The 143,869-nt window shown below is 41.0% G+C and overlaps 9 protein-coding genes across 14 annotated transcripts; 6 read left to right on the plus strand and 3 right to left on the minus strand.

Annotated features, from left to right (window-relative positions):
* Nucleotides 1–39,489: 39,489 nt before the first annotated feature.
* On the minus strand, nt 39,490–54,793 carry LOC122068813 (WAT1-related protein At3g30340-like). 3 transcript variants are annotated; one of them, XM_042632721.1, is made up of 6 exons: nt 54,672–54,793; nt 51,887–51,949; nt 51,442–51,777; nt 44,662–44,826; nt 40,094–40,245; nt 39,490–39,850 (listed from the first exon to the last, which is right to left on the minus strand). In XM_042632721.1, exons 3-6 carry the CDS (start codon nt 51,748–51,750, stop codon nt 39,682–39,684), a joined length of 795 nt encoding a protein of 264 aa, XP_042488655.1. In that variant the 5' UTR covers nt 51,751–51,777; nt 51,887–51,949; nt 54,672–54,793; the 3' UTR covers nt 39,490–39,681. The 3 variants fall into 3 exon arrangements, with proteins under 3 accessions (XP_042488655.1, XP_042488654.1, XP_042488656.1); XM_042632720.1 differs by lacking the exon at nt 54,672–54,793 and adding an exon at nt 52,228–52,312; XM_042632722.1 differs by lacking the exons at nt 44,662–44,826; nt 54,672–54,793 and adding an exon at nt 52,228–52,312.
* A 24,052-nt stretch (nt 54,794–78,845) lies between these two features.
* On the plus strand, nt 78,846–79,205 carry LOC122068839 (subtilisin-like protease SBT1.5). Its single transcript, XM_042632756.1, has one exon. It carries the CDS (start codon nt 78,846–78,848, stop codon nt 79,203–79,205), a length of 360 nt encoding a protein of 119 aa, XP_042488690.1.
* Nucleotides 79,206–79,992: 787 nt separating this feature from the next.
* Nucleotides 79,993–88,071, plus strand: LOC122068820 (probable apyrase 6). Of its 2 annotated transcripts, XM_042632729.1 has the most exons (9): nt 79,993–80,787; nt 82,915–83,027; nt 84,173–84,280; nt 84,901–84,955; nt 85,417–85,611; nt 85,703–85,800; nt 86,006–86,202; nt 87,246–87,364; nt 87,448–88,071. In XM_042632729.1, the coding sequence occupies exons 1-9, from the start codon at nt 80,175–80,177 to the stop codon at nt 87,477–87,479; spliced, it is 1,530 nt and encodes a 509-aa protein (XP_042488663.1). In that variant the 5' UTR covers nt 79,993–80,174; the 3' UTR covers nt 87,480–88,071. The 2 variants fall into 2 exon arrangements, with proteins under 2 accessions (XP_042488663.1, XP_042488662.1); XM_042632728.1 differs by having other exon boundaries at nt 79,994–80,787; nt 87,246–88,071.
* A 3,033-nt stretch (nt 88,072–91,104) lies between these two features.
* On the minus strand, nt 91,105–91,961 carry LOC122068811 (glycine-rich protein 5-like). The gene has a single exon (XM_042632717.1). The coding sequence runs from the start codon at nt 91,796–91,798 to the stop codon at nt 91,292–91,294; it is 507 nt and encodes a 168-aa protein (XP_042488651.1). The 5' UTR covers nt 91,799–91,961; the 3' UTR covers nt 91,105–91,291.
* A 2,600-nt stretch (nt 91,962–94,561) lies between these two features.
* LOC122068840 (aquaporin NIP2-1-like) lies at nt 94,562–96,767 on the plus strand. The gene is made up of 6 exons (XM_042632757.1): nt 94,562–94,625; nt 94,715–94,914; nt 95,151–95,163; nt 95,648–95,752; nt 95,836–95,899; nt 96,500–96,767. Exons 1-6 carry the CDS (start codon nt 94,562–94,564, stop codon nt 96,765–96,767), a joined length of 714 nt encoding a protein of 237 aa, XP_042488691.1.
* A 5,388-nt stretch (nt 96,768–102,155) lies between these two features.
* LOC122068802 lies at nt 102,156–108,279 on the plus strand. Of its 2 annotated transcripts, none has more exons than XM_042632709.1 (8): nt 102,156–102,309; nt 102,949–103,256; nt 103,893–103,964; nt 104,753–104,820; nt 104,974–105,109; nt 106,426–106,506; nt 106,616–106,705; nt 107,867–108,279. In XM_042632709.1, exons 2-8 carry the CDS (start codon nt 102,981–102,983, stop codon nt 107,987–107,989), a joined length of 846 nt encoding a protein of 281 aa, XP_042488643.1. In that variant the 5' UTR covers nt 102,156–102,309; nt 102,949–102,980; the 3' UTR covers nt 107,990–108,279. The 2 variants fall into 2 exon arrangements, with proteins under 2 accessions (XP_042488643.1, XP_042488641.1); XM_042632707.1 differs by having other exon boundaries at nt 102,157–102,309; nt 104,953–105,109.
* A 4,592-nt stretch (nt 108,280–112,871) lies between these two features.
* On the plus strand, nt 112,872–113,159 carry LOC122068841 (CLAVATA3/ESR (CLE)-related protein 45). The gene has a single exon (XM_042632758.1). It carries the CDS (start codon nt 112,872–112,874, stop codon nt 113,157–113,159), a length of 288 nt encoding a protein of 95 aa, XP_042488692.1.
* Nucleotides 113,160–113,912: 753 nt separating this feature from the next.
* Nucleotides 113,913–117,696, minus strand: LOC122068831 (probable arabinosyltransferase ARAD1). Of its 2 annotated transcripts, none has more exons than XM_042632751.1 (3): nt 117,402–117,696; nt 115,871–117,240; nt 113,913–114,637 (listed from the first exon to the last, which is right to left on the minus strand). In XM_042632751.1, exons 2-3 carry the CDS (start codon nt 116,867–116,869, stop codon nt 114,116–114,118), a joined length of 1,521 nt encoding a protein of 506 aa, XP_042488685.1. In that variant the 5' UTR covers nt 116,870–117,240; nt 117,402–117,696; the 3' UTR covers nt 113,913–114,115. The 2 variants fall into 2 exon arrangements, with proteins under 2 accessions (XP_042488685.1, XP_042488684.1); XM_042632750.1 differs by having other exon boundaries at nt 115,871–117,266.
* A 14,295-nt stretch (nt 117,697–131,991) lies between these two features.
* Nucleotides 131,992–134,673, plus strand: LOC122068842. Its single transcript, XM_042632759.1, has 5 exons — nt 131,992–132,385; nt 132,448–132,870; nt 132,961–133,385; nt 133,970–134,088; nt 134,451–134,673. The coding sequence occupies exons 1-5, from the start codon at nt 131,992–131,994 to the stop codon at nt 134,671–134,673; spliced, it is 1,584 nt and encodes a 527-aa protein (XP_042488693.1).
* The last annotated feature ends 9,196 nt before the right edge of the window (nt 134,674–143,869 follow it).

A 143,869-nucleotide genomic window follows, 5' to 3' on the forward strand; every position in this document is an offset into this window, starting at 1 on the left:
GATCTACCCAAATCTCGAAGAATTCTAGGTTTGTATGTTATCCCTACCCAAAGGCAAGTTGTTCCAACCATCTTTGAAGAAAGATTATTCATTGGAAATTCAGGACTTCTTCGGATGAAAAGAAGAGGAAGTGAAGCAATTTGTCAAGTACGGGAAGATTGATATTCTGAAAGTAGCCCAGATCTTCATCCAATATCTACCAATGGGAGGAATCCATTAACAGAGATCACAAGATGCTTATTTACTTTGCATAATAGCTCACTGTGTTCTCTGAACTCCTGGGCATGGTGCACTACCGTGCTAATTGAGGAGGTAAAACAGTTGAAGAAGGGAGGTGACATCATCTCTACGGTTCTTGTAGAAACATTCAAGGGATTTGATGACATCATCTATGGCCTTAGATTCAAACTAGATCATTATCAAGGGAGTCCTGCTATTTTTTAGATTTGGCTCCTCAAGAAACTGAAGTTAACCAAACCATTAAAAAGAGGCCCACTCAAAGCTCTTTGCTACCTGGATAAGAGGAAAGTTCTGGAATTTGACCTTATCACTGATTGGGAGAAGTATCTACAGGAAAGGACTATGCAAGATATCATATGGAGGTGCCTAAGGAGGCCATAAGAAAATTTCTGATGAAGACCCCTGCCTACTATTATGTCAGGTTGATGGGATTGACTCACACATCCTTTTATTTACCTACGTACATCGGCCGATAATATGGCGCTTGAGGTGACGGACCCAGAAGAGTTAGTGAACTTTCACCCACCTCAAGAGTTGTCTCCCCACCTTGTTACTCACCTATCCTGTCTATGGTGGGAAAATTGTTCCCTTTTTCATGTAATTCACTTGGTAATAGAACGAGGAAGTATTTGGATTCTCGTGTTATCTCGATTATTCTAATTATGACTTGAGTTATGGAATTGATTATGCCTAAACATTGTAAATCACAAAAAAAAAAAAAAAAAAAAAAAAAAAATTTCTTTGCACCAAAGATATGTTTTCATTCATAAGATGCTAAAACAAAATGATGAACAAATAAGGGGGAGGGAAAATAAAAAGGAATATATATATATATATATATATGTTTTTGTTTACAGGAAATATAAGAACAAATCCTTATGGGTAAAAAGTCATCATTTGAACCTACTCTAAATCATCCCCATGGAGTACCGGGGAACCCACAAATGCTAGTCCAGTCTTCTTCAGCCTCTGTGGCATGCCCTGAATCAGTACATCCTACTATGCAATTTCCTGCTCATAGGAACTAACTTGGCTCTCCAAGGCAGCAATCCTCCCAACCTAAGAAATATAGGAAAGGATCAAGAAGAAGAATAATGAAAGAAGAAGGGCAAAAAGAAAAAGGGAAAAGTATGAAATACCTTGGCAACCATTGCCTTACACAAGCCATAATGCATCCTCCTGATCTCAGAATAGACCTTCAGAGACACCTAAGAAAGAGCATGTCAGCCAAAGGAAGTTAAGAGTCAATTGAAGGATGATCAGATACTTACATAGTCATAAGGAATGGGCAGCCCAAGGGAAGCATCTACATCTGTCTTCCACTCCAGAAGATGAGGGAGATTGGGGTTGGCCGTGTTGGGATAGCACTAAGCAGGGAAGCCACGGAAGGGGATGTTAGCAACTCTAAGAGTCCCACCTACACTGATAGAGGGTCTTGCTTGTGAAGGATCAATAGCATTGACGTGCGACTGAACAGTAAAAGGGTCTGCACATCGTGTTCTCCCTTGAAAGAACACCGGTCAAGACTAAAACAAGAAAGAATTTGAACGAAATACTCAAGAAAGGGCAACATACCATTGGACCATCAGGTCCAAGAGGGGTGTATACTATCTCCTCCTCTAGGAATGCTCTATAGTCCCTATCCCAATCGAGAAATGAGTCATCTCATACTTTGTCATCCAAACTCTTAATCTCGTTCGCAGGGATGATCTCTGGGTAGTGCATAGTGGGTGGAGAAAGATCGGGAGAGAAGCGTGACTCAACATCCAACCACTGGGGTACTACTCTCTCTCCCAGATACCAAGCGTGGCCCCATATGGCCCAAAAAAGGACCCGTTCATAGATAAGTGTCTAGCCAATGCAACTCTGTCAGAATCTAGAAATACGAGGCACTACAATGGTCTCCAAGTGACCTACAAATCCAATGAAAAATAAGTACAGTACAAGATCAAAGGAATTTCAGTGTCAAATATGGCATACCTCAGTGAGATTGTTCCAAAGAGAACGAGCAGTGGTCCCCGGAGGATGGCGCTGAGCCCTGAGCACTTGGTTGTCTCCCCACCTTGTGGCTATAGGGAAGAAAAATGCCTAAGGATCCCTCAATCTGGGAGCTATAATCCCCAAGTGCTCAAAGCACCAAGTCTGTTTCAAGAGATTAAAGTAAGAAAGTGCAATCCAAATGAATGAAAGGAAATAGGTATAAGAAGGAAAATTACCTAGAGAATGAAGCCCGCTCCCTTGAGACCTCGGTCTCCATATGACAACAAGTCTAGAGTCTGCAAGAGATATGCATAAATGGCCCCACCCCAGTCCCAAGAATCTATGGCCTCAAGATTCTGAAAGAAGAACACCAGGCAAATGTCTACTCCCCCTTAGAGGTCGCTAAAAGGGATTGACCCACAACAAACAGCAAGAAAGAATGGGCCACCTGTGCCGTTCACCCACAGGTTGGATCTCCACCATCGCACACTGATCTCCTCTAGTCTGATATGTGTCTGGTCAATCGCAATTGTAAGGCCTGTCAAGTCTGCAAACTCTCTGACAGTCGAAGTCTCGGGTAGGGCCATGGGTCTACCCCCAAATGGAATGCCTATCAAGGCATAAAAGCACAGAGGCGTGATGGTGATCTCATTAATAGGAAGATGAAAAGAATGAGTACTTGGCCACCATAGCTCCATCAGGGCCAGCACCAGTGCTGGATTGAACTTCTGGGTCTTTATAAGGGCTAACCGGCACAGGTATGATGCATCAACCATCTCCTTCACTCTACGAGGAAGTATCCTGTACCATGATCGAATCATGTTCGGATGGCCATACAGGGCCAAGGTAGGTGGTTCCCTCCCCTCATGCTAATGGAAATTAAAAAAAAAAAAACAAAAAAAAACATAAAAGATACTAAAAACAAAACAAAATAAAAATAAAAGATGATCAAAATAATGAATGAAATGTAAAGGCTTACCCAAGAACCCCATACGAAGTTGCAGATGTGGTTCTGACTGTTGTGAAGAGTCTGCCTAGAGTACCAATCGGTCAGGCCCTCATCCCTTCGGGAAGAACTACTGCAACCCTCCAGCTGAATTTCTCCACAAGTCTTTCTCTTTCTTCTTTCAATCATATTTTCAAAAATCATAAAAAGCCCCAAAAAGTTTCCCAATTTGTGTAAAAGCCCACAAGAATGTCAAATTCTCCAAATGACTCCTCCCTCAAGAGCATGATGAAGATCTTCAAGAACAAGATGAAGAACTTCAAGAACAAAATGAAGAACTTCAAGAAAAACCCAAAGGTTCCAGAAACCCGAACCCACTCACTCACGAATTGTTTTTCACTTATAAAAGTTAGAATGATGAATGAACAAAGGAGGGCAGAACATTTAATAGGAAAATTTTTTTTTCCCAAAAATAAAAAAATTTGAGATTCCAATCCCTAGGTGCAAATCAAAGTTTCTTACTACCAAATACCAAATTCAAAATTATTTTGGTAGTAGTTGCAAGTTATTCACATGAGAAATTGAAAGTGAAAATCAAAAGGAAGGTAAAAGTCAAATTCATATGGTAGGTAAAAATTATTCACATGAGAAATGGTAAGTGAAAATCAAAAGGAAGGTAAAATCCAAATTCATGTGGTAGGTGGAAATTATACCACATGAAAAAGAGGAAAATAAAGGTCAAAATTTTATTAATGAGTAAGAATTTCTCATGGTCAAAATTCAAGGTAAAAACCAAAAAAGCAAGATCAATGGTAAAAGCAAAATCAATGATTAAGGCAAGATTCCAAATCAAAGATAAAAAGCAAAAGCAAGATCAATAGTAAAAGCAAGGTTCTAAATCAAAGACCCAAAAATCAAGAAATCAATGGAAAATCATGAACAAAAACAATTTCATTGACCCGGCCTCAGATGGCCCAATTGCATTTACTTGGCCCTAGGGGGCCCTTTCTTTGTAGTCAGATCCAAGTGGCCAGATCTCATAGACCAAATCCCTGAACTGGCACATGTGAAGCACAACTAAGGAAAACACAAGAATCAATTGTTTTCATTTGTTACAAGATTGGAAGAGTAGCAAGTTTCTCTCTTGTAACCCGGTCTCAGATAGTCCAGATTAGTTCAAAAGACCCAGCCTAGAGACCACATTCTTTGAACTGGCACATGCGAAGCCTAACTAAGGGAAATCCTAGAATCCATTGTTTTTTCCTGTTACAAGATTGGAAGAGTAGCAAATTCCTCCCTTGTAACCATCGGTCCCAGATAGTCTAGATTAGCTCAAAAAAACCAACCTGGAGACCAAATTCCCTGAACAAGCACATGTGAAGCCCAGCTAAGGAAAAGTCAAAGATTAAAGTACTAACATTTTTTTTTGCAGAATTGGAAGAGTAGCAAATTCCTTTCCTACAATCAGCAGCCCAGGTTAGTCCTAAAACTCTAAAGAAGTTGAGAGATATTATCTATTGAATTTTTTAACTCCGTCATAAATGAGCAAGACAAAGGTAGTACATGCTTCGGGTGACAAAATATGGTCGTTCTTTTCTTTGCCCTTTGACTATCGACACAGGCCTCGGCCAAAGAGGGACATTCTGTAGACATCCAATTTTTTCACTCTCCTTCGGCTATGATGAAATGTGGATCTTGGATGTGACTTCTGACTTTCGGTCAACAGAGATGATGGACTAAGAAAACCAAGAAACATTCCACTGCCTGAAAACCCTGGAAACCCAACGTGGGAGATAAGATGGTCCAATTTTGACTTTTCATATACAAAAGAATCTTGTCAATATGATCGTACAGATGGATAGTGCTCGGAAATATGATTGCAACGATATATGGCATGTCAAAATCGAACTATCGGATCATCCCTGATCATCGCTAGAAAAATTTATGATCACCCACGCTGTGCGCACTGGCCAGCAAGCCAGCCCGCATAGCCTCGCGTGTGTGCCCCCGCAAGATGTAGCCTACGTCCCTATAAGACCCTACCCACGTGCTCGCTAGCTGCAGCCTGTGCCTGTGCCTACTGCTGCCCAGCCCATGACCTTGCTGCTGCTTGTGCCCATGTGCGTGATACACACGCATGCTGCCTGTGCCCATGTGGGTGCTGCACACGCATGCTGTCTCATGTGTCATGTGCCGCACACCAATGCCACTTCCCGCACACCATGTGCTGCACACCAATGTCATTGCCCGCACACCTAAGTCTTTGCCCATGTGCCATGTGCCGCACACCCATGCTATTGCCCGCATACCGTGTACATATTACTTGCCCTCTTATGCTGGCCTTGCCCCATGCACTTCTGCCCAATCTTGTGCACTGCCATAAATGGTCGGGATTATTATTCCATTGGCTCAATGGGTGAAGAGATTTCCTCTCCACCCACTTGAGATCAAAAACCCACTTTTTGACTAAGAATTCTCTCTCCCAAAAAAACCCTTTTACCATTGGATAAAAGACCTCTTCACCCATTTTAGTCCAAGAACCCCTTTTTTACCATTGGATAAAAGACCTCTTCACCCATTTTAGTCCAAGAACCCCTTTTTTCCCATTGGATAAAAGCCCTCTTCACCCACTTTAGTCCAAAAACCCTCTTTTCGTTAGTTAAAAATTCTCCCTCCTCCTACATTGGCCCGAAAATCTTATAAATACCCCCCCTCCTTCGGATTTGAGACACCAAACAACCCCACCTCACTCCATAGTAGTGAATTCCTCTCTCCTCCTCCCCTCCCCCTTTTGATTTTCTTTGAGTCTTCGGAGCGATCTTTGTTAAGATCCAAAATCTTGTTCATATCTTCGAAGTGTTCTTCGGGACTTTGAAGATCTTCAATCCAAGTTTTAGCCCAATCCAATTTTTGCCAAAAATAGTATGTTCTTAGCCTTCCCCCTTTGAGGGTTCTTGGTTTTTACTAGAAATAGAAATCCTTCCCCCCTTGAGGTTCTTCGGTTCTACGAAGAGATCTTTGTCAAGATCTGAAGTTTTGTTCAGATCTTCAAAGTGTTCTTCGGGGCTTTGGGGATCTTCAATCCCTTTTTAGGTCAATCTATTTCTTTCCAAAAATAGCAGTTCTTAGCAGAAGCTCTATCCGAGTGCCTCTAGAATCTTTTCAGAAATAGCCATCCCCAGTGGAAACTCTATTGAAGTGCCAGCTCAACCTAGCCTATCCCCAGCGAAAGCTCTACCAGAGTACCACTTCAACCTAGCCCTCCCCTAGCCTACCCCCAATAGAAGCTCTGCCAGAGTGCCACCTCATCCTAAGCCCAAAAATAGCCATCCCTAACCGAAGCTCTATCCAAATCCAAATCCAAAAATAGCCTTCCCTAGCCGAAGCTCTATCGGAATCTAAATCTGAAAGCAAACATTCCTGGTCGAAACCCTATCCGAGTACCATCACAGTCAACGTCTCTCAAGAAAGGAATTTGGTGGTCAAGACCATCTTCCCCCGAGCCAAGAGAACATGAAAAATGGTCCAAGCCAGTACTAATAAGGGGCCCACCCCTCTTGACCCGAAACAGGAGTTAAGTTTAGGTACAGTTTCTCAACCAACTTGTCATCATATAGACTTTATATAGACCGCATTTTAGTGTATATAGTAGTTTAAATTCAGTCAATGTATATATGTGTGATAACTTAGCCATGCATGTGGAATAGTAATAATTATGGAAAATGTTCGTTCTAAAGCATCTAGTAGGAAGACCGGTTGAACTGGGTAGATTGGGTGCCTAACACCTTCCCAACTCTACAACCTAACACTTACCCTAAATCTCTGGACCAGACCAAATTTTGGGTCCCTTTCTTAGGAATTGGGCCCACCCCAGGGTCCTAGGCCCATAATACTAGGTGGCGACTCTAAACCCCCATTTTTATGATCCCGATCCCCGTATTGGACCATCATCAAACCCCCATCTCGAATGACAAATCTCACACTCTTACGAAATAGGCCTCCACGTATCATCGAGTGGCGATACGACAGTGCAAGGCCTGTAAGGTAAGCACACACGGCACACCCCCTCTCTCATATGAAAGAGAAAGAGAGGAGAGAGGATGGGATGCAAGTCCTTTTCCCCCCAAAAGGGAAAAGAGACATCTCATCATCTCCGACTGCTACCCTCACACCGTGTGCTGATGGCTATTAGGGCATCAAAAATTTGTAAATGTTGATAGTAGAGAACATCATAATAGGGCTTTGACAAGTTCTCTATCAACATCTCCACTTGCTCTGCTTCTGAAGGCTGATTTGCCATCTTAGCGGCCTTATCTTTAAATCTCATCAAGAAGGCGGTGAATCCTTCTCTAGGTTGCTATCTCAATGTCTCCAGCTTTCGATGTTTTACATCTACTTCTGTGTTATATGAGTATTGCTTGGTGAAGACTTTAACCACTGTTGTCCAATTCTGAGTTTAGGATGACTCCATCTGCATGAGCCACCTAAGTGCTGGTCCTGATTGGATTAACATTAAGGCTTGCCCCATCTGGTTATTTGTAAGATGCCACAACTTGGCGATGCTGATGAAGACTTTGAGATGAGCCTTGGGGTCTCTTAACCTATCAAACCTGTCAGTCTGCCACTTGAATTTCTTGGGAATCCTTGCCCCACGAAATAAACTCATTTCATCTGAAACCACTGTTTGGCTTTCCAAACTTTTCCCTGCTCAAAGCATATTTTTTAATTTTTCCAATTACTCCCAGACTTTCCTTTCTCTATCCATTTCTGGACGTTCCATTCGGACGTGTGCTGTAAATTCCCCTAACTCATCTTCAATTACTACCCTAGGAGGAGGGACCCTAGAATAGGACCCTCGTTAACCATTTGGATAGGTAGGTGAAGATCCTCTTTGACCAGTTGGCCTGACTTACTCTGGTTGTCCTGAGTCAACTTGGAAAGAGTTCTCATGATAACCTGTAGCTCCATTCTACTCCACATCTCCCGTAGTCGATGCTGGCTCATTCTTGGGATTAGCTCTGGGAGGGTTCTGAAGTGCATGCAATATCTAAGTTATCCCTCTCTTGACTTCATCCATTTCTATCTACAAGGTCTCCAAGGGATGGACCCACGCCTGGTCGGGTGATTCGAAGTCGAGTGGGTCCATACTAACTGGGCTGTAATCACTTGGTAGTAAACAATTTTAGAGAGATGATGGAGGTTACACTGGACTTAGGTGAGTCAACCGATTACCCTGACGTGCCCAAAAGGACCACGGAGAATACTTGAGGTGTGGAATTGTGCCTGAACCAAAAGCGGCTTATTTTAGGATTCTTGAATTCCCAACCCCTTGTTCACACATTCACTAGATTAACAACCAATGATCCATCCAAAGTTAGTCCGCTTAATGATAGGGGGTGGATAGGGTTTGATGCCCTTGGTCCACCCGATGTCATAAGCGGGAGATTCATACAAATGGCTTGTCAAAAATATTCCCATAAGACATTTCATGTAATAAAGTCATGCTTTCCTTGCTCTTTTTCCCACTAGATGTTCTTTCTCTTGATTTTCTCGGGACTCTCGGGACTTTATGTGACTCTGACAGGATTACCCCTAAAAGTCACGTATTTGGACATTTTTCTTGAGGAGGGACACTTTCTATCTAAAACCCACTTAGGAAAGCAATTCTTTACAATGGAAATATAATGTAGGAACATTCCTTTTCAAGACCGCAAACAAGTTCTACAGTTAGCTTGTGGCGCTCCTAGCTTCTTCAGCTATTTTCTATATGATGCTGAATATGCAATGGATGCAATAGGACCGATAAGGCTTCTTTGACAGGATCTATATACACCAGGTACGTGATCCTTTCGATATACCCGTAGGTACGAGATCAAGGGGGTGACTTCCTTGCCCATACTCATGACTACACCTGAGGTTAAGCAACTAGCCACGGGGTGGTGGAACCGTGAGGGATTGTGCGCAAAAGTGTAATGCAGGAATACGATTATCCGATCTCAGAATGTCATAAAGTGCACGGACCTCCCTGAGAGTGCTGGCATAATTACGAACATCCTCGCCATTTGATAATACCCCACACCCTTGTATAGGAAGCGGGTATCATTTGCTCTCAAAGTACTCTCCATGACATGCGCTGACCTCCCCGAGGGTGCACGCATGATAAGGAATCCCTCACCAAATGATTTCACTTCGAGCACGATGTATGATGTGTTTAGTGAACACAATTACAAACATGGGGTTAGCAAAACATGTTTTCAAACAAATGTGGTGAAAAATTTTCTTGCATTTAAAGGTAACATCTAGTATTGGAAGCTTGACATTTAATCCCTAATGGAGTCACCACTGTGAGGGTAGCGGCCGGAGATGATAAGACGTCTTTCTTCCCTTTTGGGGGGGGGGAAAGGACTTGCATCTCATCCGCTCTCCTCTCTTTCTTTTTCTCTTTCATGTGGGGGAGAGGGGTGTGTCATGTGTGCTTACCTTATAGGCCCTGGACCATCGTATCACTACTCGGTGATACGTGGAGGCTTATTTCGTAAGAGTGTAGAATTCATCATTCAAGATGGGGGTTTGATGATGGTTCAATACGGGGATCAGGATCATACAATAGGGGTTTGGAGTCACCACCTAGGGTTATGGGCCTAAGACCTAGGGGTGGGCCCAATTCCTAAGAAAAGTGCTTAAAATTTAGTCTAGTCCAAAGATTTAGGGTAAGTGTCAGGTTGTAGAATTGGAAAGGTATTAGGCACCCAATCTATCCAGTTCGACCAATCTTCCTACTAGATGCTTAAGAACGAACATTTTTCACAGTTAGTACTATTCCATAGGTATGGCTAAGTTATCACACATATATACCTACAGGGACAGGTCCCTAAGGAGTAATGTCATCATCTGAACCATACTCTAGGTCAACCCCATGGAGTACTGAGGAACCCGCGGATGCTAGTCCAGTCTACTCCAGCCTCTGTGTCATATCCTTAATCAGTGCATCTTGCTGTGCAATTTCCTGCTCATAAGAACTGACTTGGCTCTCTAAAGCAACGATCCTTCCATCCTAAGGAATATAGGAAAGGATCAAGAAGAAGAAAAATGAAAGAAGAAGGGAAAAAGGGAAAAAGAGGAAAGTGGGAAATACCTTGGCAACAATCATCTCGCACAGGCCATAATGCATCTTCCTAATCTCAGAATAGACCTCCAGAGACAACTGAGAAAGAGCATATCAGCCAATGGAAGTCATGAGTCAATTGAAGGATGATCAGATACTCACATAGTCATAAGGAATGGGCAACCTAAGGGAAGCATCTACATCTGTGCTCCACTCTAGAAGATGAGGGATGCTAGGGTTGGCCTCGTTGGGATAATGCCAGGCAGGAAAGCCACAGAAGGGGATGTTGGCTACTTTGACAGACCCACTAGCACTAGTAGAGGGTCCAGCTTGTGAAAGATCAATAGCACTGATGTGCGACTGAACAGTAGAAGGGTCTACACGTCATGTTCTCCCTTGAAAGAACATCAGTCAAGACCAAAACAAAAATAAGTTCAAGCGTGAAGGAAATACTCAAGAAAGGGAAACATACCACTGACCATTAGGACCAAGAGGGTTCATACTGTCTCTGCCTTTAGGAAGGCTCCATAATCTATATCCCGATTGAGAAATGATCCATCCCATACGCATCGGCCAAACTCTGAATCTCGTTTATAGGGATGATCTCTAGGCAATGCATGGTGGGTGGAGGAAGATGGGGAAAGAGACATGACTGGAGATTAGACCTATAATACCCTACTTCTTAAACCCGGTTTGATTTCGCGATTGAACCGATTAACCGTGCAGGGACCGAACCAGAGGGAGTTAGAGCGGGTTCCTTATAGGCTATAATGGCAAGGGTGACCTTAAACACCGGCTGGCCCGACAAATCCGAGCCAGTGCTAGAAGAGACGGGAGTGCCCATGCCGTGTACATGCACCTACCATAAGGCCATGTACAGATAAAGCAGGTATTATAGCCGTATTTAAGGTATATACGTATGTTACATCGTATGCCAGGGGTGGGGTTCGCGCCGAGGACCGAACTCTGTCAAAATCCCAAGTTTTGGCCTCAGGTGGGCGGACAGGTGGGTGCACCCACCCACCTAAGTGACCCATCCATGTGCACTATTCACTTATTTAGGAATTATATATATAGCATTTATGACTTTATTTACTTTTCATTTATGACACCCGTATGTTGGTGAGAAGAGTAAAGAGGAGAGAGAAAAGAAAGGGAAGAAGAAGAAGGGAAGAGAAGGAAGAGGAAGAAGAGAAGGATTTCAGCAGCGCCGAAGCTTGATCTTCCCATTCCGGCGCCGGGAGAGTGATCTTCAACTCTAGATCTACATTTAGAGGTAAGCAAAGTTGGGTTCTTTGAACATTCACCATACCCAAGCTTAAACCCTTGATTCGAGTAGGGTTTCTTGAGATCTTGTAAATCCCCTTTGAAATGATGAATCTAAGGTTTAATGGATGATTTATGTGTTGATCTTGAAGGATTTGAAGGGGTATTGACAAGGTGGAAGAAGCATTGTGGGTTTGAAGTGATTTGGAGGGTTTGAAGTTGTTCTTGAGCAAAGAAGGTAAGATGGTTTCCCATCACTTGAATCTAACCTAGATCTAGGTTAGAGCCATCCTATAAGACTTGAAAGTGTGAAGAATGGGTTGGGAAAAGCCCCCATTTGAATCCCCAAAGAATAGGGGAAGTTGGGAAGAAACAGCGTTTTTCCCGCCAAGACCGGTGGGTGGAACCGTGGCCACTACCCACCTGTGGGCACCCACCTGAGAGGGCAGGGGCCTTTAGGCACAACCAGCAGGCCCAACCGGTGGGCCAACCTATGGGCCCCTACCCGCCGGTCCAAACCAGTGGGTAGGACCGGTGGGCCAGACAGCCCACCTGTCTGACCCACCTGTGTGGCTCCGAAGGTGATCCTTATGTCCGATTGAACCCAAATCGGACGTGTGACCTTCTTTTAATGTTCTAAACATGATTTTGTCATCAAATCTAGTTAATTTTGATTCCAAATGGTGAAGTACTAACCCCGCTCAATTATGTTAGGTTCACCAAATCCTACCATATTCGCACCGGATCTCTCCCGTATCGAACGGGAATCCTTGTATACTACAAGTAAGTGGGGAGAGGACGTTTGGCCTTGTTTCAAGGAATTTTTTGGCATTCATTTAATTATATCTAGTCTAGTCATGCCATCATGAATATACTATGTAGATTAGTCATTCCTCACATGGTTATGCATGTGTGCTATGTTTACTTTCTAAATGCCAATTGAATGAGATGTTTATATGTTGAATGTGGACATCATGGTGCATGATGCATTGATAGAATAGATGCCGTAGTCGGCTTGGAAATGAGTGCATTGGTGGCCCGTGGAATGGGACGCGGTGGCACTATGTAATCATACTATTGTCATATAGGAGCATGCGGTATTAGGATTTTCACCATCCCATGCTACGACCCTTCCCAACAGGGGTTAAGGTGTTGGGTTATCATTTGGGGGGAAGCAGTGGTCACGGTCATCGGGTCACTGTGGCGGTTAGACATAACGCCCGGCGGGTCATGTAGGACAGCCGACAACCCCAGTGGTATATTCAAGAGGGCAAATCGTACTGCTTTTAAATTACTGGAGTCAGCACCTTTTTTTTTAATCATTTACATTTCTGTTGAGAGCCAGTGGACGACATTGTCTTTATTTTTCCGAGTACTCATGGTGGGCCTTCTCCGACAGCCCTATGGGCGTATCGCGGGAGGGAGTTCACGGCTTGTACCCGGAGTATACGCGCACTGTGGCTGTAGTAGCACTAAAACCAAGGACTTAGTAATGTTGCTTAGGTGGATGTGATTTAAAATGTATAGAATGGCATGTAGTGCATATGATGTGTTTTGCTGTGTGGACTGCTGTGTGGTCCATCTTACCACTTACTGAGCTAGTGAGCTCATCCCACGTGTACACCCCTTTTTAGATGATTTTGCAGGTCATGCATCTGAAAGCACGGGGTGGGTCCCACAGTCGAGTTCCCGAGGAGGACTGGTGGGCCCCTGAAGAGTTAGAGCACGGCATTGACTGCTCGTGCGAGAGTTGTGCTGCGGGACCGCAGTTCTGATGCCGTGCTGAGCTCCACTTCTGAGGCCGAGCTGAGCTCTACTATGTGATGCTAAGCTGGGCTCAACCCTTGATGCCGAGCTGAGCTCTAGCCTTTGTTGCCGAGCCAAGCTGTGTACTTTGATTATTTTGATGGTTTCCTTTATGTACTTGATATGTGAATTGTACTTTTATTGTGTAAATATCATGCCTTCGGGCCCACATGTATATAATTATTATATCACAATTCGGGTATCAAGTATTATGGGATTATTCACAGGTAAAACTTAGTCTTCCGCTGATCTGATGAGCTTATATTAGTTGTGTGTATGTTGTGGTGGAATACAGTATCAGATGATCCTGGCAGGTTTGGGTTAATCGGTGTTAACCCGATCACTGGCCCAGTTCTGTGAGAACGGGGTGTGACAAACAGTGGTATCAGAGCGTGATGCTCTGCTCCACTCACAGCATACCATTAGAATCCCGTAGACTCTATAATAGGGAAATGGGGTTGGGTTAATGTAAAATCTTTAAAGAGTAAAAGTCAAAGAAATAAGTATAAAAAAAAGGGTTGCATTAGATGTTGCATTCATGGCATGCGTGAGAGTAGATAAAAAAGTAAATAAGTTGATATTATAACCTATCAAGTACGAGTTTGACGAAATTTCGGCAGCATAACGGCGTAAAATGGGATTTCCAAAAGTTTTACACACAACACCTGATAAACAACATATTCAATACGACAAAGATCAAAAGTAAGAAGAACCATCACAACCAAACTATATAAGAACTCAACAAATAAATGCACCACAAAAATCACTATCAAAATATATTATTCCACAAATGATTCCAGTTACAGTGCAAATACAAGGAATAAGAAGAAATGAAATATACAAGGTCCACAAAAAAGGAAAAATAGATAAACAGCTGGTGTGGGCGAGCTAAGCCCTCACTGGTCATCGTCATCGTCATCAATGATCACCACGTTCGCCGGAGGCCTAGAGTTGACGTCGAGGCGGTGGTCGTAATAGTCAAACCTCACGTTCACCAGCCGTACCTCCCTCCGAAGCTGCCAAAATCTGCTGAGATAGCGTTGGCCGTGGTGTCCAAGTCCTGGCCCAGCCTGAGAAAGGAATCCTCCAAAGTGGCCTGCCTCTCCAGGATGCGTTCCTCCCTGGAGGCACTCTCGTCCAGCCTTCTCAGTAGCTGAACTTGGCCATCCTGCAAGGCCCGCATGGTGGACATCATGCCCTCGAAGTCGTATACACCACCCTCAGGTGGTGGGGCTCTATGTGGTGAGGCTGCAGCTCTGGAGGAACTAAGACCGGGGCCTCTCGACTCCTGAGGTATGTCACCACCCATCAGATCATCCTCCTCATCCTGAGGAACGTAGTCCGCATCCTCCTCGCTGGACTCCTCCTCCATGTGGACATCCTCCATAGGGGCAGCCCTCCTACCCCTACCTCTCTGAGCTCCTGCTCTCGGGGGTGTATCTATGAGGGTATGGAGACCCATCCTCAGGAGGTTACTCCTGTCGAACCTATCAGCTGGAGTCTTCCCCTCCTCGCCGCTCAGGTCCACCCCGAAGAACTCGAAGATCCCGATGAGGATCCTGCCATAGGGGAATCCTCCATCCTCAGGGTGGGAAGTGTGGTGCTCCATCGTCCTGAGGATAATGTACGGAAGGCACAAGTGCTCGCCGCCTCCCTCTGCGGCCGTGTAGATGCAGAACGCGATGAAGGCCGCCATGAAACCCACCTGGTTCCAATGACCTCCTCTGGGGAGCAGGTTGAACTGGACCAACCGAGCAAATAAACGAACCTCGGGGTAGAAGGACGTCTCGGACTCCGGACGGGTACTGCTGCCGCAGATGGTCTCGTAGATGAAGTCCGGCGTCTCCAGGCTCATGAATGGTCCCAGAGGCTTACTCCTGGGAGGACTGTAGTATCGGTGCCCAGCTGTCGATATGCCCAGGATGCTGGCCAAGGTATCCACCGTCAGCTGGATGTCTACCCCCTTCACCAAGCTGCCTATGGTGAACTCCCCGTATGGATAAGACACCTCCAAGTTGCAGTAGAACCGGCGGACTAGCTGCTCGTAGCAGGGTCGGTCTACGTGGAGGATAGACTCCCAGCCCAATGCTGAGAACCTCTCCTGAAGCCGAGCCTTGTGGAAGTCATCGACTACCACGGTCTTCTCCATCATCACTGACCTCTTCAGGAAAATCGGCCAGTTGGCTGCTGCCTCTGCACTAAGGAAGAGCTCCTCATCATAGTCTGTAGGGTCAGACCGGGCAGGTCTGGGTCTCCCTGTGCGAGGGGCTGAAGAGCTGGCTTCTGCACTCTTCCGCTTAGAAGCGGTAGTCTTACGTCGTACGCCAGAGGAAGATGGTCCCTTGCCGGTGCGAGATGACATCCTGGAAAGAAGAAAAGAAAGTGGGGTAAGTAAAGAAAAGAAAATGACAGCAGTAAAAGGGAAGCCCAAAACCCAAATTCTCGCAAAATGGAAAAGGCGACAAGCTAGAAATGATAGGGAACCTATGGACATGATGCACGGTAAGTGACAAAGGGGAAACATGCTAAAACAGTAAAATAACAGCAAGGAGCATATGTGACATGAGAGGATTCAATTGCAATGCGCAAACTCATTCACAATGGAGTAAAAGCTTGAAACCCTAGATCTAGAACGAAATGCCATGGTAGCGGGATCATGAATGTACAAAAACATACCCAAATAGACTATGGAGGTCCACAGATGCAAGTATGTGATGAAAACCAAGGAAACCAATACAAAAGAGGGGTTTTCATGGGAATACATGGGGATTCCAAGCATAATGGACAATTCATGAAATCTATAGCATGTTAAGCACAAATCAAGTGAAATGCATCACAAAGGAATCATCAATTGGAGAAAAGGGGCGAGAATTGAAGAAATCCCCAAATTTGGAAACCTAGGGCACGATTTGGGGTTTTTCTCCAAATGAGGAGATAAAATCCTAATAAACTACAAATGACCACAAGAGAAGCATCACAATCACATGGCAACACTATTCTATGGAGAGGAATATGGAAAGAAAGCCTAGACTAAAGTCTACACATGCATTTCTACCCCCCAAATAAAAATTCTGAGAAAGAAGGAGAAGAAACTTACTTGGAAGTGAGAGTTAAATCTTCTCAAAAAGCACCGAGTTGGTGAGTAGAGTCGCGAGTGGAAGCGCCGAGGAGACCTCCAAGATCGCCCAAGGAAGAGAGGGAGAGAGAGAAAGGAGTTGGGGAAGAGATAAGACAAAACAGGGTCTGTAGGGCCCTGTTCGTGTTTTTACTCAGGCAGGACCGACGGACCCCTACCCGCCGGTGCCACCCGCCGGTGCCACCCGCCGGTTTGAGGTACTGGGACCGGCAGGCCCTACCGGCGGGCCCCTACCCGCCGGTGCAGCCCACCGGTTGTGAAAATTGGGAAAATTTTGAAAATTTTTTCCCTCCTAGCATGATTATATTGATTCTTATTATTGATATTATTCCTATATTAATGTGTAATGGTCAAGTGGGACCACTGACATACCTATTGGGGCATTGGCCCTGTATCTTGGAATTACGCTGCGGTTAATTGTAGGCTATCATACACTACAATACCCTATGTGATGGCATATACTTGTGTGCCGAAATCAATTCTACGACATTTAACCAATATGGTGTGTGATATGTTCCAGGTACAGGAATACGATGGTACGTACTAGATCCGGTAGCAATGCCCGAGGTACCTCGCGGGGTCCTCATCCAGTCGATCGACCACTGAATCCCAGGAGGTCCCGCCCGGTGGGGCAAACCTCACCTCCACCACCTCCAGAGACCCTTGGTCAGGGTGGGGCACATGGGGACCCACCTATGACTACACTCCCGGACCCTCCAACGGTCATTACACCGGGAGATGTTGCTACTATAATTCAGCAGTCACAACAGGCTTTTCAGCAACAAATGCTTCAGCAACAGCAAGCATTTATGACTGCTATTCAGTAACAATTGGACCTTTCTCAATCAGGTCAACCTCCCCGGATACTTACTCCACAGGACCCGCCTGTAGGGTCTGGAACGGGACCACAAGTGGGAGGTACACCTCCAATCCCACCATTTGGTGTTCCTCCGTATGGGATACCCCCTCCATACCATTACTATCCGGCTTATGCTCCTAACTTCCCGCCGACGAATAATACGTCAAAGGTAGTGGAGTCATTCAAGAGGAACTTACCACCTGTATTCTCTAAGGTGGGGAGTGATCCTCTGGAACCGGACCAATGGATCCAAGAACTGGAGAAAATATTTGAGGTGCTTGAGTGCACGGATGCACAGAAACTCATTTGTGCGGGGTTGCAACTCAAGAAGAAGGCCAACTCCTGGTGGCAAGCTTCTAAGCCCATATTGTTGGCTGCCCATCCAGAACCCACCTGGGAACAGTTTAAGGAGTTGTTCTTGGACAATCATTATCCACGTAGCTTCCGAGACCGCAAGGAGACTGAGTTTATGGCTTTAACTCAAGGAGGTAAGACTATCCTTGAGTACCAACAGCAATTTGAGAGCTTGTTCCATTTTGCCCCAAGGCATATGCGGACAGCTGAGGAGAAGGCTGCGAGATTTCTAAAAGGCCTAAAAGCATCTATTGGGTCTGTACTTGAGGTCTTGGATTTGACTCGAATATGGCCAGATTGTGCAGAAGGCCAAGACTATGGAGGATAAGCAAAAGGGAGAACAGTCCCTCACCCCTGGACTGTGGAAGAGAACAAACCCATTTCCGGATATGGGAAACTCCTCCAAGGCATACCGCGGATCGTACAGTTCTGGGCCTATGTATAGGCAGCCCTATAGGCCATCTGGCTACCCTCCTAGACCAGTTGGTGGTTCGGGTTCCACCTCTTTTCGCCCGAACACTAGTGTGGCACCTACAGCTCCAAGGCCACCTCGACCTCCATCTGCAACGGGTCAAGTGCAGAGGAGCCCCGCCCCAGTTCCGACGTCTCAGATTCGTTGCTTCAACTGCCATTCATATGGGCATTATGCGAAAGACTGTCGGGCCAGACCAGCCTTGCCCTCCAGTCAGCCCTCTGCGTACCGACCTCCCTTACCTCGAGGGAATCAACCGCAGGGAAGGATGTATGCTCTATCAGCTGAGGAAGCTGAGGCCAGTACAGAAGTAGTAGCAGGTACATTTTAAATTAAGAAATTCATTATGATTAATATTGATGACCTGCTGAAGTTATATGCATTGTTATACTAGGTATCCTACCCATATCAGGCATACCAGCCTATGTTTTATTCGATTCAGGAGCTACTCATTCATTCGCATCTAAGAGATTTGTAGAGAAACTTGGGATGTCACCCAGGATCCTAGATCGCGGAATGATTGTTAGTATGCCTACTGGCAAAGTTACACAGTTGAAGGAAGTGTATGGGCCGTGCCCAGTGGAAATTAGTGGGAAGAACCTTGATGCACAACTCATTAAGTTTAATATGCAGAATTTTGATGTTATATTGGGTATGGATTGGTTGTCGGCTCATCGAGCTAATGTGATCTGTGCTGAAAAGCTGATTAGGGTGACAGATGACGAAGGGAAAGAATTGGTATACCGAGCAGATAAAATGAAACGGGTGAGGAAGGTCCTTGTCTCTGCTCTTCAAGCGGTAAAGTTGCTAGAAAGTGGATGTCAGGGTTACTTAGCATCGGTACTTGATGTTGATGCAAGGATTACACCTCTAGAAGAGGTAAAGGTGGTTAAAGAGTTTCCCGACGTCTTCCCAGATGATCTGATGCATTTACCACCTGATAGAGAGTTGGAGTTTGCCATAGATTTGACTCCTGGAGCAGCTCCAGTATCTAAGGCTCCATACAGGATGGCACCAGCTGAATTGAAGGAGTTGCAGATGCAGTTGCAGGAACTATTGGAAAAGGGGTTTATTCGCCCAAGTGTTTCACCTTGGGGTGCCCCGGTGTTGTTTGTCAAGAAGAAAGATGGCAGCTTGCGTATGTGCATCGATTACCAGGAATTAAATAAGCTAACCATTAAGAACCGGTATCCATTGCCACGCATTGATGATCTATTTGACCAGTTGCAGGGAGCCAGAGTATTTTCAAAGATAGACCTTCGGTCCGGCTATTATCAGCTCAAGATAAAGAGCGGTGATATACCCAAAACAGCATTTAGGACTCGATACGGTCACTATGAGTTCCTAGTGTTATCTTTCGGGTTAACCAATGCACCGGCAGCATTCATGGATCTAATGAATCGAGTATTTCAGGATGTGCTCGATAAATGGGTAATTGTTTTTATTGACGACATCTTGATCTACTCCAAGACCGAAGAGGAGCACACTCAACACTTGAGAATGGTGTTACAGAGGTTGAGAGATCAATAGTTGTTTGCCAAGTACAGCAAGTGTGAATTCTGGCTTGAACAAGTTGGATTCCTGGGGCACGTAGTGTCTAAAGCCGGAATCGAAGTAGATCCTGATAAGGTGAAAGCAGTAGTGGAATGGGAAAGCCCCAAGAATGTCACCGAAATTAGAAGCTTCTTGGGTTTGGCTGGATACTACCGGCGTTTCATTGAGAATTTGCTCGAATCTCAGCACCAATGACCAAGTTGACTAAAAAGGGTGTGAAATTCGACTGGGTAGAGGAATGTGAGAAGAGCTTCCAGGAATTGAAAGAAAGGTTGGTGACGGCCCCTGTGCTGACTATTCCTGAAGGCACAGGTGGAATGACAGTCTATACTGATGCTTCCAAAGTTGGTTTGGGTTGCGTTCTCATGCAACGCGGTAAGGTAATAGCGTATGCATCCCGGCAACTAAAGGAGTATGAGAAGAATTATCCCACTCATGACTTGGAACTAGCTGCAGTCATTTTTGCCCTTAAGATCTGGTGACATTATTTGTATGGGGAGAAGTGTGAGATATACAGTGATCACAAAAGCCTGAAGTACTTCTTCACCCAGAAGGATTTGAACATGAGACAGAGGAGATGGCTTGAACTCATGAAGGATTATGACTGCGACATTCAGTATCATCCCGGTAAGGCTAATGTAGTGGCAGATGCATTGAGTCGGAAGACACAGACTGTGTCGCTCTCATACTTAGCAATCAGTCCACCACTCGTGCAAGAGGCGATACTAATGGACGAAACCCTCTTATATGAAGGGGCAACCTTAGAGCTTGAACCTCAACCAGAAAACCTTAAATGGTTGACTGTATCCTTGACGGCTCTACAGGTGCATCCAGAAATTAGGCAAGAGGTGATAATGAAGCAACCTTTGGATCCTGAATTGCAGCGGATCAGAGTTAAGGTTCAAGATCAAACAATGAACGACCCAGATTTTGCTTTAGCCAGTGATGGGGCATTGATGTTTCGAGACAGATTGTGTGTACCCGATGATTTGGATATACAAGACAAGATTGTGCGAGAAGCACATAGCTCCGAGTACTCACTTCACCCAGGAAGTACCAAGATGTACAAAGACCTCAAACAAAGTTACTGGTGGCCAAACATGAAAGTCACCATAGCTCTGTATGTGGCGACTTGTCTTACCTGCCAGAAAGTAAAAGCTGAGAGGCATCGACCTTATGGTACTCTTCAGCCACTCTCAGTACCAGAATGGAAGTGGGAAAGGATTACAATAGACTTCGTCACCGGACTACCAAGTACACCTAAGGGAATGGACACGATATGGGTGATCGTTGATTGGCTTACCAAGACTGCTCATTTCATTCCCATCAAGACCAAGTTCTCCATGGCCAAACTAGCACAACTTTACATGGACAACATAGTGCGCTTACATGGAGTGCCAGTGAGCATTATTTCAGATAGGGACCCAAGGTTCACTTTCAGATTTTGGAAAAGCTTACAGTGTGCCTTGGGATCACAGCTGAATTTGAGTACGACTTTTCACCCACAGACGGATGGTCAGTCAGAGCGAACCATACAGATATTAGAGGACATGCTCAGGGCATGTACAATGGAGATGAGTGGCAGTTGGGAAGAATATATACCTCTTATGGAGTTTGCATATAACAACAGTTACCAAGCTACAATTGGGATGGCTCCATATGAGGCGTTATATGGCAGAAAATGCAGAACTCCTTTGTATTGGGATGAGGTAGGTGAACGTCGAATGTTAGGACCTGAGATGATACAAATGACTTGTGACAAGGTCGACGTTATTAGAGAACGGATTAAAGCAGCTCAGTCCCGTCAAAAGAGCTATGTAGACACCCGCAGAAAAGACATTGAATTTTAGCCAGGAGAAAAGGTATTTCTCAAGATCTCTCCTACTAAAGGGTTGCAAAGGTTTCACAGAAAGGGGAAGTTGAGCCCAAGATACATTGGACCATTTGAGATCTTATCCCAGGTTGGCTCAGTAGCCTACATGCTTGCTCTGCCACCTTCACTTGGGGATGTTCACAATGTATTCCATGTATCCATGCTGAAGAGATACGTGCATGATCCATCTCATGTACTACCCGTGGAACCAGAGTACCTAGAAGCTGATATGACCTATACAGAGCAGCCAGCTGAAATTTTGGACCGGAAGGTGAAAACCCTTCGCAACCGCTCCATTTCCTATGTAAAGGTGCGATGGGCTGGTCATTCACTTGAAGAAGCATCTTGGGAGGTAGAAGATGAAATGCGAGCCAAGTACCCTCATCTTTTTGATCAACCAGGTACGCAATTTCGAGGACGAAATTTTTCAGAAGGGGGGGTAATGTAATACCCTACTTCTTAAACCCGGTCTGATTTCGCGGTTGAACCGGTTAACCGTGCAGGGACCGAACCAGAGGGAGTTAGAGCAGGTTCCTTATGGGCTATGATGGCAAGGGTGACCTTAAACACCGGCTGGCCTGACAAGTCCGAGCCAGTGCCAGAAGAGACGGGAGTGCCCAAGCCGTGTACATGCACCTACCATAAGGCCATGTACGGATAAAGCAGGTATTGTAGCCGTATATTAAGGTATATACGTATGCTACATCGTATGCCAGGGGTGGGGTTCACGCCGAGGCCCGAACTCTGTCAAAATCCCAAGTTTTGGCCTCAGGTGGGCGGACAGGTGGGTGCACCCACCCACCTGAGTGACCCATCCATGTGCACTATTCACTTATTTAGGAATTATATATATAGCATTTATGACTTTATTTACTTTTCATTTATGACACCCGTACGTTGGTGAGAAGAGTAAAGAGGAGAGAGAAAAGAAAGGGAAGAAGAAGAAGGGAAGAGAAGGAAGAGGAAGAAGAGAAGGATTTCAGCGGCGCCGAAGCTTGATCTTCCCATTCCGGCGCCGGGAGAGTGATCTTCAACTCTAGATCTACATTTAGAGGTAAGCAAAGTTGGGTTTTTTGAACATTCACCATACCCAAGCTTAAACCCTTGATTCGAGTAGGGTTTCTTGAGATCTTGTAAATCCCCTTTGAAATGATGAATCTAAGGTTTAATGGATGATTTATGTGTTGATCTTGAAGAATTTGAAGAGGTATTGACAAGGTGGAAGAAACATTGTGGGTTTGAAGTGATTTGGAGGGTTTGGAGTTGTTCTTGAGCAAAGAAGGTAAGATGGTTTCCCATCACTTGAATCTAACCTAGATCTAGGTTAGAGCCATCCTATAAGACTTGAAAGTGTGAAGAATGGGTTGAGAAAAGCCCCCATTTGAATCCCCAAAGAATGGGGGAAGTTGGGAAGAAACAGCGTTTTTCCCGCCAAGACCGGTGGGTGGAACCGGTGGGCCCCTACCCGCCTGTGGGCACCCACCTGAGAGGGCAAGGGCCTTCGGGCACAACCGGCGAGCCCAACCGACGGGCCACCCAACCCGCCGATCCTAGCAGGGGCCCCTGGCCCAACTGGCTGGCCCTACCAGTGGGCTCCTACCCGCCGGTCCAAACCGGTGGGTAGGACCGGTGGGCCAGACAGCCCACTTGTCTGACCCACCAGTGTGGCTCCGAAGGTGATCCTTATGTCCGATTGAACCCAAATCGGACTTGTGACCTTCTTTTAACGTTCTAAATATGATTTTGTCATCGAATCTCGTTAATTTTGATTCCAAATGGTGAAGTACTAACCCCGCTCAATTATGTTAGGTTCACCAAATCCTACCCGATTCGCACCGGATCTCTCCCGTACCAAACGGGAATCCTTGTATACTACAAGTAAGTGGGGAGAGGACGTTTGGCCTTGTTTCAAGGCATTTTTTGGCATTCATTTAATTATATCTAGTCTATTCATGCCATCATGAATATGCCATGTAGATTAGTCAATCCTCACATGGTTATGCATGTGTGCTATGTTTACTTTCTAAATGCCAATTGAATGAGATGTTTATATGTTGAATGTGGACATCATGGTGCATGATGCATTGATAGACTAGATGCCGTAGTCAGCTTGGAAACGAGTGCATTGGTGGCCCGTGGAATGGGACACGGTGGCACTATACAATCGTACTATTGTCATATAGGAGCATGCGGTATTAGGATTTTCACCATCCCGTACTACGACCCTTCCCAATAGGGGTTAAGGTGTTGGGTTATCATTTGGGGGGAAGCAGTGGTCGCGGTCGTCAGGTCACTGTGGTGGTTAGACATAACGCCCGGCTGGTCATGTAGGACAGTCGGCAACCCTGGTGGTATATTCAAGAGGGCAAATCGTATTGCTTTTAAATTGCTGGAGTCAGCACCTTTATTTTCAGTCATTTACATTTCTGTTGAGAGCCGGTGGATGGCATTGTCTTTACTTTTTCGAGTACTCACAGTGGGCCTTCTCCGACAGCCCTATGGACGTATCGCGGGAGGGAGTTCGCGGCTCGTATCCGAAGTATACGCGCACTGTGGCTATAGTAGCACTAAAACCAAGGACTTAGTAATGTTGCTTAGGTGGATGTGGTTTAAAATGTATAGCATGGAAAGTAGTGCATATGATTGTGTTTTGATGTGTGGACTGCTGTGCGTGGTCCATCTTACCACTTACTGAGCTAGTGAGCTCATCCCACGTGTACACCCCCTTTTTAGATGATTTTGCATGTCATACATCTGAGGAGCATGGGGTGGGTCCCACAGTCGAGTTTCCTGAAGAGGACTGGTGGACCCCTGAGGAGTTAGAGCGGGGCACTGACTGCTCGTGCGAGAGTTGTGCTGCGGGACCGCAGTTCTGAGGCCGTGCTGAGCTCCACTTCTGAGGCCGAGCTGAGCTCTACTATGTGATGCCGAGCTGGGCTCAACCCTTGATGCCGAGCTGAGCTCTAGCCTTTGTTGCCGAGCCGAGCTGTGTACTTTGATTATTTTGATGATTTCCTTTACATACTTGATATATGAATTGTACTTTTATTATGTAAATATCATGCCTTGGGGCCCACATGTATATAATTATTGTATCACAATTCGGGTATCAAGTATTATGGGATTATTCACAGGTAAAACTTAGTCTTCCGCTGATCTGATGAGCTTATATTAGTTGTGTGTATGCTGTAGTGGAATACAGTATCTGATGATCCTGGCAGGTTTGGGTTAACCGGTGTTAACCCGGTCACTGGCCCGGTTCTGTGAGAACGGGGTGTGACAAGACCACTGGGGCATGACTCTCTCTTCCAGATACTAGACATAGCCCCATATGCCTCAGAACAAGACCCGATTCTAAGATAAGCATCTGGCGATGATAATTTTGTTAGAGTCTAGAGATACGAGAGACTAGAATAGCCTCCAAGTAACCTACAAATCCAAGGAAAAGTAAGTATAGCATAGGACAAAAGGAAGTTTAGTGTCAAATATGACATACCTTAGTGAGACCGTTCAGAAGAGAATGAGCAATGGTCCCCATAGTATGGCATTGGCCCCTAAGCACTTGATTCTCTCCCCATCTTGTAGCTATAGGGAAGAAAAATGTCTGAGGATCTCTCAGTTTAGGAGCTATAATCTCCAGGTGCTCAAAGCACCAAAGCTATTTTAAAAGATCAAAGTAAGGAAATGCAATCTAAATGAATGAAAGGGAATAAGTACAAGGATGAAAATTACTTGAATGATGTAGCCCACTCCCTTGAGACCTCAGTCTCCATATGGCAACAGGTCTATGGTTCGTAAGAGGTATGCGTAGGCAGCCCCACCCCAGTCCCAAGAATCTACCGCTTGAAGATCCCGGAAGAACACCAGGCGAATGTCTACTCCCCCTCGGACGTCACTAAAAAGAGACTAACCAACAGCAAACAACAGGAAAGAATGGACCACCTGAGCCATGTTGTCAGGGTTTACCCACAGGGTGGTTCTCCACCATCGTGCACTGATATCCCTAAGATGAATATGTGTCTAATCAGCCGTAATGGTAGTACTTATCAGGTCCTCAAACTCCCAAGCTGTCAGAGTCTCGAGAAGGGTCATGGGTCTACCCCCAAATGGAACGCCCGTCAAGGCGTAGAACCATAGAGGTGTGATGGTAATCTCGCCAACAGGAAGATGAAATGAGTGAATACTCGGCAACCACTGCTCCATCAAGGCCCCTACCAATGCCGGATTGAATTTCAGGTCTCTATAAAAGCTAATCGTTTCAAGCAAGAGGAGTTGACCATCTCCTTCACTCTATGAGGAAGTATCCTACACTATGACCGAACCATGTTTGGGTGGCCATACAGGGCCAAGGTAGGTGGTTCCCTCCCTTCATGCTAATGGAAATAAAGAATATATATATATATATATAAACAACGAAAAAAAAGAAGCAAAAACAACATAAAAAAAAAAAAGATGATCAAAATAAAAAATGAATGAAATGTAAAGGCTCACCTAAGAACCCCATGCCAAGTTGCAGATATGATTCCGAGTGTTGTGGAGAGTCTGTTCGGAGTACCAATTGGCCCAACCCTCATCCCTTTGAGAAGAATTACTGCAACCCTCTAGCTAGATTTCTCCACAAGTCTTTCTCTTTCTTCTTTCAGCCACATTTTCTAAAATCACAAAAGAGCCCCAAGAAGTCCCAATTTGCACAAAAGCACAAAAAATGTCAAATTCTCCAAATGGACCCCTCCTCAAGAATTATTAAGAACTTCAAGGAGAAGATGAAGAACTTCCAAGGAAAACTCAAAGAAACTACCCGGGGAAATGCGAAGAACTTCGAATCTTTGAAGAACTCAAAAATCGAACTCACTCACTCACAAATCGATCCCCACTCAGAAAAGATAAAGTGAGGAATAAATAGGAGGGGACCATTTCATGGGTAAAAAAAAAAAAAATTTTAGGATTCCAAATCAAGGCTCCAAGTTCAAAGTTAAAATTCAAGATTCTATTTCAAAGGTCAAAAGTCAAGATTCCAATTCAAAAGTCCAAAAGATTAAAAATCCAAAGAAGAATCAAAGAATCAAAGGTCAAAAAAAAAATCAAGAATCAATTATTGATGTCTTTTACAGGGTTGAAAGAGCAGCGAATTTCTTTCCAGTAATTGACAGCACCAGATAGTCCAACCTAGTTTGAAAGAACCCGCCTAAAAAACTAGATAGCCCAGCCCGATTCGAAAGAACCCACCTGGAAGACCAGATAGCCCAGCCCAGTTCGAAAGAACCCACCTGGAGACCAAATTCCTAAAATTGGCACATGTAAATCCCAACTAAGGAAAAATCAAAGATCAAAGTGCTAACATCTTTTGCAGGATCGGAAGAGCAACAAATTCCTTTCTTACAATCGGTAGCCTAGATAAGTCCTAAAACTCTAAAGTAGTTGAGAGATATTATCTATTGCATTTTTCAACTTCGTCCTTAATGAGCAACATGACAGCAGTACATGCTCCGCGTGACAAAATGTGGTTGTTCTTTTCTTTGCCCTTCGGCTATTGACACAGACCTCGGTCAAAGAGGGGCATTCCGTAGACACCCAATTTTGTCACCCTCCTCCAGCTATGATGAAATGCGGATCTTGGACATGACTTCGGATTTTCTTTCAACAGAGATGATGATTGACCCAAGTAACCCGAAAACATTTTCCACCTATCTGAAAACCTTGGAAACCCCTACGTAAGAGAGAAGAGGGTCAAAATTTGAATTTTTATATACAAGGAATCTGGTCAAGATGACTATACAGATGGATAGTACTCAAAAATACGATTCTAAGCTATATGGCATGTCAAAATCAGACCGTCGGATCTCCTACAATCGTCGATAAAAAATTATGTTTTCTTGTACGTATGCTGCGTACACTGGCAAGCCTGCTGGAAACTTGGAAAAATTCTCTACCAACCCAAATACCCCAAATTCATCCCCTACTTGAATACCCTAGAAACCCCCATGCGGGAGAGAATACGGTCCAAATTTAACTTTTTATATAACAAGAAATCCAATCAATGTAACCATACGGATGGATAGTACTCATAAATTTGATTCTGACGATATATGGCACATCAAAATTGGACCGTCGGATCTTCCACAATTGTCCCTAGAAAATTCCATAATTCACACATGTGCCGCGTGTAGGCCGCCTACTGTTGCCCAACCATGCACGGCTACAAGCTAGCCTGTGCATTATGCCCACCCATGCCATTGCCCGCACACCCTTGCACATTACCCACACACCCTGTGCACATTGCCTGCCCGCCAGTGCAGTCGTGTCATCCATACCCCCTGCACTTTAACCCAACCTTGTGCGCTACCGTCAGTGGCCAGGATTTGCGTTCCACTAGCTTGGTGGGTGAAGAAATTTCCTCTTTACCCATTTTTACGTATGCACTACTCTGCTAGTGTACCCTATGCCGTAACCTCCTATCAGTCCAAAAACCCACTATTTGCCGCCATTGGGTAAAATTTCTCTCTCCTTCCTTTAGTCCAAAAACCCCCTTTTGTTCATTGGTTAAAAAACCCTTTTCACCAACTTTAATCCAAAAACCTTCTTTTGTCCATTAGTTAAAAAGACCTCTTCACCCACTTTAGTCCAAAACCCCCTTTTGTCCAGTGGTTAAAAGGATTCTTTCTCCTCCCCTTGGGCCCGAAAATACTATAAATACCCCCCTCTTTTGGATTTAAAGACACCAAAAATCACAACCCCACTTAGGAAGTGAAGCTTTTCCCTCTCTCCTCCTCCCCTCCCCCTTTGAGTTTCTTCGAGTCTTCAGAGCGATCTTCGTCAAGATCCAAAATTTTGTTCAGATCTTCAAAGTTTCTTCGGGATCTTGGAGATCTTCAATCCAAGTTTGTAGATCAATCCATTTTTTCCAAAAAAAAAAGCATGTTTTTGAGTTTGATCTTGACCGAAAGTAGAAATCTCTCCCCCCCCTTTGAGTTTCTTTGGATCTTCGAAGCAATCTTCGTCAAGATCCAAAATTTTATTCAGATCTTCGAAGTGTTCTTTGAGATCTTTAATATCTTCAATCCAAGTTTTTAGGTCAATCCATTTTTTCTAGAAATAGCCATTCCCAGCCGAAGCTCTATCCGAGTGCTCTTGGAATCTTTTCAGAAATAGCAATTCCCAGTGGAAGCTCTGTCCGAGTGCTCTTACAATATTTCCAGAAATAGCCATTCCCAGCGAAAGCTCTACTAAAATGCCAACTCAGCCTAGCCCTCTCCTAGCCTATCCCCAGCTGAAGCTTTGTCGGAGCGCCACCTCAGTGTAGCCCTCCCATAGCCTATCCCTAGTGGAAGCCCTGTCAGAGTGCCACCTCATTCAAAGTCCAAAAATAGCCTTCCCTAGCTGAAGCTCTGTCCGAATCCAAATCTGAAAGTAACAGTTCCTAGCTGGAACTCTGCCCAAATATCATCATAATCAAAATCTCTCAAGAAAGGAAGTTGGAGGCCAAGACCATCTTCCCCTGAGCCAAGAGAATCTGAAAGTCTGAGATGGTACTAATCAGATGCCTACCCCTCTTGACCTGAAACAGGGGTTAAGTTCAAGTATAGTTTCTCAATAGAATTGCCATCATATAGACTTTATATAGACCTTGATTTAGTGTATATAGTTGTTTAAATTCAGTCAATGTATATATGTGTATAATTTAGCCATGCATGTTGAATAAAAATAATTGTGAAAAATGTTTGTTCTTAAGTATCTAGTAGGAAGACCGATTGAGCCAAGTAGATTGGGTGCCTAACACCTTTCCAATTCTGTAACCTGACACTTACCCTAAATCTTTGGACCAGACCAACTTCCAGGCCCTTTTCTCCAGAATTGGGCCCACCCCCAGGTCCTAGGCCCATAATCCTAGGTGGTGACTCCAAACCCTTTTGTACGATCCCAATCCCTGTATTGGACCATCATCAAACCTGCATCTAGAATAACGAACTTTACACTTTTACGAAATAGACTTCCACGTATCTCCGAGCTACGATACCGCGGTGTGGGGCCTATAAGCGAAGCACACACGATATACACCCCCTCCCACGAGAAAAGAGAAGAGAGAGGAGAGAGGATGGATTGGCAACTCATGGAGTATTCGATCTTCTAGCTGCTACCCTCGTAATTACCAATACATAGTTTGGTCTCACAATAATGCCTAACTACAAGGCAAAACGCCCCTTTTGGCACCTAATTAGGGCCCACTAAGCATGAAATAGGAAAATTTTCCACACATAAGTAATTTAGGCCTTGAAACCCAAATCAGCGAGCTAAACTAGCGGGCAAGGTCAGGATGGGGCCCGCTGGTCATGACCGAGTGACTTAAAAAGGGGTTTTTAAAATCCCTTTTCCCACTCTCTTCTTTCTACTTTCTAAACCCAAAGCTAGGGCAATTTGAGGGACCTATCCAATGCTTTAACTCATAATTCCACTCAACCAATCGGTGTTCAACTCTTCTTCATCTTCTCAAATACTTAAGTAAGTTTCCTTTCTCCATTTTCTCTTTGAGAATCATGTTTTTTGGTGTTGTTTCATTATAGAAACTTTAGAATCTCTTCATATGCCTCATTTCTTCCATATAATGTTAGCTTCTTGACAATATGATGATTCATTTATGCTTTCCATTGTTTGTTGGCATTGCTTGACCGATTTATAAAGGGAAATCCCAAATTTTTGCCCTAATTTCTCTATTTTAGGGTTTTCTTTTCATTTCTCTTCTTTCTTGAAATTTGATGATTCAAATGATACTCTTCACTCTCAATGCACACAAACATTAGTAGAGAATTCATTTCCATTCGTGTGTGCCTAGGTTTCCCTTCCTTTGATGTGAAATTACCCCTTTATGGGTCAAAATCTTCTGGGAATTTGGGGGTTTTCCTCAGTGTTTGGGGTTTACATCGATTTTTCTTCAATTTATATAAACTTCTTGCCATGATTTTACTTATTGCTACCCATTCAACTGCATTTGGGCATTGAGTAGGTCCTCACACTCATATGCTTCATATCCATCTGCTAGATAGGCGTCCTCAACTAATTTATCATTCATATATATTCCTTTATTTCCTTCAAATTTCACCACCTATAATCACTGGATTTTGATATTATCATTTGCACCTTGGGGCTTTATCATTCATGTCACTTCTCTTAGTGCTCCTTTCACCCCCCCTTTTTACACTATTGCTTATCACATTCTTTTCATACCTTTTGTTTATTTACACTTACACATCTCCTTGGTATTTTTAGCACGTCGTCAAGGAATGGTAAAGAGGCAGCCTCTTTTGCCAAAAGGAGGAAGACGACCACATCTCGGGGAAGAAATCAAGCCCCGATTTCTCATCATCATGAGCCCAACCCATGAGAGAGGCTTCTGTTGACCAGGAAAATTTTGACGAGGGGTTATTCCATAGCCTTGAAGTGGCTATGGCTTGGTCGAACTTCTCCAAGAGGCTGGTCATGATGGAGAAGACTGTGGTGGTAGAGGATTTTGGTGCTTTCCAGCTGTTGGACAAGTTCACCACCCTAGGTTGGGAATCTATGCTTAACACTGACCGTCAATGTTATGAGGACCTCATTCGGTACTTCTATTGCAATTTGGATGTCTCATATGAGGATGGGGAGTACTCCCTCGCCAGTATGGTAAAGGGGGTAAACATCATCTTGACAGTGGACTTGTTGGTAGGGAATCTAGGCATATCCTCGGAGGGTGCCCATTATTATAGTGCCCTGATGATCAAGGCTGTGAGCCCAAACTTGAGTTCTGAGAGGCAAGAGGACATCTATAAGACTATTTGTGGCAGCAAAGTGCATCCCATGTCAGAGACAACCTACAATGCAAATGCCCGTGTGTTTGCCCGTTTGGCCCAGTTCAACCTGCTCCCTAGAGTAGGTCACAGGAACCAAGTGAGTTTCAGGACTACCTACCCTGAATATTGCATCTATGTGGCCTTGGAAGAGGGTGCTTCCCGTCTCTGCCTCCCCTACATCATGCTGAAAACTATGGAATACCACATGGCGCATCCCAATGATTTAGGATTCCTCTATGGAAGATTACTCACTAAGGTCTTTGAGTACTTCCAACTGGACCTATTGGGCGAGGAAGGGAAGTATCCTGGGGACAGGTTCACTAGAGAGAACTTGAGATAGGTTGCCAGTTTCGATGGGTGCACCACAGGAGGTAGGAGAATAAGGGGTGGAGGATATGGGAGAGGGCGACAGTGAGGAGGATGAGGAGTACTTTCCTCATCTCGATGAGGAGGACATACATGATGAGGAGATCCTCAAGGAAAAATCCTCTAGAGACCGAGGCTATAGATCCACATTTTAGAGCTCCACCACCTTCAGGTGGGGCTTTTGACTTTCAGAGGTTGATGGATAGTGTGAGTGCCATGAAAGATGGGTAAGATCAGATCTTGGAGCACAAAGAGGAGAGTGCCACCCGGGAATAGGAAATGCAATGCAGATTAGGGAGGATAGAGGCTAGTTTTCAAACCTTAGCTGAGGACTTGGATAAGATTTCCAAGGGCATTGCCACAAATTCCCGTCGGGTGAAGAGGGAGGTCATCTTGACGAACGATAAACTCAACTTTTATTACCATCACTTCCACTGCACCTCATGGCCTAGAGGTGGGGAAACATTCGCCATGAATGACGATGATTGATAGAGTGATGGTTCCCCCCTATCCTACCTTGTTTTGGGGCAATCTTCTATTTTCTTCTCTTTTGTGGCCTTATCTTCCATTCTTTATTTCTCTCTCTAGTTAGTGATTATGATACTATGGTGATTGTATATTTTGGTACATTTTTTTGGTTCAGAACTTGGTGACGTGTTTATGTGGATGTTTGGAACATTGGGATAAGTTTTATTTGTTTTGACTACTCTGTTGTGGTTTGGTGGTGACAGTGTCTGTCACCCTTCTTTTGTAATTATATTTATGTGTGCGGTTCATTGAGTGACTTCTTTATGAATTTTTGGTAATTCAATATAGCATCGTTATCCTATCAAAATTTTCATTAAATTAAGAATTTTTAGTTTTTTGAATCGACCAATTGATCTTTTGCTAATCTATATAAGTTCTACCCTTATGCATGTAATGGAATGCAAGAACCTAGACTTTTTCATCTTATTACAGGTTTTAGTTCTTTAAAGCTTTATGTTTACCCAACCCTAGGTCCTATTATAAGATTCTAAAGGGATCTATCATGTATGCTGTGAGTAGGTAGAGCATCACGCTCTGATACCACCGTTTGTCACACTCCGTTCTCACAGAACCAAACTGATGACCATTTAATACCTGTCAACCCAAAACCTGCTAGGATCATCTGATGTAGTATCAACTACACAACATACACACAATTAAAAAAAAAAATCTATATTTTAGCGGAAGTCTTACATGTATATACCTGTAAACACCCCAATACTCTTGATACCCAAATTGTATTACATGATACATTTACATGTGGGCCTGTAGGCTTGATATATACACATAAATTCTAATTTAGAAATCTAGAGAACAAAAAGGGTAACATTAAAAAATAATCAAAAAGAATCCCGAGTAGCTATCAATGTTGTTGTCTCGTAACATAACTCTCACACGGGCACTTAGCCCCATGCCCAAGATCTTCGGGGACCCATCAATCCTCAGCTGAAAACTCTACCATGGGTCCCTGCTCTAGCTCTTCGATCGGATAACCTGTAAGATCATCTAAAAATGATATGCACATGGAATGAGCTCACTAGCCTAATAAGTGAAAAGAAAGACCAAGCAAACATCCGTAATACAAATGAACCTATATGTATACAAGTCCATTTTTATAACCTAGATCACCTAAGCATCACATCTAAGTCATAGGTTATGTGTTATTCACAATCACAGTGCACATATGCCCCGGGTAACGACTCGTAAACTCCATCCCACGATACTTCTGTAAGGTTATCGAAGAAGGCCAGTTGTGGGTACCGAAAAGTAAATTGCTATTTCTCAATGACATTAAAGTAAAATGGGTCTTGCCCTGCATTAAAGTAAAAGCTGTATGATTGGACCTCTGATTATATCATCACAGTTGTTGACCATCCTAATAATCAGCCGGGTCTAACCGCCACCGTTGGTACACAGACTCAGGCTTCCCCCCAGTGATATACCAACACCTAAACCCCTGTTAGGAAGGGTCGTAGCATAAGGATATGTCATTCCTAACTGCATGCTTCTATATGAGATAGTATGATTGCATAGTATCATCACGTCCCATTTCATGGGCCACCAATTTATTCGTTTCCAAACCAACTACAGCATCTAGTTTAGTAATGCATCACATTCAATAATTTAAAATCATCCATCTCATATCTCAAAGCAAGGATAAGCATTTATCAATTAAAGACAACATAACGAATCATAAATGAATTCTATAATACCCAAGACAAAGCATGCAAATGGCATTCGTGAATGACTAGTCTACACACAACAATATAGTGATGACATGGTTATTCTACATCAATCATGAAATGATGCAAAAACACTCCAAATATAAAGTCAAAGTCCTCTTCCTGCTTACTTGGTTTTATACGATGTTCACCCTTGGTACGAGGAAGATCCGACGTACAGTGACGTAAGTTTCTAGTGAAACTACTCATAAACATGTTGAGTTTAGTATATCTCACTATAGGTTTATAACAAATGGAATACGATGATGCTAACGCATTTAGAACCATTATAGGAGGCTACCCGAGAAATTTGGGCCCAATTGGAACCCGATGGGTCGGACTAGTAGGTCAACTGATGGGTGAGGTACCTACTAGTCCTTGCCCACCACTCCACCCAAGGGCTCTGCTAGGAGCGGTAGGCTAGGTGCCCACTGGTCATCACTCACCGCTTGACCCAGGGGCTCTACCTAGCCCAACAGACCAAGAGCAACGGTCCATGTGCCCACCGATCCTTGCTTGCAACTCAACCTAAGGGCTCTACCTAGACCAACGAACCAGGAGCAGTGGGCCAAGTACCCACCGATCCTTGCTCGTTGGTTAAGCCAAAAGCCCAACCAAGACAGGTGGGCTCCAAATTTGTGGGTCCGACCACTTCCAGGCATCCACCACTTAAAATCGGGATTTTTTTGTTCACTCACATTCTTCATTCTACCTTGGAAAAACCACAAGAGGCTGATTCGACTGCATTTTTCACAAATCTAAGGTCTCATATTGTGATTCTAACCTAGATCTAGGATTGATTCAAAGTCTTAAGCATGGATCTTACCTCTTTGCTCAATAACAACTTTAAAAACCCTAAATCTCTTCTCTAGCTCAAGAAATCACCAAATACCTTTCAAATCTTACGATTTCTTCCCCTAAAACCTTCAAAACAACATGTAGGTCCTTCATTAATCCTTAGATTCATATTCTCAAATGGGATTAACAAGATCTAAAGGATTCCTAAAAGAATCATAGAATTTCACTTAGGGTTTCTTGAAGGTTTATGAAAAATAGCCTTTACTCACCTAAAATTGTAGATCCCAAGGAGAGGATCACTTTCCTAGCACCGGATTCAAAATATCCAACCTTGGCATCGCACTACGAGCACTTCTTCCCCTTTTCTTCCTTCTTCTTTCCTTCTCTTTCCTTTGTTTCCTCTCTCTTCTTTACTTCTCTCACCCACCTTGTAAAGTCATAAATGATGGAAAAGAAAATTAATAAATGCTATTTATACCTAGGTTAAAATTTCTAATGACCATAGTGGTAGGTCACACTGGTGGGTTCAACCCACCTATGACCACCCACCAGTCGGCTGAAACTTAATCAAATAATTTGGGATTTCGACAGGGCTCAACCCTGACACGTATTTCACTCTCGATAATTGATCAAAATGTATACTTGACATAAAATATGGTTACGTACCTTTATTGTGCATACATGGCCTAGTGATACGTGCAAATGCATGGCTTGGGCATGTAGACTTCACTAGGCACCAACTCCAACTCATCTGACCAACCCAAGTTTAGAATCACCCTTGCCATCATATTCTATAGGGTACTCGATTCAGCTTGCTCGGGTTTAGGTGCTGCAAGACCAAACCAAATCAATCGGGTAATTAGACCGGGTTTAGAAAGTAGGGTATCACATAACACCCCTGCTAATTTTCATGACTCCACCTTCAACTGTAAACTTGCACCCATTTGAATCAAAAGTTCCTAAACTGATGAGATACTTCTTCAAATCAGGGATATGCCTAATATTAGATAAGGTTCTGATAATACCATCTTACATCTTGATATTGATCGTTTTCAATCCAACAGCCTTACAAGAGGTATTATTTCCCATCAATACAACTCCACCTCAAGCTGATTCATATGTAGAGAACTATTCATAATTGGGACATATATGGTAGGAACAACCAGAGTCAAGAATCCATTCATCCTATGATCTAACTCTGTTATCAGTTACCAAAAGCATATCAGACTCACTCTCATCTTCAGCAATACTGGCTTCTGGAGAATCATCTCTCTTCTGTTAATTTTGGGCACCACCACTTGCTTTCTACTTATTTAAAAGCTTATAGCTTTCAGATTTAATATACCCTTTTTTTCTTACTAATTGTAGGTCAAATTCTTATGCTAAGATTTTGATCTAGCCTTTTTTTATCGCCATCTGAGCCCTTTTTATTTGGTGAACGGATCAGGTTTATGTACGAGAATGTTCTTGTACGTTCCTGGTCCATAGATTTAGAATTTATTAATTGAAGAGAGAGAGAAAATTGATTCTAAATCCACTGATCAAGAACGTTCTCGTACGTTCTCATACGTGAACCTGATCCGCTCTCTTTTATTTGTTCTCTCTCTAGCTACTAAACCAACATCATCAGATTTATTGATAGATGTCAATTCATCATCAATCTTCTGCTTACTTGGTAGATTGGTTTTGACATCCTCAACAAAGATTGTCTCTCTACCATAAATCATGGTGTCCCTAAAATACTTATATGATGGAAGTAGAGAACATAATAATAATAGGGCCAAATCTTCATCGACTATTTTAACATCTATCATTTGCAAATTAGTAACAAAAGAATTAAACTTAGATATATAGGATTTAATGGAAGTACCTTCACCCATATGAAGGGTATACAGTTGCTACTTCAATCTCAATCTAATTTGTGCTCTCAGGAAGGCTCTTTCAATCTCTAATTTGCTTTGTGAAAGACGCATCGGAATTCCTCGTATCTCTAGCATACGAAGTGATCCAATTAAAGTTTTTTGGTGTCTCCCTCCTCTAGGTTGGACAAAATTCAATACTGATGGTTGTTCTCTTGGGAACCCGGGAAGGGCTGGTATTGGAGGAATTCTAAGAAATGATAAATCTGATATTATTTTTAACTTCAGATTTTCCCTTCGTGTTCGCACAAATTTTGAGGCTGAATTCTGTGCGGGTATCTCGGGACTTGAATACGCAAGATCTTTCAGAATCTCAAAGCTTTGGGTTAAATGTGATTATGTGGTTGTTGTGAATCTCCTCATCAAAGGTGTAGTTCCTTGGTTTGTTTTCCAAAGATGGAGATCTCTTTTCAGTTATTTGATGTCGGTGGAGTGGGAGATTACTCACTATTTTCATGAAGCAAGCCCAATAGCTGATTTCCTCGATAAATCGACTGCTATGCAAAATTTCTCTGATCTTGTTTTGAACTGGTCAGCTGTAATTCAGATAGAATTGGAGAGAGATGCCCTCAAGCTCCCTAGATTCAGATTTTCCTAGTCCTTTCTTTTATTTTTCAGGTTGAGTCCTTTGGGCTTCCTTCCTGCTGATGGCAACTTCGAAGGTGGGTCTGGAGCTCTTAGGTTCTCTTCCTGCTCCCCTTTGGAGTAGCTTTTTTTTTTTATTTTAATATAAATTCTGATTTCTATGAAAAATAAAATATGATGGAGGTAGAGAACATAATAATAATAATAATAATAGGGCCAAATCTTTATCGACTATTTTAACATCTATCATTTACAAATCAGTAACAATAGAATTAAACTCAGATATGTGGGATTTAATGAAAGTACCTTCACCTATATGAAGGGTATACAGTTGCTGCTTCAATCTTAACCTAATGATGATGGATTTGGTGGGAGGTAGAGATTCTCTAACTTCACCCATAATTGTGCAGCCATTTTCTTTGAGAGAACTTCTCGTAGATCGTCATTCCAGAGACACAACTGAATAGATGAAAGGGCTTTATCATCCAACTTGTTCCAATCATTATCGGACATAGTTACATGATTCTTCATCTTCCTAAATAGGTTTTTCTTCAAACCCTAATGTGTAAGAACAGTCATCATTCAAACTTACCATAGACTAAAACTGATGTTGTCGTCGAACATATCAATATCATATTTCATTGAAATCATGGATTGAAGTAACCCATAGCTCTGATACCAGTTTGTTAGAGCAAATACCCAGAAAAATACAAAAATGAAAAGACAATAGATCTGCAAGACACAGAGATTTAATGAGATTCATACACCAGTGTGGTGTGCAACATCCTCGGGCGAAGATAAAGATGTTTCACTAAGTCCACCCAAACAGCGACGAGAAAACTCACCATGAAACCCCCAAATTACAATGACTTTCTTAACAAGACAACAGTACATTATATACTCCAAGTCCCGAGTCCACCAATTGGGTCACGAACAATCTGATCGAACCATATGGCCCAACCCCTTTGCTTCCATCACAGATCTCAGAAAACTTTCTACTCGGGTGTCCTCCAAAATATGTCGGAGTGGGTCAATCTTCAAAAAGGGTCAAGAATTCGAGACAAACTTAACAAATTGAAATGTACTTTCTATAGATTTTTCGAAGTGTCTCAACAATCTTCGCTCATGAAATTGTAGTGACCTCATCAACTCATAGACACTCAATGAAGAGCTACTACAGCCACAATTAGGTCATACTTTTCTGGTAAACTGATCAAGAATTTTTTTTTTTTTTCTAACTATTTGATCAGTGATGGTTTCCCCATAAGTCTTCATTTGATTAACCATCTCCATAAGTTTAGAAAAGTAATCTTTCAAGGTTTTAGATTCTTTTAATTTCATTCTATTTCCATAACTTTCTTCTAAGAGTTTGAGGTTTAATGAATTTCCCTTCAAGTTCCCCTGGAAATCCTTTCACAAAATCTCTCATATTTCCTTAGCTCTTGTTGATCCAATGATCCTTGGAAAGATGGTTTCAGAGACTATTTGTTAAATGAAGAAGAGGACTTTTCCATCATTTTTCTTATTCTCCTTTAATTGTTCCTTTTGGACATTCGTTAGAATCATTATCGATTCAGGTTCTACATATATCCAGATTCAACCAGATCCCAAATTTCTTGTGATTGCGTAAGATTTTCATCTTAATGCTCCAAAAATCATAATTTTTTCTAGCAAATATTGGAATAAAAGGGTTATTGGCTATTTCTATAGCTGAATCTTGATGAAGATTCAAATAAATTCAGACACAATATTAGAATATTAAAATTCTGCAGAAAATATAGAAGAATGGAAGAGGGTTGAAAACTTTCTTCTTTCTTGTATTAGCTTCTTATTTATTTTTTCTTCATACACAAGACAGATTTTTTACTTGTCCTTTATATGAGGCATTGCCGCAAATCCCAACCATACATTTGCTCCCATCTAATCATGAAGGAAAAGATGCTTAAAAGACATAAAAACAGTCCTCAAATTAAGAAAATACCAAAATAGAACATTAACCTCAACAAGCTTTAAATGTATTCTTGTAAAATTAGATTGCCCCTCGATGGCCTTGGGAGAAATAATGGTCATCTGAGGCTTGAGTGGCCATCAACGATTGCAACATTCTCCTGCGCTATTGCTAAGGAAAGCTCATAATCAAGGAAGATATAATTGCGGAAAACCCCTTGTTTTATTATGGGGGTTTAGTAGATTAATTTTCAATACTGAAATACAAGAGGTTCCCACTATTATAGGGTTCTGAAAAGGGTCATAATATATGCAGTCTTATTCTCTTACAGAGATGATAAACTTACAGATTCAAACTAATTACATCAAGGAGGACAACTTATTTGATCGCTAATGACGAAGGCCTCAAGCACAAGAATCTAACTTGTCTCCTAATAAAGGTAATAAAGAAGATTTAGTTGTAGAATTTCCACTCCCCTCACTCGTCTTCTTTGATCCACTATCCTTAGCTTTAGCCCACAAAAGGAGATATAATCCCACCACCACCAGTGCAGCTCCTATAATGCTGCAAATCCTATCAACACAAGATTTAGGCCATCTAATTAGCAGTGAAGTAAAGTAGAAAAATTATTTATTGATAAGTGAAGTGGAGTCAAATGCAATGAAGGGTTTTGTTGGATCTAAAGTGAAAATGTAAATTTCGGTTTTACTTCACTTTTGAAGAGATTTCACTCACCTTAGTTCTAATCAAGCAGACCCTGAAGTTCAATCCAAAGGAAAAGCCGTAAAATATAAGACAAATAGCTTTAGAACTAACCTCTCAAATTGAACTTCTTTTCTCCGAAAGTTTGTCTCTAAGAGAAAGGAGAAGATGATGATAAGTGGGCCAAATGCTGAAGCAAAAACGGGCCCCATCTTATGTATGCACCAGGTTGTGGCATAATAGCATAAACCAGTCATGAAGATTCCCTGTGTACAAGTAGCTTAACGTTTGAGAACATTTACTTAAAAACAAACATGAGACTATAAATTAAGTTTCAAAATTAATCCAGGATTCTTGACTCGACCCAACCTTATTGGGTCCTTTTTTTTTTCAAGAGGGTGTATCGGAGAGAAGACTGTAGGGAAAGTACAATGGCTAGTTAAACCTTTTTTTTTTAAGGGGCCGCTAGGAGTCATACAAAAACCCACAGAGAGTGAAGGAAAGACTCCATAAAGGGGAAAGATTGGGGGCTTAAGAGGGCCACTCTCCATTTGGCTATTTAACCTTCCTCATGGGTATTCTTGCTTAACACTTGACTGGAAGGGGGAGTGGTTTAATATTTCAAGCATGCCAAGACCCAATTTCCATATCAGCATAGCAGACATGCATATCTTGTGTTTTTATCACGTGGAAGAATGATGCGGTAATTCTAACCATTGAATATCAAATAATGACATGAATTAACCACATGTCAAATTTCAGACTTTAATTCAATATATAACCTCTCAGGCTGCATATCCTCTCCCAAGGTATTTCCATGGGTACAATAGTTCCATGAATCCTCTTGATGGTATAGTCCCAGACTTTCAATTCTTTCTTTTCCCACTTTGAAAATTTTGCATTGAGTTGAAACTTTATATATATATATATATATATTCCCTCAAAATCAACCTTAAAATCCATGGATACAGAATGATGCACGGATCAATTCCTATTGCTGTCATTCATCGTATCAAATACAAACCAATGAAAAATGTCAAACCCAGAGCCGTTAAACGATCTCCAAAAGGACAAACCCTTTACCTTGAAACCAACTATATCCAAGGTCAAGTCGTTTATCCCAGGCTCGTTCAGTGGAAAGACATCTCTTTCCCTGATGAGTGAAAATTACAAACCACCATTCCTCAACCCCAGATCTCAAACACCAATATCCAGTCCATCTCCCAGACTATAGATGGTTTAGTAACCTCCGGTTTAACCGATAAATGCCCCAAAGCGCCTACCAAAGTTCTCGAAGGTCTTGCTCTGGTGCTTCGACCTCTTCTAATTCAAATTATTTTCCCTTGAGTCCGCCCCTCAAGATTCCTCCTCCTATCTAAAACCTTTCTGGAGTTAATTCCAATCAAAATGTTGTCCATGGAACATATGAAACTTCATCCATTCCAGATTCAACTCATTCTGATCAAAATCACCCCCAATCTCCTACCTAGTCCGAGGTGGCTGCACCTCAACGTGACCCAGGAGTCTATATGCTTCAAACTAGTAAAGAATATCAAATTGACAAACCCTTACTTCGAACTGATTTCGAATCACCAAAAAATAAACCAAAACGTGATTGGTTATTCAAAACTTTTAATCTTGAACAACAAAATCAAATTAGAACAAATTGGTATAATTTTATGACAAATCTTAAAGCAAATGTTTTCTTTTTTACATACTTTGATATTTATACCCAAGACAATAATTTAGATTACCCATGACATAATCAAATTTGTACCCAAACTGCTACCCATAAATCTTGAACCCTTAGCGCCGGTCCAACTACTACTGCTATCCGTCCCCCGGTGGAAAGTATCAAATATGCCTTCAAAAACACAAAATTAACTGCTTCATGAAAAGGGCTTAGCCCTGTACACTAATATCAGGTTAAAGAGACAGATTAACAAGGAAAACAAATTCTATAAAAAAGAATTAGGAGATTTTTGTGAGCAATTTGACTTTGCTCCTCTTAGGCCACCGACAAAACATAAACATAAACACAAATCTTCTTGCAAATATTATAAAGATTTTTACAAATAAAAAAATTATGTTCCCCACAAACCTTTCACAACTCCAGAGTTTTACCAAAAACCTTCTTCAAGACCAAAATATAACAAATACAAGAAGCCTTTCAAGGCACTTAAAAATCAAAGAGATTCTAAACCAGATCAAACTTCCTAAGGATGCTTTAAGTGTGGTAAACCTGGCCACATCGCCAAGTATTGTCGAGTCTTAAAAAGAATTAATTTTTTACAAATTTCTGAAGAAAATAAATCCCAAATTTTAGCCTTTTTTCAAGACACTTCTTCCTCATCTTCTGATGAGCAAAATTACAAACTAAACCAAGTAAAAGCTTCCAAGCATTCTGTCTCCAGCTCTACTGATAATGACAATTTCCAAGCATGTGCTTGTGATTCTTGCATTATTGGTTTAAGTTGTGAAGATTGTGCTCCCAAATCTATTCGCATGTTGCGAGCATCTCCTCAATTAAATATTTTTGAATACATTGATAATTTGACAGACCCCGAACACAAAAAGGCATGTCTTGAACACCTCAAACAAATATCAAAAAGCAGACCACTGTCCAACCTTATAATTTACAGAATATACTTCACAAATTTGATAAAATACAAACCTCTGCCCCTGACCATTCCACTCGAATCAAAACCTTGAGACCACTACTGGAACCCTACAGCATGAAATCAAAACTATCAAACAACAATTATCCCTCCTATCTCAGCAAACACCTCCGCAAAACCCTACAACCAAAGAACCAATTCCAAATTAACCTTTTAAAAATCCTTTTGCTAATGATACCCCTCCTCCAGGATTCCTCCTTAGTATTTCTTTCCAAAATTAGTACATCCACATAACCCTTGTGGTTAATACCTCTTTCAAACTCTCAACCATTGCCCTTGTTGATTCAGGAGCCCAGCTCAACTGTATCAATGAAGGCCTCATTCCAACCCAGTACTATAAATGTACTACCCAACGGCTTGCTACGGCAAATGGGTCTAGGTTGAATGTCCAGTACAAATTATCCAAGACCCATGTCTGTAAAAATGGTCTTTGCCTTCCCCAAACCTTCCTTCTGGCCAAAGACCTTGACCAAACTATCATCCTCGATCAACCATTTCTTGAAACTCTTAAACCATTCAAAATTACCTAAGACAGTATAACTACCAAATTTCAAGGCCAAAATGTTATTTTTCCCTTCATACAATCTCAAACTTCTATTAACCAAAGCACCAATAAAACTAAACAATTTTCGGTCAACCATTTCTTGAAACTCTTAAACCATTCAAAATTCTGTGTTTTTTAGTATCAGAAGCAGTTAATTCTGTGTGTATATATATATATATATATTAACCAAGGTGTCTGGGCCAACATACACTCATCTTGACTAATTCTCGGGGAGACTAACGTAACAACCCACCGCCACGGTCTCCACTTAAATCATAGATGCATAAATGGGGAATTAAACCTAGGATTGTGCACCTATCCACACAATCCCCAATTCACCTTAACATGAGTTAAAACTTTATATGTGAATAGAAGAACATGAAATCCAATTGTCCACAAAATTTCAACCCCATCAGCCACGTTGCATTTATTTAAGGAATACGGATCTACTGTTGGGTGAGGGTTTGCTGAACCCAGTTCGCATGCTAAAATATAAGAAATCATTTCACCAAAAAAAAAAAATATATATATATATATAAGAAATCATGAATGAGGTTTTCTTTTTTATTATTATTATTTTAATATGAGCAGATAAAAAGAATGTTCTTTGGTTGCTCGCTACACCTAAACACAAGGGATGCCTCCACATTAGCCCCATATTGACGCAGGACTGCACGAAGAGAGAGCTTCCTTTTCCCTTATGTCATACAATTGATATAAAAAGCCCACAATTTCCCATTTATCCAATCCAGAGTCCAAACCATAAAAATCTATCCAACAATTGGATTCGAGAGATCAACATTCTTGGTGCACTTGGGCCTAAATTGTTGAGGGAATCTAGGTTGGGCTTAGGTATGGGTTAGCCCCTGCATCAGGCGCTTAGGTATGGGTTCACATATGACGCGAACCTCATATCCTATGCCAGGCCAGTTCAACCAAATATGCTGCCTCGGTGCTTAGGCAAAAATGGTTATGCAAACAATGCAAAGGAGAGAGGGTTCCCCAAACCGTTATATAGTGTGGTTCGAATGATCTCACCCCACACCAAAGATGGTGTTGACAACGGTATATTTCACATGGAACCAACCACATGATTATTTAAAAACAATAGAACTTAAGAGATTGTTGTTTGGTCATGTAGTTTCTGCATCAAGTGTGGGGCCACTGAGAGTACATACAAATGCATCTACCTAGCTGGAATTTTTTATTCCATGGGAGTGGCATAGTAATTTTGCAAGCTCTTATATCTGGACACACCATCCACGAGACCAGGTAGTTTCCCGGTCTCACAGCGTGCCCTTGCACCCCAACATAGGGAGTGTGAAATGACAATCACACTCCTCCTGCATGTGAACTCTCGTTGGCTGGGATGCTGCATGGATGCTGATGCAGGGGCTATGCTCCCAATCAGAAACCATTTCCCCTAATAATAAATTTGAGGGACCGAGAAAGAAGTTTACCCCGTAAAGAATAGTTAGAACCTGAAGACTTCCCTCCAACCTGATCTTCCAAGCAGTAGAACTTCTATCTATGAAGGTTGCAATAGCAACGGTTTGAAGTGTTCCACAAAAGCTGATCATGGCAGACCATGACACATCTCCTTGATAAGTAGTTGTGACATGTTCCTGCACAACATGTCTAACTGTTTAACTTTTATAAAAACTCTAATGTGATAGATATGTTTTATTACAAAATTGTATATTAAGGTCAAAAGCTATATATATATATATATTAACACATACAGTTAGCTTTCACGCATGGATAACAAGATTAAGTTTTATTTATTTATTTATTTTTATTTTTTTAATACTCATGGAGAAGGAAGAAATCCTTTCCAACCAATGATGTGACCCTACAATTCGATTCTTGTGCTATCATTAATTTACGCCCTTTGTTATATAGGGTCAAAGATACCTTTCCCCATCTTAACCAAATGGTTAGATCCCCATGATTATGGATGAAGAGAAACATAGGTTTTGTTGCTCATAAGATTAAGGTTTATTTTCGTACACCCGTGGAGAAGAATGAATCCCTTTTCTAGTGTTGATGTGATCCTATGATTGAACTTATGTGTAATTACTAACTCATATGATCGAAAATACCTTTCCTCTTCCTAGTCAAATGATAAGATCTCCATGGTTCTCTCTTCACCATAGGTGAACTAAAATTGGGTCCTAGAACGTATATAGAAAATTCATCCTATTATCATGTCACGCTACTAACTTAACATAGCCTTATTAAATTCAATGACAGAATAAAAATGCTAAGCTCGGAGAGTCTATATTAAATCTCATGAGCTTTACATCACAATCACCTATATGATATAATATGTTGGGAAAGAGATTCGAACATAAATAATTTGTGAATTTTTCCCGATGCTCTCTCATAAAAAGTGAGAGCCTTCCACATTCTAAATGGGACATTCAATTGTTAAAAAGAGTCTAATTCTTGCAACTTAGATTACATTTTAAACACATGATTCCCTTGGATATATATATATATATATATATATAATTCCCTATGATCTTGCTAAATGGGACATTCAAAATGTTATCAATTGTTCAATTGTTAAAGACATGATTCCCTTGGTCCTGGAATTGTGAATGTCATCCTCTAAGCAGTTTTAAAGCCAATAGTTTAATCCATTTAAAAAATGATTTTAGGGTAGGCACGTTTAGAGTCCGTTTAGAATTAAATAGGTCCATAGCCCGTTTAAGGTAGCCCGATTAAAGCCCGACACCAACCGGTCCGATCACAAACCGTACCATGCCCCCAAAATCTAGGCCCATTTAAGTAAACGGGCATTCACGATGCAAGTATTTTACACTGCCAGGCCCGGTTAGGCCCGACCGATTAACACCCCTAGCTCTACCTATCAAAGGAAATGTGGAGGGAACGATCCCTATGATCTGTTTATCCATCGGTGTAAAAGGCGGAGAGTGATCTGTTCACAATCTAACAATTTTCTTTTTCCCATAAATAAATAAGGGAAAAAAGAAGCCTAAAGGCAGCGTGGCCTTGTGCCCAAACACAAACAGAGGGTGCTAAAATGATCATCTTATCTCAAATGAAAAGTAGAAATCTCATCCTAGTTTATGCCTCCACACGAGCTCCCATTTTCCCTTGTAGTGGCGTAAAGCTACATCGCCTTTTAAGGAAACCTCCCCATAATCACCACCTGGGTTATGTGGCCATTGTACCAGCAACGGTACCAATAGTGAGATGCACAAACCTCCAACCATAACGGCCCAGTGGTCTATTACCACCCTTATGTTTGGGTGTAGGGGCACGACCTGGTACCGATCTTTTCCCCATAAATAAAAGAAGGGAAAAAGATTTCCATTTGGAAGAGTGTATGCACTAGACACACATGGTGGGGCATAATGACCGCACCACCCCCTTCAAACCCAAAATCTCACAGCGATTGATGCTTCAATGCATGCACCCATTGGCCGTGTGTTGTTGTAGGATCCACACCACCAAAAATAAAAATCTACCCCATAAAAGTAAGAATAAATTACACTCCTCTCCCTTGTACTTTAAATATCAATTACCTCACTCTAATTTGGAACCCATCAAAACTCTTCCCTGAAGTTCCAAGATGCCTACTTTTGTCCCATTATTTACTAACAGTGTTGGATGGTGAACTATAAAGGCAACCATACCCTTATCACATCTGAAATCCCAAATCTAATATATTAAAAGACAAACTTACCCCTCTAATCTCTAAAACCCCAAACCAAGCCTCTTCAATTGAATTTAGGGTAGAGAAAGAGAGAACTGTGGCGACTTGAGTGAGGTAGCATCAACTCCTAGATTTCCAATAATTTCCTGAGGGCATCGACTTCTTGGATCCGGTGTCCTCATCAGAAGATGAGCTTGACTCAGAGACCTCTTCACTTCCACTCTCCTCAGTTGTGCTCTCATTAGTATCAATATCTCTGCTCTTTCTACTTCTCCTTGTTCTCTTGGTGCTATAGCTACTCCTATTCTTCCCTTGCCTACTACACATTCTTCTAGATTTCTTCCTCCCTTTCGTATCTTCTTCATTTGAATAATAAGAAGTCACTGACTCGCTTACGTCCTCATTCAATTCAGTTTCTATGGATGATTTTCTACTTTCATGCCTTTGAGAAACTAATGATTTACTCTTTCGCCTAATACTCCGTCGGCTTCTACTCTCCTCCTAGACTGGGAATCATCCATGTCCGAAAATATTTCTCTTGATTCTTCAGATTCAGAGTCACCACGACTACAACGGTGACCAATTTTGTTCTCTTACGAATCTCCCCTCTCGATCAGCCTTTTGGTTGTCTTTATCTGCCATTTCTTTGGCTTCATTAAGAGGTTCGTAGCAAACCCTTCTATATCGAGAGGAGGACTGGGTGTGCAATTCCAAATACAATTTTTGAGGCCCTTCCTTAGTTTCTGGCATTTAAACCTACGATGCTCTTCGTAGCTCAATCCCTTCAACTCCTCATCAGATTTGGTATCAGGGAACACCCATCCCGAAAATCCTAGCGATCGTGATCGAATTTTCATGGGCTACCATGGGTTAGGGTTCCATTAGAGTTAGGGCTTCTCCTATGTTTGCTATGGTATCCATTTGAGTCTTATTAGTTAAGATAGAAACCTTTTCTATAATTGGCAACTATATATTCTGATGCATCTCCTTTAAGACTCTAGCTGATCCATATCTTCTGAGATATGAATCATTATCACATGTGAAATCCTAATTGATTGTAATCTTCTCTTTCCTAGTTTGTGTGGATAACTAGGGCACACTTGTGTACTCTATATATATTCTCTATTGAGAGAATTAAAATATAATGAAATACTGAATTTAACATGGTATCAGAGCCATACAGCTAAAGCCTCTATACCCTAGTCGATCTCCCCTCCCACCTTTGTATCTCTTTCATGGCGCAAGAAATTCCCATCGCAGATAACTCCCCTGTCACTGAGGTTAGCTCTATTACTCCTTCTTCCACCACTCGTTCTCTCACGTCTGCCGCCTCTTCTCACCATTATGTGTCTCTCAAATTGACATTCAATTTTTTTTTTTTCAATGGCGTAAACAATTGGTCACCTTCCTTAAAGGCCAAAATTTTTATTCTTTTGTTGATGGTTCCTCTTGTTGTCCTTCCGATGCAATTGCGGCTGCGACCTGGAAACAACAAGATGTTGCCACTACCAGCATGCTCCTCACTTCATTCTCTAAAGTTACTCCCCTTGTACTCGAAAAGGATTCCAGCCATAAGATCTGGACTGCGATATAGGTGCCTTTGGTTATACTTCTTCCACCCGACTAATGTCCCTCAACATAAGTCTTCAGAATCTTCAACAGAAGCCTAATGAATCGGTTGCCTCTTATCTTCAACATGCCAAGTTGCTTTCTGATGAGTTGGCCATTGTAGGAAAACCACTCCAACCCAATGACTTCAACATCTACGTGCTCAGATCTCTCTGCACTGATGTTCAGGATATTGTTCCCTCCACCTTGACATGTTTGGAACCTCCTTCTTATATTGAACTCAGTGGACTTCTTCTCAGCCATGAAAGCATGCGCTCCTTCTAGAAACTCAAGGTAACTAATGTCTCAGCCATAGCTACACTAGCCTTCACCAATGCTGCCCAATCCAATGTTCCTACCCCCCTGATTCCTGTTCCTCCTCTAGCCACAGTTCTGGCCGAGGACATTATGGGACAAACCGCACAGCCCGTACCTACTATTAGGGGTGTCAATGGGCTGAGTTAAAACCCAGTCCAACCCTAAGGTCTCTTAACTCATCCCAAGCCCAACCCAGCCCTAGGTCGGGCTGGGATATCTCAACCGAGGCCCAACCCAACCCTGATGGACCCTGATTGGGCTAGGTTTAACTTAATCTAGTCCAACCCAATACTATCTATCACTTGGTTGCTTGATATTGATGCATTGCAGAGGAAAAAGATCAAAGTTTTTGTACGTGTGTAGATTGTGGAAAATGAAAGATTTTTTTTCTATAAGTACCCATTAATAATTATTAGCATATTTATATGATTATATACTTAATACACATGATTGGGTTGGATTGGGTTGGGTTGGGTCGGGTTGGGTTGTGTTGAGACCTCAACCCAAGCCCAACCCAACCTTGCCTTGGGCCTGAAAATCTCAACCCTAACCCACCCTATGGACTGAAATCTCAGTCCAACACTTGTTCTAGCTCAGGGCAGGCTAGGGCTAGTTCACGTTGAGCAGGCGTTTTTGACACCCCTACCTGCTACTACCACCCTCAATGCCAGGCCCAATCACCCTATCCCCCAACAACCCTACAACCCATATACCCCCCAACCCGTTTTTCACTATAGCACCACTGGCCTTCTTCCAACTCCCTCATACCTCCATCTCCTGCCCTCACATGGTACCTTGACACAGGCGCAACCCACCACGTCACCTAAAGTATCCAATACCTCTACTTTTATGATCCTTATGGTGGTTCAAACCTGCTTCATGTCAGTAACGGTAAAGGTCTTCAGCTCTTCATGTTCCTACTATTACTAAGCCTCTCTTGTCCATTCAAAAGTTCAACAGTGATAATAATGTTTATTTTGAATTTCACCTATCTCATTTTCTTGTCAAAGATTAGGTTTCAAAAACAACTCTTTTGTTCTTACCGAGTAATGGCGGGCTATATACTATGTCTTTCCCCTCTCCTCTTGGAGTTCGTGTTGCTGAATGCACATCCATCAACGGTTGGCATCACCGACTCACCCTCATGCAAGCCTTTTCCATTTTATCTTACGTGTCAATAATATGCCGTGTCAGTCCATGCGACTATAGTCTGTTTGTCCATCTTGTCAATTAGGGAAGGCTGGTCATTTGTCTTTAAAAGAAACACATAGCCGTAATTTATTTCCTCTTGATCTCATTCACAATGATGTATGGGGACCCTCTAACACCGTATTTGTTAATGGTTTTGGTTCCTTTGTAATTTTTGTTGATGACAATACAAATTTTATTTGGTTCTACCCTATTGCGAAAAAATCAGATGTTTTTCAAATCTTTTTTCAATTTCAGGACTTTGTTGAACGGAAATTTTCAAGAAAATTTAAAGTCGTGCAAATTGATTGGGGTGGTGAGTACCGTTTTATCCCCTCATTTTTTACCCCTCTTGGTATCTCCCATCGTGTTTCTTGTCCTCACACACATGAGCAATAGGGATTTGTGGAAAGACGTCATCAGCATATTGTCAAAACTGGTCTTATCCTTCTTGCTCATGCATTAGTCCCTAAGTAATACTGGGATTTTGCTTTTGAAACTGCAGTTTACTTAATTAATCGTATTCCTTCCTCTACTTCCAATCGTGTCACTCCTTTTCAACTTGTGCATCATCGTCAACCTGATTATTCGTTCTTGGGCATATTTGGTTGTCTTTGTTTTCCCTATCTCAGGCCCTACAATCGCCATAAGATGGATTTTCGGTCCTCTCCCTGCATTTTTCTTGGTATGGTCCATCTCACAATACAATGGCTATCATTGTCTTGACCTGTCCACGAAGCGCATCTATATAGCACGCCATGTTCGGTTTGATGAGTTTGTTTTTCCCTTTCTCACCTCCATCCTTGGTTCATCTCCTACCCCTTCTTTTGCCTCTGTCTCTGCCTCTTTTCCCTGGGGCACCATCCCCACTCACATATCTCCACCAGCAACACCTCTCTCTTTGTTGCCGACCCCTATCATGTCCTCACCACCAGCCCTTGCACCAGCACAGGGACCAATCAGTGAGGTGCACAGGCATCCAACCAAGAGGACATAGTGGTCTTTAAGCCACCCTTATGCCTAGACATAGAGGTGCGACCTGGTAGCGATCTTTACACCATAAAAAAAAAATAAAAAGAAAAATAAAAAATAAAAATAAAAACTCCATCTGGGAGCAAAGTGCCTACACCTAGACACACAAGATGGGGCATAATGAATGCCTGCCCCTCTTCGGCTAAAAATCTCACCGGAATTGATGCTTCAATGCACACACCAATTGGAATAGAATCTACATAATAGGGATTATTTATTGTACTTCTTTTTATGTTCATTATGCAAAATCCAACTCCCTCAGGTGATATGTGACAACATTCAACTCTTAAGTGGATTAAAATTCTACTTTTTACCATATGTTTTGTAGTTGATTTAGAGAATTATAGAATTATTTTTCAACCAAAAAAACAAAAACAAAAATGGGTATCGGCATCAGATATGGACTTACCAACAACACATTCAAGGAAGCAAGAGCGAAGAGTGAAACCAAATTAGCGAGATAACCAATAAACCGTTCTCCAGTCGCCGGAAAACCATTTTTTGACAAGTGGTTTTGAGGCACCTTTCTCTGCTGTAGAGCACCATAGCGATAGTCCCCAGTACCGACAGAGAGATTCCCCATACCTTTGCTTGGCCGTTGATGCTGCAAAACCTGAAAGTCTCTCGCCGGAAAACCACTGCCATTACAAAAACCACTGCAGTATTTGTGTTCAATAGTATGGTCTGGAAAGTTGCAGACACAAAGCGAAGACTCCATGTCAACAGTAACTTCCCTAAGGGTATCCTTCCAAACCCAAAAACAAAATCCAAGAAAGAAGAAATTAAAGCTTATTATTACCTTTTAAAATAAAAATTCTTGAATAATTCTATATAATTGGTATATGAGAAATTACTGTAAGAAGCCCAAGAAGAAAGCCCAGCTGAGTGTCTGAAATGTGATCGGTGGCCTCTTCCCTCTGCAAGAAATTGAGCAAATATGAGAGAGAGAGAGAGAGTGAGAGAGAGAGAGAGAGAGAGAGAGGGGGGGGGGGGGGAGATGGGGTTGATACTTTTCGAGGAAGAAGGCAAGGGAGGAGGGGAGGAGAGTGGCGAGGATGTGCTCGTAGGCAACAAAAACAGTGGCGCTTGCTCCTCCAGAGATGTAGGAATGAAGGAGAACTATGAAACCTGCTGTGATTAGAGATGATATAATCATGACGAGATGAGGTGTGTATCTCTTAACTGATCTGCTCACCTCCATTTCTGCTTCTGCTTCTGCTCTCTAAAATTTGGGAAAAATATTTCCCTTTCCGTTTGGATGATCTATGGTGGATTGGTCCAACATTTTGGCGTCTTATACATTAACAAAAAGTAGGGAACTTTTATAGTCAATTGGCCCTACATTTGGTTGGTTGTATATTTTTCTGGACTTTGGAGCGCTTGTGCTCCGTATGTTTTCACTTAAAAAACGTTAAGAGGTAAATTTTTCTATAAAATAGAATTTTTCAATTTTTTTTTTTTTTTTACATTAAATTTTTTTAAAAACATGTAAGCGTTTTGTGTCCGAAAACAACTCTGAGCTAGACGCGCATGCCAGAAATCCAATGTGCACCCTGGAAAGGGGGCACGGTGGTCATTGCATGGGTACAGTGGCTATTGTCATATTGAAAACTGAAAAAGTAGATTTTTTTTTTTTTTGGTATCTAAGAGAAAACTTCCATGTAAAAGGGGGCATGGGCACAATGGCTGCCAAGGTTTTAAAACTTGGTATCGGTATCGATATCTGTTATAGCCGAAATCGATATGATACGGATTGATATTGGTAAGGATTGGTCAAGGATCGGTTAAGGGTCAGAAATCGTGCAGTTTTCCCAGATAGGTCATGATATCGGCTAGGATCGGTCAAAAAAATATTTTTTAAAAAATCTAAACAAATTCAGATAAATGAAAAAATCAAAATGAAATAAACCACAAAGTGTCTACCAACTTATAAGACAAAGTGTCTACCAAACTATAAGAGGAAATATTAAACTTATGACTACTTCCACCAATGACCAGCTTGGCAAGAAGATTTGGGATGAAGCCAACTTGGTTTGCTACTCAATCAAGGGACTGGTGATAAGGATTCCACCAAGGATCAGCTTGGCAAGAAGATTTGGAATAAGGCCAAGCTTGGTATATTACTCAATCAAGGGATTGCTGATAAGGATTCCATCAAGGACCAACTTGGCAAGAAGATTTGGGATAAAGCCAAGCTTGGAGTATTGCTCAATCAAGGGATTATTGATAATGATACTAGTTGTAAGAGAATATGATAAATTTGGTTTCCTTAAAAAATCCAAATTATCCCTATAAAATGATTGTAATCTCACAAGATGATTATTATTGAAAGAAACATCTTTCCTTCGACTAGAGCGACATCATCAACACAAATGCAATAGCTTGGTCTATTGATGTCCCATCACTAGTTGGGGCAGAAGCAAGAGTCATCGATTCGGTCTGAACAACAAGCAAAACAATGCTGAAGATGAGAGTGATGATGGCCAATACTCCAAAGGAAACCCTAAGAACTGCCATTTTTTTTTCTTTTTTTCCTTTTTAAATCACTTGTTTGAAACTCTCTCTCTCTCTCTCTCTCTCTCTCTCCTTCCTGTTCGTCCTTTATAAGTTAAGTTTAAAAAAATATTTTTTTAACGAATTGTGTCGGATCGGTATCTAATACCCATGATGATACAGATACCCATCTCAGGGTCGATCAAGTATCGGGATCGGTCTCAATCGATACCAATCAGATACGGTCGATCCGACACCAATACTTGATTCCATGGTGGCTACTCTCAGACTGAACACTTTGTCCCAAAAAAATATATTGAAAACTGAGAAGTGGAAATTTTTTATCTAAGAGAAAATTTCCATGTGAAAATATTATTTTAATGAATATTTTACTAAAATCTATTTTTTGGGGAGTTTAAAATAAAACTATCATTGGAAAATCATAGGTTTAAGACCCGACTCATTGTGTCAAAAACTTTTATTGACTCAAAAAGAATAATTTGGAATCAAACGGTGGGTCATGTTTTTTTCTTAGCCATTAATTGTTCTTGCCCTCCCTTACCCACCACTTCTCGACCTCATGTTATTTCGGGTTTAAAGTGCCCCTCTCGACTTTAAAAGGCGAGAGAACCCTGTCAATTTGGCATAGAAAACATCAAATCAGCGAACCAATTGGAGTGCATGCTAAAGCATATTCAGTGCACGTGTAGCACGGTCTTTTTACACCCTGCACGGTTTGGATATTTATGTGCCAAATTGGTAGGATTATTTTTCTCATTTTTAACTGTTGGGTACCCAATGTTTGTAAAAATTGTATGTTGGGTACCTAACCTTGGTGGAATTATAGTTGGAGTACTTATTCATATAATTTTACTTATACCTCAATCGTAATTTTACAGCACCGCCGTCACGGTTGCTGCCACCACAACCTCCCCTCTCCCCCTCTTCCCCTCCCCACCGCTTTCTATCTTGTATTTTTCCTTGAAATGAATAAACCTGGTTTTCATCATCTCTACCAGACTAAACAATTGGCAATCCATTACTTGCAGCACTGCCATTATTTGCTCGATTTTTGTAGCGGTTACTTCTTCCAAGTCTCCTTCTTACTTTGTAAAAAGAAAAGCAAAATAGAGGATTGGAGATTACCTCAGTGGAGCTTTCCTTGCAGGGGAATGGATCAGATTGCACCACGCGTCGATCCGCATGAATAGCAACGAATGACGGATTGTGACAATCTTGCTAGGTAATGTTCCACCCTCCAAATCTAAAGATTGCAATGGAGATCCTTGGAGACACAATCATAGGAGAGAGATAAGAGAGAGAGAGAGAGAGAGAGAGAGCACTTGAGATTAGGTCAAAATCTTACTTCGTTGTGGCCAAACCCTCTTATTTATAGAAATTTGACTAACTAGGGTTCCTAATCCTTGTGGGTCTATCATTACTCAAAGTGGGCGACCCATGAACGAACTGGGTTAAAATCCAATCCGACCCTGTTCAATTAACATCTCCCACTCACTCACTCAAGATGGACATACTCAATTGTCTATTTTAGGAGTTTCTTTACAATAGGTGTCTCATCATACAGGAAATGGAGCGTGCGACGTAATGAGATAGTATGAATAGGAGTGATATATCAAGTGTTCATCGAACTAACATAGCACATTACTCACCAAATCTGGGGCACCCTAAAAAATCAACTACACCAAATCTAGCACTCTCGATCCCTCATGATGAGAAATGCTGACCTTAAAACATATAATGTGCTCATGAATATATCGAAACAAAAATATGATAAGTCACATTGAAAATAAGCCACAAAACAAGGGTACAATTTCAAATAGTTTTTTCAAAGCCCATATGTCAATTCGACTATTCCCAACTGCTTTCCCAATCATGTTCCCCTGAACCGCATCATCCATGATCCTAAGGAGCATGTCAAAGTAGCGTCATTGAGCATCCTCTTCATAACATGGTCTTAGATAGGGGGTTTCCATAGGATCAACTTAGTTTGATCCAAGTGGCTCACACAGCGACGAAGAAAGGATCCATTCAGTCACTCTCACAAACGATCGTAACAAAGCATTAGAGAATAAAATGTTTGCTATGGTGCAACTCCTACTAAGGTGGGCATGTCACTCATAAAATAAAAAGAATAACATGCAAGTCTGGGTTTAGTCGTACTTTCAAGCACCTAACCTGAGTCAATTAGCCTCGTCGCCCTTATGGCTCCTGCTTGTATTCTTACACTCGACTATAAACAGGCTACACTAAGATGTGGGATCTCTGTGATTCATCATAGAAATGTCTCATCTTAGCTCTAACTAAGGTGCCACTTAGCTAAAAAGTTGTATGTTCATCTTGCTCACAATCTTTAAGCGCCAAGGAGAATTTGACTCATTTTTCTCGTTGTTTTCAAGCACCAAGGTTAATCACCAGTGTGATTAGGTCGATTCAAGGTTGGTGACATATTTACAAATAAAATTTGTACACAAGCAACTAACCCTAAAGTATTATATGACTCATATATAAATCAAAGAGCAATAACAATAATGTCTAAAGAAAATGTCAAAACTCAAAATACAAATCATCCACGTCTAGGTCCCAGATTCCTAACATGAGTAAGAAAACATCCCGAGAAATAGGCTTAGTCAATGGATCAGCACCATGCTACTCATAGAGATATGCTTCAAAACAACTTCCCTTTGCACAAAATATCTTGATTGTAATGTGATATCTGATGTCTATGTGCTTGACTTTCCTATGGAACTTGGGATCCTTAACGAATGCCAAAACTGTTGTATTATCACAATGTACAAGCACTGCATCTCTTGAATGAGTGATAATTTCAAGACACTGTAAGAACCTCCTCAGCCAAACGGCCTCCTGAATGGCCGTCGAGCACACGATGTACTCAGACTCCATCTTGGATAGGGCGATGCAAGTTTACTTCTTACTACTCCAAGATACAGCCCACATCCTAAGACTAATGCATACCTGAAGTAAATTTACGCTCCTGCTGTCACTAGCCTAGTCAGCATCATTGTAGCATCTCAATCTCAAATCCGAACCACTGTAGGTGAGGGTGAGATCAATGGTCTCACAAAGGTATTGAAAGATTCTTTTCACTACCTGCCAATAACTTGGTCATGGATTACTTTGGTAATGACCAATCATGCCAACTACGAAGTATATGTATGGATGAGTGCACATCATCGCATACATCAGATTGCCTATCACAGATTCTTCTCCTCATCAATTTTAGGGCACTATTTAAGGCTCAAAGCACACGCCTTGTCTATAGGAGTGTTAATGGGTTGAGATTTGTTCATGTGAAGTCGTTTAAGGATCTTTGTTATGTAAGTCTTTTGAGACAAACTAAGAAAATTATTAAAGTAATTCCTAATGATCTTAATACCTAACACAAAGTTGGGTAATGGCAACTTTGTGTTATTAAAGTAATTCCTCATGTCCGAAAGAAGCATTGCCTTGCGTTTGACCTTCAAAACCCATTTGTTTCCAATAGTGTTATGCCCAACAGGTAGGTCAACTAACTCCTATACCTGATTCTTACTCATAGAACTCAGTTCATCCTCCATTGGAGCTTACCACTTATCCTTAATATGTGAGGCGAGTGCCTCTCCCAAAGAAGCGAGCTTATCCTCATCCATTGGAACACAAATAAGAGCTTTTCCTTCAATCTCAAAATGATGAAGGGAAATATGCCCACAAGTGCTCCTACGTGTAAGGGAATCTTGAAGATCGTCTAATGTACACTCCCATTAGGCTGATGATCAGTCTTACTTTCTCTGACGATTACAAGATGAGTTAATTCCCCACCCTCGACAAGAGCAAGTGAAATGCTTTCCTCATCCTCTATCTTAAAGAGATTGAGATCCTTACTGGCATCACTAATGTTAAGAAAGTTCGTCTCAATAAATTTGATATCCCATGACTCTATCTCGATCATTCCTCCATCAACATACATAATGTAACCTTTGAGCTATCAGAATACTTATAAAGATGTGTTTTCTAGCTCTAGGGCTAAGCTCCTAAACTTATGGGAGGTGCTGTGTACATAACCTGCTGATCCCTATGGTTGAATATGCTCTATATTTGTTTTTTTTTTTTTTTTTTTCTGCCATTCTATAACTTATAGGAGATGAAGGAACTAACTGTGAAGGCACTTGGTTAAGAATTTGGAAAACAATCAAAAGAGCATCCCCTAAAACGATATTAGGAGGTTTGCTTACACCATCATCGATCTAACCATATCTAAGAGTGTCCTATTCATGCTCTTCACTAGGTCATTTTACTGTGAAGTATGAGAAATAGTCAAATGCCTGCAAAACCCCTTCTCCTCACACAGTTCTTTGAACTTATCAGATAGATACTTACATCGTAAAGTTTTTGTCACACCCTGCTCTCACAGAATCGAGCCGGTGACTGAGTTAACTCCGGTTAACTCACAAACTTGCCAGGATTAACAATGCAGTAACTGCTATACAACATACATCTACTAAACTAAGATCATGCTTGTATTTTCAGCGGAAGACTTGTTTATAATAATACCTGTAATTGTTTCCCAAATACTTGCTATCCAAATTGAGTTATAAAAGTTATATACATTTTGGCCCGAAGGCATGATATATACACAAAATATAACAATTTACGCATCAAGTCATCAAAAGGGAGTACATCAAAAAAGTAGAAAGAATCACTCTGGAATCACTACTGCCATACAGCACAATCCTCATATATGCAATCAGCACCATGCTTGAACTCAACAGGGACCCACCAATCCTCAGAGGAAAACTCCACAGTGGGGCCCTGCTCCTGATCTTCAGGTAGGTAACCTGTAAAATCACCTAAAAAGAGTTGTGCACATAGGATGAGCTCACTAGCCCAGTAAGTGGAAATGAAGACCACACAAGTAATCTCAATACAAATGCACCTATATGTATGCAATTCATTTTAATCATATCACCTAAATAACATTACTAGGTCATAGGCTATGTGCTACTCATAACCACAATGCACATATGCCCTAAGTACGAGCCGCGAACCCCATTCCGTAATACACCCATAGGGTTGTCAAAGAAAAACAAATTTAAATGCAAGTCGACACCCTACAAATTTAAATGATAAAAAGTTAGGTGACTCCACCCAAAATAAAAATAGTACGATCGGCCCTCTGAATATACCACCGGGGTTACCGACTATCCTAGCAATCATCCGTGCGTACTTCTAACCACTGTTGGAGTTCGACAACTAAAACCCGATTCTTCCCCCCAATGGTAACCCAACACGTAAACACTTTTTGGGAAAGGTCGTAGTACAAAGGGGTATATCAAATCCTAGCCGTATGCCTCTGTATGAGCATAGAATGATTACACGATAGCACCACGTCCTATTCCACGAGCCACCATGCACTCGTTCTCAAGCTGACTACGGCATCTAATCTAGTATATACATCATGTCTAAATGTGATTCCTCTATCACATACATCAAAATGAAATGAATATTTAAACATAAACAAAGCATAGCATATCATGTAAATGCATATACAATGCATGATTTGGCATACGTGATGTCTAGTCTACACACAAGTGATATGATGACATGGCTAAACTAACACAGGTTAAGTGATGCTTAAACACTCTGAAATTAAATCAAAGTCCACTCTCCACTTACTTGTATAAGTACGCAATGGTTGCACTCGGTACGTAGGAGATCCAATGTGTGGGTACGAGTATAATGAGTGTAACCTATTATAAATATAATGATTGATCATTTCACTATTTTGGGGTCAAAATCATCATAATTGAACACTAAAATTAGGTTTAGAATCATAAATAGGGGTCACCCATCAAATTCGGACTCATTTTGGGTATCCTGGCATGACAGGTGGGTATGAGTCAAAGACAGGTGGGTCTGGGAACCCATCGGTCTCATACCCGCTAGTCACGCCAGAGGCTCAACACTGAGCTCTGGCCACTCAGGTGGGTCAGTGACCTAAGACAGGTGGGTTTGGGACTTGCTGGTGTTACACCCCCCAGTCATAAAACGAAACTTTGTCATCATCTTCCCATCTTCTTTCTGGCTTGGGGAACTCGCTTGGGATTGATCCGGCAACTCCAATCCCTCATCTAAGGTCCACTCATACATCCACAACCTAGATCTAAGATCAAATCAAAAGAAAATGAGGGATTCTTACCTCTTTTCTCAAGAATACCAACGAAACCCCAATCTCACTCCTTTAGCACAAGAACTCTCAAAAACTCTAGATCTTCACCAATACTCCTTTCAAATCCTTCAAAATCATTGTACACACCTTCCATTAGACCTTAGATTCGATTACCCAAGTAGGATTAGCAAGATTCGAGTGGGTTCTTTCCTAAAAATCAAAAGAGGGTTTAAGAAGAGGGTTTTCCTAAGAATCCTTGGAATATGTTCAATATCTACCTCAAATCGAAGATCCCGGTGAGTTGATCATTAATTCGGACTCAAAATGCCAAGATCCGGCTTCGATGAAACTCTATGGTCGATTCCCTTCTTCTTTCTTCTTCTTCTTCCTTTTCTCTTCTTTCTCTCTCTCTCTTCTTTACTTTCTCCCATTGACTAACTATCATTAATGTGGGAGAAAGCAATAAATATCTCCCCTTTTTATACGTGGGCCCCCAAAATATCTTTTAGTCATAGGTGGGTGTCTCTCAGGTGGGTATATCTCAGGTGGGTATATCTTATTTGTTAGTGTTCCACTTGGGCTTCAATGGGAATAAACTCTCACATATAATTAAATTACGTAGGTACCCACAAATACTAGTATATACTTTTAATCCTTTTACATGGCCTCGTGGTGCGTGTAAGTGCATGGCTTGGGTGTATATATCACACTTGGTACCCTTTCGGTCTTGTCGGGCCAACCTGATTTCAAGGTCACTCTTGCTACCATTTTCATATGGTACTTGTATCAGTTCTCTCCGGTTCAGCCCCTATATGATCAATCCAAGCCAATACGATTAATTAGACCGGGTTTAGAAAGTAGAGTATCACATTACCCCCCTTTTGAAATTTTTTTCCTCGAAATTATAGTACTTGGTTGTCCGAAAAGATGAGGATACAAGGCTTGAATATTATCCTCTTTCTCCCAAGATGCCTCCTCGATTAAGTGGTTAGCCCACGGGATCTTCACAAAAGTGATAGAGCAGTTACGGAGAGTTCTCACCTTTTGGTCTAAGATCTCAGTCAAATATTCTTCATATGTCATATCAGTTTTTAAGTATTCCGGTTCCACAGGTAGCACGTGGGATGGATCATGAACGTATCGCTTCAACATGGATATATGGAATACATTGTGAACATGCTAAGGGAAGGTGGTAATGCCAACATATATGCTACTACCCTAACTCGCATCAAAATCTCAAATGGCCCGATATATCTTGGACTTAACTTGCCTTTCTTGTGGAATTTACGCAGATCTTTGGCAAGAGATATTTTGAGAAATACCTTCTCTCCCTCTTAGAATTCCATTTTCTTCCTACGGTTATTTGCATAGCTCTTTTGACGTGATTGAGCTGCTTTAATTCTTTCTCTAATGACATTGACTTTATCGCATGTCATCTGAATCATTTTTTGTCCAAGCATTTGGTGTTTGCCTACTTTGTCCCAGTATAGAGTTCTGCATTTTCTACCATATAATGCTTCATATGGAGCCATCCCAATTGTAGCTTGGTAGCTGTTATTGTAAGCATACTCCATAAGAGGTAAATACTCCTCCCAACTGCCACTCATTCCATGGCATAGGCTCGGAGCATGTCTTCTAATATTTGTATAGTCCACTTGGACTGCTCGTCTGTCTACGGATGAAAGGCCATACTCAAGTTTAATTGTGATCCCAAGGCTTGCTGGAAGCTCTTCCAGAATCTAGAGGTAAACCTCGGGTCTCTGTCTGATACGATGCTCACTGGTACACCATGTAAGCGTATAACATTATCTATGTAAAGTTGTGCTAGCTTATCCATAGAGTAATTGGTCCTGATCAAAACGAAGTGAGTTGTCTTAGTAAGCCTATCAACTACCACCCAAATTGCATCCATTCCTTTAGGTGTACGTGGTAGTCTAGTGACGAAGTCCATTATAATATTATCCCACTTCCACTCGGGTACTAGGAGTGGTTGAAGAGTGCCCAAAGGTCGGTGCCATTTAGCTTTTATTTTCTGACATGCAAGGCAAGTCGACACATACAAAACTATTATGGACTTCATTGTTGGCCACCAATAGTGTTGCTTTAGGTCATTGTACATCTTGGTACTTTCAGGGTGAAGAGAGTACTAAGAACAGTGTGCTTCTTTTATTATTTTGTCTTGTGTCACCTCATCGCAGGGCACACACAATCTGCCTCGAAACAATAGTGCCCCATCACTGGCTAATGCAATCTAGGGCCATTTATTATTTGCTCTTGAATCTTCTTTTTGATCCACTGTAACTCAAGATTCAAAGGCTGTTTCAGTATGATTTCTTCCTTGATGGAAGAGTGTACCTGTAGAGCTGCCAAGGACATAGTCAACTGTTGAACATCATCTGACTAGTGCTTTAGTTTCAAGATCGCTCCCTCATACAAGAGAATTTCATCCATTAACATTGCCTCCTGTACGAGCTTTGGATTGACAGCTAGATAGGCAAGTGACATCGTTTGAGTTTTTCGGCTTAATGCATCTGCCACTACATTGGCTTTCCTTGGGTGATACTGAATATCACAATCATAGTCTTTCATAAGCTCAAGCCGTCTCCTTTGTCTCAGTCTTTTTGGGTGAAAAAGTACTTAAGACTTTTATGGTCACTATATATTTCACACCTTTCCCCATACAAGTAATGACGCCAAATCTTTAAGGCGAAAATAACCGCTACTAGCTCCAAGTCATGGGTGGGGTAGTTCTTTTCATAATCCTTCAACTGTCTAGACACATATGCTACTACTTTACCGTGTTGCATAAGTACACAGCCCAATCCAATTTTGGAAGCATCGGTATACACTGTCATTCCATCTGTGCCTTCAGGAATAGTCAACACTGGTGCTGACACTAACCGCTTCTTCAGCTCTTGAAAACTATCTTCACACTTCTTTGACCAATCAAACTATATACCCTTCCTAGTTAACTTGGTCATTGGTGTTGAAATCCGAGAAAAGTTCTCGATGAAGCACCTATAGTAACCTACCAAACCCAAGAAACTTCTAATTTTTGTTACACTCTTGAGTATCTCCCAGTCAACTACGGCTCTCACCTTATCTGGATCCACTTTGATTCCCTTTTCGAACATAATGTGTCCTAGGAATCCAACCTATTTGAGTTAAAATTCACACTTGCTGAATTTTGCATACAATTGTTGCTCTCTCAATCTCTATAGTACCATCCTCAAGTGTTTTGCATAGTCTTCTTCTGACTTTGAGTAGATCAAGATATCATCAATGAAAATGATGACCCACTTGTCGAGAACATCTTGAAACACTTGGTTCATCAAATCCATGAAAGCTATTGGTGCATTGGTCAACCCGAAAGACAATATTAAGAACTCATAATGACCGTACCGAGTTCTAAAGGTTGTCTTTGGTATATCACTACTCTTTATCTTGAGTTAATAATACCCAGATCTAAGATCAATCTTTGAAAATACCTTAGCACCTTGTAGCTGATCAAACAGATCATCAATGCATGGCAATGGATACTAGTTATTGATGGTTAACTTATTCAATTCCCAGTAATCAATGCATATACGTAGCTACCATCTTTCTTCTTAACAAATGACACTGGAGCACCCCAAGGTGATACACTTGGGCATATGAATCCCTTCTTTAATAGATCTTGCAATTGTACTTGCAATTCCTTTAATACTGCTGGTGCCATTCTGTACGAAGCCTTAGACATCGGGGCAGCTCCAAGAATCAAATCTATAACAAATTCTAGCTCCCTGTCAGGTGGTAGCTGAGTTAGATCATCTGGAAAAACGTCTGGGAACTCCTTAACTACCTCTACTTCCTCTAGACGTGGTGTGACCTTTGCATCTAAATCAATCACCGATGCTAGGTACCCCTAACACCCATTTTTCAATAACTTTACCGCTTGCAAAGTGGAGATGAGAACCTTTTTAGCCCACTTTATTATATCCGCTTAGTATATCAGTTCCTTCCCTTCATCATTGATCACCTTGATCTGCTTCTTAGCACACATCATGCTTGCTCGATGTGCTGATAGCCAATCCATGCCTAGTATAACATCAAAGTTCTGCATGTTGAACTTGATGAGTTGGGCATCTAACTACTTTCCACTGATGTCAATGGTGCATGGCCTATATACTTCCTTGAACTGTAAAATTTTGCCTATAGGTGTGCTAACTATCATCTTAAGCTCTAATATCTTAGGTGTCATGTCAAGTTTCTTAGCAAACCTCTTTGATGTAATTGAATATGAAACCCCTGAATCAAACAAGACATATGCTCGTATACTTGATACAGGTAGGACACCTAATACAGCAATGCACATAAGTATAGTAGGTTATTAATATTTACTAAAAGGCAGTTCTCAAATTAAATCGTACCTGCTACCACCTCTATGCTAGCTTTAGTTTCCTCAGCTGAAAAAGCATATATCCTTCCTTATGGTTGACTTCCTTAAGTCAAAGCAGGTCTATACCCAAAAGGCTGGTTAGATGGTAAGGCTGGTCGGGCTTGGCAATCTTTAGCAAGATACCCATATGAATGGAAATTAAAGCAATGGTTTTGTAAATCTTGAACAGTATCTAGAGCTCTCTGAGCCTGACCTGTAGTAAGTGGAGGACTAGGTGGTCTAGTAGCTGTGGGCACCATACTAGTATTCGAGCAAAAAAATGTAGTGTTTGGCCCACTAGAGAGTCGAAGAGGATAACCTGATGGCTTGTAGGCTTGCCTGTATAAAGGACCAAACTGTATGGTCCACAAAAAATCCTACTCGGGCCACCCAAATCCGTATATGGATTCACTTTCTTCCACACTCTAGGTGTAAGGGATGATTCACCTTTCTGCTTGTCTTCCATGGCTTTGGCCTTCTGTACAATCAGGGCATAGTCTGTGAGATCTAATGCCTCCAATATAGTGCCAATGGATACCTTTAATCCTTTCAGAAACTTCTTTCCCTTTTCTTCAGTTGATTTCATGTGAGGGGGTGCAAAGTAGAATAGGGCCTCAAACTGTTGCTGATAATCAAGGAGAGACTTGCTTCTTTGAGTCAAGCCGAGAACTCAGCTTCCTTGTGGGTCTCTAAAACTCCGAGGTTAGTAATTTGCTAAGAATAACTTCTTGAATTGCTCCCATATGGGTTTCAGGTGTATGGAAAACAATGTAGCCTTTGAGGCTTGCCATCAGGAGTTGGCCTCATTTTTAAACTGTAACCTTGCATAGATAATCTTTTGAGCATCGTTGCACTCAATCACTTTAAATATCTTCTTAATCTTTTGGATCCATCGGTTTAGCTCCAAAGGGTCACTTCCCACCTTAGTGAATGTAATTGGTAGGTTCCTTTTGAATGACTCCACTACTCTTGTGGTATGGCCCACCGGTTGAAAATATGGTGCATATGCCGGATGGTAAGGGTCAAGAGGTGGCATCATATATGGAGGTGTACCCTGAGGTAGTATGGGTGGTGTACCTCCAATTTGACTCTGAGGGGTGACGCCAGGTGGTGTACCTCCAACCTGTGCCCCAACACCAAGCCCTCTAGTTGAACCTTGTGGAATATCTACCCAAGGAGTCTGACCCAGTAGTGCAGCATATCATTGTTGTTTCATAACAGTCATAAATGTCTGTTGTTATTGGAGAATCTGCTGATGGAGAGTCTGAATCGATTGTTGAATCAAGTTCTCAACATCACCAGGGTAAGTACTAGTGGAGGATTAGGAAGTGCAGCCATAGGTGGATTCTCATGAGCCACAGCCTGATCAACTATCTCTTGAGGCTGTGGGTTAGATGCTTACCCGTAGGTTGAGGCCTCCTATTGATTGGTGGTCTACCAATGGGACGTGGACCTCGAGGTGTACCTCGAGCAACACTCTTGGATCTAGTGTATACCATTGTTAAGTGTACTTGATTTGCATAAAAATTTCATATAGGTTAGTATTGCAAGTCATTACACAATTGCTTGAATTCTTACGCGCAACCTGTAGGATCAAGCGCTTGCCAGTCATCCAAAAGCCCGGACTTGTAGAGAAGGTGCAACTTTATTTCCTTAATGTACAGCCAGTGCGACAGCGGTTTGAGCCGGGATCTGGGCAGAGACTTTGGGCCACCGGTGCGACGCCCAATACAGAACCCCCATGCGCACCGGTCCCAACAATCCCCCCCCAAAGTGACGCCCAAATACCAGAGCACCCATGCGCTTGGGGAGACTCAAACCCGCGACCACCTACTTTGATACCAATTGAAATAACCTAGAGGGGGGTGAATAGGTTATACTAGTGGAATTTAACTCTTTTCGATGTATAGATCACAAGTGTGATTGTAATTTAAAACAATGCGGAATAAATAGGCACAATCACACAACACAAGATTTATAGTGGTTCGACTCAATCCGAGTCTAGTCCACTCCCTACAAGAATCCCCTTGTAAGGTATTCCACTAGTTCTCCCTTTCAGTACAGTAGGTAGGGAAGAAAACCTTTACAATCTTTTTCATGGATAAGAGTATCCTTACAAATCTCCTTTACAGGCAGAGAGGCGCCTTTACAATCTCCTTTGCAGGTAGAGATGCACCTTACAATCTCCTTTAAGGTAGAGAGGCACCTTACACTCTTTTAAGGATAAGAGGATCCTTACAATCTCTTAAGGATGAGAGGGTCCTTACACAAGCCTAAGTACAGTCTAGACTTAATGTAAAATAGAAAATGGAGAAGTGGAATAAAAGAGAATTACCTCCGGTGTGGTGCAAATGAAATATGCAATGATGATAGAATGAATGCACCTTTTGAAGTCTTGTTGATGCTTGTAATGTAAATGCCAAGATGTAGATGAAGACTTGTAGATGGTCTTGAGTTCCTCTTGAATGTAAAATGAAGAACTTGAACTCAAGAGATGGTGTAGACCAATTCTCACTTCTAATGCTCAAATAATGTTTCTCTAAAGTTGGGATTTTTGTTTTTTAATGAATAGTATTAGAGGTATTTATAGATGAGCTTAGGAGAGCATTTAGGGTAGTAAATCTCACTCAAATGGTCATATTCTGGGTCCACCGGTCGACCGCCAAGAGCCGTTGAGGCAAAATATAGCCGTTGGGGCACTTCCAGGCAGTCACCGATCGACCGGGACTTTTTAACGGTCGACCGGCTATGGTCTCGGACAGCTCCGGTCGATCGGGGCTTTCAGTCGGTCGACCTCCAACATGACAGACTGTTTTGACAGAATGCTGTCATACTGACCAGTCGTCAGTATTTTGATCATAAATTTTTGGTATGACCTTGGATTGACTTAAGATCAGTTGCGTTGGAATCAAAAATCAATTTCCTACAACCTCTATGAAGGTTTCATCTCCTTATACTGACTTTAAGATTACCTAAAATACCCTTGAGTCAGGTTAATGTGGTTTTCACAGAATTTCACAAGAACACATTTTTCCTAATATGTTCCTCACCACTTAGAGACTTTTCATACTTGGTCAAGGTATGCTCTATGGTCATTCTAGTATGATGCAATGCACATGCATGAGGTGAGTGCATATATGTATGTGGAAATTACAAATTACATTAAAAGTGACTAATCTATCCTAGTGGTCTTCTTCTTCACTTGAACCTTCCACTCTTTGGCACTTTATCTTCTTTTCTTCTTGTTTGCAATTCCATGTCTTTAAGTTTCATGTCTTGACATCTTGAAGCTTAAATTCTTATGATATCTTCTTCAAGCATTGATGCCAACTTGTTGATACTCTTCATTTGATGACTTCAATCTTCATTTCTTCGTTTCATTCACCAAATTCGATCTTTGATATGAAGTCTCTACAAAAAAATACTTAAAGGAAAACTGTAACATACCTTCATATGTTTGTTATCATCAAAACATACTATAAGAGTGTGGGCATATCCCTAACACAACCCTGTGCACTTACGCTTTAAAACAATTAGGGAAAAGTGCACATTAAAATTCAATTTTTAATTTGTATCCCCTTTTATATGTCGGCCAAAACTCCCTTATAACCTCATTAATTTTCAAAAATGACCTTTCAATCCACCAATGGAGGCCATGTAGCACCCACTAGTGTCACTGGGCATTCACTGCCAACACTTACGGGCTAAAGATCGGTGGGTCTGGCTAGCTAAAACCCGTGAGTTTCATACCCGCTTGTGTTACCCAAGAGGTGCGACTAAAAGGGTTTTAAACCCCTATTATCGCCTCATTTTCAATTCTCTCTCTTTCTCTCCAACTCAGGTGATTTTTGAGCAATCCCTTACAACTCAACTATTCGAATCGAAGCAACGATCCATCCAAGTTGTATACTCTCCCATCCAGTCATCAAGGTGAGTTCTCAAACCCTCTTCTTCTCTAAAAAATCTGGGTTTTTCTCCTTTTTGGATGGGAAAATAGTCACTGTAAATGAAATCTCTCCACGGAAAACGAATTACATGCCATTGTAGAGTTTAGATTATAGTTTCCAAGCATTTTGATCCATAGAATGGAACCATTGAAGCATTTTTCCCTTTTTTGTGCCCTAACTAGCGATTCTGGGGCTTCTACAGTGCATCTCTTCTTCTATGCTAGTCTAGCATTCCATTTGTGATTTTGGGGCATGTGTAGTGTTTACTAATCATTCTATTACATAATTTTCCTCAATTTGGATGGCATGGATGTTCTCAACCCTTATATGGATTTGCCCAAAAGGAGGAGGCAAAACATTTAGGAAATTTTCTGCCTAGCCATTCTTGAATTCATTGTTTATATTTAAAGTATAGCTCCTCAAGCATATTTGCATCGTCAATAATTGTTTCCATTGAAATGTAAATCTTCTATTTGGCTAGACTTTAAAATTTGAATTTTTCTACATGTTAGGTCTACTTGTTTGCAATCCTTTAATATCTTATTCTGAATCCAAGTAGTGATATGCTATCTCTTGTTTAATCTAATACCGTATCCCATGCTCTCTTGAAAGGATTTATTTACTTTCTATATTCATGGACTCTCCATGCACTAAGGCTACTTTTCATTGGGATAACTGTACATCTAAATCATCACATACATCATCCCATTCATCCCTTTGCATCACTTGTGTTTACTTAGTGATTTCCATCACTTTAATCCTTCTTGTTTATACATTGAATCACATGGTAGTGTTAGGTATCCAGGTTTGATATTGGGTTTGATGCTTGAAATAGGTTAGCTTAGATCACTTCTCCTATAGTTTTCTGTCATATGCTATCATAGCTTATCATGTTCATTCTTTGGATCCATTTCTACTATCTGTCTCAACTGGGTAATCCTTATGCATTGGCTCTTTGTTTTATACCATGTGCTTATCTCTTTTCCTTGCATTTTCAGGATGCCACCCCAAAAAGGCAAGGAACCTGCAAATCCATTAAGGAAGAGGAAGGCTTCTAAGGCCAAGAAGAAAGAGGTGGGGTCTAGTTTTTCAGCTTCATCTCCGCCTAGAGAAAGGAATGAGCATGAAGACCCATCTGACTATGATGAGATGGTCTTCTATAGCTCGAGGGCCGCATCTTCATGGGCTACCTTCCACTTACTACCCATGATGTTAGAGAAACAAGTTGTGGTAGAGCATTTTGCCCGTATTTTCCTCTTGAAGAGGTTTACTGCTCTAGGTTGGGGGTTTATCCTCAACATTGATCGACCTTATTACAAGAGCTTAGTGCGAAAGTTCTACTATAACCTTGAGGCCACAGAGGAAGATGGAGAGTATGCCATAGTCAACATGGTGAAGGGTGTGGAGATCATCTTGACTGTAGATTGATTGGCAGAGATTATGGGTATTTCCTCAGAGGGCATCTACTACTACAGTCCTCCCAAGACCAAAGGTATAGGCCCATTGATGAGCCAAGACATATAGAGCACATATATGAGGTGATCAGTGGCACATGGTGAGGCCTGCATCTGAGATAGGCTTTTCTCCTGAGGGCCGAGTATTTGCTAGGTTGGTGCAGTTCAACCTGGCTCTTAGGAGTGGTCACCGAAATCAGGTAGGTTTTATGTCTACCTACTTGGCCACCTGCCTGTTGTCTGCTTTAGAGGGCAATGTACCTAGACTATGCCTTCCCTACTTCATGTTGAGGTCTATGCACCACCACGCAATACATTCAGATGATGCAAGCCTACCCTATGGTAGAGCTTTCACTTGAGTCTTCAAGCACTTCTTGGTTGACCTATTCGGGGAGGTGGGAAAGATCCCACGGGACAAGTTCACTCAAAGGAACTTGAAGAAGATGAATCTTCATGCCCTAATTGTAGAGCCATAAGTAGCCGATGAGCAGGGGGAGAAGGATGCAGAGCACGAGGAGGATGTGCCCATGGATAAGGATGAGCATGTTGGAGATGACAAGGATTATTTCCCCTACCAGGAGGTAGGTTCCCAGGGGGTACACGGTCATGAGGATATCAGAGAGGAGAAGGTTTTGGAGGAGGTGCCACTGGATACTAGGGCAGTAGATCCAACCTTCCATGGAGTTTGTGGTTCCCAATTAGCCAGAGCCAGTAGTCTAGATATCCCTAGTGCTTCTGGCACACAGGCCTCCGCTCCCCCACCTACCGCAGAGGCACCTATCCATAGGATACACTATTTGAGTTGAGGACCTTGAGAGAGGGTCAGAATAAGCTTAGAGGTTAGCGTGGAGAGAGTGCAGCCAGGGAGCAGGAGCTTTCAGGAGAGTGGATGAGAACACCGAAAGAGAGCTCTAGATGTGGAGGCAGTTCAGAGAGATAGAGTCTAGGTTTCATCGAATCACCAAGGATAAGTACCACTCTTATAGGGTGATCTCTGTTGATGTCTGATGTGTACAGAGGAGGGTAGTGCGCTTCTATGATCGATTTACTCATTGGGACATGCGTCTCGGCATCTACTCTGGGGTCCACCTAGGAGATCGCTTTGATGTTTCTAGTGATGACTTTGACTAGTGATTGAGGTTGATGGCCTATCACTCTATTCTGATCCTTTTTTACTTGTCATTCCTATTTTGAATTTTACCTTTATCTGACGGTCTTAACTATTTTGGGTTTTATGGTTTACTTCCCTACTTTACTTGTGTGATCGGAATAGTATAACTTAAGCAATGATGGCATCTACCATCCATTTTGTAATTTATTTCTGTTTGTGTACTTAGAGTTTGAATTGTGATTATGGTAGTACTTGTGAATTTTCTGAATGGTTTGCTTTATATTAGAACTGCATGGTTTGATGGTGGCCGTGTCAGTCACCATATGTTATTATAATATTATGCTTGTTGTTTATCAGGTTTTGTGTTTGAAAATTTTTTGTTTTCCCACTTTACGTCATTATGCTGCCGAAATTTTGTTAAAATTTTCTCTAACAAGTAAATTCATTTGTTATAAATTCAAAACTAATTAACAGAATTCATCCTATCAATGCACGCATGGCATGAAATGCAAAAGTTATAAATTTTACATTTAATTAAGGCTTTTTAACTTTTCATAAGGCTTTTATCTTCATCCACCCTAGACCTATTATAGTTTCTATTGAGTCTAATCAGTATGCTATAAGCAGGAAAAACATTGTGCTCTGATACCACCGTTGTCACACCCCGCACTCATAGAAATGAACCGGTGATCGAGTTAACTCCGATTAACTCATAAACCTGTAAGGATCAATAATGTAGTAACTGCTATACAACATACATCTACTAAACTAAGACAGACCTGTATTTTCAGTGGAAGACTTGTTCATAATAATACCTGTAATTGTTTCCCAAATACTTGATACCTAAATTGAGTTATAAAAGTTATAACATTTGGGCCCGAAGGCATGATATATACACAAAATATAACAATTTAAATATCAAGTCATCAAAAGGGAGTACATTAGAAGAATAAAAAAGAATCACTCTGGAGTCATTGCTACCATGCAGCATAATCCTCACACGTGCAATCAGTACCGTGCTCGAACTCAATAGGGACCTACCAGTCCTCAAAGGGAAACTCCACAATGGGGCCTAGCTCCTGATCTTCAAGCAGGTAACCTGCAAAATCACTTAAAAAGAGTTGTGTACGTGGGATGAGCTAACTAACCCAGTAAGTGGAAAGAAACACCACACGAGCAATCATAATACAAATGCACCTATATGTATACAATTCATTTTAATCCTATCACCTAAACAACATTACTAGGTCATAGGCTATGTGCTACTCACAACCATTGTGCACGTACGCCCCGAGAATGCCACGAACCCCGTGATACACCCATAGGGTTGTCAGAGAAGGCCCACCATTGGTACCGAAATTTAAATGCAAGCCGATCCCGATAAATTTAAATGATAGAAAGTAAATAGGTGACTCCACCAGAAATAAAAACAGTATGATCGGCCCTCTGAATATACCACCAAGGTTACCAACTATTCTAGCGATCAGTCGTGCGTACTTCTAATAGCTATAGGAGTTCGATAATCGCAACCCGATGCTTCCCCCCAATGGTAACCCAACATGTAAACCCCTATTGGGAAGAGTCTAGCATAAAGGAGTATATCAAATCCTAGCCGCATGCCTCTATATGAGCATAATACGATTATACGATGGCACCGTGTCCCATTCCACGAGCCACCATGCACTCGTTTCCAAGCTGGCTACGGCATCTAATCTAGTATATACATCATATCCAAATGAGATTCCTCCATCATATACATCAAAACGAAATGAATATTCAAACATAAACAAAGCATAGTATATCATGTAAATGCACATACAATGTGTGATATGGCATACGTGATATCTACTCTACACACAAGTGACATGATGACATGGCTAGACTAACACATGTTAAGTGATGCATAAACACTCTGAAATTAAATCAAAGTCCACTTCCCACTTACTTGTATAAGTACGCGATGCTTGCACCCGATACGTAGGAGATCTGATGTGTGGGTACGCGTATAACAAGTGTAACCTATCATAAACGTAATGATTGATCATTTCACTATTTTGGGGTCAAAATCATCATGATTGAACACTAAAATAGGGTTTAGAATCATAAATGGGGGTCACCCATCAAAATTGAAGTCATTCTGGGTATCCTGGCATGACAGGTGGGTATAAGTCAAAGATAGGTGGGTCTGGGAACCCGCCGGTCTCATACCCGCCGGTCATGCCAGAGGCTCAAGACTGAGCTCTGGGCACTCAGGTGGGTCAGAGGCCCAAGACAGGTGGGTCTAGGACCTACCGGTGTTACACCCCCCAGTCATAAAATGAAACTTTGCCATCATCTTTCCATCTTCTCTCCGGCTTGGGGAACTCACTTGGGGTCGATCCGAAGCCTTCGATCCCTCATCTAAGGTCCAGTCATACATCCACAACCTAGATCTAAGATTAAATCAAAAGAAAATGGGGGATTCTTACCTCTTTTCTCAAGAACACCAATGAAACCCCAATCTCACTCCTTTAGCTCAAGAACTCTTAAAAACTCTAGATCTTCACCAACACTCCTTCTAAATCCTTTAAAATCATTGTACACACCTTCCATTAGACCTTAGATTCGATTATCCAAGCAGGATTAGCAAGATTCAAGTGGGTTCTTTCCAAAAATCAAAAGAGGGTTTAAGAAGAGGGTTTTCCTAAGAATCCTTGGAATATGTTCAATACCTATCTCAAATCGAAGATCCCAGTGAGTTGATCATTAATCCAGGCTCAAAAAGCCAAGATCTAGCTTTGGTGAAACTCTATGGTCAATTCCGTTCTTCGTTCTTCTTCTTCTTCCTTTTCTCTTCTTCTTTCTCTCTCTCTCTTCTTTATTTTCCCCTACTGACCAACTATCATTACTGTGGGAGAAAGCAATAAATATCTCCCCTTTTTATACCTGGGCCCCTAAAATATCTTTTAGTCATAGGTGGGTGTCTCTCAGCTGGATATATCTCAGGTGGGTATCTCATGTGGGTATATCTCATTTGTTAGTGTTCCACTTGGGCTTCAATGGAAATAAACTCCCACAAATAATTAAATTACGTAGGTACCCATGAATACTATTACGTACCTTTACTCCTTGTATATGGCCTCGTGGTGCGTGCAAGTACAAGACTTGGGTGCACATATCACACTTGGTACCCACTCAATCTTGTCGGGCCAATCCGAGTTCAAGATCACTCTAGCTACCATATTCTATATGGTACTTGTGTTGGTTCTCTCTGGTTCAGCCCCGATATGATCAAACCAAGCCAATACGGGCAATTAGATCAGGTTTAGAAAGTAGGGTATCACATTTTAAGTTCTTACTTGACTGATTCTCAACCTTTTCTATAAAACATTTGAAGCAATCTAATACCTCGTAGCAGTGAGCAATCATATAATCGTATCATGAATAATCATCAATGAATGTGAGAAATAAGAGGTGCCATGACATGCCTTTACATTCACAGGTCCATAAATATCTAAGTGGACAAGTTCTAGTGGTTGGGTAGCTCGGACTGCATTTTCAAAAGGCTTCCAATGAGCCTAAAATGCTAAATAGGGCTCGCACACAATGAGGTAATTTTAGCGATTGAGCATAAAATATTTTCTCTAGTGATTGAGAAATAAAGTAATACCATAAGCATATGGGTCGTGTGTAGCTATGGGTCAATCACAAGGAGGTGAGCTTTATGAAAAATTCAGTTCTAACTTAGGCAGAGTGTACTAACTAATGGGGTGTAAAAAATTAAATTAAACTAAACAAACAATGGTGAAAGGTAAGAATTAACTATGGAATTAAATTCAACATGCAATAATAAAGTGAGCCTAAGATTAAGGCAAGAATGAATAATGAACTTAAAATTATGCAAGCACTAGAAAAGTGTAAAATTATGATGTGGGGAAGCACTTAGGAATTAGAATTTACCATGAGATTTAAGAACAATCTACAAACAATATAGCACTATATCACATGCTTGAATAGATTAATAGGAAATATGAATTTTCAAATCTAATATATCCCATGAGTTATCCAACACATATATAGCATTAGTAGCATTAGATTATAAGCAATACCATATTGGAAGTTGGTAATTGCGTATACAATCAATGGTATACATAATTTTAACTTTGCAATAGCGTTTTAGTTACATGGAATTAAGAAAATAGACATCAATTGCTTACAAGTTGCTCTTTATCTCATTGTTTCATCCAATCTCCAAGTTGCGAGATTTAGTTAATTATAGGGATGAGGAAAGATGAAGAATAATTAGAAGATGGATAAAACATTATATGAAATTAAGTCTGAAATTAAAAAGAGAATAAAAAGAAACACTTTATTGAATATGTACTGTAAAATCCAAGTTTAACAGCTTCAAACTTTAACTCCAATCTTTACTTACAACTCAAGAGAAAAGAAAAAAAAAAAAACTCATAAGAAAAAGCTCTCTAAAAATTTTGTTATCCTCAAGTTGTGAATTAGGTCTTATATATATATCTAAGGAGAGTGTGTTAGAAGTTGTTTAGGAAAGGGAGAGATACTTGTAAGATAAGGATAATGAGAGTTAAAAACCAAGTAGGAAAGAGAATACTTGTAAGAGAAGAAAGAGGGAAAGAAAGAAGGAATCCAAGTGGAAATATGAATGGGAAAGAGAGTGTTACGTATAGGAGAGGAGAGAGAGAGATTATAGAATTAATTTAAAAATTCTAAAATTCAACTTAAATTCCAACTTAGCCCAAAATGATTTTTCAGCTATATCTCTCGATCCTGACCACGGATTGACTTAAACTGAGAATTAAAGATGCATCATTTTAAATTACAATTGCAACGAGCCCAATATCTAATTTGTTCCAGCTAATTCTTAATCTTTCAAAATTACCATCATGCCCCTACACTTGTGCAAGTCCTCCCATGTCCAATTCTTCTTTGTTTCTCAAACTCTTGGTCAAATTTCTAATTTGAGATGAACTCATTGCCCTTGATTGCTTCAGTGAAACTTCTTCCCATCTTATCTTTGATCACATGTGAATCGATCCATGGGTAAACTGGTGTCTAGATTGCATTAAATTCTCCTATTTGGCATCTTTTATGTGCATGATCTTGTAACCTGTAAATGTGAAAAAAATCATATTATGTAGTCACTTTTATCGTTGATCTAGAATCAAAATGCTTAATTAAAACCGTCATAGATGCATACAATGTCCTGATTAGTTAGCTAACTTAGCCATCCTGTTTTGGCCTATGTGTCCCAATTTAGCATGCCATCTAATAGATTCAAAATTATCACATGTATTAATTACATAAGAAATAGATGAAGTAGAATCAATTAATTCTAATTTAAAAAATCTATCAATTAAGGACCTATGTCCAAAAATAATACCACTCAAATAAAACTTAAAGTGCAACTGTCAATATGGAAAGAATATCCTAAAAGTTGACTTATTAACTAGATTATGCTGAATATCCGGTATGTAAAGCACATCGTGAAGAAGCAAGGTGCACCCAGTACACATTTTGAGCTAATAAGTACCAATTCCTCAAACTGCCTAAGTTTCATTTCCCATGAACACGTTCCGGGATCTAGCTGGAACTTTGTGATAATCTACAAAACCCCCTCGATTTCGCGCTATATATTTTATTACTCATGTATCCACAATCCAATCAAACTGTGTATGAGCAACCAAAATATGGGTACAAACAAATGTACAGAGAGAATAGAATAAAATACCTTCTTTGGCTTAATGCAATCACGAGCGAAGTGCCCATCTTCTGCCAATTGTATTATTTGACCTTAGATAAATCTTTCTTTCCACCACGCTTGCCTCTGCTTAGAAGGCTTGCCCTCTTTTGGCAGTTGGTTTGGAGCCATACCCTGATTTCTTAGGTTGCCCTGTCTTTTGTACTTGAACTTATGTTTGCCTCCGTGGGACACTAGGGCATTTGCATAGTTTCCTCTTAACACTCCTCAAGTTCCACATATAGTGCAACGTGAGTAAAACTTTTAATGCTACCAATGTTCATGAGAACTAGCTTTATGAGGCTCCAAGAATCGAGTAGTGTTCTAATAACAGCTTGAACCTGCTGCTCGTCAGTAAGGTTGGTCCCATCATCTTTCAGTTTCTGAATCATAACTTTGACCACCCTAAAGTGTCCAGGCATAATGTGCTTAGGATCTGTCTTGTATATCTCAAACTTCAAGGTCATACCCCTTAACCTTATAGTAGATGTATCTTCGAAGTATATTTTCAGCTCGCCCTACATGGACTTAACTATGGTGTATTTCTCATAATCACTAATCAGATCATCGTGGATAGTGCTTAACATAATAAAGCATGTATTACAATCTTTTTCACACACTGATTATAGGCTTCCATATCATGATGGTGCGGACCAATAGTATCCTCAGTGGGTTTGCCTATAACAGTGGTCAAATACTCAAGGTAGTTTTGCTCATCAAGCAAATATTAAATCTTTCAATGCCACATGTCATAGTTGGGTTAGTCAGTTTATCACCTTTGGTGAGGTCTGCAATAACATGAATAGTGGCCATATCACTACACATTACGATGTATAAGGTAAACATTAGGTACACATTAAGAATTTATTCCAAAAATCCTGATTAAAATTAATGGTTCTTTACTCCACAGGGTGAGACAAAAAATTTTGCTAAGCTCATAATCAAATCTCACATGTGTGGATTAGGGACATATAACGTTAATCGATTTTCATCCAATATAAGGAGAACTAGGTATTTTATAATCCACAAAATTACGCCATACGAATGGGTGCGCATGGGTCCCTTATAGGAACCCGAGTGATACTTAAAGTGGCATTTCGAGGTAGTGTAAGTGTATGATATGCAGTGCGAGGCACTTTCCCTTTACAAGACTTCTTAAAAATTTAATTACATTGTCCCAAATAATTACAACTTTTAAAAGTCCAACTACATCAATTTACTGAGTTGGGAGCGCCGCAATTTACATCATGCACGAAAGCTACCTCTAATGCACATACATAGGAACATGCTCATTTAATAAAATACCAATTATGATTTCCACCCAAAAACAAGAATAAATAACCATAGTCGGTGGATAGAGATCGACCCTGCTTCCCAAGTAATGGAGCGAGTCAAAGTCAATAACCGCCTCAGGAGGGTTTGATTTAATACACATATACATGTTAAATACATTAGAAGAAACAGTAAGATATGTAAAATAAATCAACTAAAAACATCACCAATGCGTCATGAAATCCATCATCATAGCAATTCAATAGCATATGTCCATAATCAAGCAAACCTATTACTAAAAGTATGATAGGGTGGATCAAATAAAATGGTGCAAAATCAGATTCCGAAACCACCGGCATTGCGTCCGAAGGGTCCAAGACTCTTAACCGCAGAAGGACAAACTCTAACTCTTTATACAAAGGCGACAATTTGAATCGGAATGCAATTAAAAAAAAAAAAAATTCCAAAAGTGTTCCAAAAGAACTATTTCAGAACAGGTTTAAAGTGATTTTTCATTTTTTTAATTACATTTTGTCCATACCCATCCAATCAGATTGATCTAATCCAGTTAGATCGATCTAATCCGATCTGATCCAATTCCTCTTAGAATTTGATGGTATTAATTGATTTGACCAATCCCAATTCTTCTCAAAAATGAACAAAAGGAAAAAGAGTGTTTTTTTTTAATTGAACTTAGTCGGATTGTGTCTTGATCTGGTTCTTTCGTGGGTCTCCCACTTGGGGTAATCATAGACCTACCAGGATTAGGAACCCTAGATATCCAAATCTATATAAATAAGAGAGTTTGGCCACAACAAAGTAAGGTCTTAACCTAATCTCAAGATTCTTTTTCTCTCTCTCTCTCTCTCCTCCTCGGATAAAAACCCTCTGTTGTTCTAATCGTTTGTTTTTCCATGTTTTGCTAGGTGCAGAATGCGACACGTGGATGATGCATCACCAACGGTCAAGATGATATATGTTGGTTGAGGGTACCAAAACCGGGTTGAGGTTTGTGAACCAAACCGAGATTTGTATGACCCAACCCAACCCGTTTCCTCCTCTCTTCTTCTTGTTCACTCTCTGTTATCTCTCTCATTCCCTTAAAATCCATTTCCTCCTCTCTGCCAGAGGGATCAACTCCAGAGCTGCCAAAGGGGACGTGGTGAGGAAGGCTGGCGGGGTTGGGATGATATTGGCCAACGGCGTCTTCGATGGTGAAGGTTTGGTGGCCGACTGCCACGTGTTGCCGGCAACCGCAGTCGGGACTTCCGGGGGCGATGAGATACAAAGATACATCAGCGCGGCCAACAGTGGAACTAAGAATGGCGAGAAGGGACGGGCGACGGAGACGATCACCTTCAGGGGAACCCGTCTGGGGGTCCAGCCGGCCCCAGTGGTGGCATCGTTCTCGGCCAGAGGGCCAAACCCGGAGTCACCGGAGATACTGAAACCAGACGTGATAGCACCGGGATTGAACATACTGGCAGCTTGGCCGGAGGGGATAGGGCCGTCGGGTTTGCCGTCGGACTTAACTACCCATCGTTGACAATGGTATTCCAGCAGTTGGGCGACGGAACGGAGCAGAAGCCGCAGCAGCCAGGGCGAACGAGGATGTCGACACACTTCATTAGGACGGTGACGAACGTGGGGGAACCTAAATCGGTATATGAATTAACGGTGAAGCCTCCGAGTGGGACCACGATGACGGTGCAGCCTGAGAAGCTGGTATTCAGGAGAATGGGTCAAAAGCTGAGCTTTTTGGTGAGGGTAAAGGCCACGCCCTTCAAGCTTTCCCCTGGGAGCTCAACCATGACGAGCGGCTCACTGGCCTGGTCTGATGGAAAGTATGTAGTTACTAGCCCCGAGGAAGAAGAAGAAGAAGAAGGAGAGAGGAGGAAACGAGTTCGTCTTTGAGTCGAGAATCAGGGCCGTAAGAGTCTACCCGGAAAATGACCTTTCCTTTGGTGTCGTAAACGGCAAAACCGTCGCCGAGGAAGAAGTGAGATGTCTTGAGTACTGTTAGCTGGGTCTCCTCTTTGAAGCAGAAGCTTTCCTCAACGACAACGCCGGTGCTCATGGTTTGTTAGCTCTTTCTTCTTCTCCGCTGTTGTTCAATCCAGATCATTCAAAACCTTTTCAGGACGATAGTAGAAGAGAAAATGAAGAAGAAAAGACTTTTACAAGAGACTGAGTGCAACTTTTCGGTCTGGTTCACAAGGAGAAAACCCGGTTTTGGTAGCCTCAACCAACATATATCATCTTGACCGTTGGTGATGCATCATCCACGTGTCGCATTCTGCACCTAGCAAAACATGGAAAAACAGACGATTAGAACAACAGAGGATTTTTATCCAGAAGAGGGAGAGGGAGAGGGATGGTGAGACATTGACAGCCCTCTCCATCTTCAGTCGCTGGTATCTGCAAGTGCGTTTGGGGTTTCAGATATTAATTAGTTACATGATTACATCGTTATCGTCGCTTTCTCTTTATTGGATTGGAGATATCTGGAGATTTGATGCGAAGATCGAATGCTCGAATTCCGGCTGTCGATTCTAGAACAAAGATGGATTCTTTAATGCCCCAGTTGCGCCCCAACGCTTCTCGATCCGACATCATCTCTCGAATTTTTATAGCGAATACGAAGCGCACCAAAAGAAATCTCTGGATCTTCATCGCCCTGGCTGCAATTTTTTCTGCGTTCTGTTATCTATTCGTTGTGTCAAAGGGATCTCGTAATTCTTTGGTTCAAAAGAAGAAATTTGGCGTTGTTATAGATGGTGGAAGCACGGGTACTCGAATTCACGTGTTCAAGTTCTTGATCAACGAGAAGGGAGTTCCGGTTTACGACTTTGGAAAGGAAGGATTGTCATCGTTGAGGGTTAATCCAGGTTTATCATCATACTCGGCAGATCCTGAAAGTTCTGGTGACTCTCTGTTGGATCTTATTGAGTTCGCCAAGGGGAGAATTCCGAAGGATTATTGGGGAGATACCGAAATTAGGCTTATGGCGACGGCTGGTCTGCGTAGACTTGACGTGAATGTTCAGGAACGAATAATGGAGTCATGCAGGAGGTTTCTTAGTTCTTCAGGCTTCAAGTTTCAGAATGACTGGGCTTCTGTCATCTCAGGTTCGTTTGAATTCCCCATTTATAGGTTTTCTATATCCCAAACTTTTCGCATTTTCTTGTTATGTAAAATAACAGTAATCTGTAAAGTAAAGCAACATAGAATAGCATGCCTCTCCGCCCAATCAACTGCCAAACTATCAAATAAGACCATAATAACTTATGCCTTGACAATACTGTGTGGAAAATTATACTCTTTCCATTATCATACTATATGTTCACTGGGCTTTAACTCACTGAGGATGTGGGAGAATGATAGGCTGTGAATGGAGGCAAGTGCCTGAGTTGTTGTGTACCAGTTTATCTTAACTTAGCTGTAAATGTTGGTTCATGGTATAGTAAAAAGTGCCCAGTAAAGACACTGAAGGCTGGGGCTCCTGAGGGCTGGGAGCTCCTTGATAGGTGATGAAGCATATTCTGTGATTATATCTTTCCATTCACGTTGAAGATTATTGCACACCATCAAAGGACACATAATTAATTAAAAGGATGAACATATTGCTTCACTGGATTCACAGGTCAGTCAAGTGGCCAACTCTATAGCATATGAGTTGGTCGGTCAAGAGTGAAGTCTCCAACTCTCTCTTGTATGGTAGGCAATTGCTTTTTGTGTAGCCTGTATTCCTTTTTGCTGCCATTTGAGTTCATCCCTTGGACTTTCTATGGTCTAGGGTGCCTTTTACTCGCCTTTCTGATTCATTTATTCATAAGAAATAAAACGGGTCAGTTTCCAGAGTGACTGCTTTCTTACTCATCAGGGAATGTGGTAATTTTAAAAGAAAAAGAAAAGGATCATTATCTTGTAGCTGATGAAGTGAACCTGGGACACTTTGATGTGGTTGACTGGTTCTTGTTTCGACTCCTGATTAGTAATGTCCACTTGCCAACATTTTGGAGGTATGCTTATGATGTGGATGCAAGTCAGCTGAGTGATTTTTTGTGTCTTGGCACTCACTATAACAACACAGAGAAATAAACAAATGTAGCAATATCGTATTAGCTACTTAGAACTTTTTGTTGAAAACTCACTTTCATTATTCGGTGGATTTTGATTAATTTCATGGAGGTATGAAAATAAAAAAAGGTGATCCATAACTGTACCACTAAAATCTAAGGACCATTGATGTCTTACAAATGCTTACAAAGGGTGCTTTGCTCATTGTGATGTGCTAAATTTCGTGTTGTTTTGGTTATTGTGTCATATTTTTATTGATGCATTCTATTATATGTGGATATTTGAGCATCACGGTTCCTACTTTCCGCGGAATACATTCCCATGTATTACTATATCGAGTTTGTAACAGATCATGGTATTAAAATTCTATGAAATTTCTGAGTTTTTGCTGAAATATTTGTTTTGACAGAAACTGAAATGACATTCTAGTCGACTTATGAGGAATTATAGATTTCGGTGAAATTTCAACTCATTGTGGGGAAATTTTGAACATTGGCATATAGTTGAAATTTTGACTCATTTCATCGAAATTTAAGCTTTTTCCCCGGAGCTCCAGAATTGCTAGAAAACATCAATTTAAATGGCAAAATCCTTCATTTTTTTAGGCTGAATCAAGGCTTGGTGGTCAACTGTGGAGCATCTACTCCAAATTTGGGTGGATTTGAAGCATCATTTGGCTATGTTCTCCCAAATTTCAAAATTCCCTCCTATTGGGTAGCCTGTGATGGATTTTGAGAGATTCTTCGGGCAGAGGATGACAACCATCATATGTCATACGGTCCGAAGCCAAACTACCACTTTGGGTTTTGCCCAATCTAATTATTCGAACATGTGTAATCATGCTTAAATAGGCACTCTCTGAAGTTTCAGGGCGAATTTCTACTTTTTGGGCACTGAAATGACTATTTCTATATTTTCACCAAAAGGGACCAAATTTCGATGGGATTTTGGCCATTTCACTGAAATATTTTGGTTTTTGGCAGGACTGAAATCCAAAATTCCTAACCTTGGTGACAATGAGACCTTGTGTTCTATATACTAACTCATCCTCTCTGTGAAAATGGTAGTACCTTATAATAAGACAGGATGCAGGAAAATTTATCTTATCATCACTTAATATGAATTTAGCCTTCCATCTAAATAGCTAATGTAAGATTATATTATGGTTGTAACAGGCTCAGATGAAGGTATATATGCTTGGGTTGCTGCAAACTATGCTCTTGGCTCTCTTGGAGGTGATCCTCAGCAAACAATTGGGATAATTGAACTTGGTGGGGCATCTGCTCAGGTTTAGTTTTCCTTTCTTTTCTTTACCTTTCAATGCTTTTAGTAATTTCATGGGAATTTCAGATTGCTATGTTTGAATGCATAATAATACTACTAAATAATCTTCTTTTTCTCAGATAATATTAGCCTTTGAGTTTTATTCATTAATGGTATATGGACTCAAAGAGGGGCACTACGAAAAAATGGAAGAAAATTTTGGATTCCTTTCAATTTATCCGAGATTTTTTTACAATAATATTTGACTACCTTGTGAACCACCAGAGGAGTATTTGTATGACTCTGGATAACCTAGACCACATGTGGGAATAATGGGATTTGCTACCTTACAATTATGTCAAATGTGCACAATCTTACTAAATATAATCTAGGGTTTGTAAAAGGAAAACAAAGACAATAGAAGGGAAACAAAACGAACGAACTCTACTCTACCATACTAAGCCTTTTTCCGAAGTAAATGGGTTTGGGTTTGGTTACCTTGACCCTATTTCACCATTCAACTCTGTTGAAAGCTATATCTGTAATCAATGCAGTTTTGATGAGGGTCATTGTTCTCCATGAACACCTGTGCTACTGTGTGTTCATCTTATTGGGAGCAGTTCGGCAAGTTGTGTTTTATATGGGAAAATAAAATGGTACACCGTTTTATTTGGGTTTTAAATGTGTCTAAACTAACGGAGGTCCTGGTCGGATTATGATTAATTGGTGGTTATCAATAAAAGCAATGGGAGAGAGGGGGGGGGGGGGGAAGGCTCTGTCAAATGGCTGTTCTCTCTAACCAGCAATAGTCCTAACTCTCTTTTCCTCCATTCTTTTTCTCCTCCCGCTGTTAGTACTGGTTATCTTGTTTTGGTATTATCAATGGTTGTTTTGCTGGCTCTATTATTAGGGACAGAGCTTGCTACGTGTCCCCAACAGAGAAAAGAAAAGAGAATCTTTCTGTGAACATAGAAGCTAAAATGATGTCTCTACTATGTGACGAACTGCCTAATTCTTCTGCCCTGATAAATTTGTACCACATATATCTTTTGAGTTATGGTTTTGCATACTCTTCAAACATTCAATAGACGAAATGCAGAATTTCCATTTTAACTAGGTGAAATACTTTCTTTTCTTTTTTTTTTTTTTTTTGAATTTTTTTTTTCTCAGGTAACATTTGTTTCAAATGAGATGCTGCCTCCTGAGCTCTCACACACACTTAAATTTGGGAAGTTCAAGTACAATCTCTACAGTCACAGCTTGCTTGATTTTGGTCAGGTGATTTCCATTGCAAACTAATAAATGCTTGGTTGTGCTTGCAGTCTATTTTATTCTGAATGCCTGTAACTAGCAATGCAGTGTATTAACGTGGAAAGTACCAATTTTGGCAAAGATGAATTTGCTTCAATGAGTCAAGACGTTAAATGGTCTTCCTGACATCAATTTCTAAAATAATTTGACCTAATGTTTTCTCTAGATTTCCTCTTAGTGCGCAAATTAAGTGTTATAACCCTGGACCAGCCCATCTGGTTGAACCAGTCAACTAGGAACAGGTTACTGAATCACTTAATATTGACGGTTAAAAAAGTGGAACTAGCCCAGTTAACTGACTTTGTTTTGGCCTTTAGGATTTAGGATGAAATATTAGTTGTAACACACAGATTAACAAGGGTAGAATATAGAAGAAGAAAAGAAAAAATGACCATAAAAAGAGGTTTGTCTTGTTTGTTCTCTTCCTCTGATGGAATTTGTGTTCTCTGTGTTCGGTGGTTTGGGGGTGGTCAGAATGAGGCATTTGGAAATGTAAGAAGCCTTTGGGTGTAGGAAACTCTTTCTCTCTCAGCAGCCAGCTTTCGGCATAATAGGAGTTACTAACTCTTTTTTTTTTTCCTTGGCAGAATGCTGCATATGATTCATTAAAGGAAATGCTAACTTCAAGAAGCCATAAGTTGTGTAAGTGTCCATGCATTTTTTGAATACCCTCGAGCTTATTCATCTCATATTTCAGTAAAGAATTAGTTAATGGGTGATAATTGGATACTTAGGCTTTGTTCTTATGATAAAGCCTAGCGAGATTCAACAACCACAACAGAAATCTTAAAGAAACTAGGTAAACAGCTTGTACGACTGAGGGAGTATTATTCATCAGAGTAATTCCAATTATATGCTTTGGTATCCCACTTATATTTGTGCTGTCTTGCATTGTTCTTTGATATAATGATTTTTACTAAATTTCTCTTCATAGTGTGATGGTATATTGATTATTTCATGTTGCAGAATTCTCAGCTTTTCTTCCGAAAAAAAAAAAACCCATATTTAGAAGTTCTGTATTATTTTCCAAAATATAGATCTTATGTAGTGGGCATTATTGTGTTCATTCTGAAATTCTGTTTTCATTTACTACTTGTATGCAGCTGTAGAATTTGCTTGGAAAGGCATATCTGTAGATCCTTGTACTCCTAGTGGATATTCACATAGCATGGAGTCATGGAACCTTTCCGCTGATGCTCTAGATAGGAAGAAGGATAAATACCTCCGTCCTCTTCATGCTAAGGGAAACTTCTCAGAGTGTAGATCTGCTGCATTAATGTTATTACAGAATGGAAGAGGTTGTGAATTCCCCTGAAGTTTTCACTGTTGTAATAAACATCCATTCTTCACATTACTCAGAAAGTCTTTTTTTTTTTCCTGAGTATGCAGAGAAATGCTCCCACCAGCGTTGCAACCTTGGGTCAATCTTCATACCACCTCTTCAGGGAAAGTTTTTGGCCACTGAAAATTTCTTCTACACATCAAAGGTTCTACCATCAGTTTTCTTTTGGTTTTAATTTTCTTATATAGGCTTAAATTAAACTTATTTTGATTTATTTATTTATCAGATCTGATGTTTCCTAAAATTCCTTGTGTCCTGTCAGGATCAGTGTAGCGTTTGTGCTTCGTATGGGACTGCTTATATGATTTCTAAGTCTATATTTCTGTTTTTTCTTTTTCCCTGCTTGATAGTTCTTTGGCTTGCCCCCAAGGGCTTATCTTTCCGATCTGATGTTGGCTGGAGAAAGATTCTGTGGAGAAGATTGGTCAAAGCTGAAAAACAAGTACAATACTCTTGAGGAGGAGGATTTACAACGGTATTGCTTCTCATCAGCATATATAGTGGCCCTACTACATGACAGTCTTGGAATTGCTTTGAATGATGATAGGTATTATTTCTTATGCTCTTTACCACTTTAGCTCAGAAGGTAAGTGTGGATGATGGCTTCTCTGCAAGCATAATTCATAATATTTAAGAACTTATTTTCCTTTCTCTCTAATTCATAGACAAACATTGTGATTCTAATGCATCGATATCTAGTCAGTGTAAGCATCAACCTTTGGTACGCCAAAACGCACAAAGTCCAATGACAATGATAAGAACCTCTCAAGTTTGAGAACCAAAATAAATATTGAAAAGAGTCTTGTTGCTCATACCAATACCGTACCAAATCTATTCAGCTTGGTATTTGGTACCAGTATTCGGTTAGCTATCGGTGCAATACACCATGCCAATACCATACTGGATACCGGCTCGGTATGTATACCCCATATACCGATACTGTACCAAATTTAATTCAGTTTGGGTTGGTACTGGTAATTCGGTATGGTATCGGTTTTAGTATTTGGTACACATTGACGCCCTTAGGTTTGGGCCAAGGGCCCTACCCAATTAATCACTACCACTAGGTTGCATCAAAAGATGAATTGGGAATTTCGAGATTGGGATTTGATGGTAGAGAAGAAAATTCCAATGCTGTCAGAGTTTAACCAGCTGAGTTTCCTTTTGACCTAGAAGCTTGCATTTTCACTGGTTGCCACAGGACTTGGGGAGTGAAAGGTGGGGAAGGATTGTCAGCAGTACTTCTTATTGGCTAGTATAGAATGGAGGTTATATAACCCTGCATTGAAGCCTTCATCCATTCAACATGATTGCATCCCTTACATCTGGTTGTCTCACTTGCCACTGTAGTTGACAATTAAGATGGAGGAGTCTGATATGGGCCATTGACCCCAGTTAAAATGTCATTATTCACCTCAGGGCCTTAGTCCCCCAGCTGTTGGGTTCTAATGCTAGAAGAATCTATCCCAGAGAACATTAGTTCCCTGTTGCTATTCATAAAGTTTGCAATAGCATGCTGTCACAATTTATTTGACTATATATTTTATGAGTGCTCAGTCGTTTTGATTGGAATTACTGACTGCTGAACAGGATTAGTTTTGCAAATGAAGTTGGAGACATCCCTCTCGATTGGGCATTAGGAGCTTTCATCTTGCATAATACAGATGACTCAGATGTGGGACAAACTGGTTGGATTGCCACCATTATTGGTGAGGACTCATCCACCTTACTTTCTCTCTTTGTTGTTGCTGCTATATTGATTGTTACAGTTTGGTTCCTGTCAAAATGGAAGAAACCGCAATTGAAGACAATATACGATCTTGAGAAAGGACGTTACATTATTACACGTGTCAACAGATGAGAGCTTCTTGAGAGAGAGAGAGAAGCACCCCCATATGTGGGTTTTGTAAGTGGGGAGGAAGATAGCTAGTAGTATTGAAGCTTATTATGTTTCTTTACCCCATTTTTGATTGCCCAAAGCAACCCTCTGGAAACATCGGAATCCATGGATCAGCTTGGGTCTTGGGTTATTATGTTGTCTCATACCATAGAGATCGAGGGTTGGGGTTGTCGGTGTAAAAGAATAGATTCCCACTCTAACATCAAAAGTACATTATTGTTCCTCGAAATGCCAGTAGCAGTCTGCAGGTGGAATACAACATTCAGCTTTTTGGGGAGAGGGAGTAGGAAGGCACCAAGTGGATTCTCCCCATAGGACTGGTCACAATGGTCAATTAGGGATCCTGTTCAGCGAGTATTATGTTCCACCTTGATGGGGCTATAAACTTGTGGGAAATTTTAATGTAAAATAGATTAGTTTTGGTGAATTTATGAAGCACTATTTCATGGTTTTCGAACAATAGGAGAAGAGAACTGTGGATTATATATTAAATTTTACACTCACTTTGCCAGTTTACATTTCCTTGTCAAGAGACTCTAAGACTATTGCTTAATTTCTTACCAAAGAAAAAAAAAAAAAAAAAAAGATCATTGTTAAGTAAAATTGCATAAATTTAGGGGAAAAGAACGCGACCCAATTGTGCCCTTTACACCAGACACAGGACGTCGGATTGAGATCCTCTGTGACCAGTGAATGTGGCGGACGTTGGTGGAGGTGGCCTCGGATGTCAACACGTCTTATGGCACGTGGATGATCAGATATGAAGCCCCTCCTTCCTTTCCTGCATACAGTCTCGTGGTTTGATGTGTTGAGCTCATTGCGCAGAGGTTGCCTGGAAGTGAGATCACGGCGGATGAAGGGTAGGTTGTCGTCGCCAAATTGACTCTATCGGTGGTGGATTGAGTCTCAAATCCGTATTATGGACAATGGGGATTGAACATTGAAGAATTTGGTTATAGAAAATCATATTACCTCACAGCTCCTAATATCGTGTTTGTTGTGTACTTTAGACTTTGAGGAGACGCTTGAGGGAGCCAATGTGGGTAGAGATTTTGTTGGAAAAGTCATTATTGGAGAGGCAGAGGAGCTTGAGTTTGCAGGAGTTGGTGATGGGGAGGATGAAGTCATTGAGGCGGTTGCCGTGGAAGCGGAGGAGGAAGTGTTGGTACAGAGAAGAGAGAGAGTAGATGGGGACTTATAGGTCCAAGGAGAGGAGATGAAACTACCGCTGCTGCAACAGACGCCGTGCCATAAGGAGCTGAAGGCGTCAATTGATGCCCAGTTGCTAACGAGGTTGTCATGGGTGTTGGTTTGTGTTCGAAATCTGATGAGTGTGGTGTCATTGATGGATCCTCCGTGGTTGCTTCGTATCAGTGACGCCGATTGCGGTGAGCCTTGGTGCTAGTAGGGAGAGAGAGATACTGTATAGTGTTGAGAGAGGAAGCAAGGAGAAGAAGAAGAGGGGCTCCAGATCTGACTGTACACGTATAATAAAACACGTGTCGACATCCGAGACCACCTCCACCAACCTCCGCCACATTCACTGATCGCAGAGGATCTCGATCCGGTGCGCCTCTGGTTGGATGTTTGTGTACACAATCTCAGTAGCCCAAGTGGCTGTGAACAAAGAAATCTGCCTTAACATATTGAAAATACCATAAAATATTATATGAAATTCGTATATAATAAAATGGAATACGTTAAAAATTATGAAAACGCCCCTAGAGGTAAATGATGGTTAAAACCCCTAACTAATAAAAAAATCTAAAATAAGGGGGAAAAAATAAACTACATTCTGGATAAAGAGGAAAACGTTCATTTGCAAAACTAATCCTGCCCAATAGTAATTCCAATCGAATTTCATTTGTCTAGACTTTTGAATGTTCGAAATGCACCTATTATCAAAGATTTTGACCTGGCTTATGTGGAAAATTCAGACATTCTTTTTGATGTTGCAGTCACATAAAAACATGAACATTGAGGCTCAATGGCTAAATACATGGCAATTGAATCATTAGCTGAGATCATAAAATGCATATTGCGAGAAGAAGAGGAATTAATACAATAGATTCAGAATCTTCAAGCCTCTCTCGTTCGGAAGAATTGAAATACATTGAAATGGTATCAGCTGCAATTAATAAGAGAAGGATTGCTCCAAAATTCCAAAATGGATTATTTCAATGGCATTTTTATCATAATTTCTACATACTTTTGACTTTTGAAATTTAAGGATTGTTCAGGCCAACAAGGATTGTCTCCAATGGGGGCCATGCATAGCTAAAATAAAATCTTCCCATTAAGGGGGAAAAAGCTCATTTTCATACCGAATTTTAGTATGATAAAATATCATATTATCAGTATATTTTTGGCCAATTTTTGAGGTCAGTTAGTCGTATTTTAACCTTGTTTACCCTTCAGGAGAATTTTGGTCATTTCATTTGGATAATCTCTACCATCATCTAGATAGCGAGGAGCCCAAGAGGCCTAGATATAGGGCTTTCCCGTTATCTTAAAACATGCATTCATCTTGTTCACAGACATCCTTCGGAATGACAAAATGATGTGTCAACATTTTAGTATGGGAAGACGTTTTGTGACTTAAAAGAAGAAAACAGAGAATTTGTTGAATTTTAAATATTCAATTTCACCAATAAAATACGGAGGCTTACTTTACATTTGGAATTGCACAGAAAAGACTATTATCTCAGCAATGTTTAGGGAAAATTTTGCCCAGGGGACCCTTTTTGAGAACTGGGTGTTCAACCCTTCGATGAAGGAATCTCTTCAATCTGCTCCGAAAATGTCTGGGGAGCACCTCTCCTACCAAGGTCCACCTCTCCCCACCCCCCAAAATTCCGATGAATTGTTCACAGCTTTATTGTGCAAGGCCTGAGGGGCGCCTCCTCATCCAAAGTTGTGGCTGACCTGGCCCCCCAGTGGATGAGGGTATGTCTTGAACCTCTAGAATCGGCGTTTATTGGACTCGCCCAACCTCCTATCCTTCCATTCAACTCAGTCTTGGGAGTTCCATCTTACTTAGGCTTAGCTGCTAATGACTGCTGGATCAACAAGAAATAGGTTTCATCTCTTTCTCAAAAGTCTATTATCTTATGGGAGGAACCCCAAACCATCAGTATCTACAATCATCTTCTTAAGTATGAAGGAAAATGCAAGTTGATCCGGAAATATACACCATCACATTTCCCATTTGTGATTTGGATAATCTTAAAATGACGGATGAATTTATGATCCTGTACTTTTTAATAAATAAATAAATAAAACTGAGTTTTTCTTCACTTGTAATGGGCATCAGAATCGTTAGATTGCTAAATAGAAAAGTACTTTCGACCTCCTTAATAAGGGGTGGGAATACAATGATATTCCAAGAATCCAACCATGTGACCACTTCGTCCGTGAATTTTTTTTTCTCTACAATTAAAGAATTCAAGAAAAAACCTTTGCAAAATAAAAAATAAAATAAAATAAAATCAGGAGATGGCAGTTGTAGAGATTAACAAGAAAGAAAACATCATTACCAAAAAATAAAAATAAAAAACAAGAAAGAAAACATATTATTTGTACTAAACAATTCCCAGGAGTTACAACTTACAAAGGACATCCCACTATCACCTTATTATTGTTATTACTCTTTTTTTTTTTTGGTAAATACTATCACCTTATTCAATATTCCAAATGGCGACCCTACCAATATCTAGTATCACGTAGTCACATCGCCTCACTTTCCATGCCCGCTGCCATAACCCGACCCATACCCACGACCTTCACCATAACCAGACCCATTTCCTGAACCGCTGCCCTCACCGTAGCCTTCACCATATCCAGAACCAGACCCTTGTCCTTGTCCTTGGCCTTGGCCAGAGCCTGAACCAGATCCAGCTCCACGTCCTCGACCACCACCGGATCCTGAACCAGCCCCAGACCCAGCATAGGACCCAGCACCTGAGCCAGCACCTGAACCGGCACCTGAACCTGCTGATGATCCAGCACCTGATCCAGCACCCGAACCAGAGCCTGAACCAGAACCAGAGCCCGAGCCAGAGCCAGAGCCTGAGCCGGAGCCACTGCCCCCACCTAAGCCAATGCCAACACCAGCACCAAGTCCAATTCCCACACCACCTAAGTCTAATCCTAAGTCCTTCCTTGCAACTCGACTCTCAGCAACAATAGCAGAAAGAACAAGTAGCAATGCAAAGAGAGGCAGTGACTTCAAGCCAGCAGCCATCTCTAGCTATGTTGATAAACTCAAAACAGATTTGGTGACAAACTCTTGCTTAAAAGGAAGATGAAAGAGAGAGGCTTGTGGAGAGGGAATAAGAGAGAAAAAGAGTGTGAAATCAATGTGCTTAGCTGCTGCTAGCTATAGAGCTTCTTGTGAGAGGAAGGGATAGGGGAATCGGGTATTTATAATAGTGTATGGTGGTGAGGTTGGTGGTGCTTACTGTTACAAGGGTTCTGAATTTCATTAACTATTATTATTCCTTAGTGGGTCTCCTGGTTGGACAGAGCTTGTGGTGCAGATTGTTCCATAATGCTGAGTCTGATGAGGCCATAGTGGAGAGGGCTTTTTGCTGGACACGTTTGAGGATGGTGACAGCCCATGGAGAGTATGATGGAACCGTCCCACCATAGTGGAGCATGGTTGAGCTTTAGTGCCATATGGAACTGCGCTTACCTGCTGCAAGCTTACATTGCTTGTCACTCTGATGCTTGCTAGCTGGAAAAGTCTTAATGGGATCTTGTGAGGATTGTTGACCTTGTGGATATATTGTTCTCATAGAGTTATAGAACATGCTTTTCTATCCCTGTTTCTGTAAGCAAAGTGCATCCAGGTATGAATTTCTTGACCAATTCTGTGGTTTTAAATTTTATATAATGCAGAGATGATGTACCCAATCTGATAGTTTGAAATATAGAGCACACTCCACTTTGATTGTCGGCGTGGAAAATTTGTGGCCATCTCAATTGTATAGATAAGGAACAATGTGGATGGATAAGGATTTATAAAGCATTACTTAAATATTATATATAAAATATGGGGGGAAATCCGCTCACTATCCATGTGCAGATTCTTTTTTATGCTCTTTCACAAAAAATTGAAGACTCCATATATATTTTTTGTTTTATTTTATTTGATCTATTTTAAAAATGTGGGGTTTGTATGGATTAATATCTTTTGCGGACCACTAAGTAGTGGTAACGTGCAGGTTCTTTCCTGTGCTAGCAGCATTGGAAATCCTCTAATAAAATATATATAGGATTCTTTTACATATCGCAATGGAGAGTGAAGTAGTTGACATAGTATTCGGATGAGTTGAGGTGGAAGCAAAGATTTAGCTCTTGGGTATTGAATTGATATATGATATCGATATGTTACCATTTCTAGATCAGTCGATATTAACTTTACTTTTCATCATATTTTATTTTTATGATTTTACCCTGTTTTGATACCGATATTCAATCCCATATCAATTAGATATCAATATCAAGATCAATCTCAACGAATACGGATACAATACAGCCAATTCAATTCTGACCTAAAACCATGGGTGGAGGGTATAATTTATAAATTCACTCCTAATGGAATCTTGCAGGGAGAACTCTACATCCCCCACCCCCTTTCTCTCCTTCAGTTCCAACACTAGCTTCCTCTCTCCAGCCCCCAACCCTCTCCTTTGGCTCTTCCACTCCCTTCCCTCTTTGGTTTTAACTCTCCTTCCCATCCCTTTGCCCTCTGGCTCCCCCCTCTCCCCTCTCACTCCCCTACGTTCTTCTCCCTCCCACACCTCTCTGCTGCCCTTTACTCAATCTCCCTCTCTTCCCTAACCACGTGGACCCCTATTATATGAAATCATTTCCCGCTTCATATTGAAATGTGAAGTAGAAGATCCCGAGCCGCCCCCCTCCAAAATAAAAAAAAAAACACAATGTATGCACTCTGCAAGGGAATTCCTCTCCCTTAAAACTTTACTTTGCAATCAAGGCCCTCTCATCTAAAAATAAAATAAGGGTAGAGGATCTACATGCCGCTTGCATGTAATGGCATCTCTCACACTAAGCCAATAGATGCACAAGAAAGCCTCTATTCAAGGAGGAGAAAGAGTATGAGAGTGTATATACTTTTCCCCATAAATTGTATATTACATCTGAAAAATATACTTACCAAACATATTGAGATTTTTTGGGTTGATTATACATTTATGATCACAATTATTATTATTATTATTATTATTTATTATTATTATTATTTTTTTTTAAAACTGATTTCATTACCCTTCCCTTCCCTTTTGTTCTGTTTAATTGCAAGTAAAGTTAAAGGAAGGGAAATGAAAAATTCTAACCTAGAAAAGAAACTTTATAGTCATTACCTCATATAATTCTATTACTAACTCTAAATCCTTTTATATTTGATTAAAAACACATGATTGATAAAATGAAAGCTTGAAAGATTAGCCCTCGGGTTGAAGTGGAAACAAGCCCTATCATCCTCAATTTGGTTCAAGTGAGGGCACACTCACCAATATAGGGCTGGCTATTGCCTATTGGCATTTGAGTGAATTTCAGTACCTGGATTAATCAGTAGTCACCCTATATATGAATCACAGATTGTGTGTATATTGTGGAAACATTTTGATTGAGATGGAGGAGCAAAGAAGAAACTCTAGCCCTAGCAAGAAAACCAATACTCAAGGATTGAATCGAATATCCAAGCTACCAAACTATGGATAGCCAAAATATTTAGCAATAGTAACCCCTCACCCTCCAAAATATTAAAAAAATAAAAATATTATAAATAAAGATAAAATATAAGTCAGTGAGGTAGCTTGATTAATGCATTTGTTTCATCATGCAGTGTAAACAGAATCTCTTGAACACAAAGTCCTTATCAAATGAGCCAGGGAATACACAGGGGTTTTGCTAAATATCATGGGACTCTTCGTATTATGATGGTTGTGTGTATAATGAATCTTTTCAGACCTCGTACACAATGGCAGGAACCTCATGCATTGAATACAGGAACCTCATCCATATGAAGAGCATTACCCTCATGGGTTTCTCAGAAAGGTTTCTGTCACAACTCAACTCAACCCAACCAGCTAACTAGCGAATGTATATAATACTAACAAGGGGAGATTTACAGGTGGTAGCAGAAATTATACATGTGGATCAGCTGCACTGAGTAGGAGCGACGAAAACAAGGTCTCAAGGCTGGGAGCTTCAGTTTCAGGTGGACTTATCGTCACTGTCATGAACTACGCCGTTGGGCATATCTCCGGCGCCCACATGAACCCGACGGTCACTTTGGCTTTCGCCGCCGTTAAGCATTTTCCCTGGAAACAGGTATATGTATATAACGTTAGGTTTATAATCATTTCCCAACATGGCTGTTTTACAATTGAATTTGAAAAAAAAAATAAAAATTATATATGAAAAATATAGAAATTAGATTTACAGAGAAAAATACATATGAAAATATAAATATTAAACAAGATAATTATAAGAAATCTAAATAGGTTCTACAATCATATTCGATAATTATTGTAAAAGTTGACTTAATTTCCTTAATTTGCAATTAGAGGGAGCCAATAGGCACATAGGTTGCTTTTTTTAGGGGTGAAACAATTGAGTTTGGCCAAATTTAATAAAGCACTAACTCAACCTTGAGTTTCCTTAACTAAGTCTAGTCTCAGCTTAGCCTTGTCTTATGACTTGAAAATTTTAATTCAAATTCACCCTCAAGGTGGTTGGGCTGACCCTAATTGACCCTGACTATGGTGAGGGATTTGTAGGAGTTGGGCTAACAGGGTTATTCATACATCCCATTTTCTCTTTGGTGAAAAATTCCTTTAATTTAATTAAGTAGTTTTTAGGTGAACATAAATGAATCTTAAATTAGTAAAGAAAACTTAAGAAAATAGTGGCTGATCAGAGCTAGACAGCCATAGAAACATTTAAAAAACTATTCTAATTAACAAGAGATTCCAACTACCAATCCATAATTATTCTCAACTTGGATGCGGGACCATTGGTTCTGTCTGTGTCTCCCGGTTCTCTTAACTGTTCTATGGTTAAGACTTAAAAAATGGGACCAAATCAATCTCATTGCTCATGGGGATGGTTGTTACCTTTTCCATGATGTTCATCACTTCTGCTGTCGCCACTGACACCAAAGCTGTAAGTTTCAATGCTCTCTCTCTCTCTCTCTCTCTCTCTCTCTCTCTCTCTCTCCACTAATATCTTGTTTCAACGGCCAATTCCCAGATGTAAGAGAGTTAGCGGGGATAGCTGTTGGTTCTGCAGTTTGCATAACTTCAATCTTAGCCGGGTAAGCCATACTTCACAAGAATGTCCTATTATTTTTCAATCGAAAGAGGGTCACCTAAAAGAAAGTGGGACCAATAGGAGTACAAACAAAAACATCAATAGGAATAAGATTTTTGCCTTTAATGAGGGGTTGGCGATCATTCACCCCCTATATGTCTATGCGAAAGGCTGCATTGCCTTTCAGATATCTATTTCCTTAATTATTATATGGAGTAATAATTAAAAGAAAAAAAAAATTTTCCTTCACTCATCTGTCATCATAATTATTTCCCCTCACCCTCTTATATGTTGAAGATTTGAAAAGCCCTTCACTATTCTCAACATTCTTCGAAACCCAATGATGGTCATATCGGTGAAGTGATTCCACCTTCACCATAGATAAAGGAAAACTCAGCCAAAAAAAAAAAAAAAAAGAAGGAAATGTTTAGGACCATGAGTCTTTATGATCAAAAGAAAAGAAAATGTCTATGACCATCTTTTTGGGGGGGTATTTTAGTAAATACGTGAGTAGTTGGGCCTGAACATTATTCTATGTTGAGGCCTCAGGCCCAGGCCATTACATAACTTGATTATAAAAACATTGCGTTTGTGTTATGTGCAGGCCCATTTCAGGTGGATCCATGAACCCTGCGAGGAGCATAGGCCCGGCCATTGCTAGCGAAAATTGTAAGGGGATTTCGGTGTACGTGGTTGGACCAATACTAGGAACGCTGATGGGAGCATGGTCCTACAGCTTCATTCGGGTGATACATAAGCCAGTCCACGAGATCTCTCCCACATCATCATTTTTCCTCAAAATTGATAGATTAGGGAGCGACGACCACCCACCAACCAACAAAGATACTATAATAGATTCTATTATTGTCTAATCTGTAAAACGGGTCAAGAAAGATCCATTTAAATTGTATAAAATGAAAAAAATGATCTTGCTTTCAAGTTGTATTGTGATATGCATTCATTCTTCAAGAGACTCGTAAGATGGTAGATGATGATGCTTCAATGGGCTAAACCTGACTAGAGCAAGGTTTAAAATATCAGTATTGATATTTTAGTTATGTCACACGTAAGGTCGCTATTTTCATTGACTTTTTTTTTTTTTTAAGAAAAAGAACGCTACACTTTCTTTAAATTGAGACACAAGGTGGTTTGAAATTAAAGAGGGTATGAAAGATGCCAATGCACTATTTTCAAATTATCTTGTGTCTGAGAAATTGAGAATAGAAGTAGTTTGTATTGTTTCACGCAATCTGAGATTTTATTTGTGTTCCTGTTGACAATTTCTGATGTGAATTTGACAGGTCATCCCCCTTCCTAGGTTCCGTATGGACCAGTGACACACCACCGGATAAAAATCGTCTGTTTTTCTAATCCCTGTTTTTCTTGTGTTTTGCTAGTTGCAGAAGATGACACGTGTCATCAACGGTCAAGATTAATTCAGTTGGGTGAGGGTTATTACATCCAGTTTGGTTTTTAACTCAATCTTGGCCGTTCACTTAAAGTAATGCCACATGTTGCCTTCTGAAGGTAGCAAAACAAGAAAAACATGGATGAAGAAAAACAGACGATTTTTTTCCCACACCAACCACACCCCTTTCCCTTTCTTTGATAAAAGAAAACAAAATCACATTATTGAAGTGGTCAAGACCCTAAAGACTGAAATGACGAAAATGTACTGTTCACAACGAAGTTCAACATTCAACAACCCCCCCCCTTCTAAACGTTATCATTTCCCAGACTGGTCAATACAAAAGAAAAGACTTTTGCCATCCCTTATCCCGTAGGTTGTCTTGATCCATATTTCCAATTGGAGTACTAGGTCTGGTTCGTTTCCAATTTTCATGATTTGGTTCATTTTCAATTTCAATTGGCCCATTCAATCGATTCATCCGATTGATTTTGATTTCAAAGAAACTAAACCAAAATCGAATCATTGAGAGTTCGATTCAATTAACAGGTTCGGCCAAAGTTTGAAACCCTAAGACCCAATCCGATTGTCCCATGAGTACTTTTTTTTTTTTTTTGATGAACATAAAAAACTAGGATAAGTTAAAGATTAAGAACATGGTCTTGGTGTCTATTAGGATTGCATGCCATATAATATATAAATTGCATAAGGGGATAGTCTTCAATACTTTTAAGATGAAAGGAGATTGTTTGTGAGAGTGAAGAAATTTCTTGGAATTAAGCAAAATGTAGGAGAAGCCAGGCTTCATTGGAAGGGAATGGAAGAAGGTTAGTTAGCTTCTTGTTGGTGTGCCATACTTCATGGATCTCCCATCTTTTAGTAGACGTTGTCCTCAATCCTGCCAGAATTCCTTCTGCTTCCACTACTTAGCCTTGAGTAGTTATAGTAGTATCTGAGCTAATGATCCTAAGTTGACCTTGTAATATAATTCCGAAAGCCCATCTTGAAGCTGAGGTTAACCTATTAATTGCTCCAGCAGAAATCAAAACAAGATAGTTCAAAAAAGGAATGGAAAAGTTTTTGTTCAATGGTGCCGGATCATCTGTAGCAAATAATTCATTAGTACATCTCAGCATTATATTTAAATAAAAAATCCACATATTTATTTTATGTAAAACATTCATTGGGTTAGGCCTACCTTTGGATGCAATAATTTCATTTCGATGTTGCCAAATGAAATAAATTGTGATAGCAAAAACATTGAAAACCCACCTGAGATCTAATTTAGGGGTATTTTTTTGATGAAACATGTACTTCATCGTCTCCAAGAATGAGTTTGCATTGATGTTCTGGAGCCTTAATCCAAGTTGTCCTGCTGCCTAGATGTGTTGTGAAAATTCACAATTGATGAATAGATGCATAGAAGATTCAGTATCTTTGTTGCAAATGATACAAGAAGTATCAATGTGTAGCCATTATCCTATTATTTCTCTTGTGGGGATTCCATTTTGTAATGTCCATCACATGAACATTTTGAATTTAGGGTGTATGTTTAGTTTCCATAGAAACTTCCACCACCTGCATGAAAAGCCTCTCATGCTTACCTATAGGCCTTGGTTTTTTTTGTATGAAAACTGCACCTGCTTTTGTGTTAAATGATCCATCAGTTGTTAGCGAACATACCCAGTGATCATTTTGAGGTGAAGGTTGAATTTGGGTAATTGTTGAAATCAGATGTGAGAGAATTTGGTCTTTCAGTTCCTCCACTTTCCAGGAAAAGGTTGTCAATAAAAGTATTGACCCTAATAGCATCGGTTATGGGGTGTAAAATTGCTTGTGAGCAACCTGGTCCTGGTAATTCCAAGCCTACCCATAGATCATACTAGAAAAAATTGGTGGTTCCATTTCCAATTTTAGATATAATGCATTGTTTAAGGGTGGGTAACATGGAGACTATACTATTCCACATCCATGATCCATGTAGTTTGAGGACCTTTGGATCAAGTGTGGATCTGTTGTGGCAGTATTTTACCCTCAACACTTTTGCTCAAAAACTCTCTTTGTCAATGACAAAGCGCCAGGCTAGTTTAAGCAAGAGTGCTTTGTTCTGGGTGTTAGCATCTCTTAGCCCAAGACCACCAAGGGCAGTGGGTTGACAAATCTTGTTTCACGCAATGAGGTGCATTCCTCTACTTTTCTTGGGATTTTTGCAATGATTTTATACGAGACATTGCATAAAATTGATGGGTATGAAATCTTCCACTTTGGTTGCATTGTCTTTCTTTGGAATGAGACATAGCAGTGTGTGATTGACTCTAGAAGGAAAGTTGCCATTGGTAAAGAAACATCTTACCATCTTCCTTACATCACTTCCTATCAGATTCCAAAACTTCTGGTAGAAGCAGGCTTGGAAATCGTCTAGCCCTAGAGCTTTATGAGGGCCAATGGAGTTAATCACATTTTGTATTTCTGCATCCTCAAGTGTTGTAGTGAGTGAAGAGACTTCAAATTCTGTGAGGACTTTTGGGAATAGGCTTTCTACACATGATGGATCAAGGGGATTGGAGGTTGTGTAAATTTCTTGCAAGAATAGTGTAAATTCTTTGGCAATCCTTGGAGTGTCGTCTGTGATCTCATTGTTTGAGTTTTGTAAGAATTCAATTCTTCTCTTGCGGACCTAATATCTGGAGATAGCATGGTAGAATCGGGTATTTCTATCCCCGTTAGTGAGATGCATATGTCTGGACTTCTGGAACCAAAATTTCTCCTCTGCCTCAAAAATCCAATTGATATTCTTGGAGATTTCGGTCAATTTGGTAGAGTTATTGGAGTCCCAGTGTTTGGATTCCAAATTCAGGAACTGTGAGAAATAGTTTGTTTTTAAGTGATTAATATGACCAAAAACATATTTGTTCCAGCGGATTAGGATTCTACTGAAGTTGGTAAGTTTGGTCATGAGGTTGATCCTAGGGTTAGGTTCCCAAGTGTTGTAACAGTAAGAGTTGAAGTCAGGGTGGTGGAACCATGCATCCCGGTAATGGAAAAGCTTTTTGTATGATAATCGGGTTCCTTTGAGTTGTAGAAAAATAGGATTGTGGTCAGAACCAGTTGAGGCTAGTTTAGTGGCGGATGCATTAGGGTAGAGGTTAAGCCAGTAAGGAGAAGCAAAACATCTATCCAGACAATTCTTTAATGAGTTTAAGATGCTTTTGTCTGTTGGACCACGTAAATTTTGATCCCTTGGGTTTAATCTCAGCTAGGCTGACAGATATAAGCATGTCATTCACTTATTTGCAGGTATAAGAATATGAGAATGGGGAGCCTCCTACTTTGTCAAAGGGGGATAGGACTTCGTTCCAATCTCCAATGATGAGGAAAGGAGTTATCAGGTTGGAAGTGAAGTCGTGAAGAGAATCTCAGCAAATAGACCTAAGGTTGGGTTGTGGTGGAGCATATAAGCAAACTAAGCACCAATTGCCCCAAACCATGTCATGTAAGAAGATCCCAATAAAATTAGGGTAGTAAGCAACATTATTTGCAACAACTGAGTGCTTAGCGAGCACCCATAAGCCGCCCTTGCATCGTCTTTCCCTCACACTGTTAATGGACCATCTATTGGTATAAGGATCAAAACAATTTGGCATTGGGAAATCGTTATGGTCTTTACATTTTGTCTCATAGAGAAAAATGAAGTTGGGTTTCAACCTTTTACAGTGGTGTGTAAGGCATTTCTTAGTGAAATTACCGTGGAGACCTCGGACATTCCAGAAGAGGATTGACATATTGACATAGATAATATCAAAAGGTTAAAAATATACCAAAAACTGACTAAGGATGAGAATAGTTACAGTACTCTAGACAAATATTAAAAGCAAATAATGAAAATTAAACAAACTTCAAAAAAGAAATAGTTCCAGTTGATAAAAATGAGTTCTATGGCTTCCTATCATCAGAAGATCTTTGAATAACTTTGGCACTAAGTTGGAATCAAGAAAAAACAATGCTAAAAATTAATGGAAAGTAAAGGTTGTCAGAAGTATTTGAAATATTGGAATTTGGGGGATGATGTGAGAATGTTACCCGGTCCTGCATGCAGGCATGTGCCCCCTCCCAGTTGAACCCCTCTCCTTTTGTCTTGATATAGCAGATTGAGCTTCATTGGAGGCAGAGAACTCCGTTCCAACAGACAAACCATTTATCCATTATTTAAGTGCAGAGAAGCAAAGCTTTGGATTGGGTGAGTTTGAGATTGTTTCTAGTATGGAGTTCTGTAGAGTTAACAGGTCAAGGTCCATAGGATTTGGGTTATTGTTCCTCTTTCTTTTTAGGCTCATCCCAAAATGTTCCATAGAGTGTTGTGGGTTCAGCTTAGTGTTGGCCAAGTTGGCAGTGGATGTTTGGATTTTGGATTTTGATGGTTGAGAATAGAAATGCTGATGAATGATGATTGGTGTGGATGCACTGAGCGTGATACCTGCATCTCCCCAAGGATGGAAAGACGATGCAAAAAGATTTAGAATGGGCATGGTTTGGAGCCTGTTAGATTTGTCCCGTGAGTATTATAAATGGGGATTCGTACCTTTGCTTCGATAATTAATTAATTAATAGCTTTAATCGTCACAGATTAAGCTAAAATTAAATAAGACAAACAGTTGTGGAGAGTCTGGAGAAAACGCCAGAATGATTAATTACGTTTAGTCCCATACGCGGCAGAACACAGACAGGGAAATGTCCAAGTTGACAGGAATCTGACGTCCGTTAGTACAACCGTCAGAGATTGACAAACAGAGATTTGGGGTTCGTTGGACGAACGTTAACCGAACCTATTTCTTATAAAGTGGTTCGAAAACCCCGAGCCTATTGACGTAAATATCGGAGCTATTTTTAGAGACTCTCACAATTTGGAAAATTTTTTCAAAATAATACCACTGGGCACGAAGAAGAGGTTTTCCTGGTAGGTATCTGGACGGCCGATTACGCGAACCAAAGAAGAACTCACCTTGCAGGTGCTCTTTCGATTCATCTTTCTTCCCTTTTCGCCTAGAAGGATCTCTTTTTGTTGTGGATTTCTTTAAGCTTTGCATGTGATTGTTCATCCCGATAGATTTTAGCGGTATCATAAATTTCTAGGGCTATATTTCTGCAGGATTGATTTGTCTTTCAGTTTCTGCCACCTTTTTCTTTTGATTCTGCTTCTTTTTAATGTTTTTGCATGATCAAGTTAGACTTAGGATCGATGAAATTTATCGTCCGTTTGAGTTAAATTTTAGGTTATTTGTCGGAATTTTTGGTCGGTATGATCTCCTTTAACGTAAGTATCGATGAATTTGGAAAATGTTATTTGATTGGTTATGTTCTAAGTTGTATTCCGAATTTTGAAGCTTTTCTGCCAATGACGATTCGCTTGTATTAAAAATACGATTTTTTGGGTTGGTAAATGAAAATTAAAAAGAAAAAGAAGTAGGCCTTTTCATCTGTCCTTAAAATTGGCATTACCGAGCATTTGGTAGGACTATTCCTTTCTTTCCTCCTCAATCCATTTTTCTGTCATTTTACATTTTATGTTATTCCTTCACAAATAAGCTAAATATCGGACAGAATCTTTGGATTGTAAGTGATCATCGTTGAAATTTGTGTGGATTCAGGGGGTTCAATTGAGGTGGGAGGAAGTGGAGGAATGGGTGATCACTTAGTTTTGTACGTTGACCGCCTTATAACACCTGCTACCTTGCAATCCATGCAAGGAACCGAGGTTCCGGGGTCATCTGTAGAAGGCTCTTGCACCCAGACTGAAGTTGCTCCCGTTTCTACCTCTGAAGATAAGAGAGTGTTGGAGCACGATGTTTCTGATGAGGAAGAGCCACTTATTCAGACAGTGGAATGCCGCATTTGCCAGGAGGAGGACCACATTAAGAATCTGGAGACCCCTTGCGCTTGTAGTGGCAGCTTGAAGGTATTCTTGCTCTAACCTTTGCTCCTGAACTTGTGATGTTGGGATCTTTTTAAGCCTCTCTCATCATGGTTCTTATGGTGACTGAAACATTTCTGTTTTATATTTCTGACACGGTAGAGATATCGTTTCTGTCATATCTGGAGCTCTTTTAAAACGGAGTCGAGTCTCTGCCACAGTGGATAATTGCCATCCAAAATTGTGCAACGTGAGATCACGCGGCCATTCTCATTTATGCCTCAAAAGGAAGTGCCATTGTGTGATACGAACTACTCCTACCCCCACCCCAAAACTAAAAAAGAAAGAAAGAAAAAAAAGCTCCTATTTTGGCACTTATATTTGCTAGTTCCAGTGCAATGTTTCGAATCCATTTCATGAAAGCTTTTGCAAATTGTCATGCTGTAACTAAAAATAGGAGTGGAATAGCCATTCACTTTTTCATTATCAAGCTTTTGCTATGAAGTTTCTTAAGTCTTTACACTAGTCATCCATAGCCGTTGTGTTTCTGAATTCGAAAGGGCCTTTAGAAAGGTCAATGTCGTTTCCAGTGGCAAGATGGCCTTCCTTTTCCTCTCGTTACTGTTTTAATAGGTTTATGATTTACAGTGGATACTGATTTGACTATAAGATTCCATCCAGTTTGCTCACAGGAAATGTGTTCAGCGTTGGTGCAATGAGAAAGGAGATATAACATGTGAGATCTGCCATCAGGTATTTCCCTTATTCCCTTTCTCTCACCTTTTTTTTTTTTTTTTTTTTTTTTTTTTTAATGTGAGGGGCCTACCCTCCTGTTTAGTTTCAGCTCTTTCTTGCATTGAACTGATATATACCTTGTTTACATCTGAACATGGTTTTTTGTATTTCAATTTAGTCATGCTATTTACAGGGATCCTTTATTTCTTTTGCCTCATTAAGTTTTCTTGTGGTCCAGTTCTCCATTAATATTTTATATATAACTGCTGTCCTTTAGCACCACCCCACCCAAAAAAAAAAAAAACCTTTCCTTACACTTGTACTTTCATGATTGGTATATGTGAAGCTGAAGTTCATGATATTCATTGTCATTTCTGATGCCAATTTTAGCTCTACTTGTTTGTGACCTTGAATAAAAAGTGGTTTTTTTTTTTTTTTCCTGTAGATCATGAAATTTGTGTTTCCCATAATGCCTACCACAGCTTCTGCAGTGTTTATCTATACTCTTCCCTAATTTGTACATATATTTTAATTTGCTTGTTCGTTTGTTATTCTTTGTAAGGCATATTTTATACTAAAAATCTGTGTAGACATATTCAGAACACAGAGATATGTCCATGTAACTATGTATATAAGTCCTCATGTTGATTTGTTGCTTATACAGACCATAATGATGGTGTAGATTGCCCAAATTATTTTCTATATTGTTTAATTCTTTGTCAAATAAATGTGATATTTATATTTCTGTAGTCTGCTTATCGTATCTTGACTTTTATGTCAACTGACTGTGAGTCTGTAATTTGCAGCCTTACCAACCTGGTTATACTGCCCCACCACCTCCTCCTCAGTCCGAAGAAACTGCAATTGATATCAGGCAAGTCCAAGTTGTATGCTTTGACCTCCTTATTTTCTTTCATTTCAATTATAATTCTGTTGCTCTGTTTACTGGTTATCAATGGTCACCATTGGTTTCCAACTGGCATTTCTCCCTTCTGTGGTCTTACAGTGGAGGTTGGACAATCTCCAGTTCTCCTTTGGATTTGCATGATCCCCGTCTCTTAGCTATGGCAGCCGCAGAGCGCCACTTTCTAGAAGCTGAGTATGATGAATATGCTGCTACAAATGCCAGTGGAGCTGCATTTTTCCGTTCTGCTGCTCTAATTGTAAGTCATCATTTTTATTTTTTTTATTAATACACTTAAGTCATTTTGACTGTGTCATCTGGAGGATAAGTATTGGTATACGACAATGTTTTATATAGATGTCCGATACAATGTGTAGTATGCTCAGTATTCCTGATGGTTGTCCCAGCATTTTTTGGGTGGGTGGGACATTGTTTAGTGTCCAGGAAAGGGAAAAATGGGTGATGATCCCCCTGAACATCCCGATCAAGAAAACGGTTTCAAAAAAATAGTTTATGACAAGAAAGTGACCTGATGTGGCTGCCAAAAATGTCACAAGGGAGTTTAATAATGTCAGTGTACTGGTAATTCCTTACATTAGGCTTATTCTGGTGATATAATAGGACCAGTAATTCATGGGGTTTCCATGACCTTCAATGTGAATCCCTGACTTGACTTGCTTTCCCAATATCACTAGGGGAAAAGAACTCTCAATACCCCTTATTCACTGTATGAAGGTCGTGTTGATCAATGCATTAACGCAAGCAGGATGGTTGTTGCCAGGTCAACTAGTTCCTAGTCAATAATTTGGCCATCCAAATGATGTTTTAAAACTCACAAAAACTACAAAACTTTTATGTCGAGGGCAGTGATTCAGTGAGAATGTGCACTGGTGCAATCGACCATTTTACTGATTGGATGGGAATTTTGAGTGCATTTTCTTCAATAGAGGAGGCCTGAGACAGTTTTAGTTTGACAGTTCAGAACTCAATAGTACTATGGCACAGTTTTTTCTTAATCATTTCACTAATGTTTAAATCCACCCCTGCCCCGGGCGGTGGTGCCAAAAAATACGCAAGTTTGGGGGAGGAGTAATGAAGGAGCAACTTTGACTCAGAAGTTGAATTGTAGTTTCATATAAGGCTTTTGTGCCATAAACCTTGAATAATATCTTAACTGTTGATATGTGCAGTATTAGTTTGCTACCTAGAGAATAATACCTTGTTGGCTTGACTTTACTGGATTGATGAGAAACTTCTGTTCATTTTTTGACCATTTGGTATCCAAATTCATTTCTCAAATATGCATGTACTGTGGGCCCCCCCGCCACCCCCAAAAAGAAAAAAAAATGAATAATATCTTAACTGTTGATACGTGCAGTATTAGTTTGCTACCTAGAGATAATACCTTGTTGGCTTGACTCACTGGATTGATGAGAAACTTCTGTTCATTTTTTGACCATTTTGTAGCTGAATTCATTTCTCAAATATGCATGTACTGTGGGGTTGGTCCTGATTTTAACACACACCCCACACCCCCCCCCCCCCAAAAAAAAAAAAACTCCAATTTGATTGCAGTTGATGGCTCTTCTGCTTTTGAGGCATGCACTGACTATCACCAATGCCAATGGGGATGACGATTTGTCCACTTTCTTTTCTGTAAGTTGGATTGGACTTGGAGGCAATCTAGCCTCAATTTTAGTTCTTTGTTGCTTTTGGCTCGTCTTAATGGTTGTAGAATTTTGATTTTATATTGCATGCTGAACAGCTCTTCTTGCTTCGGGCTGCTGGGTTTCTTTTGCCATGTTACATTATGGCCTGGGCCATCAGTATTTTGCAGCGTCGCCGGCAAAGCCAGGTTAGCAAATGGATCCTTCAGTAGTACTTTATTATGCTTGGTTCTGCTTGTCAGCTTTAATTTTCCATTTACCTACCTGAACCTAATATAAAATCTTGGGTAAATTACAAAGAGAAACTGCATCTAAGCCTCTAAGGTACCTCACATTTGAAATGTAATGTTTGGGGTACTCTTTTTTTCATTTCCAACTTTGCCCATTCCACTACTCTCGGATGAGGCTGGTAGGGTTCAATGAAGATTAGATATTGGATTCATTATGGAGGACATTGTAGTAGGCTTGGGCAGATCCGCTAAGTTACAGGGTGAGATTGAAAAGCAGTGAGACTGGCGGTGAAGAAGCTGTGGAGAGGAAACCAGAAACCGAGAAAGCTTTCCACTTGGAGGTGGAGACATTTGGGGGAATCAGGCATGACAATGTCGTAAAATTGTTGTTTAGTTATACAGGGGAGAGATATAGGGCCTTTGTTTATAAGTACATGGAGAAGGGGATCTTGGGAGAGGTTTCACATGGAGAGAAGGGTGGTGTTTTTCTGGACTTGGAGGAAGAGGTGTGCTATTGCAGTAGGGTGGTGTTTTTCTGGACTGTATGCCAGCTATCATGTACAGGGTTATGAAGTCCAACTATATATATTGTTGGATGGGGAGTTCTTTCCCTGTGGTGGATTTTGGACTGGTGAAGCCTTTGCAGTGGGTTCGTGTGTGGGAGCAGGATAGACCATCGTGGAGGTGTTATTCAAGGAGTGGAAGAGGAACCTGGGGATGGCCTCCCCGAGGCAGAGCACAGCAAGGCCGTGGGTGGTGACAGGTGCTTAAGCTCCTGAGGTTGTCAAGAGAGCTGCAAGGGATGTTTTCAGGGAGCTGCTGGGGTGCCAGATAAAAGTAGAGCACTGATGGGCAAAGATGGAATTGTGATAAAAGAGGCACCTTAAACATAATATTTATAAAACATGTGGTGCCTCAAAATATAACATTTATAATGTGGGCTACCCTCGACATAGTTTCCGTAAACGGTAGGTTCCCCAAGTGTAACTTACCCTGCCACCTCAATGGTAGAATTCACTAATAAAGTTGTAGAATAATAGGTTAAGTGAGAGTGATTAATTTAATTTGTGGACAAGGTTCATCATTCATTTGTTACAATGTAAATGTTTGTTGGTTCAGGAAGCGGCAGCACTGGCAGCAACAGAAGTTGCATTTGTACTACAGTCGGGCCAGCGTAGAGGTCTGCAGTTCACTATTGCACCAGGTCCTGCTGTGACTCCCCGTCAAGAGCCAATCCAATGATTTTGGCGTGTATATTAGCTTTGGATGCTCCTGAACATATTGGCTTGACTAGTCAACAAGTTGGAGATGTTTTATCAATTTTAAATCTTTATGGATTAGCTATCATCTGCTGCTTGTTAATTGAAAAGCCAGAAGATTTGCTGCTTCCTCCTCCTCCTCTCCCCCCCCCCCCCATCCGTCTCCCCGCCCCCTTCCTCCATTTAATGTCTGTATGCATAATTGTGGGATTGCCAAACAGTGAGGTGCTTTTGAAAATTGGTTGGTTCTCAGTTAATTTTGTATTTACGATAGCAGCATGTCTTCCCTTCTCTTTTCAACTTTAGCCAGAAGACCTTTTTCCCAATGTTAAAACACCACGGGCAACGCTGAACCAGTCATCCACCTTGATCCCGGCTGATGCCACCAATATCCTCCTGTGTTTTTTGACAGCTAAAATTGGAGAAGATTTGGTAACCATGAATCAGTATCAGCAGTGTCCAACAGTCCAGTCTCTGGTATTAAACCTTGGGGTCGGGGATGGCCCAGTGTTTGAGGCTTGTCTAGACCCAGCATCTGCAAAAGGGTATGTGTAATGTTTGTCTGTGTTGGCTATTGAATTTCTGCCTTTGGGATGGGTACTTTTATTTACTGTGAAGACCCAAGTGTGTTACATAGCCTGTTGGGGTGCCCTGTCTCCACTCCAGCCATCCATGTAGTCTTCCTGTAGTATTCATTTCACTTGAGAAACTAAGGTCGACGATGATAAGGATCAGGTAGCAGCGACGTACTGAAACCTGGTCGTCTTTTGCAATGGTTGCTATATGTGGAAAATCATGGTTCATATGGTCTGTAAATCTATGGATTAGAAGGAGCTGAATCAGAAGCTCAACTCATCACCTAAACTTAGCATTTTAGGAAAACATTGAAACAGTAAGAAATTGTCCTACTTGAAGTTGGCTATTTACTGGAAAGTTAGGAGAATGGGGACTCTCATCCCTAAACTCTCCCATCCTTTTATTACCAAAATGGTTTCAACTCTAAAGAGGTTGTTATCTTAAGTTCATTCCAGAGCATATGTTCCACAGATCTAATTTCAGTCATTACTTAAAGATGTAATCATTCATTAGTTGTTAGTTAATGGCTTTGAAATCTAAAAGAACAGTAAAAGCAATTCCTTAGCCCCTAAGCATATATTAACACAGAGACATTGTACAGCACCAAGTAGTTGTCCTCCTTTTCTGTTTCCTTCCATTACTCACTAGAAATTGGATATGAACTTTTTCTTCGAGGGTGAGGAAAATATAAAATAAACCCTTCAAAATTGGCGTCCATTCAAACAAAGCTTACTTTGGTCAATACCCCATTTTAATTTGGTGCCCAACCATATTCTGCTTATGAATCTAGGATCATTATAGATCAAACACTACTTTCATTTTAATATATTCAATGATTAAAACATCTCTGATCTACATGCAATGAGAATAAAATACAAAAAGCCCTAGCCACTGTAGTTTCATGATGAGAAGTGAGACCCAGAAGAAGGGATATAATGTATTCAACCATCCTATCCTAGTGTGTTGTGATGCTTACACTTTTATTTGTATATCCAGAATAATCCTTTGGAAGGTCCCACTTAAGAGATTGGTGAGACCATAGAAATTTTTATAACTAACTAAGCCTTGATATCCGATGGAGAGAATATTTGACTAATCTAGCATCCTTGGGATTGGCCACAATCTTTTACTACATTACATGCTAGATGCTACTGGGTTAAAACTTAAAACTGGCCATCCATTTCAAGAGATGTAGGAATCATTTGCTTTTGGGGGCAAAAAAGAGTCCCCATCTTTCATCTTTGTACAAGGGCTAATCCCTTTCAATTAGGCTGAAATTACTTTTACTCAAGTCTTTTAAAATTCAATACTTAATACTCTCTCCTCCTAATCTTGTCTTGAATTATTTGAACGTAAGGTGATAAATTGAATGAAGGGGATATGTACCTAGTACACGAGGCTCTTGCCACTGCGAGGTCTGGAAGGGTCATAATGTATACAGCATTACCCCCGGTTTTGTGGATAGACTGTCATTAACTATAGAGATGAAGTACAATTTACTTACCTGCTCAACTGTAACTTGCTTATCTATATACTTAGTTTTAAGATCTGAATAGTATAATGAATGAAAGTATTGCTTTAGAAAAGAGAAGAAGAAGAAGAAGAAGAAGAAGAAGAAGAAGAAGAAGCAATGGAACAGTGCAAAGTTGAAGCATTGATCTGTAAACAAACAACATTACCAGCTTGGGATGTGGTTTAGCTGCTTTTCTGTTTCTTCTCTTTTTCACTTTTGGTGGCTTAACCTACATGACACACAGCCATTGAACCCAGACCGTTAAGGCGGGAGGGCTCTCTACCCGAACTGATCTCTTTCTCTTGTTTAAATAAAAGTTCAAAAGGCCTCAACTTTAAGACCAACCTCGAGAATCAAAGACACCTAAGCTAATTATACTAACTCAGCTTTCTTCTTTTCCAACGTTAGAAGTAGAACTTGTGGGCTCCCACAGTCCTTCCCTTCCAAATCCCAATTCTATATCTTCTTCTACTTTAAGAAGAGGGTATCCATTAAGTACCAAATCTTAAAGGTACGTACCCCGTACACCTCCAATCAAGGGTCTCAACTTCATCCTAGGGCTTATAGACCCTACCCATTTCCTTATTTAGTAGCAAAAGTTTCTCTTATTTGACCACGTGTAATGGAATCCTCACACCCAATTAATGAACACATGAGCAGTTTTCTTACTAGAACCCGCAATCATTAGGTTGCAATGAAACAACCTTACCCTTGTGTCGAGGTCCGCCTTCTTACATTCTATATATACACACCTTAATAAAAATTATGTGATCATCATGTGTCCCTAATGTTCCCACTTAATTCTCATGGATAAGGCCTGAAGCCCCTCTTGAGTCTTGAGGAGGTTTTGAAGCTTGTGGTGGGAGGAGGGAGAGATTAGAAAGCAACGACACAACTAGAACTGTTCTGTGTTTTTAGCCTTTCAATTAAAAGCCAAAGGAAAAGACCCCGCCAAGCAATTAATAAGCTATATAAGCTAGGGTTTGTATGATCTACTTGGACCATGACCCAGTCCAACTTCTAAAACTTCATGAACTGTCTCGCAATTCTCTCTCACTACAATATTGATAAAGTAAGACAACTCATGCTTTTGTAATGTTTCTAGTTACATGTGATTTTGTAAATTAATGAAAGAGAAAATTAAAGGGAAAAGAAGGTTGGTCTACATGGACAACCAAGAGAAATATTGAGGGAAGGAAAAAGAAAAGAAGAGTGAGAAGAAAAAAAGAAGAGATGGTGATCAGATGTGAAGAAGCTTGTGGTGGGTCATCTTTCAAACTTTGAATGGAAGAGGGCTTAGGGTTCAGCAGTTCAAAGAAAGAGCAAAGAAAAGTATAAAGAGACCCATTTAGCACAAGAAACTAAGGACCAAGGACTCCTGTTTTGTTGCATGGAGAGGTGAGCTTGGAATTCTAAAGTAAGGGAAGATCTCCCAATGGCATAAAGTGGGTGTTTGGTTTTTTTGGGAATAGAATTTTTGGGAATTCTATTCCCCATCTGTACTTTATTTCTTGCTTGCAACTGTTGGAAAACTGAAAACTATATCTTTGGCTCATGGCTAGCTTTTGGCTGGGCCATCCACTCTCCATTGTAATGACCAAACTGCCCTCATGTGCATAGAGGTGATATTCTGGTACACTCTACATGTCTGAGGTACCACCCTTGGCCTGATGGAATGGTCCCAGCTATACATAGTGCCCAGGGTTGAACTGGCCTTATGTGGGGTGGTTGGGTTTTGGTGAGTTTATGGGTTGGGTAGGATTGGGAAGGAAATAAATATGTTGAAACAAATATATTGTTAAGGGTAAAAGATTTGCACACCGCAACTGAAATTTGAAACAGCATGTGGGCATCCCTCTTAAGACCCAGATTACTATAGCAACCCCCTTTAAAATGTCTTATATACCGCCCTATTTCAGTGTTTTTCTGTAATACCCCTCCCTTCCAAGACCTGAAATTGCACAAGGGCGGCAGAGTGTGCAACATAGATAAGGTTTTGATTGGCCAAAACCTAATTAATATGAAGAGTAATTTGGTCATTTAATCCAGTCAAGGGGCTCTTCTTGGTCCTTGGCCTCTGTTTTCTGAATTTTTTTATTTAGTGATTCCATTGGTTTCTTTATCCATACAGTTAGTAATCTGTCAATTTTAGCATATGTTCCAATAAACCAACAACATAAAGTACTTTAGTGAAATTCAGATGTCCCTGCCGGCAAATAACTGAGCTGCTCACTGTACTGCTAGCAAAATATAAGCTTCAATCCTTAGACAAGATGAGGATATATCAGGCTCTTGTGAATATATACACGCAAGCATGGTCGGGTGATGTGGCAAGTTGGCCAGGAGTTCCAAGAGACGGTTGGCCTTTGTTTAGTGGACAAAAGCAAGGTAAATGATAGGAATATAGGGAACCAACGGAAAGATACTTAGCTTCTCAAGGGTGGTGTTCCAACCTCTTTATTCATATCCGTCAGTCTTCTAAAACAGCCTTAATTTGCTTGGATTGCAGGCTTATGATTGAGATGAATCTAAGCTTCTCTAGTGTTCTGGGTCCCTATGTGCTTTATGCTTTTTAAGTCCCTCCAAAATCCTATAATAGGATAAACTACTAGCTTATATATCTACAGGAAATGAACCATAAGAATACAAGAATCACAGCTTCAGAGCTACGTATTCTCTCCTTACTCTGAGAAAGATAAACTGCCACCTAGTTTCAGAGTTGCTTATCCACTTGTAACTCCAGACGAGAAACTTCTATCCCTCTTGTGTAGAAACCATGGTTTTCTGTGCTTATAGGATGCTTATCCTCATTCTCTGTATTGGGTTCTTAGTTGTTCAACCTGGAAAGGTTTCTGGCATGGCAAGCATTGACCATGTCCTCAGATGGGAGAAACAAGAACAGGGGCCAGTGCAGAACTCGCGTGTTCTTAAGGCTGTCATGGAGGAGCTGAACACCAAGAAGAATTTGGCACCTGCAGCACCTGCAACTCCAAAATTTGATTCCAACAGGTCAAGCAAAAGAGGAGTTCGAAGAGGATCAGATCCCATCCACAACAGGAGTTAATACGTCCAAGTGGTTTCTTCTATCACAGCATGAAATAGCAAGTAGGCTGAATACCAAAGACATTACTATCCATTATACCTGATTCATCACTAGAAGGTGGTGAACAATCTCTGCATCCTCAAGTTCTTTTCCTGTGGGTTGGTTGGTTTTCCCTGTTCTGTTTGATTACTTAGAGATTTTGCTACAGAGAGATGTGTATAGATAACGCAGTCAGTGGCCCTAAAGCCCTTCACCGAGCCAGCATCATCTCTCTGTCTTCTTAACTGAGATCCAAACCACCGATGGGGGAGGTACTGTAAGAACAATGATGCTGGCTCTCAAAACAAATTATTCTAGTCAGTTATTTCTTTTCTTTTTTTCTTTTTTTTTTCTTTAGAGAAAAATATTTATATCCATCTGCAAACTATAGTGAAATTCTTTGGCATTTTTTCCAACTTTTACAAATCCCTCTTCCATAAAATAATCTAGGGAGCCTACGGTTACGTCTTCATTGCTAGGAAGATGGATTCTTGCGTTTTCATTTTTTATCACTTGAGTTTATGCTATTGGATTTCTGAGTATCTGACATACAACAAAGATTGATAGCAAAAGTACAAATCTGGTTTCTGCAAATTTAGATGTCATCTTTCTGTCCAGGCTATCAATATATTTCCTGTTGGTTATCTGATTCAACTCCACAGCAAAGATGCACAGGAACTTGTCAGAAAAACCTTTTGACAGAATCCATATGAGACTATATTCTCAAACAGGGAATTGCTTCTAATGCTTCTGAGATATGCTTTATAATTGTGAATTAATCAATGACAAACAGAAAAAGCTCTTATGAATTTTTTTTTTTCAAAGGAGTGTAGTGTACTTGTACCTCCGTCAAGAACACATTACCCAAACAGATTTCCAAATAAGGAATTCTATGTTAGTAAGAAGGAAGTTGAAAAGAAATACATGAGCATGTCAACCTATTTATGCTTCCTGATCAGCTGAGATCGGCTGAACCTGTTGTTCTTGTTAACTCTAAATCGAATGGAAGCTCTCTTACGCGAGACAGCCTCCCAAATCATCGCCACAGAATCACCTGGTTGGGATGGATACTGATACTCAAAATGGTGTGCAACTTGCTTCAGTTTTTCCCACATTGTTGTCCACCTGTCTTTCTTAATCCCCCTGAGTAGATTCAGCAGGAATCCCTTCTTTACTGCATCGGATGCACGTACAAAGATACAGAATTCTGCATAGTCCAAGACATCCTCAAATGGGAGTTCAATCTTATCGCTAATGATCACAGGTACACAGTGGCTCGCAATAGCATCAAAGAGGCGGTTCGACGAGGGAGTATCTCCAGCAATATTCAGACAGAATCTAGATGAGGCCATCCCTTGGCCAGCTTTACTAATCCCATGACTACGCACATTACCAAATGTAAAGTGCACATCCTTCTCATCTTTGAGAAGATAATAGAGTTCTTGCCGAATGACCCCACCCTGAAAGATAGATTCAATCAGTAGATGCAATATCAACAATGTTACGGTAGCAAGAAACAAATGAAAGATCATGCCTTGATAAAAATAAACAAAATCAATAAATTGTTGGATTCTTAAGCTTCTTTACAGAAAGTGAGAGACCATAAGGGTAAATGGTGGTTATTGAAAAGGTTGGGGAGTTTAGCTACCAAAAAGCTTCTAATATTATATTAGGATTTGCAATACATCCTTTTACCTCACAGAATTCTGACAATTAACACCAGTAATTCTGTTGAGACACCTCCAAAAGGTTTGCAAAAGGATGCTTGTCCCTGAATGGGAGGAATAGAAGATGCTATCCACCAATCTTGTGATGTACAAATGTAACAGATGCATGTAGATATGGAATCGATGTTCAAGGGATAGCAGGAAATCTGCTAGGTAAACATATATTTAAGTGCTAGATATTTGGGGGCAAAAAAATGTGAAACTGAGAAACAAGTCCAAACAGGGGAGATCTTTCAAAATTTTCATCTAAGATCTGCAAAATGCAATAGAGAGGATGAAAAGCGTAGATGCTCGAGAGTTTCAGACATAGTTGTCATGGTGTCTAGGCGACCCAAGGAGTTGGAGAGGGTCCAAAATCAAGGTGACCAATGCATCCGAGGAGCCCATCTAGGTGACGCCTTGACAACTATAGTTGCAGAAAAAGAGTAGTGTATTCTGTAGCAGGAGTAAGAGAGAAGAAAAAATGTGCAGAAAAACAGAAAAGAAAACAGGGCTCTAAGTTGCAAGTTCCTTTCCTTTCTCAATCAAGACTTATTGGTCTGTCACACCAAATAACCAACGACAACTCATTTGTGATACTGTGATTCTCATACAACTCATAAAATAGAAACAAAATGATTCCCTCTTTCTATTTTTATCTGCCATGAGTGCCATCTACTATTGGCAGTTCAATGATACTCTGAAGAAACAAGTCCAAGAGAATTAACTGAAAAGATAATCCTGCTTCCAGTCTTTGCAAACCAAAAGCTTAAATGGTGCGATTAACCAATGGATTAACTTGATTCCTGTCCGGAAAATTCTTAATCGGGGAGAAACAAATATTTTTTTATGCCCTGTTACATTAGAAATCACTTATAACCAGTATAAGGGAATAAGACAATCTTCAATCTAAACTAATAAAACATAAACAAAAGTCAAGCTGGGAAAAAATTCAACATAAAAAGGAAACAGTACGTTTTCACTTACATCTTTCCTATAAATTGCTCCTTGGAAATACACCAAAATTGGTCGTTTCTCGAATGGGACTGATTCACCATAAATGGTCCTCACCACATGCTTGTAAGGAGCAATAATGTCCTTATCTATGTTTGCAATCTCAACTGGGTATCTTCCAAAATCTGCAAGCACAAGAATAGCAGAACCCAGCTTCCTCCGTGCAGCCATCATGCTGTTTGGATGGTGAGCCACAATTAGATGATCCTTCCCACCCGATCTCTTCCATTCATCTTGACTCATCAAGAACTGCACCAACTTATCCTGCAACATCCTGTTGATACTAGCTTTCTCTCTTCCATGTAGCTTGGAATTTCTATTGTAGCTCAAAGAGGAGAAGAACGGCACAAAAATTATATCTGCCTGACTTGAATTTACCACCCTAACTGCACTGCAGGGCCTGATTACACTGGGGATGTTTGATGAGAGGAGATCTAGTGTGAGCCAATACTCAATGCTGTGTTGTAAATTCAACCCACCGGGGTATGATGGGATGCGATTAGGATCACTTACATCAGGCCATATTTGGCCAACTTTCCCTTTCCAACCCAATAACCCGAAGTGAAATTCAGGAGGCAGGTCATACATAAATACCCTAAGGAGGGCCTGAGTTGCATCACAAACCTTGTTAGTCCCCTGTACTAAATCCCCTGTTTCATTGTTTGAGTTGGGACCTTGGCAACCATTATCTAGGTCTCCTGACCTGGGTTTGTCACTGATGGTTGGAGAAAGCAAAGGTAGGGAAGTGGGAAGTTTATCGTCAATTTCACTGTCACTACTGGGGCTGTAGAACTCTGACGTGTTATTAAGAAGGATTAGCTTGAAAACTGATTCTGGTATTAATGAACTACTATCAGATTGAAATAGAAAGACAAAGGAAAGCATCAGAAGAAACATGGAGCTGGTTATTAGGCAGAAAAGGAGCCTTGAGGGTTGCATTCTCTTTTCTGACATGAAAACTGGAGAAGGCATAAACAGTGAGCTTAGGAGAATCTACAACGACACCAAACAAATATTGCATCAAACAAGATATGAGCCTTCGATGTTCGCCTCTTCATCGATTAATTCCATCTGTTTTATCGATTAAAACTGCTGCTTCAACTCCAGCCCTCCCACAAAAACGGCTTTGTTTCATCCAAAAGACCAATAGATGTAAAGAACGAGGTAAAACCCATAAGCAGAACCAAACCTTCAGCTCATTTCTTTCTGGTTGAGTGATCCTTCAAACACAATCAACCCAAGAAATCGATTCCCTTAAACATCTAACAGACGATCACGGAATCTTGCAAGTTTCGATTCTTAGATAAAAATCAATGATTCTCTCATAAACGGCAATCATCCCTCTACATACCAATTAGTAAATCACCATCTGGGTTTTACACGAAACCAATAATTAAAATTTAAAAAAAAATAAAAAATAAATCATCTGGTTCTATCTAATTTTAGAACAAATGGGTCAACTTAAAAATTTAGAAAAAAAAAAAGATTGAAAGAAAAGGGACACCTGAAGCCTGAAGGTAATCCTGATCAGCTCCGGCATTGATATTCCACGGCGTGCTGACTTTTTTCGAGTGGAAAGAGAAAGAAAGACCCAAGTGAAGAGAGAAGCCCGAGTTGGAGAATGAGCGAGGTCGCAATATTTCCATCATTATTTTAATACGTTGCTTTCTAGTCTACCTTTTCCCTTCTTCTTCTTACCATTATAGGATTTACGAGTTCCTTACCCAAAAAAAAAAGGATTTATGAGTTTGCTTTGGTATCATTGTCTCTACCCTACGATACAGATATACCAGAGAAATTTCATTTGGGCGACTTGTTTCTTCCGAAAATTGAACTCTAAACGACACTAAACGGGATCAGGTATCTAATTAAAACCAATTAGGAAGGAATAAGTCTTTTAAAGAGTTTGTTCTGTTCAACAATAGTGATAGTGATTAGGCACCTAAAACAATGAATATCATCATAAAGTCTTTAAGTCTAACGGTTTACCAAAAAAAACTCTAATACCAAAAGAAAATCTTAAGGCTTACTCATTCTGTTAATCAAGGGTCAGATCCCATGGTATGAGAGAAAATAAATCTGATCTAAGAAAAAATTTCAGTATTATTCACTCAAAAGAGAGCCATCCATTAGTACGACGATAATCTCTCATGTTACACCAATGACGATATTATTGATATTATATTTTCTTTTTTTTAACCATTAGGATAAGTTTTTTTTTTGTTGAACCCTTAGGGTAAGTTATGATAATATTTTTATGTTTCTTTCTCTTCTCATAATACGAAATAAAATTTGAATTCGATTCGTATCCATATTTGCTCAAAAAATATTGAGATTCAATTACATTCCTAATGCCGAACCTTTTCCCAATCGACTTTTCTCATAAGTTGTTGAGCCGTGAAATGATCCCTCCAAAATTAATATGTAGCTGGTTAGTCTTCTCATCTCTCTACCTAGAAAACGAGGAAAACCACAGTTGTTTTCCACCCAACTTGGGTGGTATGATATATGTGACATATCTACCACCCACTTCACGTTAACCATATTATAAACCTTCTTCTTTTATTTATATATATATATATATATATATTTATTTATTTATAAATATATTCTTTACATGGCTCAAAGTGGTTGCCATTTGGTAACCCTCCTTGCATTTAAGTATTACCACTACTACAAGAAAAGTGTTCAATGACGGTGGTTTTTTCTACCACTATAGGCCTAAAGATTGTTGCCAAAACCATTAAGGTTTTGCAAGCTTGAGGTTAAGCTGGGTATGGGCTTAAGTATCAGGATGAGTCTAGTTCAATTTGACTATGATTTTATAAATATAATTATATGGGAGGAAAAATCCCATTCAACTGGTGTTTCCCCTACTTTCAGATACAATTAGGTATTAAGATATTCAATGTATACAAGAGTATCTAGGTCTTCTCATACCCATATGTGTTTGGGTGAAGAAAATGCTAAACGGGCAAGGTTTTTTCTCCCATAGTATATATATACGTAAATAGTTGTAGTTGTCTAACACGATCTTCTTCTATCAATTTTGTATTAACCAATGTATTCTCGATGGTCCTATATCTATCAAAAATAAAAAGTCTAAGTATTATAAAATATTATTTATAAAATTATTACTTAATCATATATTTATAATTAGATTGGATGATATAACTTCCAAACAAATTTGGATAGTGTTTGAATACCCATTTTTTGAATACAGATTCCCTAGATTGATACACACACAAATTAGATACGGATTTTCAACTATACATTTATATCCCCCCAACAAACATGGAGAATAGAATAATTGAAAAAAAAAATCCTTCCATTGATTGAATCTTTATATGTGAATAGAAAACCTATGGCCCAACAATCCAAGAAAATTTTCGTGTGCCTCATTCAACTTATCATGTGGGTTGTGGCAGATATTAAAATCACATAGGAATCTCTACTTAGTTTATTTGGTGCAATTTCAATTGTTCTAAGTACGAATCTACTTATTGGGAGAGGGTTCTTAAAAAGCAGCATGGACTTGCACCAGCATGAGGATCGAAGGGAGCATGCATGGAAGAATCAGCATGGGTGACATTTTCGTCTTTAATGAGGGGTACGTGGAGTATTGATCATTTTGCCCTCAGTGTCTACCTTTTGAGCTTCTTTTCCCATATTTATATTAAAGGAAAAAAAATTATTTGGACCAAGAGGGAAGGGTATGCAACACCCTTTTCTTTCTACCTCTCACCTACTCAGTCCTCACATCAAATAACTTGGCTGCACTCTATATACAAAACTATCCCAATGCACCTTATTGATGGCTCTTAAATTTTTATATATATATATATATATATATAAATCAGTTTAAATCATGGGTCTAAGTATTAGTATCAGATCAGTTGAGATTGATCCCAGTATCTGGTCTACTTGGGATCGAGTATCAGTATCATATAGGTGTACAATTATAAAAATATGCGATATGGAAATAAGGGTAAAATCATAAAATCATATATTTTATGTAATATATGGGTAAAATTGATTGGTCCAAATGATATGGGCCGATCTCGTATCACCAAATCAATACCAATCCAATACCCAAGAACTAAATCCTTGGCTTAGATATAAATATTGAGACCCAGTATTCTTAAGGCCCATTGTGGCCCATGGCGACCACAGACAATAGGGAAGACTGAGGTGGGGAAGGAGATGATGGCTCCTCTCCAACGATTCACTCTCCAGCCATTCACATCTCAGCTCTGCGACACTTGGCCTTTTTCAAATCCAACGGTTGTGCCTCACAACCCATGTTTGAGCTCCATAGCATAAAGACGCCCCGATTAAGTTAGGAAAAGCCCATACCCGTGAGAAACCCAGACCGAGAATCGTGAGGTCGAACTCCCCACCTCTCTTTCCCGCTTCCTCTCCCATTTCAAAACCCAAGAGAAATACCCCTCTTCTTGTTCGTTCTTCCTCTCATCCCTTTCACTCTTTCCTTCCCATTTCCATTTCAGAAACCGTAATCGAGAATCGTGGCTCCTTCTCTACGATTTCAAAGGGGTTTCCAATCCTCCTTCACTTAGGGTTTCTGAAAACGAGAAAACCCCCCTGCTTCGATTTCCTTCTCCATATCTGAGAAGGGAAAGCGAGAAAACCCTAAAATATGATTTTGTTCTCCTTTTCCTCTGCTACAGCTGGTTTTCTCCTCTTAAGGTTTGCTTTTGAAATGGGAGGGTGAGGAAGAGATGGACATTGAAAATCGAAGGCAGGAGAAAGAGAGTCGGGTTTGGTTTTCCCTACTTGGATCGGGTTTGGTGTATGCTTTTGGAGAACAAAGATGGGTTAATTGCTCTCAGTCGTTGGATTCTAATCCGTGTACCCCACCTTCCTCCTTCCGCCTCTGTCCCTCTCTCCGTCTCTTCCCTTTCTGTACCAGACTCTGTTTCGGCTGCGAGTAAAGGACCCTAACACACTCGCAGCGGCTTCCTCCAGCCAAGTCTTGGTTTTGCCTACTGACCGTAATAGGTATACTTCGTCCTCTCCTGATCTCTCGCTCTTAATTCTTCTTCTTCTTCTTCTTCTTCTTCTACTGTGTGTGTGTGCAGTTTTTTTATTGGAAGAAATTGATTCTGCAACTGAAGTAACCATTTCCCTAAAATCAAAATTGAAATGGGCTGCTGCGATTAGAACATTAGTGTGTATGTTTGTGTGACGATTACCCAAAATATCTCAAACTATTGATTTTATCTCGCAATCGAGGATGTTGCTTCTTTTCGGGGGAAGTTTTTTGTTTTCTCCGAGGGTCTTGTTTACTGCAGGTGATTCGTGCATCGCCCTTCATTTTTGGTCTCGCTATGGAAGCGTTAAACTCAAGTATCTCAAGGGTCTTCTTTCGTTATCTAATTTTGAATTGTTACTCTCTTCGCTGGTGTTTATTCTGACCACCGAAATTCCATTTCATTAGATAATTGTTGGAAATGTAGGCTATGATGTTATGTGGGGGGTTCATGGTGGATTTGATTTGAAGAAAAATAATATCTTCCTTATGAATTATCACTGCATGTGTATGGCATTGGTTCTTATATCCATGATCCAAGAAATTTCTATTGTTTGAAGCGACATACTTTTTACAAGTAAATGGAAGATTCTGCCCGCATTGTCAACTGTTAGAAATGTTAGGTTGGGATATCATATTGTTTTCGTAATGCTTCGTTTGCAACTTGGAACTTACCTGCATCATTATAGTAGTGGTGGAAGTGGCATCCGATACATTCTCTGCACTGTCATTTTTTTTCCATTGGTAATGTGTTTTTTTTTTTTTTCCCTGGATAGCCCTCACTCAGGAACAGATGACAACTAACCTTTTTATTAGTAGATGTGATTTGGTTGGTGAAAAGAAGTGAGGATGCCTTCTTGTTGGCATTCTTTGTACAATGACTTTTATGCGATTGTTACTGCCGAGAATCTGTATGAGGTTGAGCGCCGATCCTACACAAGCACAGAAGGCAGAGGCTCGGAGGTGGCTCCGGGATTAGTCCTCCGACGCTTAAGTTAGAGACCCGCAGAACAGTGTTTTTCTCAAGAGTAATGGTGTGAGCGTATTGACTTACCCGTTCTGCCTTTTAGGGTTCCTTCTTATAGTATTACCCCTTTTTCGAGTCCTACTGGGATACGTCTTCCTACCTTTGTGGGGAATATTCCCTATCCGGGTATCTCCTCCTCCTCACGTCGTTAGAGTCCTCGCGGTCTTTATTAGTTGAGGGGGACTCCAGTCTCCCCCTCCTTCTGATCTCTGGAGTCATGGTCATTAGTGGGTATCCCTCGGTTGGGCGCCATGTGTCTTTCCTTCACTGGGTGACTTATTTGAGCGTATCAGTAGCCCCCTTACTCCCACTAAGAGACCCTTCTAGTGGAATAACCACGTCTTCCCTCCTTTTCCTTTTCTTTTATATGCTCCTTCAGCCTTCTTCCTTTAGCTTTGGTCTTCGTCCTGTCCGAGACAAAGACCTTGGTTGGGTCCGCTCGGCCTTGGCCTGAGATCCCAATTGAGGAGTTGACCTTCGGTTAGGTCTGCTTGGCCTTGGCTTGAGCCCCCAATAGAGGTGTGGACCTTAGGTTAGGCCTTCTCGGCCTTGGCTTGAGCCCCCAACCAAGGTGTGTACCTTTGGTCAGATTCGCTCGGCCTTGGCCTGAGCTCCCAACTGAGGTGGGGATCTTCGGTCAGATCCGCTCGGCCTTGGCCTGAACCCCCAATCGCGGTGGGGACCTTCGGTCAGGTTTGCTCGGCCTTGGCTTGAGCTGCCAACCGAGGTGAGGACCTTTGGTCAGGTCCGCTCGGCCTTGGCCTGAGCTCCCAAATGAGGTGTGTCCCTTCGGTCAGGTCACTCGGCCTTGGCCTGAGCAAACCAACCGAGACGTATCCCTTCGGTCAGGTCCGCTCGGCCTTGGCCTGAGCTCCCAACTGTGGTGGGGACCTTTGGTCAGGCCCGCGACTGGTGCAAACCTCGAGAATTGCTATTGATGATGTGGCGGTGCCATTGATGCTCAGGCAGTCATACCGTTTTTCTTCCCTTTATAAGGAGTGGGGGTCCATTTGTGGGCCACTTTTGTTTTTCCTTTGGAGAGCCTACGGTTTTGGTGTTTTCTTCGGAGAGCTCCCCCTCGATCCCGGTTTTCTTTTCCTTTTGCGTCTTTTACTGTTCATAAGTAAGTGCCATGTCTAGTTCGTCTGGGTACAGTCCCTCTTCCTTCGAGAGGACGATGTCCAACCGAAGGGGTCGGAGCCCTAGGGGGATCCAAGGGATGTCCTTGGGCTCTTCTCCTGACTCGCCCTCGTCCTGCGACTCGTTGTCCGCAGTCTCACCATCTGGATTTGAGGGTGGCTCAAACGGTGAGGGGTTCAGAGAGAGGGTGCTTGAGTCCCGTGCCCGAACCTAGGACTCCCTTAAGGTGGAAGCTCGCAACATTGTTTCCACTATGGACAAGCTTGAGTTGGGGGAACTGAGGGCCTCTTGCAGCATTTCGGATGCCTTCGTGCTCCGGCTGTCGAAACCAACAGATCGAGCCAGCTATAGGAACCCCGAAGAGCTATGCTTATATAAGGAGGTTTTCAAGGCTGGCCTTCAGCTTCCTTTCCACCCCTTCTTCGCCCGAGTGTTTCGGCACTACGAGATTTGTTCGACCCAACTGACGCCGAACGGATGGCGGCAGATGCTAAGTTTTGTCGTCCTCTTTTCTAGGCATCAAAGACCCCTCTCCCTCCCCCTCTTCGTCAATTGCTTCCTCCTTCAGGCCAGTAAGAGGCTTTCAGGCTGGTACTATTTCAACCCTTGGAAAGACCTTCAACTGCTGAATGGTTGTCCTACGTCAATCCACTGTTGGAAGGAGAAATTCTTTTTCGTGAGGTCGTCGGAGGGGGTGCCCTCCGGCACTGTTTGGGACATCCTTGATTTAAGGACGGTGAACTCCGCTCTTGCCCTTCTTGGGACAGACGCCGAGTTGATGGTGATGGCGATGCATCAGGATACTTGTCCCCCAATTGAGTCCGATAGTCTTAAGTCGGACATCGTCTTGTTCAGATTCGGGGTTAGTCTGGGTGAGTCTTAGGCCTGTCCGAGTGCATTTGGCTTCGGATCTTCGTCCTTTGTACTTTCTTTGTATCCTCTTGTAGTGCAAATTTCAAGGGCAGAAGCCAGGGCCGCTGCCATAGAGAGGCAGGCCCAAATAAGGGAGGCTAGGGCGCGCGAGGCGCAATAGCAGCAGCAGAAGCAGAAGAAGGAGAAGGGGGCTTCTACCTCTGACGCCCCCCCACCCAAGAAGAGAGCTAGGGTCGAAGGTCCTAGCTCCGATGCATCTAGGCCCTCGCCGTTTCGGGCCATAATGCGTCGTCTGCCCAAGATGCTTCCCTGGTGACCGACTTTCGAAGTCCGAGGGTCAACCAAGTTCGAGCTGAGGTTGGCTTCGTCCCCCGATGGTCTGTCAAGGAGGACGACACTCTGTTTGTCAGGCGCGTAGCCCGGGAGTTGGTGCTAAAGGCAGCCTTCCCAAAGATGCTGCCCAGGCTCAACACTAAGGGACTGCAGCTATGATCACTAGCGCCTGCATCTTTATGGTGGGGGTAAGCTTCGGCCTTCGGCCTCTTACTTATTATAATTGCGTTTCACTGACCATTGGTGTCTTGCGCAGGCTCAGAACCAAGTGGGTCAGCTAACGATCTGGGCCGAGGCCCTGGCCCGAGACCTCGAGGCTTCCAAATGCGAGAAGTTTACCCTTGAGAATGAGCGTTCCGTCCTCCTCGGGAAGGTGGAGCACCTGGAGGCCGATCTACTCCACACTCATTAGGAATGCGATCGCGGAGCTGAAGGCGCAGATAGCGGCGAGGCTTCAGGAGGCCGAGGTCCGAGGGGCCGATAGGTACAAGGCCTCTGAGGACTTTCGGGAGGAAGTCAGGCATGCCATCGCTCCTGGGTTCACAATGGGTGCCACCGAGGTCCGAGACTGGGTCCTCGAATATTACCCGGAGGTCTCTTTTGAGGATAGCGGCCTCATTTTTGAGGAGGGTGTCGAGGCTGCCCCAACTGCTACCGAGGTGGCCGACGACGAGGGCGGTAGCAAGGAAGAAGAGGTTCAGTTGCAATGCGAGGTGCTCTAACTCCTGGCCACGATGGTTCCGATCGGGAGACTCTCCACCTTGCTGAGGATGAGGCCATGAACCCAACGGACGCCCCCTGAGGCTGCCTTTTCGTATTCCTTTCGGCCTTCGGGCCCAGCTTTGCATTTGGAGGCTTTTGGCCCTCTTCTGCTTTTGTTTGTGGCCTTCGGGCCTTTTCTAATGTAATTTCAGCCTTCGGGCTTTTTAATGAATGAATGCCTCTCTTTCGGGTGCTTTTACCCCTCGCCTTATCTCCTTTTTTTTTGGATCTGGGGTCCGCTAAGGGATCTTTAGCCCGCATGTGGGTGTGTGAAGGCCGAGAACCCTTATGCCAGTACTTTTTCTTAAGTGTAATATGTGCTTCAGCCGGTCTTAGGTACGAGGGATGGTTCTGTTGAGTCGACCAGTCTAATCGCAAGAGCCTTGGAGGGAGTCCTTACACAAGTAGGATTTCACCAAGTGTTGTGTTTCCCTTCAGCTCTAGCCGAGAGCTTTCCTTATGTGCGGAGTTTGGGGGGTGCTGTTGACGACCTGTTCGGCCTTGGACTGAGCTGTCAGCCGAGGTAGGGACCTTCGGTCATGTTCGCTTGGCCTTTGCTTGAGCCCACAACCGAGGTATCGACCTTCGGTTGGGTCCTTTGGCTTTGGCCTGAACCCCCAATTGAGGTATGGACCTTTGGTTCGGTCTGCTTGGCCTTAACCTGTACCCACAGCCGAGGTATGGACCTTCGGTTGGGTCCGCTCGACCTTAGCCTGAGCCCCCAACCGAGGTATGGACCTTCGGTTGGGTCTGCTCGGCCTTTGCCTGAGCCCCCAACTGAGGAATATTTCTTACTGAGACTGCTGTCCAAAATCAATTGTCATAAACCAGCTTATATATTTTTCGTAATAAAAATCCTTCGAAGCTCTCAGGGGTGTGGAAAACTACAAACTGAGACTGCTTTAAGAAGCAACAAATATTAAGAAAATAAAAAACGACTAAGTAAATGTGCACGCTATTACTACTGATAAAATTTCCTCAAGTTCTTCGAGTTCCACGATCGGGGTATACTTTCTCCCCCCATAGTCTTCAGGTGATAGGATCCTGGTCGTATTACCCTGGTGACTCTGTAAGGCCCTTCCTGATTTGGGGTTAACTTTCCTTGATGCTTCGGGTCTGATATCTCCGCCCTTCTTAGGACGAGGTCACCCATTCTGAACTCGTTCCTTCGGACTTTGGAATTGTAATGTCTCTTGACCTTTTGTTGGTAGGTGGCAATCCTTTCTTTCGAGGCTTCTCGTACTTCATTCAGGAGGTCTAGATTAGCTTGAAGCCCTTTATCGTTTTCTTCTTCATCGTAGTAATGAACTCGATGGGTCATGGCTCCTACCTCCACTAGGAGCATAGCTTCGGTGCCGTAAGTTAAATTGGTGTTTCTTCGGTGGCGGATCTTTCAGTTGTGCGGTAAGCCCAAAGGATGTGTAGTTCTTCTGCCCATAACCCCTTGGCATCATCCGGTCTTTCCTTTATTCCTTGGAGCAGGGTACGATTGGTTACCTCCGTCAATCCGTTGGTCGATGGGTAACCGACGGATGTTTTCCTGTGGTCAATGCCGAGGGCCTCACAAAACAAACCAAAAGTTGAGTTAGCGAACTGAGTTCCATTGCCCGTTACTACCACCCGGGGGATCCCGAATCGATAGACCACCGCCCTCTCGAAGAAGTCCCTTATATTCTTTTCGGATATAGTAGCCAGTGCTTCGGCTTCTGCCCACTTCGTGAAGTATACCGTCACCACAACAAACTTTCTTTGCCTCGTGGCTAGGAGAAACGGGCCCAGGATGTCCATTCCCCACATGGAAAATGGTATCTGGCTTGACAGGGAGGAAAGCTAGGTAGATTGCTGTCGAGGGACGGGGGCGAACATTGACACTTAACGCACTTCCTGACGAACTCCTCTGCGTCTTTCCTCATGGTCGATCAGAATAGGCCTTGCCTCAGCACTTTGTGGGCCAAGGCCTAGGCTCCCAGATGTTGGCCACATATTCCTTCGTGTACTTCTCGGAGTGCATATTTGGCATTAATAAGGTTCAAGCACTTGAGGTATGGTGTGGTGAACCTTATCTTGTATAGCGCCTCTCCTTCAATAGGAATCGTGCTGATTGCATTCGTACCTTCCTCGCCTCGTCCCTATCCTCGGGGAGCACTCCTTCAAGTCTCGTCCCTATCCTCGGGGAGCACTCCTTCAAGTACTTGATTATGGCATCCATCAAGCTAGGGCCGTTCTCACTAATGGGTAACACCTCTTGGGCACTTTCGGTGCTTGGTTGAGGTAACACTTTAAAATACACCGATCGTTCGAGGTCCGTGAAGTCAGAGGTGGCCAACTGCGACAATGCATCTGCACTAGCATTCTCCGCCCGCGGCACCTGCCTTACCTTGAACTCCTTGAAGGCTGCCACTTTCTCTCGCACCATCTTCAAGTATATGGCCATCCTTTTTTCCTTGGCTTCATAGTCTCTATTCACTTGTCACACCATGAGTTGCGAGTCACTGTGCACCACCAACTCTTGTACCATCAAAGCCTGTGCCAGATTAATTCCAGCTATCAGTGCTTCGTACTCAGCTTCATTGTTGGAGGCACTAAAGTCGAAACGTAGGGCATACTCGAGCTTGAATCCTTCAGGGCTGACTAGTATGATCTTTGTGCTGCTTCCCGCTTTGTTGGATGCACCATCCACATACAATGTCCAAGTCTTTTCTGCTTGAGCCTCGACAAACTCCTGGGGTTCATCTGGGAGCATTGTCTCGGCTATAAAGTCTGCTAGGGCCCGTGCTTTTATCGCGGTTCTCAGTTTGTATTAGATGTCAAATTCTCCCAACTCTATGGCCCAGTTTACCAGGCGGTCGGATATTTCCGACTTCTATAGTATCTTCTTCAGGGGTTGGTCCGTGAGCACACATATCGTGCGTGATTGAAAATAAGGCCTCAGCTTTCTTGCCGCTATCACAAAGGCATATGCCACCTTCTCCATCTTTCTGTATCTTGTTTCTGCATCCAAAAGGGTTCGGCTAACATAGTATATTGGCCGTTGTCTTCCTTCTTCCTTTATCAGTGCCGCGCTTACCGCTACTGTCGATTCAACTAGGTATAACTGTAAGGTATCCCTAATGTTTGGCTTCGTCAGTAGCGGTGGCATTGTTAAGCACTCCTTCAGCTATTCGAAGGACTTCTCACATTCCTCCGTCCACTCGAACTTTTTGGATCCCTTCAAGGTTTTGAAGAAAGGAAGGCACTTGTCAGCTGACTGAGACATGAACCGTCCTAAGGCGGCGACTCTACCTGTCAACTCCTAAACTTGCCTCACATTCTGCGGTGACCTCATTTCTCGAATGGCCTGTATTTTCATTGGGTTGGCTTCAATCCCCCTTTCCGAGATGATGAAGCCAAGGAACTTTCCTGACGCTACTTCGAATGCGCACTTCGTTGGGTTCAGCTTCATGCCGTATTGCCTCAGTACTTGGAATGCCTTCTCTAAATCTCGGATATGGTGTTCTGCCTTTAGGCTTTTCACGAACATGTCATCTACGTATACCTCCATGGTCTTGCTGATCATCCCCTTGAAGATCTTGTTCACTAACCTCTGGTAAGTGGCCCTTACGTTTTTTAGCCCGAAGGGCATCACTTCATAGCAGTACAGTCCTCTTTCGGTTACGGAGGATCTCTTCGGGACATCGGCCTCACACATCTTGATCTGATTGTACCCTGAGTACGCATCCATGAAGCTCAGTGCCTCATGTCTTGAAGTGGCATCAATGAGGTCTATCTTCGGCAGGGGTAGCTGTCCTTTGGGCAGGCCTTGTTTAAATCCGTGAAGTCGATGCAGATCCTCCATTTTTCGTTTGCCTTAGGGACCATCACCACATTGGATATCCATTCGGGGTATTGGATTTTGTGGATGAACTTGGCCTTTTGCAACTTCTCTACCTCTTCATCTATCTTCTGCTGCCTTTCGGGGGTGAAGGTCCTCTTCTTCTGCTGTACCAGTTTCTTAGTCGAGTCGACACTCAGATGATGCTCTATTACCTCTCGGGCTATTCTAGGCATGTCCAAGGCTGACCAGGCGAAGACGTCAGAATTGTCTCGGAGGAATGAGATGAGCTTTTCTTGTTGTTGCCTTGGCATTATAGCCCCAACTTAGAATTGGCGAGTACTACCCCCTTCTTCGACATCAACTTGTATCAGCTCCACAGCCGATCCCCCCCTCTGATAATTGGTGTCATCGCGTAAATCTTCTATCGGGAGAGCCTCGCCTGCCTTTTCTTTTCCCCATAAGGTGGTGGCGTAGCACTTCCGGGATGCCTCTTGATCGCCTCGACATTCGCCGACCCTGTTCTTGGTTGGGAACTTCATCTTGAGGTGTGGTGTGGAGACGACGGCCTTCAGCAGGTTTAAGCCAACTCTCCCTAGTATAATGTTGTACGCCGAAGTGATGTCCACTATCAGGAATCTGATCATGACTATTACTTGGCGGTCTCCGGTGCCGGCCCTCATTGGCAACTCGACCGACCACTCTACTTTGACCGGGGCACCCGAGAACCCTTGCAATGGGTGTTCGACCTTCTTTAACTTTTCTCTGTCTAGGCCCATCTTCTGGAAAGCTTCGAGGAACAGGATATCAGCTGAGCTGCTGTTATCCACCAAGATCCTTTTTACTCTGCAATCGGTTAGGGTCATGGTGATTACCAAGACATCGTCATGTGGCGTCTGCATCCCTTCCAGATCATCATCTGAGAAGGAGATAACCGTCCCTGTCTTTGCCTTCTTGTTTAACCATTCAGCCACATGCACTCTTCTCGCATAGGCCTTTGCTTTCTTGGCTGAGAGAACTTTCTCTAGCGGTAAAGCCTCCACTGATAGTTGCTATAACCCTGGTTGGGCTTTTATAATCGTCCTGGGAGCGATGCTCAGCTTCCTCGGGTGTCCGGTCCCTTTGCCGTTCCTGATTGCCTCTATGGGCTGGCCCCCTTCTTTCACGGCGGCCTCTACCATCTCTTGGCGGTTGTCCCTGCGGTCATTGCTGTCTTGGGCATCTTCCTTTTCGCGGTCTACAAATCGGCCCAGATATCCTCTTCGGATCATTCCTTCTATTTCTCCCTTCAGGTGCCAACAATCTTCGGTATCGTGGCCGTGGTCCCTGTGGAAGTGGCAATATTTGTCCATGTTGCGCCTCTCAGGATATCGTCCCATTTTCCCTGGCCACTTCATGGCTCTGGCATCTGGGGAGTCTTTTATTTGCAATAGCACGACCATCCGTCTCTAGTTTAGGGGCGCATATCTTTCAAACTTCTTCAACGGACTGGGAGCCCGATCATGTTCGGACCTTCGTCTCTTGCTTTCGGAAGTCTTATCATCACCTCTTGAGGTCCTTTTCCTCCCCGTCTTCCCTTCAGCTTCTTCGTCAGTCTGAAGGGTTTCCTCCATCTGGATGTACTTATCGCACCAAGCCTTCAACTCAGTTAGGTTCCTTGGTATGTGCTTCGCTAGAGACCTTTTTAGCTCTTTGTCTTTGACACGTCCCAACAGGGCCATGAACTCTTCCTTCGGGTCCAAACCTCTGATCGTGACCTTCTCCTGCTGGAAGCGCTTCATGTAATTTTGCAGTGACTCCCCTTCATACTGTTTGACGTTGGTTAAGTTTAATGTGGTCTGTTGAAGGGGTTGGCTGCTGGAGAATCCCTTCACGAAGAAGTAACTCAAATCACTGAAGTTGTGAATTGATTTCATCGGCAGGTAGTTGTACCATAGCCATGGTTTTAAGTATCTCCGATACCGATACGATACCCTTCGATACGTATCTTAAATTTAATCGGTCGATACGATACACACCGATACGATACATTGAATTTTTTAAATCATTTCGTATCGATATATATCCTACAATACATACCGATATGCATCAATACACTACTAATACACATCGATACGATACGACATGCCTCGATACGACTCTATGAAAAATATAAAATTGAGGTAAAATGTACGTTTCGGTATGTATTGGTACGTATCGGTGAGTATCGGTATGTATCGATCGATACGTATCGGTATATATCAGCACATATCGGTGAGTATCGATATATACATCGGTACGTATCGGTGAGTGTCGATACGTATTGGCGCTACGGTCATATAATGGCCAATATGGGTAATTTTTCAGAAAAAAAAAAACGATTTTTTGAAGGGTTTTTGTTCCAAAGTTGCTGTCAGCCATATTTCTCTCTAACTAAAGTGGAAATCAAGGTTGGGAACAAGGATTTTACATTTATGGGACAACTACAGACCTTGAATTCTTAGTACGATACCCTCAATTTAGTGTTTATGCATAATACATGTTATCAATAGCTTTTTCTAACAAATTCTTTATGCAAAAGTGTTTAAAAAAATGTTTTCTATCCATTTATGTGTGTATCTTTAGCGTATCTTAGTGTATCTCCGATACGATACGATACCCTCCGATACGTATCTTAATTTTGGTCGACCGATACGACGATCGATACCGATACTTTAATCCTTGCATAGACTGTAATTTGTATTATTAATTTATGACTGCATGATTACTACTGTTGTGCATTAGTGTTGTGCATTAGTGCAATCTCTTATGAATTTTATTTTTTTTTTACTACTGTTGTGCATTAGTGCTATGCTTTTTCTCTTATGAATTTTTTTTACTACTGTTGTGCTGCTTGTGCATTTCCCTGCTACTGTAGGTAGACTATAGTGCATTAGTTATTATTTTTTAGATTGTAGAGTGCATTAGTGGCAGTGCAATGCTTCTTCTCTTATGAATTTTTTTTTACTACTATTGACTGTTGTGCATTAGTGCAATGCCTCCTCTCATTTTTAATTTTTATTTTTTGTTAGTTTCTCTTGTTGTTATTCCTTATGTTTGTGTAGTTTATTCAAATAGATATGGCTACTAGTGATAGTGGCGGGCCTACTGTTAGCACTGAAGCATCAACATATGACCCAAGCAAAGATCCAACAAGGAAAGCCAAATCAAAAGACCCCGGGTGGAAATATGGATATTGGCCAGATCTTAATGATAAGAACTTAGTGCGATGTACACTTTGTGGAAAAGATGCCAAAGGAGGAATCAAAAGGCTTAAGCAACATTTAATTGGTGGGTATGGAGATATATCAAAGTGCCCAAAAACAACTGCAGCAATCGCTAGAGAGATGCATGAAGCTATCATGCGAAATCAGAAGAGGAAGCCTGATGTATTTGATGAGGATTATTCTGTTGATCATCAGCAGGGAGAGGATTTGGCTGAAGAGATAGAAAGTGGAGGGCAACTCCAGTCTGGTGCACCAAGGCCCCCAACTATAGACTCCTCAATAATGAACCTTGTGCCAAGCTCTGGACAGCTTCCAAAAGGAATAAAGCTAATGTTATTACACCAACAGTAGTAAAGAGTCCGATAGATTCTTATCTTCGACGGACTCCTAAAGAAATAGTTGGTGAGAGGAGGTCTAAAGGTTCTATCCAGACAACAATACAAAGCAGCTTAAGATCAAATGCAGACAAAAAGAAAACTAATGCATATGTTGCAAAATGGTTTTATGAAGCTGGCATCCCATTCAATACAGTCAAGTTAAGGAGCTTTGAAGAGATGGTTGAAGCCATTGCGCAGTTTGGGTCAGGATATAAGCACCCTTCTTACCATGAGTTGAGAGTGCCCTTGCTACAGGATGAAAAAGCTCAGATTGACTGTATCAAGAAGAAATATGAAGATTATTGGAAAAGGTATGGGTGCACTCTTATGTCTGATGGGTGGACTGACAAGAGAAGTAGACACTTGATTAATTTCCTTGTCAATTGTCCATTGGGGACTTATTTTATAAGCTCTGTAGATGTATCTAGTGAGTCTTAATATGCAGACATGTTATTTCAGCTGCTTGATAGTAAAATTGAAGAAATTGGGGAGGATAATGTGGTACAAGTAGCTACAGACAATGCAGCTAATTATGTTGCAGCTGGTAGAATGTTGATGCAAAAACGGAATAAGCTTTGTTGGACTCCTTGTGTAGCTCATTGTTTGGACCTCATGTTAGAGGACATTGGCAAGTTGAAAGCTTATATAACAATAAAGAGGGCAAAAACAATGACAAGTTTTATCTACAGACATTACAAACTTGTTGATGCTTTGAGGAAAAAGACAAATGGGATAGATCTGGTGAGGTCTGGAGTTACAAGATTTGCTACCTCATTCTTGACACTACAAAGTTTGTACAAGAACAAGGATGCCTTGAAACAATTATTTGTATCTGATCATTGGAATAGTTCTAAGTTGTCCAAGACAGAGGCAAGTAAGAAAGTACTTGAGACAATACTTGCACAAACATTCTGAAACCGTGTACTAGATTGCTTAAGAGCATCCCAACCAATTTTAGTTGTCTTGAGGTTAGTAGATGGTGATGAGAGGCCTGCATTGCCTGAAGTTTATTTGGCAATGGATATAGCAAAAAAAAGGATAAAAGTAAATTTTGCCAATAAAGAACGGTCATGGAAGAAGGTGTTAGCAATTATTGATGACCGTTGGGAGGTCCAAATGGATCGACCTTTATATGTTGCTAGTTTTTACCTAAATGCTAGCAAATATTTTGACTACATCAATGATGAGAGTCTCCCTTTTGAAGAATCATGTAAAATACAAGATGCATTCATGGCAGTTATTGAAAGAATGGTGCCCGACTTAGCTGTGCAAGACAAGATCATACGTGAGTCTCAAATGTACAGAAAAGATGAAGGTAGCTTTTCAAGGATTTTGGCTATTAAACAACAGAAAGCCGGTGAAGGAGCATTGGATCCTAGTAAATACTAAGTATTTTTTTTTTATTTTAATAAGTATTTAACAATATGTGTATCTAATTTTTTCCTTATATATAGTCTCTTGGTGGGAAACACATGGATCTTCGGCCCCTACACTTCAACAATATGCAATACGCATATTATGCCTTTGTTGCTCCGCTTCCAGTTGTGAGCTCAATTGGAGCACATTTGATTTTGTAAGTATTTTTTAAATATTAGTTTATAATTATACTTTTTACATCTATTTCTTGACTTAAAAAAATAGGTATTTATGGATTCAGATTCACACCAAAAAGAGGAATAGACTAGAACATCAGCGCTTGAATGATCTAGTCTATATCCAATATAATTGTCGGCTTCATTCAAGGTTCCAAGAAAGAAGGGAAAAGGGTAGCAATTATGATCCATTAATTCTTGATGAAATGAATTGGAGTAGTGAATGGATAACAGGGGAGCAAGAAGATGGAGATTTAGTCCATCCTGGAGACGACCTCACATGGGGAGATGTTGATAGAGCAGTTGGTGCATCTACATCGGTTGGGGATCGTAATTTACCTAGGAGGGCTCAAGGATCAACAAGTGCAGCCAATATTTGCTACACACGTCGTGGTAGGGGGAGGGCCACTGTTGAGGAATCGTCAGATGATGAAGTTGAAGAAGAGGTCCACGATGTTGTGCGTGATGATGAAGATATTGAAGAAGACTTTGGTGATGGGCCAATTGATACTATGAGTCAGCAACAACAAGAGGGAGAAGAAGTAGATGTTGATTTGTTAGCTTGATTACGGTTAAACAAGAACAACGTTTAGCTTGATGGTTTATTTTGTTGTTTTATAATTCATAATTTCATACTTTAAAGCTTACTAAAGTTTAGCATTTTGGTTTATTTTTATGTTTCTCAATTTCCATTAGGTGTTTTTAATTCTCCCCGGATAGGATTGGAACCCATGGCCTATCACCTATCATGAGTCATGACTCATATATTAAGGAACAAGGTTTCTCTTGTTGCTTAGTGCTTTAGTGTCACTAACTTATACGTATTGATTGACAGGGGGTTAAACATTAAAATATCATGGTTCATGGACTCATAGTCTATGATGGACTTTGTGGATCTCGTTTTGGGCATCATAGAAGTAAGTATATCTAACTACATACTTAAATAGTTAAATATTATATTCTTTATAATATTTCATTAGGAATTATATGTTGTTATGCCTTTTGTTTTATTTATAGCTTTTTTTTTTATGAATAATTTGTTCATTTTTTGTTGTGTTTTCTCATGTTAGAAAATATATCACTTTGCAATTTGCATTGATATGAATTTCATGTTGAATGTTGATTCTTGTCTCTTGATGTTGCTTAAAGTGTGTACTTTTTTCCCTTGATGTTGCTTAAAGTCGTGTTTCTTGTATTTTGATATCACTTAAAAGCTTGATTTTTTACAAGCAATTTAAAATTAAGTATATCATTGTTATACAGTTATACTAGATATAATAGATATATTAAAAAAAAATAGCAACGTCTTTTTTAGCACCTAATTCGCCTTAAGGCAGACGCCTTCTCGTCTAAGCGCTTAGACAGCCCTCCAATGCCTTGGTTCACCTTGGCGCCGTGACAACTATGAATCGAACCCCAAAGCTGTCCTCTATAGATTCAGATTATAAACTAGGTAACAGGGCTAACTTAGGCATAGAAATAAGTCCTTAACAGAGCATAAACCAGAATAACATCCACGGAAACAGAGAAGGACAGAACTACCCTATCGGTTCTGGTCTCTGTTCTTTAAATCACTACAGTCCAAAAAAACAGAGATTTTAAATATTTCGAGAAAGGCTTATGGCTGTAAGTACTACAGGGAACAATGAACCGATTGTGAAACTTAACGGAATTCTGACAGAACTGATAAGAAAACTGAATTTAATACCTGTAGAAACTTGAGCAGATCAGTAACACTTTGTGTAGTTGAGAGAAGAAGAAGATAAGCTAAGGAAGAGAACCTCTCGGGCTTCACACCACAGAAAGTCAATGATCAAACACCAATTCCATCAGCCTTGATCAAACACAAGACAACTCTTCATGGAGAACACAATAGCAGCAGCCATTAATTTGTTTATCAAAATTTGATTTAGGAGTCTCCTTTTCTTTATTTATAATGTTGATGGAAGAGGGAATTACAAAATAGAAGGTTCCTCAATAGGAAACCTTAATTTAGTCTCCTAATACAATACTTACTAAAACTGAAATTAGAGACTAGCTGAAAAAGGAAACTAACTACTAATGACTTGACTCTAAATGAAACAATATAACTTAAATCAAACCCAACTTAAAATGGAAACTAATGAAAAATGAAACAAACAAGTAATCCCGTATGCAACCTTGAAGCCCCTCCTTTAGGCCCATAAAAGTGGCTTATTACACTCAAAACACCTGGGATCGAAGGCCCAACATGTATGGAATCCAACCCTAGGCTTATTCTTAATAAAATAAGCCTAGTTTGGTGAAGAATCTGCATCAACTCTCCCCATCTTGAAAAAATTCGTCCTCGAATTTTGCAATAATGAGGGGGAAACAACATGTGAGTAGCAGTTTTTGACCATTCTCAAACAAAATTCGAGTTGCTTGTAAACTTTCAGAATGTAATCTTCAAGGTGTGGAACTTTCTCTTCAAAACCATGATGGCATAACAAACTCTATATGCTTGACCTCTGAATCAATACCTATTGTGAATGTCGTATGCATAGAGTCATCAACGTTGGTAACCTTCTCATCAAGGATTGGAGGAACAAGATCTTCATTTTCAACATGAATCTCAAACACTTGTTGTCGAGTGCTCTCAATCAGTACCTCATCGTCGCTCTCAATCACTACCTCATCATCCACGGCTTCAGTCTTATCTACTATGATCTCTTCAATGTAGAACTCTTCAATGAAATCTTCTTCCATGGTTTCAAGAAACAAGACATTACTTGTAACATGAATGCCACAAGACCCATCATCATATGCATCGGCCGCATCAAAGATATTAAAATCCCCATCCTAAAGCGAATACGTATATAGATCAGTGTCTACCTTATCATGTGCCTTTTAATTTCAGCAACAACATTTGTTCTCTGACAATGTGAACAAGTCTTTGCATAGGGCCCAACCTCTTGGCAGTGATAACATTGCTCCTTATTGTCACTGCTCATAGGTGTCTTCCCTTTGTCAGAATGTGGAGGGAATGTGACGTGTGTAGGAGCTGTAGTAATAGAGTTAGGTGCTGGAAATTTTTTCTTATGCTCTCCAGCTTGAAAACCAAACCTTCTACATTCCAGTGCTATGGGTTCCTCCACATGAAGAGCCTTATCAAAGCAATCTCTCACTGTATACACATCAGCAACACCAATTCCCTATTAATTTCAGCTCGTAATCTCAGTCGAAACAGAGAAAGTAATTGCCTTTCCTAATGCCGGTGCGAGAATAAAGTGCATCAAATTTGTTCATGTACTCTGCAACAGTCATATTTCCTTGACGAAGAGAGTTCAACTGATCTTGTATGCAAGCTTTGAAATTTCATGGCAAGTACTTCTCAGCCAATTCTTGCTTCATCTCTTCCCAAGTAGTAGGTTCTCTCCCGCGATCTTCAAGTTCTTGCTCATGGGTTCTCCACCAATCACGAGTAGCCTCAATTAGCTTAGCACGAGCTAATTTGATTTTCTGTTCCTCAGATAGGTCATAGTAATCAAAGTAGTCATCCAATGCGGCTATCCAATCATAAAACACTTGGGGATCATGCCTTCCATCATATTCCTTGAGGTCAAGCTTGACTTTTTGTGAGTCTCCCGAGTGTTTATGATGTGTGGGACGTTTATTGTCAAAATAACTCTTCACATGTTCTTCAAAAGTTGGTTGTACTACAAGAATCCTTTGTGGTCCTCTCAGATTAGGGTTAGGTCTCTTGTTAGCAAATTGGGCAACTGAATTCATAGGAGCATCAACTTCAGGTGGAACATGAGTATCATGATTAGGTTGTTGTAGTTGGGTCTCCACAGCCACTACCCTTGCACCAAGAGCTTGTTGTTCCGTCCTTATAGTCTGTAATATTTCCATAATAGAAACTATGGATGTCATCATCTCAACGGTAGGGTTGTTCTCTTCCATGCTCTGATACCATTTAATGTAGACTAGGATAGGTAGACTAACCAAGCCTTCAACTGCAGGATTTTTTTATCAGAACAACAACCAGAACCAGCCCAATAAAATAGAAAATAAGAATAGAAGAAGACACAATAAGGTTGTAGATTCCAACAGATCTGATTCTTCTACCGATTTCAGTTTCAGCCTAAAAAAATTCACTACAGGACATAAATAAGGAGATTTTTAATATCTCACAATTGGCTAGTCAGAATCAGCCCAAACCAAGGTCGAGTTTCACTTAGGTAGGGAGGAAGGTTCGACCAGAATTTCTGCCCAAACTGATGGTTGTAGGTACAACCTTAAAGCCCCTCCTTTAGGCCAATAAAAGTGGCATGTTACATTCAAAACACATGGGATCAAAGGCCCAACATGTATGGAACCCAACCCTAGGCTTATTCCTAATAAAATAAGCCTAGTTTGGTGAAGAATCTGAATCACTCTCTCAAAGGGAAGTATTCCCTTGCTACAAGGCCAACATTTGGCAAGCACACATTTCCAGATAGAGGTGAAAACGGGGCAGGGAAAAGAGAGGAGCAATGTCTTCCGGCTCAACACCATAGAGATAACACAAAGGAGAGGCAGAGATTCTTTTCTGGATGAAAAAAGCTTGCGTGGGAAGGAACTTGGTGAACACACATCAAAATCGTAAAACTTTGACAAGGGATGTGATGCTTGAACCAAATAAGTTTGTGCCAAGGGGAGGGAGGGCCATGAACCTTGACAAAGTCCCAAGCAGCCTTAGCACTAAAGAGCCCCAACGAGGAAGGGGACAAGCCAAGTAGCATCTAACCTTTGTTGTCAAACTCCAAGGATGACTAGCGAAGAGTTCCACATATCGGAAAGCTAGGCCGAGGAGGAAGCCGGAGGGGTCCAAATAACAGAATATAAAATGGCAAAAACAAGGGCATGCTTAGGCAATCCAGAACTATAGATGACCCTGGCTCTAAGGATAAGGGATAGAACTCCCTTGGGATGCTAAGAATCAAGCCAGAGATAAGTAGAGGCCCCATCAACAATCTGAGAGGAGATAGCCTAGATGCGAATGGTCTAATAGCAATGATCTTGCGCCACACCCATAAGGCATCAGCGGAGATTTGAACAGTATAGAAAGAGGCCTACCAAAGGACGCTTGAGCAAACCCAATCAACCTAGATACTTTTCTCTTTTTAGACCAATTTCCAAATCAACTTGATAATACCAACCGAGTTAGTGTCCTTGAGACGTCTCAAACCCAAGCCCCTTCAGCTTTAGGAGTATAAATAGCCCCCCAACATAGAGGCCGGAGGAATCTAGAGCAATCACTTCCTTTCCAAAGGGACGAGGCAAAAAATGGATTCAAGCCTGGAGATGATGAACTTAGGCAAGCCATAAACGCCGGACCAATAGATGTAGGAGGCTTGAAGGAATGATCGAATGGCCTCTGATCGACCTGCAAGGGAAAGGAGCTTTCCTTTCCAAAGTTGAGGGACGCTTTCTAATAAGGTCAAGCATAGGAGTGCAATGATGGGTAGAGAGCCTCGCAAGAATATGGGGAAACCAAGGTCCTTAACTGGAAGACGGCCAAGGGCAAATCCAGTCTTCTCAAGCAAGGAGGCTTTGACATCATCAGAGACACCATCCAAGAAGATGAGAGATTTGGAAGGGTTGATGTGGAGGCCAAACATGGATGCAAATTGGTTCAAGCATTGCATAATGGTGTCCAGGGATGAAGCATTTGCTTTGGAGCATAGTTAAAAAGACGTCACCAAGGTGTTGCTAAGGTGACGCCAAGGCATTAAGGTGGTATGGGTAGGTTAAGGCAGTCATAGCTTTATGGGTTTCACGTAAGGCGATCGCCTTAATGGCGAAGGCAACGCCTTGCTGCGCCTTACAACCAAGGCAGACACCTTTTATGTTCATGCTTGTTATTCATTTTTTTTTTTTTTAAATGTATTACCACATATTCTATATCTTTTATTGTGACTAGCAAGTCTATGGGAATTCTATACACTTAAGAACTATGGGATCAAGTCTACATAAAGCCAAAAACCACACTTTGGTTAAACAAATCACAAACTGCAAAATCCTTTTGGCTATTTTCTTCTTCGTTTGGGAGAACTAGGGCATCTGTGTTCCTTCCTCCGTTGGTTCCAGCTCTGGCGACTCTCCTCTAGCGAGTCTTCCACAGGCCATTCCGGCTTCGGCAAGATACTCTTTTTCTTATTCTTACTGAACAAAGATCTCTTTCTCATATGTTTTTTCTTCTTCTTTCTTTTATTCCTCTTCCCTTATCCCTTCTTCTCTTCCTTCATTCTTCTTCTTCCCATTCCAGAGAGACTTCCCTTCTCTTCTTTCATTCTTCTTCTTTCCTGGTTTTCTTTTCCCATTCCAGCGATACTCACCTTAGTTGCAGCCCTAATCAGAGTGCCAAGATTAAAAATATAGTAGATGACCTTAAGCACTCATTTTGGCATCATAGAGGTATAATAAATACTTAGCCCTAATCAGAGTGCCAAGATTAAAAATATAGTAGATGACCTTAAGCACTCATTTTGGCATCATAGAGGTATAATAAATACTTATATATTTTAACAGCCTTTTTCTTTATATTTATAATGTTGTTTCATAGTTATTTTATATGCTATGATAAAGATGAACTTAGTTATTCACGTTATTGATTTGTTTTTCTAATGAATATCTTGCATTGGTATGAATCTTTAACCTTTATTTAGCGTATAAGTAGAATTATATAATTTTTAATATGCTACTTGTGCCAAATATACTGGTTACATAAAAAAAAAAAAAAAAAACACTAGAACGATTTATTCGATAAGGCGATGCCTTATGCCCGCCCTATCGCCAAAGCGTTTCGATAGACTCTCAAACGCCTGGTTGCCTTCCCACTTTAATAACGATGCTTTTGAGAAGATCATCAAATCATCTGCAAAAGCAAGGTGAGTAATCTTGAGGGTCTTGCACTTTGGAATGGGAGATATGAGGTATTGATCAGTAGCAGTTTGCAAACTTCTGGAGAGAACTTCCATTGTTAGACAGAATAAATAAGGGAATAGGGGGCATCCTTGGCGAATTCCCAGGGAGTATGAAAAGTATCCAGCCAGACTTCCATTAACCAAAACCAAGAAGCAAGGGGAAGCAATACAGTGGTAGATCCAATTAGCAAACACCAGCGGGAATCCCATCTTGATCAAGATTGAGGAAATAAAACCCTAACGGAGGGCCTGTAGAGAAAGGGAAGAAATCCCTGAATGAACTCAGAGTTGCAAGGGAGAAGAGAAGAGAAGAATAAGGGGGCAAGGGGTCATACATCTTGCACCATACTCGGCACTAAACACTTTCAATTCAATTCATCATTCAAATCTGTCTAATACTTGGGTTACATGCCTTTATATAATAAACTCAAATTAAAATTTACCTAATAAAGATCTAAGACTGAAATAGCAACTTCTAATTTGCTTCTTAAGTTCTAACTAATGATTTGAGAAACAAAATAAAACTCAAATTGGAAACTCCCTAATTGACTAACAACTACCCAAAATAAAAGATTGCAAACATTTTTCCAAATAAAATAAAATAAAATCCTAAAGATCCTAATGAATCAAAAAATCCAATCGGATCCAGATCATCTCGGTTGAGATTTGCCCGAAAGGTCAACCCGGTTCAGCCTCAATTCTGCATCAAACCACATCTCAACGAATCAAAAGCCTTATGAATGTCAATCTTCATGAGAGTAGCAAAGGAGTGAGATTTTCTGTCAAAGCCTCAAACGATCTTATAACTGAGGAGGATGTTGTCTCCAATACTTTTGTCAAGAATGAAAGTCTACTGGTTGTCACTAACAAGGGAATCAATCACAAGTTTTATTCTGTTGGCAAGAATCTTGGCAATGAACTTATATAGGAGGTTGCATAAAGAGATCGGCCTGAAGTCATTCATAGAATCTGCTCCTTCTTTCTTAAAGATGAGACAAAGGAAGGTGTGACTAATGCCTTTGATCGGACTAGGATTGGAGAAGAAGCTCTTAACTGCTTTGATCAGATCCTCTTTAACGATATCCAAGAAGAGGAAAGAAATCTCATACTGAAGCCATTAGGGCCAGGGGCTTTGCTTGCCTTGTGAGATAGAATAACAACTTCAATTTCATCTGCATAGGAAATAGCCAAAAGCAAATTGGCCATATTTTCATGGATGAATTTGTTATAAGGCCATCTAGGATGGGGCAAGCCAGCGAAGTCCTTGGGTTGAACAAGTTCTTTAAATAGTCAACTGCAACAGCTTTTATCTCATCAATTTTAAAGACTTGGGTGTTGTTAGAAGTATGGTGTGAGAAGGAGTCGTGGTCAGTTGTCTAGCACAAGCCAGGACTCCCTTTAGGCATATTTGAGTCTTTTTATAAATTGTTAGTAGAGTAGAATTAAAAGTTAGTTTTCTTTCCTATTTTGCGCTTTAATGGTAATCATTAAAGCACAAACTGGAAGGTTGGTGCTCAAGCGGTCGAAATAGCCTCTCGACATTTTCAAGGTAAGGCTGAGTAGTTCTCGCCCCCCGACCTCTCGCATAGGCGGGAGTCCCGTGCGCTAGGTACGGCCTTTTAATGAATTATCATTTAAGCACAAATAATCTTAATCTTCACGAATGACTCATTTCTTTAAATTGATCTTCTTTGAAGCTCTTTAGTGGACGATCGTAGCAAGTCACAGACGACCATCTGTAGCAATTCTTCATCAACTCAACATGCTTACTTAAGCTCCATAGGATCCACCTAAATGCATTGGGTTCTATCTTTCTCATATGACATGAACACACATGTTAGAATGCCCAAACACACATTAACAATAATTTTCATATCTAAAACATATAGTCAAAATACTAGAATCTTTTGGATTCAACACCTGACAGCAGTATGGTTTTCCAACAACAATTTTCCCCACTAAGATCTAATAATATTTAATGGCAATCTCATTCTTAGTCTCCTCATCAATAGTATAGGTATCATCTTCGGAGTTTATCACAAAGGAACTAGAAATAGGAAAATGTGCTGGTAGAAGTCACCAAGATTGGTGAAGTGAGGGGTGAAGTGATGATTTGCATATGCAGATGGGTGAGTATCGGTTATCATGGATGGAAGATGTGGGTAGTGAGGGACAATGGGATATTGTAGTGGATTCTGACCAGAGATAAGATGAGAGAAAGAAGTATGGTGTGGCTTATTGGGAGGGGTGGGTTGTATTGGTGAAGTGGTAACAATTGAAGTATTAAGGCAAGAAGGAGATGAAGTCACAAGGATGATTGATGGTAGTGTTAGTGGTAGGGCAGTATGATTTGGATGCTTATCTTGCTTCGTAGAAGACAAAGCCACTGATTGAAAAACACAGAAAATAACAGTAAGGGAAATCACGATTGAAGGTGTAATGTGTCCATGCTCATGGAGGAAGTGACACACCAATTGCAGAAAGAAAAGTAGGGAGAACCCAAAAAACTTGATCTTGACAAGGAGCATTCTCATATTGACAATAACTGTAGATATCTAACGAATCCAATGTGATCATATCATAATACTCACAGATAAAAGCCCTACAAAAACTACACTCAAAAATAAATAACGACTAAAAATAAGAAGGAATCCCACACAGTGAAAGAGTACTCATAAGTAACTCCAATAGTTGGAAAACTATGTTTCATCTTCCCAAACCCTCTTATTCAATTTACATTCCTCAACGTTGTGTAATTACAAGATATGCATTCTGGGTGAGATTCAAGTTCAGATAACAGTGGCTTCTCCCCACAAAGAAAAGGGGGGGTGGG

This window comes from Macadamia integrifolia, unplaced genomic scaffold (assembly GCF_013358625.1).
Source record: "Macadamia integrifolia cultivar HAES 741 unplaced genomic scaffold, SCU_Mint_v3 scaffold46, whole genome shotgun sequence".
Classification (NCBI taxonomy): Eukaryota; Viridiplantae; Streptophyta; class Magnoliopsida; order Proteales; family Proteaceae; genus Macadamia; species Macadamia integrifolia.

Coding starts and splice junctions, on each gene's coding strand:
- LOC122068820 (XM_042632728.1), top strand. CDS start 80,175: ATGCGAAGATCGAATGCTCGAATTCCGGCTGTCGATTCTAGAACAAAG. Junction 84,281..84,900: donor GCTTGCTTGATTTTGGTCAG/GTGATTTCCATT, acceptor TTTCCTTGGCAG/AATGCTGCATATGATTCATT. Junction 84,956..85,416: donor TTCAAGAAGCCATAAGTTGT/GTAAGTGTCCAT, acceptor ACTTGTATGCAG/CTGTAGAATTTGCTTGGAAA.
- LOC122068813 (XM_042632720.1), bottom strand. Junction 51,778..51,886: donor TTCTTCTTGGGCTTCTTACA/GTAATTTCTCAT, acceptor TGGGTTTGGAAG/GATACCCTTAGGGAAGTTAC. Junction 40,246..44,661: donor TTCTAACTATTCTTTACGGG/GTAAACTTCTTT, acceptor ACTTGTACACAG/GGAATCTTCATGACTGGTTT.
- LOC122068839 (XM_042632756.1), top strand. CDS start 78,846: ATGATATTGGCCAACGGCGTCTTCGATGGTGAAGGTTTGGTGGCCGAC.
- LOC122068802 (XM_042632707.1), top strand. CDS start 102,981: ATGGGTGATCACTTAGTTTTGTACGTTGACCGCCTTATAACACCTGCT. Junction 103,257..103,892: donor CTTGTAGTGGCAGCTTGAAG/GTATTCTTGCTC, acceptor GATTCCATCCAG/TTTGCTCACAGGAAATGTGT. Junction 105,110..106,425: donor TCCGTTCTGCTGCTCTAATT/GTAAGTCATCAT, acceptor ATTTGATTGCAG/TTGATGGCTCTTCTGCTTTT.
- LOC122068831 (XM_042632751.1), bottom strand. CDS start 116,869: ATGCCTTCTCCAGTTTTCATGTCAGAAAAGAGAATGCAACCCTCAAGG. Junction 114,638..115,870: donor GAGCAATTTATAGGAAAGAT/GTAAGTGAAAAC, acceptor TCTATCTTTCAG/GGTGGGGTCATTCGGCAAGA.
- LOC122068841 (XM_042632758.1), top strand. CDS start 112,872: ATGGTTTTCTGTGCTTATAGGATGCTTATCCTCATTCTCTGTATTGGG.
- LOC122068842 (XM_042632759.1), top strand. CDS start 131,992: ATGGCTACTAGTGATAGTGGCGGGCCTACTGTTAGCACTGAAGCATCA. Junction 133,386..133,969: donor CTAAGTTGTCCAAGACAGAG/GCAAGTAAGAAA, acceptor CCTTATATATAG/TCTCTTGGTGGGAAACACAT. Junction 134,089..134,450: donor ATTGGAGCACATTTGATTTT/GTAAGTATTTTT, acceptor TAATTTACCTAG/GAGGGCTCAAGGATCAACAA.
- LOC122068811 (XM_042632717.1), bottom strand. CDS start 91,798: ATGGCTGCTGGCTTGAAGTCACTGCCTCTCTTTGCATTGCTACTTGTT.
- LOC122068840 (XM_042632757.1), top strand. CDS start 94,562: ATGGCAGGAACCTCATGCATTGAATACAGGAACCTCATCCATATGAAG. Junction 94,626..94,714: donor GAAGAGCATTACCCTCATGG/GTTTCTCAGAAA, acceptor GGAGATTTACAG/GTGGTAGCAGAAATTATACA. Junction 95,900..96,499: donor ATAACTTCAATCTTAGCCGG/GTAAGCCATACT, acceptor TGTTATGTGCAG/GCCCATTTCAGGTGGATCCA.